Source organism: Macrotis lagotis, chromosome 7, assembly GCF_037893015.1.
Source record: "Macrotis lagotis isolate mMagLag1 chromosome 7, bilby.v1.9.chrom.fasta, whole genome shotgun sequence".
NCBI lineage: Eukaryota > Metazoa > Chordata > Mammalia > Peramelemorphia > Peramelidae > Macrotis > Macrotis lagotis.
In genome coordinates this window covers 217,853,802-217,975,697 of record NC_133664.1, presented here as the reverse complement: position 1 = coordinate 217,975,697, position 121,896 = coordinate 217,853,802, and the positions used below count along the sequence as shown (strand labels likewise).

At 35.3% G+C, this 121,896-nt stretch overlaps 1 long non-coding RNA gene and 2 pseudogenes across 1 annotated transcript; 2 read left to right on the top strand and 1 right to left on the bottom strand.

The window, feature by feature from the left end:
- Positions 1–16,600: 16,600 nt before the first annotated feature.
- LOC141493995 (uncharacterized) lies at positions 16,601–91,493 on the bottom strand. The gene is made up of 3 exons (XR_012470374.1): positions 91,439–91,493; positions 21,521–21,704; positions 16,601–16,730 (listed from the first exon to the last, which is right to left on the bottom strand). It is a non-coding gene; the product is annotated as an uncharacterized LOC141493995 (long non-coding RNA).
- LOC141493994 (WASH complex subunit 3 pseudogene) lies at positions 26,422–27,403 on the top strand (annotated as a pseudogene).
- Positions 50,414–63,298, top strand: LOC141493581 (neural proliferation differentiation and control protein 1-like; annotated as a pseudogene).
- Positions 91,494–121,896: the final 30,403 nt, after the last annotated feature.

The following is a 121,896-nucleotide window of genomic DNA, read 5'->3' as shown; positions in this document are numbered from 1 at the left end:
TTTATTTGCCATATGGTTAATATGGAAATAAGGGCAACTAAATGGTGCAGTAGATAGACCATCAGTCCTGGAGTCAGGAAGACCTGGTTTCAAATCTGGTCTCAGACAATTGGATTTGAATGAGGGGGGCTTGCTAAGTCACCAACCTCACTTTCTCCTCCAGAGTCACATGGGTTTGTGGGCCAGATATGAATCCGGATGACTGGAGATGGCCCTGAATGCCAGGCAATCAGGGTCAAGACACTTGCTAGTGAGTCAAGTGTCTGAGGTTGAATTCAAACTCCCATCCTCCTGACTCCAAAGCCAGTGCTCTATCCACTTTGCCATCTAGCTGCTCTAAAGTCTACTATGTAAACCCCAAATCTAATGCTTGTTTTCTGGAAATCATGGGAAGGTATTAGAATAAAAGCCTTTCCTCTATACTACTCAGTGCAAATAGAGATCACCAAACTATAGATGTCAGTATTATAGGAAAAGGGAAAATTTAAAGAGCATACCATAAGGTAATTCTTACAGAAAAATATAATCAAAGTCTAATTCCCTCATCTATTATTCCAGGTGCTTTCCCCATTCCCAGCCCATCTTCCTGTCATTTTCCTGGTTGTAGCAATATTAAGAATTATATTTCAAAGCTAACCCGGTAGGGGTTATACTAAGGAGTTCAAATTTGAAGAATGGGTGAAGGCACTTGTACTGTGCCCCTCCCCCAGATCCCATCCTCACTCCCACAGACTAAATACTTGGCCAAAACAAGTGGGCCATGAGACTGGAGCAATTTTAGGCACTGAACCAAGGGGAATTGTTAGAATAGGTTGGGGGGGCCTTCAGAATAGTATCAAGGAATAAGGAAAACAAAACAAAACAAAACAAAAAATCAAGGTGACTATGAAGGAGAGTGAAACCTTGGAGGTAAGAAATATATCACTGATTATACAGCCCTAGATGAAGAAGAGAGTCAGGAAGAATGAGAGACCTGTTACTATTAGAGATTAGAAAGGTCTGGCTTGTCCCTAGTCCCCAGAATATAAATTTCAGACATGACTGTGATACAGGAGATGGGTGCAAATTGTCCCAGTGGGAATTTACTTGCTGAACTATACAAACTTTTATTGGTACCTGAAATAAAACTTCAAGACAATCACTAAAAGTTAAGCTGTTTTACTTGTAAGGAAGCAACACTGAATACATATTTCTGAGTGTAAACTTAACTTGGTTTTTCTACAGACTTTGTTTTATACAATCTTTCCCCTCTCCCCCAGCAAAATCAAGGTAAATTTTATTTTGATTGGTTACAGAAACAAAGGAGTTTGTAATAAATAATTTTGCTAATTGGATTCAGAAATATATATATATATATACATATATATATATATATACATATATGGGAGTAAAAACAATGTCATTGATAAGGAAAATAAGAAATACAAGAGTGAAAAAATTCTCAGAAACTTCTCTTTAACAAGAAATAGGTTCAGGAAATTAAAGCAAGTAATGAGTGAATATAATTTGTTATAGGTGATTAACTATAGTCAAGAAACACCTGCTAGGATACAAATTATAGGAAGTTTTTCATAGATTTTATTGTTATTAGTATTATTATTATTTTACTTTTCCAGTCAAATTAGAGCAACCCCATGGTTTCTTAACAACAAGATAGTTTAAAAGCATTAAGGTCAACATTAGCTTAACTCTTTTTCAAAGCACAGGTTGAGGCAAGCAGCGTCTAGCATATCCACCCCCAAGCAAAAGAATCCCAGGACCAGACAGCTTTGTATGCTTTGATGGTTTCTAGCTGGCCAGAAAAAAAACTGAATGGAGAAAAACTTTGACTCTCCTCTACCATATGTGGCAACACACTACAGCTACTTTTAAGACTGCTATTTCTTATAATTCTTATAATTTTAAATATTTTCTCAATGTATGTGTATTAAAAATCTGGATTCACATTTGCATCTGTGCCAATTCTTCTTACCTGAACACTGGCAATGAGATTGAGGACTGGGGGAGGAGAAAACCTCAACAGATTTTTAAAATTCTGGAATTTGTGCCTATATAATCAAAGTTAATTCTGCCAGAGGAAAATTTTCTGGCTTGGTGTTCAAAGAGCGAAGCATGAAAAAAAAGACAAGAATATATTTGGGGGAAAAAAGGAAATTATTGCTAAAAACCCATTTTTGTTTTTCAGTGTGGAGGTGGGAGAGGGAGTAATGAATAAATCAGAATGAATGAATGATTAATGGACTGCCATTTCTTTACTCTAAAGGTCCACAGGATTTGAAAAAAGTTAGGACGTGGGGAGAAACAAGTTGTTTTTAAGTTCACATTTAGTGGCAACAGTCTAGTTCGAGATACATGTTAGTGCCGCCTAGTGGTAATACTTGAGAATTGGGTGATTTTTTTTAAAAAAACTCTTCTGTGTGTACAAGGTGTTTTTCTAGTGTTATTTCAGTAATACTTTTAACTATGAAAATTTAGTTTCTTATGATTTACATTTTATTTTTACTTCATTTTCCTTGAATTTTTTTATGAGCTGATATTAACTTATCTTTTCTTGTTAATTTCTTTGGCAAATTGCTTTTGAGGAAATTTTGAAGTTGTATGACCAATTTTTTTTTAATTCTACTTTTGGTTACTACTTTGGTTTTTTATATTATTTTTTTTTATTTCACTTTGTATTTTTGAAGTGTCCCCTACTTCTCTCTGTTGCAGTCAATCTGCTGCAATCAGAAGGTGGACATAAATATGAAAGACCATTTTTCAATCCTAATAGTACCTTAGGATGTGCTTGTTGAAACTATACATCTATTTCAGGGATTTTTATTTTAACAATGTGATTTGCTTATAATTCAATTGTTGGAATATGATTGTGTACCTGCTTTTGTTATATGCTAAGTATGTATTGGTGAGCAGCTGGGTGGTGCAGGAGATAGAGCCTCGCCTGGAGCTGGGAAGAACTGAGTTTAAATTTGGCTTCAGATACCTACAAGCTGTGTGATCCTGGGTAAATCACTTAAGCCTGGGGGCAACTAGGTGAAACAGTCATAGAGCAGTAGCCCTGGAGTCAGGAGGACCTGAGTTCAAATTCAACCTCAGACACATACCTATACCTGTGTGACCTTGGGCAAGTCTCTTAACCACATTGCCTTAAATAAATAAAAATTTAAAAAATCCCACTTAACCCTGTTTTTCTCAGTTTCCTCATCTTACAGTGTAAAATGAGCTGGAGAAGGAAATGGAAAACCACTTCAGCATCTTTGCCAAGAAAACTCCAAACAGGGTCATGAAGAGTCAGACATGACTAAAACAACTGAACAACTAACAATAACCAAAAAATATGCATTGCATGACTCACCGCTTCACAGTGCTTATGAGGAAAGCTTAACTATCTAATGCATGTTTAATGGATAAAACTGCTTCAGTATGTACTTAAGGTTCAATATTTTGAAAATATAGAAACTGCATTTAGAATATGCTATTGATTAAAGGGTATTAAGGTTCATAGGGGACTATGAAGATATTATAAAATTATTGAAGAAAACTACAAAAGAGTTTGGGAGCTATTCAAAGCTTATAACAATACAAGACCAGAAGAATCCACTAAAAGCAATTCCCTCTATGTAGGTGATACTGGAACCATATTTTCTATGACAGAAGAAAAAGACTTTGCCTGTAGGGAAGAGGAAAGCTAGTTCCCCTAAATAATATAAAGGACTATCCCCTATATGGTATGAGCTACTTTCCTGGACTTGTATAAAGGGGTATCATTTATAAGTATAAAGAGGTATTGTTTATAAGTAAAATAAGGGCTAAATCAAACAAAGGAACTTCGAAGTTAAGTAAAACAGGACTGCTGGTAGGTAGGATCAACTAGGTAACTAATTGGTTAGGTTTGTGTGCAAGAGCTAACATAGTGGACCCAAGATAGAAATCCTTAGAAAAGTATTCTTCCCTTCCTTTTCTTGTATTCATCTGAGCTCAACAAAACAGAGCAAAAACAACACTTGAGACTATTCTCTTAAACACCCTGAAAATGGAAGTGCCTTTTATATTCTCTGATGCATTAAATTTCTGAAGTAACATTTGTACCATATTGTATCTAATCATACCATATTGAAGTGTAAATAACCTTATATAGTTTCTCCTAATATTTACATTTTTATGTGTCTCTTGATTCATGTTTGATTTAAAAGTTTCTTCTCAGTTCTGATCTTTTCACCAGGAGTGCTTTGAAACCCTATTAAAAGTTCATTATTTCTTCCACCCCGACAACATTATATTCAGATTAGCTTGGTCAGTTGTTCTTTCTGGGCCTCTATCTTTTGCCTTTTGAAAGATTATATTTTAAGCTCTCTTCTCCTGCATGTGGTAGCTATGGGATCTTGTGTAACTTTGACTCTGTGTGGTTGCTCAATAATTGAACTCTTTCTACTTGTTTGTAATATTTTTTATTTGACCTGGGAACTTTGGTTTTTGTCATGAAGTTCCTGGGAGTTTTCATTTTGGATTTCTTCCCAGAGGTCACTAAGGGATTCTTTTATTCTTTACTTTGACCTCTGATTCTAGTAGAGATGGATAATTTTCCCTAATAATTTCTTGAAATATGATATATATAGATACATACTCTTTTTGGCCTGGGGGAAAGTAGGTCATAACTTTTAGATAATCAAAGGATTCTAAAATTATCTTTCCTTAATTCATTTTCCAAATTAGTTGTTTTTGTTTTTGTTTTGTAATGATATGAACCCATGGACAATAGCACACCAGACTCTCTATTCCCCACTATCTCCTGAAGGCTAAGTTCATGTTCACTGCCTCCATGATACTATCTATCCATCTAATCTTCTATCCCCTTTTCCTTTTACCTTCAACCTTTCCCAGCATCAATTTCAGTTGGTCCTCTCTCTATTTTTCCTATGAATCTTGTCTCCTCATTATGTGGCCAAAGTATTTAAGCTTCAACTTTAGTGTCTGAATCAGTCAATACTTAAAGAAATTTATTTGTGAAGTTTGAATTAATTTCTTTAAGTATTGACTGATTTTATCAACTTGTCCAAAAGATTCTCAAAAGACTTCTCCAGCACTACAATTCGAAAGTGTCAATTCTGTGGCATTTAGCTTTTTTCTTTATAATCAACTCACAGCTATACATTGTTACTGGAAAAACCATAGCTTTGACAATATAGACCTTTGTTGGTAAGGTGTTGACTCTGATTTTTAGTATGCTGTTCATGTTTGCTCAAGTTTTCCTTCTAAGAAGTAAAGGTCTTTTAATTTCATGACTGCAGTTAAGGTCTGCAGTGATCTTTGATCCCAAGAATATAAAGTCTGCTTTTATTTCTTCTCTGTCTACTTGCTAGGAAATGATAGGACCAGTTTCAATGTTCTTAAATTTCTATTTAATATTAAGCTTCAAGCTAGCTTTTGCATTCTCCTCTTTCACTCTCATCAAAAAAGTTCTTAATGCTTCACTTCTGCCACTAGAGTGATATGGTTTAAATATTTGAGGTGTTGATATTTCTCCCAACAACCTTAATTCCAGCTTTTTTTTTTGATTCATTCATGTCATATATACTCTTCAAAAAAAGTTAGCTAAATAAGGTGAACTAAATAAGCTAAATATAGTCTTCTTGTACTTTTTCCGATCTTAAATCAATAAGTTGTTCCATGATTGGTTCTAACTATTGTTTCTTGATCCATACACAAGTTCCTCAGGAAATAAGTAAGATGATCTGGAACTCCCATTTCTTTGAGGATTTGCCACATTTTGTTTTGATCTACACCATCAAAGGCTTTGGAGTAGTCAATAAAACAGAAGTATATGTTTTCTGAATTGTCCTTGCTTTATACATAATCCAGTGAATGTTGGCAATTTGGTCTCTAATTCCTCTGCCTCTTTGAAAACCAGTCTGCATTTCTGGTAATTTTCAGTTCATATATTGCTAGGTTGTAGAACATTTTTTCCCCCTGGTATGACTGAGGCACCTTCCTTCATATTTATAATTATTATTATTTTATTTTTTCTGAATGTTCTTTTCTTTTCTTTATTCTTTCAATTACTTTAAAGATAGCCTTCAACATTCATCTTTTTGTAAACTTTGGAGCTCCACAATATTTAACTTCCCTCCCTTTCTTCCCCTTTCCCTTCCCCTCAGAAACAAACTAGCAAGTAATCTGATATGTTTTACATGTACTTGTAGAATCTTAAGCATAATCTTGCATTTATGTGAAAAAAGTACAATTCTTTAGGATTGAGACATAAACTGATCTTTTCCAGTCCAGTGGCTACTGCTGTATGCATATTGAATGCAACTCTTTAACAATATCATCTTTTAGGATTTTTAAGTGGCCCAACTGAAATTTTATCACTTCTGCTAGCTTTATTGTTAGCATTGCTTTCTAAAGTCTATTTGACTTCATTTTCTAGGATGTCAGTATCTATCCCATTTGAGGTTATCGATGATGTTATATATTTTTTCTGTATATTTTTGTTACATCATCTTAATCTCTTCTGCTTTGGCTAAGTCTTTGCCCTTTTGACATATGAAACTCATTTTTATATGAAATATTCCATTGATATATCTACCTTTCTTGAAGAGATTTCTTGTCTTCCACATTCTAATTTTTCCTTTATGTCTTTGCATTGCTCATTTAAGGAAATCTTATTTCTCCTGCTGTTCTCTAAAATTTTGCATTCAGTTGGGTATATATTTCCCTTGCTCCTTTCTCTTTTACTTTCCTTCTTTCTTCACCTATTTATAAAACCTTATCAGATAGCCATTTTTGTTTTCTTGCTCTTCTTTTTCTTTGGAATTTATCATTGTTGCTAATATCTATTGTATTACGAATCTATAGTTCTTCAGGCTCTCTATCTACCAGATCTAATCCCTTAAATCTATTTAATCACTTTGGCTTCATATTCATAAGGAATTTTATTTAGGTCTTACCTATGCAGTCTTGTGATTTTTCCCTACTTTCTTTAAGTCTGAATTTTACCTTAAGAAGCTCATGATCTGAACCATATTCAGCTCCAGATCTTGTTTTAACTGATTGTGTAGAGCTTCTTCACTTCTGATTGCATACATGGTCAGTGTTTATGTAGATGCCATCTGTTGCTGAGAAAAAGGTAAAGTCTTTTCTATTCTAATTCAATGTTCTCCAAAGGTCTATGTCTAACTTTTCTAAAATTCTATGCATCTCCTTAGTTTCTTTCTTTTTCATTTTTTTATTGCCTTTATCAAGTTCTGAAAGAGGACAGTTGAAGTCTACCATTAACATAATTTTGCTCTCTTATTTCCTCCTATAACTCACTGAATTTCTCTTTTAAGAATTTGAAAGCTATACCACTTGGTATATATGTTTAGTATTATTTCATTATTTATAAAACATTTTAGCAAATTTCATTTCTTCTTTATCTCTTTTAATTAGATATATTTTTTGTTTTTGTTTTGTCTGAGATAGATTGCTATACATTATTTTTTTAACTTCAGATGAAGCATAATAGATTCTGCTCAAGAACATTACCTTTTTTTTGCAAGGTAATGGGGTTAAGTGACTTGCCCAAGGTCACAGAGTTAGGTAATTATTGTCTGAGTTCAGATTTGAACTCAGTTGCTTTACCCACTGCACCACCTAGCTGCCCCTTGTTTGATCGATTCTTGATGTCTCATATTGTCATCAGCTTCCATTTGTCCAATTCTACTTTTTTAAGGGTTCTTTTTTCCAGTGCATTTTTGTACCTCCTTTTCCTTTTGACCAATTCTGCTTTTTTTAAGGAATTGTTTTCTTTTTTCAGGCTGTTGACTCTTTCCCCCCGCCATGATTCTCTTGTATCACTCTCATTTCTTTTTCTAATCTTTCTTCTATCTTTCTAATTTGAATTTAATTTTTGTTCAAACTTTTTTTTTGTATTTTTCCATGCATTTTTCTAATTTTTCTATTGGGGGGGTTTCCCATAGGTATTTTGACACTGCTGTTGTCATCTGAGTTTTTGTCTTGGTCTTCCCTATCACCATAGTAACTTTCTATGATCAGATTCTTTGTTGTTGTTGTTGTTGTTGTTGTTGCTCATCTTTTCTAGCCTCTTTCCTTACTTTCCTTACTTTTCAATTGAGCTCTGCTGCTGGGGTGAAAGGGTCCCAAGTTTCTTGTGCAGCTAGCTGCAAGTTCTAGCTGTTTGCCTGGTACTGCACTGATGCTTCTCTAAGGCCCATGGGGGACCCTTGTGCCTGGTGCTGTGCTGAGAGCTTGGGGTGCAAGTGGCTGTCACTACTGGAGGCTGCAGGGGTCTGGCAACTTTCCTAGTGCTGCCCTGGGGCACATATGTGTCCCAGAGCTGGCATCTGTCCATGTATATGCACCATGCATGTGGTTGTGCTGACCCCTGACATCTGCCCATTTACCCAGGGCTATGTTGAGGCATGTGAGGGATGCCAGGTTTGACAGGGGCCTGTTCCTACCACACTGGGGCTTATAATCCCCAGCTCTCTTGCTGAGGCAGGGCCTGAACTGTCTTGTCAGATTACTAACTGCTCTGGAATGCACTCCTCTTGTACCTGGGTGAGACTGACCTTTCCTGCTGACCTTCCAAGTGACTTGGTTTTACGTTTTCTTTTTGCTGGTTCTGCAGTTTCAGAATTTATTCTGGGGAGCTATTTTATAATTGTTTTGAGGTAAATATGGGAGAGATCAGGCAATTTCCTGCTTACATTGCTATCTTAGCTCCTAGAAGTCAGCTCATAGTTTTATTGATCTATACAAGCCCTTCTATCACAACAGTGATTCAGGAGGGGCAGTGATTCACTTGGGGATAGTGATCAAATCTTTTACTTAAAAAAATTTTTTCTTGTTATATTATGAAGTCCTTAATTTATTTTAGTTCCATTGCAATTTTCAGGGAAGCTGTAACTTTAATAAGACTTTTAACCTCTACTACAAAGCTTGTACCAAGTTCTTTTCAAGTCATTCTTCAATTTTTCTCATTTTTCTAATTATTTCCTCTATAACTCTTGTTTCATTCATAATATTATTTTAGCTATTAATTTTTAAATTTAAATTTCTTTCAGGAATTCTAGTCAATCTGATGGCTAGGATATATATATATATATATATATATTTTTTTTTTTTGTATTGCTATTTGTAGGTATTTTGAAAGCCTCTTTTTTCTGGGTTTGTGTATTGAGAGTTCCAGGCTCCATAGCAGCACTTTGTTGTCAATACCATTCATTCCTTAATGAATGGAGACTTTGTGTTTAGGCCAGGACCTTCATACTTCTTGGAATATTGAGACATTTAATGGAACTTGTCTGTATTCTCTGCTGGGCTGCTGCTTTTTCTAGGTATAGAATGTTATGTTCTTCAAAAATTTCAAAAGTAAATAAGGTTAAAGAATTGCCAATTTAACAGAGCCCCCAGTTAATTGCTCCAGGGCATGTCTGATGACTCTTTTCCTGGTTTTTGCAGGTTGAAGACCTCAGTTTAGATCTGATTGCCCCAACTAGAACTCTAGTAGATCCTTCCCAGATGCTATCAACTGACTAAGAGCTTTGAAATTATAGGCATATAGATCTTGTAGAAAGGTAGAAGAAAGATTGGAAAAAGAAATGAGAGTGATGAAAGAGAATCATGGGGGAAAACAATCAATAGCTTGAAAGAAAAAATAACTCCTTGAAAAGTAGATGAAAAAGAAGATACAAAAATCCATTGAAACCCTTAAGACCCTAAAAACCCTTAAAAAGTAGACATCTCCTCATCTCTCACCTGTGATATGACTCTACATCCCACTTTGGATCTAGGATTTAGTATGATTAGAATAAGTCTGCAAGATCTCATCTAGTCTGGCCTCCTGTTTGAATGTGTCCTTGCTCCCAATTCAGAGGGGCACATCTGCAAGTCAAACCCTGCTTTGTTCCCAGGAGTTCCAGTGGGTCACTTGGTCACTTCCCTACAGGCTGTTTTTTGTTCTTGGCTTGGGAAAATGACCCAACAGAATTTCTTGGTGGATTTCATTATCATTACTAGGTCTGTTACTCTTTCTTGATCTGTGTTAAAGAAGTCAAGAGAAAGGAAGTTCAGCTATTCTCTCCAATTCCTCAATTTTCACTTGTCTGCATGATTTGGGATGTGACTTCTCTAACCATGTCCATTTTTTCAGCCTTGGGACCATCTATTTTTTTTTTTGCATCCAGTGCTAAATTTTTAGCAATTTTGTCAATTGTTTCAAATAAATAGTTTTTAGTTCTATTTATTTATTTATAAGCTTTGAATTGTCAATGATTGTTTCTCCCCTACTATACAAGATTTTATAGTTAGACTTATTTCAAGTTTTATTTAGATGATTTTATAATTTTGATTTTTATTTCAATATTAAGTGTACATTTTAGTTCATTAATCTTTTCTTTTTTATTTTGTTAATGTTTTCTTTTAATGATGTATTTTTTTTCCTCCAAGGGCTGCTGGCATCCCAGAAAAGTTGATATGGTATCTCATCATTAGTGTGGCCTTTCACATATTTACTAATAGTTTTTCTATGATTTGTTCTTTGATCTATTCATTATTTCAGGACTAAATTATTACACCTTCATTTATAACTCTTTTCCTTTAGCTTTTTAAAACATTTGTTAACATTTTGTTTTCCAATTATATACAATAGTATTAACTGCCTATCATTTTTGTACGGTTTTGAATTTTACAATTTTCCCCCCACCCTTCCTCCTCTCCCCATAGAAGGCTGTCTGATAGTCTTTACATTGTTTCCATGCTATACATTGATGTAAAATGAATGTGTTATAAGAGCAAACATACCCCCCCCCCAATAAGATGAGAAACCTCAAGAATAGAGAGAAAAAAATGTACTTCAGTCTGTTCAGATTCCAATGATGCTGTCTCTTGGGTGAGTTGTTTTCTTTATCATAAGTCCACCAGAGAAGTTGCTTCAATATTTTTCCCTCAGTTGCTATTACTAGCTGTACTTCCACTCTATTCCTCCCCACTCTTATTTATTCTATTCTCTCTCTCCTTTCCCTGGCCCTGTCCAAAAGTGTGTTGAATCATATCCAGGTTGCAGGTTGGCTTTCCATACTAAGCTAGGAGGATCCCTCTCTCTCAATCTTCCTATCACCTATTTCACCTCCCCCCCATCCCCCCTTATCCCATCCCTTTCTTCTCATTTTTCTCTAGGATAAGATAGATTTCCTCACCCTATTAAATGTGTATGTTATTTCCTCTCTGAGCCATCTCTGATGAGAATGAAGGCTCACTCATTCCCCCTTGCCTTCCCTCTTTCCACTCCATTGAAAAAGCTTTTTCTTGACTCTTAGTGAAATTTCTTAGCTTCTTCTTCATCTTCTTTTCCTTCCTCCCAGTACTTTATCATCCATTGACTTCATCTTTTTAATGTAGAAGACCATTATATTCCGCTCTTTCCTATGTCCTATCTATATATCCTGTGTCCTATCTTCTAACAGGTCTTATAAATGAGAAAGTTCATATGAGTTATCAATATCTTCTTCCCAAGCAGGAATACAAACAGTTCAATATCATTAAGTTCCTCATAGTTAGTCCTTCTCTTCCACCCCCTCTATGGTTCACCTGGAGGTCAAACTTTTTGTTCAGCTCTGGTTGTTTTAATAGGAAAATTTGAAAGTCCCCTGTTTCATTGAAAGTCAATCTTTTCCCCTGAAAGAGGATGTTCAGTTTTGCTGGGTAGTTGATTCTTGGTTGTAAACCAAGACCTCTTGTCTTCTGGACTATCGTATTCCAATCCTTATGAGCCCTTAATGTAGATACTGCCAGATCCTGTGTTATCCTGACTATGGAGCCTCGGTAGTTGAATTGTTTGTTTCTGGCAGCTTTTAGAATTTTCTCTTTGATTTGGGAGTTTAGGAATTTGGCTATAATATTCCTGGAAGTTTTTCTTTTGGGATCTTGTTCAGGAGGTGACTGATGAATTCTCTCGATTTCTATTTTACCTTCTGCTTCTAGGATCTCAGGGCAAATTTGCTGTATTATTTCTTGAAAAATGAATTCTAGGCTCTTCTCCCGATCATGGCTTTCAGATAGTCCAATAATTTTTGAATTATTTCTTCTGGATCTGTTTTTGAGGTCAGTTGTTTTTCCAATGAGATATTTCACATTTTCTTCTAATTTTTGGCTTTTTTGGAAGAGTTTTATTTCTTCCTGATTTCTTACAAAGTCATCAGCTTCCTTTAGTTCCATTCTGCATTCGAAGGAGTTATTTTCTTCAGAGAACTTTTTTTTATCTCCTTTGGTCAATTCTGCTTTTTAAGGCATTCTTCTCATTTGCCTTTTGTTTTGCTTTTTCCATTAGGCCTAAACTCGTTTATAACATATTATTTTCTTCAGTATTTTTTTTATATCTTTCACCAGCCTTTTGATTTGGTTTTCATAATTTTTCTGCATTGTTCTCATTTCTCCCAATTTTTCCTCCACCTCCCTTAATCACTTTTTTTTAGGTTTTTGCAAGGCAAATGGGGTTAAGTGGTTTGCCCAAGGCCACACAGCTAGGTAATTAGTAAATGTCTGAGACCAGATTTGAACCCAGGTACTCCTGACTCCAGGGCCATTACTTTATCCACGATGCCACCTAGCCACCCCCCTTAATTGCTTTTCAAAGTCTTTTTTGAGCTCATCCATAGTCTGAGCCCATTTTCTATTTCTCCTGGAAGTTTTGGATATAGAAGCTTTGATTTTGTCATCATCTGAGTATATATTTTGATCTTCCATGGGACTAAAGTGATTCTCTATAGTCAGATTCTTCTTTTTCCTGTTGTTTACTCATTTCCTCAGCCCAAGATTAAGTTACAGCACTTTCAAAGCTTTAGAGTTGTTTTTTTTGGGGGGGGACACCCCACTGGGATCTTTATTCCTCCAAGGTCTTATGCTCTCTTGCCTGTGCTTTGATATGTAGATGACCACCTCACTTCACTCTGCCCTGGAGCTGTAAGGAGGAATCTGTTATCTTAGTATGGAAGGCCAACCTGCAACCTGGATCTGAGTGTAGGCAAACAGCAGAGTCCTACCCCAAGAGAGAGCTGAGAAATCTCTGTAGATTTCCCTTACTGTCTCCAGGGATGCAGGCTGCTTTTTCCAGATTCTTGCTGCAGATTCTGCAGCTTGTGCTCTTCACCCCACTCTCATTCTGGTGTAGCAGAGTTCTCTCCCCACCCCTTCAAGTTGTTGCGGGTGATCTCTGGGCTGGGCTGGGCTGCACTGCATCCACGGCTTTTTTCCAACCCCTGGTCCTGGTGAAACACACCTTTCCTGAGGAACTGCTAAGTTATCTTGGACTGGGAAAATGTATCACTTAGTCTTTCTGTGGGTTCTGCCCCTCTAAATTTTGACTGGAGTCATCATTTGTTGACTTTTGGAGTTTGGAGGGGAAGGAGTTCCCAGGAAATGCTGCATTCATGCTGCCATCTTGGCTCCACCAACTCCTTTACCTTTTGTTAATTGAATTGATCAGTATTTGTATTCTATTTATGATCTTTAAGGAATGTGTTTACTTTTATAAGTTATTTGCAATTTCATTGTGCCCCAATATATGGTCTATTTTATATGTATATCTTTAGTGATCCCTTTCAGAAAGTGCCATAAATCTTTCATCCCTAAAACTCTCTAACAGTTTCATTTTTTTTGGGGGGGGGGGTGTTTCTTTTGGTTTTCTGTTGGATTAACCAAATGCAGAAGTTTTTTCCTATTTTGTTTCACATTAATTCATGAAATAATAATGTAAACAAAAGAGGTGTTCCATAGAAGAAATCACAAATATGGAATTTCTACCATTTCTACCTTCTGTCCTCCCCATTATCATTTTACTAATTATTGGTTCAGAGGAGATAATCTATTAGTATACTAATTATGCCCAAGTTAAACTGATCACAAAGTCTCTATGTCCCACTGCATGCATATCCTTCTCACCAATTGGTTTCCCCATTGAGTTGAGACTTGTCCCTTATATTTCCCCATTTTCTGTCACCTTTCCCATTTTTCCTATAGCTAATAATGTTTGCCCTTCATTTTCAAAGAAGACCACAACATCAGGGAGGTGATGTCATGACAAGTACATGAATTGAATTTGAGTGAGAGGATTGCTGTGCTGTCACAAGCCTCATTTTCTCCTGCAGAGCCATCTGGGTCCAGTGGTTAGCCATGAATCAAGATGACTGTAGATGGCCCTGGATGTGAGGCAAGCAGGGTTAAATGACTTGCCTAAGGTCATACAGCTAGTTAGGGTCAAGGTCAGATTCGAACTCCTGCACCACCTAGCTGCCTTACTTTTCCTGTTGAGAGACTAAAGAAATTCTCATTGACTGGATAATAGACAATATAATATGATCCATTTAGAAAAACAAAAAGTCTGGAAATTTGAGAAAATTCATGAGCAAAAGTGTCAGAGTCCAGACTATAATATAAAGTCATGAGAACTATTTGATAGAGATTAGAAACACAAAAGCATAACAAAAGATTCTTATCTAAGAAAAAGAAGCAATTAAAAAAACTTTTTACAGTCCTTCTTATAGGAAAACTGGTATAATAGAATGATCACTGGTTTAGGAAATGGGTTTAAACTATTTTTTCTAGAAATCATTTTTATTTATTTCATAAGTATTATAAAAATATTTTAATTTAAAATACTTTATATAAAATATTTTTATGTATGTAAAAATATTTTAATACTCATTTTAAAAAATTTGGAGTTCCAAATTCTCTTCCTCCCTCCAGCCGCTCCCTTTTATTTGAGAAGGCAAGCAGTTTGATAATAAACATGTGAAGTTATGCAAAACTTATTTCTATAGTAGTCATGTTGTGAAAAAACCCACAAACAAAATAAAGTTAAAAATAAACAAATGGGGGCAGCTCGATGGTGCAGTGGATAGAGTACCGGGCCCTGGAGTCAGGAGGACCTGAGTTTCAAATCCAGCCTTAGACACTTAATAATTTCCTAGCTTTATGACCTCTGACAAGTCACTTAACCCCATTGCCTTACCAAAAACGTAAAATAAAATAAAAAAATGAAACAAATGAAGTTAAAAATAAAACAAAAAATGAAGTTAAAAAAGTATGCTTCACTAAAGTCCTTTATAACTGTCTTAGATCATTGTCTTGATCAAAGTAAGCTTTTCTCTTGATCATTCTTACAATATTGCTGTTATTGTATGCAGTATTCTCGATTCTGCTCACTTCAATTTATATGACTTCATTTAAGTTTTCCCAGGTTTTTCTGAAACCATCTTACTAGTCATTTCTTATAGCACAATAGCATTCCATCACAATTATACCACAACATGTTCAGCCATTCCCAGATTGATTGGCATTCCCTCAGTTTCCAATTCTTGCCACCACAAAAATATTTTTGAAGAAATAGGCCCTTTCCCATTTATTTTGATATTTTTTGGGACATAGTAGTTGTATTTCTGGATTAAATAGTATATACAGTTTTACAACTCTTTGAATCTAGCTCTAAACTGTTTTCCAGAATGATTGGATCAATTCAAAACTCCACCAATAGTGAATTGGTGACCCAATTTTTATATGTCTTCTGAACGATTTGTCATTTTCCTTTTGTGTTATTTTAGTCAATATTATAGGTGAGAAATGGGTACCTCAGATTTGTTTTAATTTGCATTTCTCTAATCAATAGTGATTTAGAACATTTTTTTCATGTGACAATTGATAGCTTCAATTTCTTCTTCTGAAAACCACCTGTTTATATTTTTGTCCATTTATCTCATGGGGATGGCTCTTAATTTTATGACTTAGGGTAAATCTTCATTTTTTGAGAAATGTGGTCTTTATCAGGGAAATACTATAATATCCCTCTACCCTCCACACTAGTTTTCTGCTTTTCTTCTAATCTTGGCTGCATTAGTTTTGTTTGTGCAAAACCTTTTAAATATAATATAATCAAAATAAAAATATAATCAAAAATGATACCATCTAGCTCTGGTTTGTTTATAAACTCTTTCCTTATCCCTATATCTGATCCATATCCTGATCCATATATCATTTTTCAATACTCCCTTAAAGAAAGGAAAGACCATCTTACATAATAGGTGTGCCAGCGATACAAACATTGTAGAAGGAGTAGGGGAAAACGGCATCTCATGAACCCATGAACTCATGAAAGTAATTTCATCCTAATGAGACAAGAAAATTAAAAGACATTCTCACAAGCTCATACAGATTACATGGTATAAAAATGCAGGGAAATAAACAGGGACCAGGAATTTTTGTTTGTTTGAAAGTTCAAAGGCCCCCAAGTAATACTTTTATAAACTGAGAGAAGCCCAGAGCAGAGACTGAGAAGCAGGGAATCAGAGATAACATACCCAAAGTGGGTCCCCATAAAAATATGCACACACATAAAATAAGCTTTTCTAAATGAGATTTCCCCTCATGGACATGTATTGCTTTGCATCAGTGTAGGACCACAGAAAGCCAAAAATATTGTAGTTTTTTGGAAACAAATATAAATGCAAGAATTACAATAAATGCAAGATTACTTAAGAATCACTGAATATGGAGTGCATATTCTTACCATATTACTGAATTAAAATAAACTAAGGAAACATGAGTGGTTTGTAGTGTTTTATTTCCAAGCTGAAGGAAGCAAAGTGTTATACTGAAGTACTTTCTTCAGGGATTTGAAAAGAGGAAGCTGAAAGAGGTGTTTGTTCACCTCTGTGGAATAGTCTTCTGCCAATCCCCAAACTCTGCAAATAAGCAGAATTTTATTCTGTAAGACTTTTCAAAATAATTTTTTTTATTTTGCACATATATATATATTAATGTGTTTGTATAAGAGTATATATTTACTCGAGAGCAGGGCAGGGAGAGAAACTAGCTAGCTAGTCCAATATATACAACTGGATGTAGGCTTGTTTAGGGACATTTGGAGTTTTTTGGAATGTTTTCACTTCTAAAACAATTGCTCTCATAAATCCTTGAATTTGGAATTTTCATATACAAATTTCACAGAAATGTCTACATTGCCACAAAAATGTTCCAAAGTAGAACATCCACATTCTTTCTTACCTCTCTTCTGAAATGATAAACAGATGTGGACAGCGTTTTTTAAGCACTAAGAAGGAGTTAGTGCCCACATGACATTTACTAGAAACCAAACCACAATTTAAAGGTTGATTTCTCCTGTCTTTATGAACTGAATGCTAAGATTTTTGTCTGAATATAGAAAACATACTGTATATGTCTATTTTTTGCAGTCAAGACATGTCAAAGTCTGAACTTCAACAGAGATAGAAAAAATTTTGTTTGTGGAAAAAACAAAACAATACACTGATTATTACACTAAAAAGATGTGGCAAACACCAGTCTTAGTTAAGCTATCTAGAAAAATTAGGTCTTTGAAATGAATTTTGTGTAATTTGCAATCAAGTCTTATTTTTTATTCAATGCTTGTAATTTTCTTTCCAAATTCAGTCAATTAAAAATTATTAAGTGCTGACTATGTGAAAACTACATTATGTTATACTCTGGGAAAAAGGCAAACTGAAAAATCACTTTTGTTTTCCAGGAACCCATATTCTAGTTGGGAGATAAAACATATACATAGTTAAATAAATATAAGATATATTGAGAAAGTAAAAATAATAATAATAACCAAAGAAATCAGAAAAAAAGTTTCTGACAGGAGGTACCACTTATATTTAGCCTTGAAGGAAACTCAGGACTCTAAGACATCAGAGAGGAGGCAGTGTATTTAGGGATTGAAGTGTAGCTTAAGTAAAGGTATGGAAGCTAGAGATAGCATTCTGAGTGTCAAGAAAAAAGTACTCTAGTTTATCTAGAATTTAGGGAGAACATGATTGAAACTAAGTTGAGATATCTAGAAAAGTAGATAATAGCAAGATTATGAAGGATTCAGCATTAGAGGCTCTTGAGTTGTGTCATTAGTTATTAACTTTGCAGCATTAAGTCATTTCACCTTTATGATCCTATTTCTGCATTTGTGAAATGGGAAAAGTACTTGCCTAGCTACATCACTGAGTTTTGGTGAGGAATAAGTGAGAAAAAGTATATAACAAAGAATTATAACAGTGAGAATCCAAGTTCTGCACATCATGTGGCCTTCTTGTTTATCTTTTTTTCTTTTTTTTTTGGCAAGGCAATGTGGTTTAGTACTTGCCCAAGTTCACATAGCTAAGTATTAAGTATCTGAGGTCAAATTTGAATTCAGGTCCTTCTGGCTCCAGAGTGGGGACTCTACTCACTGCACCACCTAACTGCCCCTCATGTTCATCCATTTTAGAAGGTTTTCAGAGATTATCAGTTGAGCTACTGCTTTCTGAATAAACATTAAATATAATCTTCGTCCAAAGGATTTTTCTAAACAGAATCTATTTTTTTTTCAATCCAGGCCACTAAGAGATATTTTTCAAGTCTTCAAATAAGTTGAAATCTCTACAGGTTCCCAAAATAAGGTCCTTGGGAGTATGAAATGTTTCTTTTTTTACAGCAAAGATCACCTAGCTCATGCTCCCAATTTTACTTCCTTGGGAAATTGGGGCTCCACAATTTAGCAGGAAATTTGTCTCCTCATAGTTCTCAGGATAAAGTTGAGGAGTTGGAAGTTGGTTTTCTAATGATATTGCTCTGTCCTTCTGATTGCTAATCTCTCCTATGGTTATTGATTTCTGTGAATTAACTTGCCAGAGTTATTTAGCTTTCTAGAAATGGATATTTACAATGCAAGACTCAGAGCAGCAGTGTTCTATCTGTTTCTCACAGTTTAACTATCTTGTTCAAATTCAAGTTCAAAATGAGGACTATAAATATCTGATTATAAATGTCATAAAGGAGAATATCAGATTCCCAATAAGAGGATCATAGTTTTTAGTATTGGTGAATTGGGCCACAGTATGTGCCATCAGCATCTTAATTAAAGATCTGGATGATTTTTGTCTGTTAACTTGTCTTTTTTGATGTCATGGAAGACAAGCAAAAGAGAAAAATTGTAGATTTCTAACATGGCAGTCATTTCCTCAGAACACCAAAAAGTATGTGACTAAAATGAAAAACTGATTGTCAGCAGGAGAGAGGAAGTCATCTTAATTTGGTCCAGTATGAGGAGAAAAATCTTTAAATTTATCAATTCCAATGCTGTTAAATCTATACCTAACTGCAAATTGATGATTATTTCCAACTCAGTAGATATTTTTACACTATGTCACTATGTACTTTGAGAGATAAATAGCTTTCTTTTTTTTTCTTTTTTTTTTTAGTTTTTTTTTTTTGCAAGGCAAATGGGGTTAAGTGGCTTGCCCAAGGCCACACAGCTAGGTAATTTATTAAGTGTCTGAGACCGGATTTGAACCCAGGTCGTCCTGACTCCAGGGCCGGTGCTTTATCCACTGTGCCACCTAGCGGCCCCTATAAATAGCTTTCTCAAGGACCACGTTATTAGAAGTGATAATGACCTGCATAACAATAAAAGGAGTAAACAGCCTCTAACTGTCATGGCTGGGTTCTTGGAGAACATGGAGAGTCTAATGTAATTGTGTAGAGTAGTAGAATCTTCATTTTGGGTTATAGTGGTAGGTGGTACAGTAGATAGAGCACTGGTCTTAGAATCAGGAGGACCTGAGTTCAAATTTGACCTCAGACATTTAATAATTACCCTAAAATGTGACCTTGGGCAAGTCACTTCATCCCATTGCCTTACCAAAAAAAAAAAAGAATCTTTATTCTGACTTAGGCAATGGATGTAGATTTATAAGACTGCAAAAATGATCATAAATATGTGGCTAATAGTGTTTATGAGGTGATTTAACTGAAGGGCTATACCTCCTGGTCTAATGACTATCTAACAGAAAGTACACAAAAAGTATAATGAAAAGTTATGAAAGAATACATTCAATTTTGCTAAGATCAAGGACCTTATATCTTAAGTAGATATGAAAGTTAAACTGACTGAGGAGAAGGTTCATTTAAATAAGAGTGCAAAGACACTTGGATAAAACAGAAAAATACCTCCAAATATCAAACCTTTTGATCTACTGTCAATGACTGTCTAGAAAACATGCCAATAATTAAGGGATTGTATATAATGCATCATTCAGGAAGGTCTTTTCTTCTTCTGATTTAGCACTTCCTAAAATTAAAAGCAAAAAATAGCAAGTTGTCCCCATGTTTTTGTTTATAACCTAATACTTGCTGATTATGGCTGTTACTTGTTTTGTAGAGTTATTAAATGACTGGTATAAAGTAGAACCATCATCCTACTATCTTTCTATTTCAAATGTGTTTTTTGTAAACAACATACTGTTGGTTTTAGTTTCTAATTCATTTATGGCTAGATTCATCTGATCCATATTTACAATTATGATTATTGTGGGTTTCCCTTCATCCTGCTATCTTATATTTATCCTTTTCTTTGTTACCTTCTCTGCCTCAAGAAAATATTTTATTTCTGTTCACTGCCTACTTTATCCTATCTTTCCTCTTATTAACCTTTGACCCACTTTCTTTTAGCCCCTTTCCCTTCTATTTCCTTGTTGACCAAAACAAATTTTGATACCAAACTGTGTATATATTCTTCCCTCCTTGAATCAATTCAAATGAGAGTAAGGTTCAACTATTGTCCACTCATTCCTTCATTCTCCTCTATTATATGAATTGCCCACTCATTTCCTCATGAACTCTTTCTTGTGTGATGTGAAATGTGAGATGACCACATTCTTCCTCTCCTTTTCCTTCTCCAAGTGCATGCAGCTCACTTTCTAACCCTTCCATTCTTCTTTTGAGCTCATTCAAATATAATAGACTCATACCTATGACCTTTGTCAAAGATTTGCTTTAATTTCCCTGAGGCTGATAAAGTTCTGAGGGATTACATATATCATCTTCCCATATAAGAAAACGATCAGTTTAACCTCATGTTGTCCCTTATGTTCCCCCACTTTTTTTTAATCATCTTGTATTTTTTTTAATTTTGTGTTTAAATGTCAAATTTTCTGTTCAGTTCTGTTTTTCTTATTAGGAATACTTAAAATTCTTCTAACTAAATGTCCTTTTCACCCCTTGAAAGATTATACTTATCTGGAGTGGTTATAATCCTAGTTCTTTTGCCTTCCAGAACATCACATTACAAACCCCTATGATCTTTGTAAGATTCTAATTGATACTTGAGTCCCTTTTCCCAGTTGCTTCTAGTAATTGATTGCCTTTACCTGGGAGATCTGAATTTTGGCTATAATATTGCTGGGAATTGTTTTTTTTGAGATTTCTTTCAGGAAGTAAACAGTTGATTCTTTTACTTTCTTCTTTTTTGAAAGATATTTGGGCAGTTTTTCTTTATACAATAGTTCCTGCTTTCCACTATGTAAAGTGATTTTTATATCAATCTGAATTTGCTCAGAGGAACAAGAACAGTTGGGATGGGGCCAGTCATATGAGGGCTTAGCCAGGACAGAGAAGAAGAATGGGGCAGGGAAGACACAGGGGGCTGGATACAGACAAAGATAAAAGATGACAAGTTACATACAGGGGCCAGAGACAGATATGTGGTACTAAGCATGGTTAGACAAAAGATAGGCATGCAGTCATCAGACACACAGGTGGATGCAGAAGTCTTCTCTTTCTGTGCCAAAGATATTAAGCCAAGTCCCTGATCCAGTGGGGACAGTCCCTGGAGGTCTATTCTTCTGCTTTTTCATGGAGGTAGTTTGCTTGTTTGTTTTTGGTGGGGGTAGATGGTAGACCAAGCAGCACCAAGTCAAAGGGCAGGGGGAGAGAGAGAGAGAGAGAGAGAGAGAGAGAGAGAGAGAAGGCAACATAGGTAATTTTTTTTGTAATTCAGATTATTGAAAAATTATTTATGTGAAGTTCAATTTGCATAATGCAAATTTATGTAAAGTGACAATTATATAATTTCTTGAGATATATCTAGACTTTTTTTAAAAAAAAATCATGGTTCTGTTTTCTTTTCCATTTTCTGTTTTTTATGAGATTTTTTTTATTTTCAGCTTTTGTACTTTATTTTGTTTCCTAATATCTCATTTGACCAATTCCGATTTTTAAGGAATTTATTTCTTCAGTATTTTTTGTTTCTTTTACCAAGCTAATTAATTCTCTTTTCATGTTTCTAGTCTTACTCTTCTTTTCCCAGTTTCTTCTTTGACACTATCATTTGATTTTTTTAAAGAAAATGAAAAAATTATATTTCAGTTTGCCCCAGAGTTCAACTGTTTCCACTCTGGAGATGGATAGTATTTTTCATTAGCTGTCTTTTGGAATTGCCTTAATCATTATATTGATAAGAGTAACTAAGTCTTTCATAGTTGATTATTGTTACAAAACTCCTATTACTGTAAGGTGATCTGCTGGTTCTGCTCACTTCTGTTGCTTTCCCAACTTAGTCTGGAGATCTGTACATTTTTGATGCTTCCAAAATGATGTGATCTGGGAAGAGGTTTCTTTGTTTTCTTCCTAGTCTAGGCTCTCTACTTATAACCCCTGATATCCTACAACCTTTCTCTTCATCACTTGGAATTGGAAAATGGATGACTGAGCTGTTCATGGACCTTTTAATGCTCCTGATTCTATTGCTAGAAACTCCTTAGGCTTTTTCTCTGCTTAGGTGTTCGATCCTTTACTGACCTAAGTGCAGGGCTACTCTTCATCAATGCTACCATTTCCACAGTGCTGCTGCTGTATTGCACTGTCTTCCTGGTCAACCCCAAGTCCAATGTCAGCAGACCTATGTATATCTTTCTAAGCTGCCTGAGGCTGGAAAAAATTACTCATTCTTGACTTTTTCTTGGCTTTCCTGGTCAGATTTGGTTTGGCACATTTTCTGTGGTCATTATAAATGAGTTTTGGGGGAGTTAAGACAAAGTTGTTAAGCTCTCACTCTGCCATCTCAACCCCTGAACATCACTTTAATTTGAAGTGGCTCAAGGAAAGTAGAACACACATACTAGTGGGACACAAAAATAAAATTGACTTTCAGCTCTGCTGCTTTTCAGACCTCACCATCAGTACCTTTTGTGGGTATTCCCACCCCTTTCATGCATTTTAGTTTTTTTTTTATTTCTTGTCTTCTTTTATTAGAATGCAGATTTCTTTAGGGCAAGGATTAACTCTCTTTTCTCAAATATTTGTTTCCTTATAACAGCACAGTGCTAGCACAGAGTGAGTACTTAATAAATGGTCTTTGACTTGTTGGCTTCAACCTAGCAGTTTGAATAACAAGGGAATAAGAAGGAGGGAAAATTCAGGCAATGGTTAGGTTTTAAAAAACAAACTCAATCCTCTAGTAAGAGAATGTAAAGAGTATTTTTAAAAGGAAAGGAAGAAAGACTCAGATTCTATAATTTGGGTCTAGAATGAGAGGAAGAAGAGGAACAAGAAGTCATAGGAGATTATATGAAGCACACATAAAACAACAGTTCTGAACACACTCTTTTTCACCAACTAAATTTATTTGACACATAATCACTATTTAACAGGTTAAAGGGATACAGGAACTTTATTAGGAAAGTGACCAGAGCTAGGTGGCATCACTAAAAATAATGTTCTGGAGAAGGTGACTGTTGAGTCACATTTTAAAAGAGGTAAGGGATATGAGTTGATAAGGAGGAATAAGGAGGAAGAAAAGTATTCCAGGAAGAAACCATGGTTTAGAAACTTAGAGTTTTAGAGTTTAAACTCATTTAACTCATCACCTCAGTTGATATGAATAATTGAAGCCCAAAGAGGTGAAAAGATTGGCCCAAGATGATAAAGGTGGGAAGGGGTAGTCAGATTTTCTACCCAGCTATAGGCAAAGGCACCACAACAAACATTGAAGTTGTTATAGAGACAAAGCAAAATTAGCAGGATTTGAACAAAAAAAGAATTAATATTAAAATTAATAAAATGATGGTAGAACCTACTCCTATGTATGGTGGATTACTATAATTTTATACCCCTTACACAAAACAGGTTCCTACATGAGGAAATTTTCTGCCTTGGGCTTTTTATTTAATCTTTTTACCAGGTAAGTAAAATGCATTAAATAATCAATTAATTATGCTGTTAACTTGTTCCTCTTCAGTCACTACATCACCTTTCTCTCAAAAAAGAAAAGCTTCTTGGTATACTAAAGAGCACTGGATTTATAAGTGGAGACTTGGGTTCAAATTCCAGCTCTGCTCATTACTACCTTTTGGGATTTGGACAAATTACTTTACTGAGCCTTGGTTTCTTCATTTACAAAGTAAAATGAAAGTCCTTCCAGCCCTAAACCTATGATAGTAAAACAAAATTTTTGAATAATTTGTTTTTATATGATTAGAAAAAGAGAAAAGATATAAAAAACTGCCTCATAGACTATACTAGTATCTGTTTATAGGACATATTATGGGGAGAGAAACTTGAGGCAAGTCACATGACTTGTGAAATCAAAATGGAAACTTCAAAACTGTGATGAAGATTCTGATACATGGAACTAATTGAGAATGTTTTGTTTCCTCTAATATTGTTCAGAGTGCTGTTATCTAAAACAATTCCTAGGAATGAGTTTAGTTTTTGCAAGGCAATGGGGTTAAATGATTTGCCCAAGGTCACACAGCTAGGTAATTATTAAGTGTCTGAGGCCAAATTTGAACTCAGGTCCTCCTGACTCCAGGGCAGGTGTTCTACCCACTGAACCACTTAACTGTCCCACCTTGAATGAGTTTAAATACATCTTTTATCTAAATCCCTTTGAGTTTCATTTTTTTCTCCATCTGGGATGATGTCATCTTCCACTTACCCATTTTACAGAGATTTAAAGAAAAATAGAATTTCAGAGTTTGAAGGACCTTCAATAGTCATCTAATTTAATAACTTATTAAGGAAAAAATCCCACAGTAACACATTCAACATGCAACTTTGCTTAAAGACTTCCAGGGAATTCTACTGTGTTCTAAATTAGCCTTTCCCACTTTTCAGTAGCTTCAATTGTTAGTCTTTCCTTACAGTAAATATAAATTTACTATCTTTTTGCATACTCTACTCATTGTTTGTTGTCCTACCTTCTGTGATAAAAAGAATAAATTAAATTATTCTTACATATAACAGAATTTCAAGTGCCTAATGTGAGATATAAATTCCTACTCATTCTTTTACTCTGGTGGCCAAAAATTCCCTGATCCTTCAACTGGTAGAGATTCTTCAAGGCTTTTTACAGATTTACTGATTGCCTAACTCTGAATGCTCTCTAGCTTATCATTGTGGTTTCCAGAACTCAACAAAAGCATTCTGACTATAAGATCAATAGGTTTATTAGCTTGTTATTCCTGGAATCTATTCTTCTCTTAACTCAATCCAAGATTACATTAGTTTTCTTGATTAAACTATTATATTGGTGACTTATGTTAATCTTACTGTCCACTATAACCCCATACTTTTTTTCAGATAAATTTGTCTACCCTTGCTTCTCCTTTATTATATCAAGTCTATTTCAGGTGCACTATTTTAAATTTATCCATATTATATTTCATACTATTAGATTCGGCTCAATTTTTTAACTTGGGAAGATCCTTTTGAATACCATCATTCAGTTTCATGTCATCTAAATTTAATTCAACAAACATTCACTAAAAACTTTACCAGTTTCTAAAGATACCATGATAAAAATGCTCTCAAGGAGCTCATATCTGTGTAGAAAATTAAATACAAAATATATGTAAAATATTTTCTGATGAAAGAGCAAAGTAATTTCCAGGGTTCTAAAAATAGGTTTCTTGTAGGAAAAGACACTTCAAAAGCTAAACTTTGAAGGAAGCTCAAGATTCCACTAAGTAAAGATATGAAGGGTAGTTATGGCAATAGCCTAGAAAGGATGATGGAATATTATGTGCAGATATTATATGCATGTAGGCCAGTTTGATTAGATGGTAGAGTACATCAAGGAGAATAATATGCAAGAAGACTAAAAATCAGATTACTTGCTATCCTAGAATGGGGGGGGGGAAAGGGTGGAAGGGAGAAAACTTTACAGAAATGAATGTTGAAGGTGGCCCAGTGGAGTCCTGGAGTCAGGAGAACCTGAGTTCAAATCCAGTCTTAGATACTTAATAATTACCTAGTAGTGTGACCTTGGGCAAATCACTTAATCCCATTGCCTTGCAAAAACCAAAAACATACACAAAAAGAACAAAGAAACAAATGTTGAAAATTATCTTTACATATTATTGGAAAAATTAAAAAAAATTAAAAAGACAGGTGGAAGTCAGATTGGAAAGTCTTTGTATTTTATAGTAAAGGCAAAAAATAATATTGAGCTTCTGAACAAGCTGGTGATATAATATGGTCAAAACTGTGCCTTAAGAATATCAATGGGAAAGGGCGGTGGGGCCTGCAGCTGAGGGGGCTGGTGAGGAGCCGCTCCTGGGCACCAGGCTGGGAAAGTGAGGGGCGTGGGGCCTGCTGGCTGGGGCCATGGACGAGGACGGGCTGCCCCTGATGGGGTCGGGCATAGACCTGACCAAGGTGCCAGCAATTCAATAGAAAAGGACTGTTGCATTTCTAAACCAGTTTGTGGTCCATACAGTACAGCTCCTAAATTGGTTTTCGACAGTTTGTGAAGAGAAGCTGTCAGCTCTTTCTCTTCGGATCCAACAAATTGAAACAACTCTCAATATTTTGGATGCAAAGCTATCATCTATTCTGGGTCTAGAAGATGTCAAATTTGAAATATCAACCGCAAAGGTTAATGGTGTTACAAATGGCCCTGAAGTCCCATCAGGTCCACAGTCATCTTTGTCTCCTCAATCCGAGCAAAACAGTATACAAGACACTGGACCACAGAAATGTGAAGCGGCAGCAGAACATATCTTAACTGTAGCCAAGGATCCAAGATATGCCAGATATCTCAAAATGGTTCAAGTGGGTGTTCCTGTGATGGCAATAAGAAACAAAATGATTTCTGAAGTACTAGACCCAGATCTCCTTGAGAGGCCAGACGCCCCAGTGCCTGATGGGGAAGGTGAAGCCAATGCCAAAGAAAGTTCAGATAGTGAATCTTCTTTTAGTGACTGAACTTCATGTTGACCTGAAATAATTTATATCTCTATATAATATATACATGCATAGAAGGAGGGATGGTTTTTATAACTTATATGCTTAGACCTAGGTGAAATCCATTTCACTTACATTGGAGGGTGACACTTTCAGAGATCATCTCTCACAAAATATTTACTCAACTAAGATTTTTCAGCTTTCCTAATGGCTTCTAATCATGGGTTGAAAAAATTTCATCTAGAAATCATCTTAATTTGTGAAAATTTTCTATAATGATTAATTTAAATTTTGTCTGACTCATAAATAGGAATTAATAACCAGCTACACAATCAGCCAAAAATTATTTCTGTATGTTAAAGATGCAAAGGATTTTTTATTGTCATGGTAGATGACTAACTTGACAAAGCATATCTTTTTACCACATGGAAGTAGCTATGAATTGAATAGCCTAATTAAAATAAAGCACTAAGCTGTGATACATCAATGATAAAGGTTGAAAAGACAAGATCTATTTACTTTGAGTTTAATAACAGGTAATGTACTAATTAGCTCTATCCAAACATTGAACTTGGATAAATTGTTGAGGCTATTTGTACTAATCATTTTAGCATGAAAATGTTCACGTGAATTCTCTTCCATAGCATCTACTAAATGATTTTCTGTCCAAAAAGACAATACATTTCAAAATAGCCAAATTACCTAAGGAAATGTCAAGGTACAACTGTGAAGCTGGTTCTCTTCCTGCTTACTTGAGAAATACACCTTTCAGCACTTGGTCATCATATATTACCAAAGTCAAGCTAATGATCAACATTGACTGTCAATTCTGTGTCTTCTTCAAAGAGTTAGCTAAGCATACCCTTTGATCCAGCAATATTGGATCTATACCCTGAAGAGATGATGAAAAGGGGTAAAAATGTCACTTGTCCAAAAATATTCATAGCAGCCCTGTTTGTGGTGTCAAAGACCTGGAAATCAAGCAATTGTCCTTCAATTAGGGAATGGCTTAGCAAACTGTGGTATATGTATGTCATGGAATATTATTGTTCTATTAGAAACCAGGAGGGATGGGTATTCAAGGAAGCCTGGGGGGGATTTATATGAACTGATGCTGAGTGAGATGAGCAGAACCAGAAAAACATTGTACACCCCAACAGCAGCATAGGGGTGATGATCAACCTTGATGGACTTGCTCATTCCATCAGTGCAACAATCAGGGACAATTTTGGGCTGTCTACAATGGAGAATACCATCTGCATCCAGAGAAAGAACTGTGGAGTTTGATCAAAGATCAAAAAAATAAAAGAAAAACCTGATATCTTATTGTCTGATCCTGCTATCTCTTCTACTCTATGTTTCTTCCTTAAGGATATGATTTCTCTCTCATCACATTCAATTTTGATTAGTGTATACCATGGAAACAATATAAAGACTGGCAAATTGCCTTCTGTGAGGGGTGGGGGGAGGGAAGTAAGATTGGGAGAAAATTGTCAAACTCTAAATAAAATCTTTAAAAAAAAGAATATCAATACCTTAATAATAATAATTTGGTAGCTCTTTAGAAGATGAATTGGAGGGACGGAGAGGCAGGGAGAGCAATTAGGAGGCTACTAGAAAATTCAGGAAAGATATAATGAGAGTTTGAACTAAGTGGGTGACATGTATATAGAAAGAAGGAGAAGATAGAAGGTATGTTGTTGAATTAGAATTGCCAATATTTGACAACTAATTGGATGTGAGGAATTGGGGGGGGGGAGAAGAGTCAAGGAAAACTGAAGATGAAAAAATTGGGTCCCTAAAATAAAGCTAGAACCCTTAATAGGAATGCAGAGTACAGGAAGAGGGAAAGATTTAGGGAAAAGATAGTGAGTTCTATTTTCTATGGTTCTTGGAATCCAGTTATCTACTGGTGGTTGGTATTAAAAGACTAAAATTCAAGAGAGAGGCTCTGTCTGCAAATAAATAGATGATAGAAAGATAAACAGATATATACATACATGCATGCATACCTACATAGCAGATATGAATGCATATTATGTAAATTTAGAAGTTATCTGAACAGAGATGGTATTCAAACTCATCAAGTAAGAAAATTAGATAAAATGAGGGAAAAAAGGAGAGGGGCTAGTACAGAGACAAAGAGCCTGTAAAGGAGACTGAAAAGAAGTGGCCAGACAGGAAAGAGCTGTGCCATAAAAACATAGGAAGAAGTAGAGGCATGCTTGATAGAATCAAATGTTGCTTCAAGTCATAAAGAATAAAGATTGAGAAATGAGCATCAGATTTAGAAATTAGTTGATCTTTAGTAACCTGTATAGATTGAATTGAGAGGCCTGTTGAGTGCAGAGGTTAATCCTTGGAGCAGGAATGATAGGCCAGGTGGTGAAAGAGCCCTTACCCTGTCTTCCACCTTGATAGATCTGTCACATGTGATATGTCAATCACATGTCCATCTTTGTCTTTTTGTGTTTATTCTTTTCTGATCTTAGGCAAATGAGTATTCCAAGATGGAGACATTTTAAATTTAGAAAGAGTAGGGGTCCCATAAGAAGCCCCACTTGTGGTCAGAACAACAGCAGCAGGAACAACTAGACTGGCAGTTCAGTGGCAGGGGAAGTAGCTACATACTGATTCAAAATGGCAGGCTGGTGAGGATAGTGGCAACTTCAAACTGTGCCACTCTTCAAGGTGGAAAGAAGTGCTAGATAATGATTCTAGAAAAGCAATAGTCCTTGTAGCTCCTAAGGGAAAATTCATGAGAATTCCAAGAAGAGGACTCTCAGTGCAAAGAGTTTTGAGTTCCATAGTTTTGAGTGCTCTACTATGCTTCAGGTCCTTTGAAATTTGCATCTGTATTCTCTTCATGGTTGTTGTATGTATTTATGGAAAAGTATGACTCAGACTTTGGCAGGGGAGACTACTATTCTTGCTATGTCATCTTAATAAATACTTTGACTAAAAGTCAATTGTAAACAACAGTATTAGAAACCAATTACTCAGAGTTACCTCTGGAACTCTGAATGTAGTAATCAGGAATCCTCTGGAAATCTGGCCTGTCTATTCAAATAAGAGTTGTGGGGGTAGCTAGGTGGCACAGTGGATAGAGCACCAGCCCTGGAATCAGGAGGATCTGAGTTCAAATCCGGCCTCAAATGTTTAATAATTACCTAGCTGTGTGACCTTAGGCAAGTCACTTTGACCTCATTGCCTTGCAAAAGCAAAGAACAAAACAGGAACAAATGAGAGTTGTGGGGAAAGAACCTGGAGAAGGCCCTTTACCTGCAAATTTGATAAGTAAGCCATCTATCCCTTTATCCTTTTATTCAAGTAATTAATTTTAAGAAAATGATACAGAACACAAGACCAGAACAAATCCTTGGATAGAGACATCTGTCCAAGTTGATTCTGTAAGGATTATTAAAACATTATAGCAAAGCACTCTCCAAGTATAAATGTTCTAAAAATGGAGTGTATGTAGCCCATAGAAGCTTAGTTCTCATCTAGAATAAGTGGGTGTCCAAAGCACACACATTAAGTAACTACCAAAATAGTTTCTATTTAAGATGTTTTGACTTGTGCTTTGTCAGTCATCAAACAGATACCCTAAGCAGATGACAGCATCATAAATGTGTCTAGCTGAAGCTATGTAGTAACTACTCACATGAAGAAAAGTTGGCAGGGAGGTGAGCTAGATGCTATTTATATGCAGAAGAGGGCTTTGTACATTACATTCTCTTATGTGTGACTTAAGACATGGACACATACTTTAGGGAGATATGTCCTTTTTCTAATTATGGAAATGATCTAACTGATCAAATTACTTGCCACATAGCTTGCATTACTCTTGAAGCAATGGGTGATTGTGGGATAATGGGAACTGAGGCTATAGTATCCAGAAAACAGACTCCAAATCAAGTTTTTTGAGACAACAGAAAATTACTAGTCATTTCTTGGGCCTTTGAGAAAATGAACAGTTCAGGTGAACATATATTTTCAAATAAAGGTGATAAAAATTTCTGACCTTAAAAATAAAAAAAACTTTAATTTTTTAACCTTAATTGCTACTTAATTTGATTACTATTAATTATTAGTACTAAAAGCAAGAAAATGCTACTAGTTGTTTAAAGCAAGAAAACAGAAAAAAGCTATTAACAATGCTAGGAAAAGAAGCCATGATAATATTCTGAAGTATTTTATCTTAGATACTGATATTTATGAAGTTTTATTTTGCAATGTTCATTATTATTGGTTTTCTGATGTGTTTGATAAGTATAAGATATTTAGAAAGGAAAGTCTCCCCAGAGGTGATTAAATCCTAACCTTCATTTTTATAAGTGAGAAAACTGATCCTCAAAGAGGTTACATGATCTGCCCAAGTGTTAGACAACTGGTAATATCATTTGAACTCATGTCTTCCTAATGTCAAGTTCAACCTTTTCTCCATTACACTATATTGCCTTCTGGGTCATTGATGTGACAGTTGGTTTTAACTCTGACTCAGGTTCCCTTTTCCCTTTGAAAAGGTGTTCATGCCTACACACTACATTGTCATCATTTATTAATGCAATTATAGATGATAAACTTTTTCTGTCCTAGGTTTTTTTTTTTTGCCAGGCAGAATCAATTGATTACCCTGTTAATTTATTCTTATTAGTCACAACATCTCTTCTTTCAAAAAAGAAAAGACACCTTGATAAAATAAAAAACACTAGATTTATAGGTAGGGGACTTGGGTTCAAATTCCAGTTCTGCTATCCACTTCCTGCAGGAACTCAGGCTATTCCTTTTGCTACCCTGAGGTCTCAGTTTTCTTATCTACAAAATGAAAACAATGACCCAGATAACCTCTAAGATCCCTGCTAGTTCTAAATCTATGATTCTATAACAAACATGCCAAATAAAATATTTTCATTGACAGGTGAGCTTGCTAAGAAGGAGAAAATTTGATTTTTCAATTTATGAATATTCATTATTTATTATTTTTATCATTATTTTTATTATTTATATTGCTTATTTATTATATATTATATTATACACATGAATATATAATACATAAATATGTCATCAATCTATGATGTGTAAACAATGGTATATTATATTATTATTGTTTATTTATTAAATGCCACTGTACTAAGGTTTAGTGTATATAAAGATGAATTTCTGTTTCCTGAATGTGAGATGCTCATCAAATAAGAGAAAAGGTATAATAAGGAATAGAGGTTGGACCAGTGATTTAATTTGATATGTGGGACTCTTGGGTTAGGAAGCTTCCTCCATCAGTTTAAACCTGGTGTTCATAGAATCCCAATCAATTGATAGATTTTAAAGGATCTGTGAATTTGAATGGGAAAAATTACATTTTTATTTCTACATAATTTAAAAAGTATTCTTACCACAAGTCAAGAAAAGGGGAGAATTTATCATCAAACAAGAAATAGAGAATGTTATAAAATGCAAAATGAATCATTTGGATTACATTAAATTATAAAGTTTTTACATAAATAAAAGCAATGCAATTAAGATTGAAAGGAATGCAGGAAGTTAGGAAATAATTTTTAAGTTAGTATTTCTGATAAAGATCTTATTTATCAAATATATATATAGAGAGAACTGAGAACTGAGTTATTTCTCAAATATATAGAGAAATGAGTCAAATTTATTAGAATACAGGTCATTTCTCAATTGATAACTGGTCAAAGAATATGAACAGATAATTTTCAGATGAAGAAATTAAAACTATCTATAGTCATATAAAAATGCTCTAAATCTTTATGGATTAGAGAAATGAAAATTAAAACAACTCTAGGTACCAACTCAAGCCTATCATATTGGCCAATCTGACAAAAAAAAAGATCAATGTTGGAAGGGATGGGGGAAAACTGGGACATTGATGCATTGTTGGTGGAGTTGTGAACTGATCCAACCATTCTGGAGAGCAATTTGGAACTACAACCAAAACTGTGCAAACCCTTTGATCCAGCAATACCACTCTTAGATCAAAAAGGATAAAAACCCCACACGGTACAAAAATATTTATAGCAGTTCTTTTTTTTTTGTAGAGGCAAAGAATTGAAAACTGAGGGGATGTCCATCAATTGGGAAATGACTGAACAATTTGTAGTATTTGAATGTGAAGGAGTGCTATTGTTTTATAAGAAATCATGGATGGGAGGACTTCAGAAAAGCCTGAAAAGACTTACAAGAATTGAAGCTGAGTGAAATGAGCAGAACCAGGAGAACACTGTACACATTAGCAATAACCATATGATGATCAACTATGATAGACTAAGCTCTTCTCATTAGCACAATTATCAAAGACAATTCTAATGGACTTGTGATGGAAAATACCATCCACATTCAGAGTCAGAACTATGGAGTCTGAATGTAGACCAAAGTATACTTTTTCAATTTAAAAAAATTATGTTTTTTCCATTTTGTTCTGATTTTTCTTCTACAATATAACTAATATGGAAATATGTTTATCATAGTTATAAATGTATAACTTTTATCAGACTTCTTTCTGTCAAGGGGAGGGAGGAGGGAAGGAAGTGAGGTAGGGAGAAAGAAAAAAAAGCAGAGTTCAAAATCTTACCAAAAAACTATTTTGCATGTAGTTGGAAAAATAAATAAATTTATAAAAATATATAAAAAACATTATTCTGTAAAGGTTTCCAAGATTTCATTACATTGCTATAGAAGTCCATGATACAACAAAAGTTAAGAACTCTCATTTTTTTGTTTATTTATTTTTTATTAAAGATATTATTTGAGTTTTACAATTTTCCATCTTACTTCCCTCTTCCCAACCCACCCCCAAGGAAAGCAATCTGTCAGTCTTCACTTTGTTTCCATGTTGTACATTAATCCAAATTGAGTGTGATGAGAGAGAAATCATATCCTTAAGGAAGAGAAAAAAGTCTAAGAGATAACAAGATCAGACAAAAAGATATCTGTTTTTTTCCCCTAAATTAAAGGGAACAGTCCTTGAACTTTGTTCAAACTCTATGGCTCTTTATCTGGATATAGATGGCACTCTCCTTTGCAGACAGCCCAAAATTGTTCCCAATTGTTGCACTGATGGAATGAGCGAGTCCTTCAAGGTTGAACCTCACTCCCATGTTGCTGTTAGGGTGTACAGTGTTTTTCTGGTTCTGCTCATCTCACTCAGCATCAGTTCATGCAAATCCCTCCAGGCTTCCCTGAAATCCTGTCCCTCCTGGTTTCTAATAGAACAATAGTATTTCATGACATACATATACCACAGTTTGCTAAGCCATTCCCCAATTGAAGGACATTTACTTGATTTCCAATTCTTTGCCACCACAAACAGGGCTGCTATGAAAATTTTGTACAAGTGATGTTTTAACCTTTTTTTCTCATCTCTTCAGGGTATAGACCCAGTAGTGGTATTTCTGGGTCAAAGGGTATGCTCGTTTTTGTTGCCCTTTGGGCGTAGAAGAACTCTCATCTTAAAGAGTTGCCTAGAACATTTAGAGATTAAATGTCTTGCTAAAAGACATATAGCCAGTATATGTCAGAGGTGCAATTCGAACCAGGTTTTCTTAACTTCAGTGATAATTATTCACTATATTATGCTTCCTTTCTGAAGTTGATGCCTATAAAATATGTACATATAGAATATATTTGCATATATACACATACTACAAATACAAATAACTGTACTACAAAACAGAATCAGAAACTACATGAATAACATTCTATGAGAGCTCATAGGAATGGGAAATCACTTCTAGCAGAGGTCACAGGAGGTTTCATGAAGATGGCATTTGGGCTAAGGCTCTCCAAAAAGATTACCCTCTGTAATGGGTCTTGAAAATGATATTCTAATAATAAGTTTATATACTTTTATATAGGTCTCAATATTTTGATAGTACTTCAGGAACAGAAGGGGGCATGGCTGGCTCACATAAACCCAGTATAATAGAATGTGCCACCAAAGCCCATGAGAACATTGAATTGTCATTTTCCCAATGGTCTGCTCCTTACTTGCTTGCTTTATCAGATTTCAAGAACTACTGGTTTGTCTCAAGGATTGCTAAGTTCACTTTTTGTTTTTACCTAACAGTGCAGTGACTCAGTTGATTTTCTTTATGTGTCAGCTTCTATTCTTTCACCGGCCTGACATTTTTCTCTTATGACGCTCCACTGGTTTGTGTGTTTTGGCTTGGCTTTTGCACCATGGCTTTAGTTACCTTATCATCTCAATCCCCTGTGCAAAGTCCAGTATTCTGAACCCTAGATGGTGACCTCTCATTTACCTCAGGCAGACAGCCCAAATAGTAGTTCAAAAATCAAATATTACATTCAAAAATCTTAAAACTTTGCTTTCTAAGACTATATCTCCTAGTGAGGACAAGGAGCACAGAAAACACTGATAATTTAATCAACACTTTAAGTGCTTACTGCATACAAACCGCATCTATCCCTCTGAGATTGTCAGAGATAGCCCAGGACTCAGTGACTAAATGACCTAGCAACTGCAGCACCCCCAGGTCTCCTTCCTTCTACCAACCTGGCTTATACAGCTATTATCAGGAGCAATAACTCTTGAAGGTACCTGACATACCCAATGCCACCTACACCAAGCACAGACCAACTATTGCTGAAAGGAATGTAAGCTAGAGCTCAGAAATAACAATGTCCCTCAGATTCAACCCTGCCACCAAGATGCCCCAAAGTCCAATAGTATATTATACTTTTTCTTAATAAAATATATATAGTAAATATATATATAAATATATAAATATAAATATATACTATATATATAAAAATATATATAGTAAAATACTATATATATTATCTTATCTAGGGGGAGATGTTACCTGTCAACTGTCTGCAAAGTCTATAGCCCTTGACCTCCTAACTGCAAAAGTTATTGAAGAACTGGAAAAGAAAGTTCTTGACACCATCAAATAGTCAATATCAGAAGTAAATATTGTTTTCTTGGTATAAGTTACATTAAAGAAGATGTATTACCTATCATCTTCTTTGCCTCTGTACCCTAAGAACCACTGGACCTTTCCTTTTCATTTGTAGCTGAAACCTTCAACATGTATTGCCTCACTTCTTGAGAGCAGTTATTTGTTTTGCTTTTCTTTTTCTATTTCATTGCTTGGCATATAGTAAGCATTTGTGGCCTTTTCATTTATTCACTTATTTGTTTATTTACTCACTGTGCTGGAAATAAAGGGAAGTATGACATTTAATAAGACACAATTCACAGGCTAGTGGAAGACATAATACATATATAAATAATTATAATGCAACATGGGGACAAAAGAGACAAATAATGAATTATGAGAGTAAATGGGGATGGCCAGAAGCCTTTTCTCTTCCAGCATTGTTTCTCTCCCCTGAAAGTAGCAAGATAGGGAAAAGATAGACCAAGAGTAAGGCACTGGCTAACTAGTACTTTCTAAATCCACCTAGTTCTAGCTAGAAGTTTAATTCTGCCATCTCTTCTGTTGATTCCAACTTACAGGTTATCTTTCCCCCTGGTTAGCAGACCAGAATGAGTTACAGAATGTCTAAGCATGTTCTAATTCGGAGATCAAGATCAAAACTTCCATTACACATCCTCATGTTGTTCAGGAAACAGGCTCCGCAGACTCTTCCATATGGAGATTACATTAGCTCCTTCTCTGGTAAGAGTAATACACCCAACTCTTTCTCTAATGAAAGATAGGATAGTTTTCCTTTTTTTCCTTAAAAGATATTGAGAGCATCTTGGAGGCTTGGTTGACTCAGGGAACAAAAAATTCAATTGAAATCACTTTTTTTCATTGTCTGAGCTACAAGATGTTCTTGGCACTTTCAGATGCTTGGTTGGTGGATCATAATGGGCAATTCAGGCAAGGGAGCTTTGTTCAACAAAGTCAGCTGAGCTCAATGCCTATCCTTGTTGAATATTCTTCTGCAATGGTAAGTAAATCTCCTTTTTTAAAATAAAGGTCAGTAGTAGAATTTATTTTGTAAAAAACCAGGGCTAGTAATCATGACCTCAGACAAAATTAAAATAGATTTAATCAAAAGAGAAAAATAGGGAAACCATGTGTCAGCAATAGCAATCAATATTGTTTTAGACCATTTAAAATAATTAGTCAGGATAAACTACTTGAAAGCATGCTTGCCAAAAGATGCAGGAACTATATGATTTTGACCTAAAATGCTTTTTATACAAATAAAGTCAGATCTAAATAATTAGATTAATATTTATTCTTCATGGGTAGGTTAAGTCAAATATAATAAAAATGAAAATTTTACCTAATTTTTAACTGCCACCTGAATTAAATTATTAAAAAAATATTTTACTAAGAAAAAATAACAAAGTTCATTAAGAAGAACAAAGGATCAGGAATTTCAAAGTAATCAAGGAAAAAAAGATGTAAAGGAAGCAGATTCAGTAGTATCAGACTTTAAACTATATTATAAGGTGAGAGCATTGTTAAAGTGTAAAATGGATAATTTTGATTATTTTAAATTAAAATTTTCTTGTATAAATACAACTTATACAGTTAAGAATAGAATGCAGAAAATTGGAGACAATCTCTAAGATAGAATTTTGGATTGGAATGTTGCTGTGATGTAGGGAGTGATAGCTGGTTGATTCCATAGCAAAGCATGGAAAGACTTGGACTTATGAAGGAAGATGTAGTCCACCTTCAGAGAAACAGATGACAAGTAAAAATAAGAATTGTATGATCTTACATAGATGTATATGGGTGCATATGTGTATATTTATAGATATGTATATATCTACATACATATCTATATATCTAAATCTATTCATGCTTAATTGTAGCCTTCCTTATGGTAGTGAACAAGTGGGATGGAGTAAATATAAAGTAAAATATGCATAAGAAAGAACAAAAGAAAACCTATCAGGAAAAGATGGACAGCTTTGAAAACTTTGAGCAGTATTTTTTATATAGGTTTTCTTGAAATGGAAATAAATTTTTTCATTTTGAATCCCCTCATATATTGTTGTGTACATGGCAATTTTTCCTTTTTTATTTTGTATTTAAATTTAAAAAAATAAAACATTACCAAAAACATGAATCTCTTTTTGTTACCTGTTGAATGATATACAAATGTTTCATTTTGTTCAAGTATCTAACTTTACCAGTCTCCAGGGTCTAGTTGAGTTCCCTAGTTGGTGCTGATAGGATTGAAACACAGAGTTCAGTGAGTAGGTGATATATAATACAGAGGATTAGTCTTCATCTTTCTAGTGGTACTTTTGGTAATGATGATGATAATGTTCATGACAATAGGAATAGGAATAGTAAATATTTACAAAGTACTTACTATATGCTAGCTATTGTCCTAACCTACTTTGCAGTTATTATTTCATTTTGTTCTCACACAACCACTCTGCAAGGAAGATGTTGTTATCCCCATTTTACAGATGAGGAAACTGAGGCAAACAGAGGTTGAATGACTTTCCTAGGTCAAAGGTCTAAGTATTTAAGGTAATAACTTTAGAGCTTGTAGCTGCTTCATGGGAAAATAGTGAGTAAACTAACTTTGGTCATTCCTTCCTGCTGAGTTGGCCTCCTTTCAGTTGACTTTAAAAGTAACCTGGAGTGATTGAAATTTAGGAAATAAGATCTTTCCCCCTCACTAGAAATGGACAAATTCAAAAGAAAAGATTGTGCTCTATCCTTGTTGCACTTAAACACTTTGTATTGCTAATGATCATCATCACTCATTTGTCTGGGGGAAGGCTTGCTGAAAGAAGGCCCCACTCTCTATTTGTCATATTTGTGTGTAACTGGGGAAAGAACTCTTAAGAGTTTTTTTTGTTTGTTTTCCATTAAAGATTTTATTTATTTTGAGTTTTACAATTTCCCCCCTAATCTTACTTCCCTCTCCCCCACCCCCCACAGAAGGCAATTTTGTCAGTCTTTACATTGTTTTCATGTTATACATTGATCCAAATTGAGTGTGTAACAAGATCAGACAGTAAGATAGCAGTTTTTTCCCCTAAATTAAAGGACTTTGTTCAAACTCCATGGTTCTTTATTTTATTTATTTTTAGGTTTTTTGCAAGGCAATGGGTTTAAGTGGCTTGCCCAAGACCACACAGCTAGGTAATTATTAAGTGTCTGAGGCCAGATTTGAACTCAGGTACTCCTGACTCCAGGGCTGGTGCTCTATCCACTGTGCCACCTAGCCGCCCCTCCATTGTTCTTTATCTGGATACAGATGGTATTCTCCATTGCAGATAGCCCAAAATTGTTCACTGATGAAATGAGTGAGTCCAACGCCCCCATGGGTCTGCTCATCTCACTCAGCATCAGTTCATGCAAATCCTTCCAGACTTCCCTGAATTCCCATCCCTCCTGGTTTCTAATAGAACAACAGTGTTCCATCACATACATATACCACAGTTTGCTAAGCCATTCCCCAATTGAAGGACATTTATTTGATTTCCAATTCTTTGCTTTTACCCTTTTTCATCATCTCTTCAGGGTATAGACTCAGTAGTGGTATTGCTGGATCAAAGGGCATGCACATTTTTGTTGCCCTTGGGGCATAAAGAATTCTTAAGTTTTGAAGGGATCTTTGGAAATGACAATACAACTGAATAAGTTCTATTGTATCTGGACAAAACCAGCCATTAAGAATGTATTGCTATTCTCATCCTTCATTTTCAAAGAGGACATCATAGGGTAATGTCTTCACTGGCATAAATTAGGTTTAAATGAGGCAGAGTTGCATCAAAATTTAGTGGCAGACTAGCTGTGTGGCCTTGGGCAAGCCACTTAACCCCATTGCCTTGCAAAAACCTAAAAAAAAAGTTCAGTGGCAGGACAACTGGTGATGACCTGGGATGCAGTGGATGATGGCCTTGACACCCTCCTAACTCATCTATGACTCTGAGGCCATTTGGTTGTTCTCAACCTGGTTTTCCCTCATCTGCTGACCCAAGTATGGCCACTGCAAATGCTACAGTTTGTTGGAGTCACAGGGGAGGATTGGGTGGCAGGGTAATACCAAAGATGAAAAAACAGCCCTGGAAAGGTACAATCCAAGTGAAAGACTATGGATTAAAGAAGATTATGAAAATTTTAGTATTGTCTAATAACCTTAATGAAGGCATTGTTTAAGTTTGATTTGCTTCTTTTTAACATGATATTTGAGGTCAATAGACTCTCAAAAGTCATATGAATTTTGTTGCAAACCATTGGGAAAAACACTTGAAATAACAATGCTTAATTCCACCCCTCCCCCCAAGAACCTAGAGACATTTTTGGAAGTGAAGACATGCCAATTATGTTCTACTTTTCTTTTCTTTTCTTTTCTTTTTTTTTTAGGTTTTTGCAAGGCAATGGGGTTAAGTGGCTTGCCCAAGGCCACACAGCTAGGCAATTATTAAGTGTCTGAGACCAGACCTAAACCCAGGTACTCCTGACTCCAGGGCCAGTGCTTTATCCACTGCGCCACCTAGCCGCCCCTATGTTCTACTTTAAAAAAACCAAAAAGTCAGGGGTTCCATATCAATCAAAAATTTCTACCCTTACTCTTTTATTTATTATTATTATTTTTTAGATTTTTCAAGGCAATGGGGTTAAGTGGCTTGCCCAAGGCCACACAACTAGGTAATTATTAAGTGTCTGAGACAGGATTTGAACCCAGGTACTCCTGACTCCAAGTCCGGTGCTCTGTCCACTGTGCCACCTAGCTGCCCCTTACCCTTACTCTTAAACTGCAAACTATAATTCTCTTTCTGTAAAGCTTCCAATGAGGAGATCTTCAGAATTTAGTTCTTTCAGAATTTAATCCCTTCAGAATTTACTCTTCCACTTAGATAGGTGGGCAATGTTGAGCTGGGCATTCCTAGTCTTGGTGGCAGACTTTCAAGTTCTAGAAATCATGAACTCATGGATCCCTTAATAGAGATTTACTGAGAGGATGAGAAATTTTCCACAGTAGAGAAAATGATCTCAACAGGAATGGGGGAACCCAAGCCTCGGCTTGATTGGTTAGAGTTCTTCTGGAACTTGCCTAATCCATCTACTGTAGCAGTTCCTGACCTCATCAAGTGCTGTGCCCCAACAGCTAAAGTGCGGTGACACCCTAGCTATCAGCATCTGGCTCAAGCGAAGGGTTATGTAATAGCCGTCCCCACACCCAGCACTGGAGGGCAGTACAGGCCTGCTAAGGGGTGAGGAGGGAAAAGAGTTGTAATAGATCAACAACATTTTGTCTTAGTATAGGGCAGAAGAGTTCAGGCCTTAGTAGGGGCAGTTGTCCTGCCTCAATGTAGGGGAGAACAATTGGATCTGGCAGAGTGAGTAGTGGGCAGATGTATGACATCATACTAGTTACATCAAGTCCCAAAACATTGTAAAGCCTCTTGGAAAAGATCCATAACCACTAAAAAATATGTCCAGACCATGCAGACAGGAAAGACAAAATTAATGAAGTGTCTATTGCCTCAGCTAGGATGTACAATTCCATTAGTATGTATAGCTGGAACAGGTAGTAAAAATGGACAGTGAGTCATCTCCATAATTAAGCAGGAAGATGAGTGTGGGTTGGATTATCTTCAATAAATAACAGAAGTCCTTTATAGAATCCAAATTTCTGCCAGAAGTAAATGTCCATTGTTTTAATACCAATGTTGTTCTATGGCAGTGAGATAAGAATAGAAATGAATATCACCTGGAAAGAGAAGTATGTGAAAGATGTAACCAGTTTGCCACATATAGTCAAGAAGAAGTTTGGAAGTAGAAGAGTAAAATATGTTATCAGAGAAATGAGTGATTGAAGAAAGAAGATGGACTAGTCACATGTTGAGAATGAGGAGTAAAGGCAGGCAGCCCAAATGCTGTGGTAGTAATCTTTCAAAGTCAAAAGGTATTGAGGGGTATCCTCCTGTACACTGGATGCTGTAACAAATTTACGAGAGATCATGAACAAGAGCCTCACAGGAAAAGCAGGCATGGATCATGTTTGAGGTAATAACCAAATACATAAGATCACTTAATCCCCTTAAATAAAAGATATTAGAACTCATATCAATGCCAAGAACAATCTTTGACTCCAGAACATTGATTTTGTACCATATTTCACCAGAGAGGCTGGGACCTAAGGATGCAGAATGAGGCATATAATCATATTCATGTTGAATTGGTTTTTTTAGAAGAGAGGGTTCTATGAAAGGTATTTTGGGAAATATTTTTTAAAGAATCAGTAAAACATTTTAAAACAGAGTAAAACTAATTTTTAAAATATTTATTTTATTCTTATAGTTATCCTGAAATGAAAGCATACCATAGTGGAAAGAAAGCAGGCCTTTAAGTCAGGGAAACCTGGGATCGAGTCTTGTCTCTGACAAATATTGACTGTAATCCTGAGTAAATCATTCAACCTCTCAGTAACTTTCTAAGTCTATGAATAATGAAAAAATGTGCCAGTATGCAATGATAGAGGAAATTAATCACAGAGAGTATCATACACCTATGAAATCATGTTTCTGGCAAAAATGGAACACACAGACACACACATAGACATCAGCAATAATAATGCTGAAAGTGCTTCTGAAAGTATATCAAGCAAGCACTAAAGAAGTATAATTTATATTTATTAGTAATTGCTTACACACAGAGTGAACATAAAAATAATAAGATTATAGAAAGTACCTTAGAGAACCTACAAGCCTACAATAAGTTTTAAAGGTCTAAGAACTTTTCTTTCTGGTCATATTATTTTACTTGGTATTGTAGGCAAAGCTTTGATTCAACCTCACCAGAGGAGTTAGAGGATCCATGTTATTGTCCCAATTCTTCCACTTATTAATAGCCATGTAACTCTGGACTTTCATCTATAAAATGAGAGGATCAAAAACTCAAGAGGTCTCTTCCAATTCTAAAGTTCTAGGATTCTATAATTCTTTTGTCTATATGCTTTATAGCTGATGTGTTGATAAACCCCCATAATCATAAGGCTGAGGGTGGAAAAGTTCCTTAAAGATTATGTAATCTAGTAGTTCTAATTTTTTTTTGATTTAGAGTCTCTTTAGACTCAAAAATCATCGATGCAGTCTTTCCATTTTGGCACATGCCCTATTGAGATAACGTGACAGAAGGCAAGTTAGTCAAATGATGCTTTTGAAAAGTGGGTTACATTTATCAATATTTAGCATACTACAATTAAAATCTTTATGGAAATAATTTTGACTTTGAAGACCCCTTTGAAAGTGTCTCAGGGATCCAAAGGAGTGCCTGATCCACATTTTGAGAACTGCTTATCTAGTCCAATCCCTTAAAAACAAAACAAAATGAAGAAACTGAAACCTAGAGAGCAGAAGTCACTTGCCCAAGGTCAGACAGATAACAATTAACAGAGCCTAGGATAGAGCAATATTATGATATCATTTCACAGATGAAATACAATGATATAAAGTAACTTCCACAACTGAATCCCTGTTACAGAAAAAAACACAATGCTCTGCATGACTCCCAAAGTAACCATATTCTTTGCCCATTAACTGTTCCATTCTATTTATAAATTGACCTAAGTTCTCACACCTGTTGTCAGATTTTTCAGCTTGTCATTCAAAATAAGGGATCAGGTTTACCCACTCCATTATATTGTTGCTGAGAAACAATTTGCACTATTTGAATAGCTTGCCTTCTGTCACGTATGTTATCCCAATAGGCACTGTGCCAAAATGGAAAGAATACATTGCTCATTTCCTAGTAGATATTCCAAAATGAAAACTACCAGGAATATATTGTAGCCAAAATTCAAAAATCCCAGGTCAAGTAGGAAATGCTGTATGTATCTAGAAAGAAATAATTCAAATAAAATGTAGTTACAGATTCACAGAAATCACAAAAGATTTAGCAATCACCACTATAAAATAGCAGAGGGCTTAATATATACTATTTCAGAAGGCAAAAGATCTAGGATTACAACAAAAAATTACCTTCACAGCAAAATTGAGAAAAAATGGTCATTTAATAAAATAGAGGTATTTCAGGCAGTCCTTATGAAAAGACCAGAGCTAAATTGAGAGTTTGACATTCAAATTCAAGACTTAAAAGAAACATAAAAAGGTAAACATAAGTGAAAAATCATAAGGGACTAAAGAAGATTAAACTATTTACATTTCTATGTGGAAAGATGAAACTTGTAACCTCTTAGAACATTATCATCACTATGACAGTTAAAGGGGGTCTACTTAGAGGTCATACATGGAATTCTTATATTAGGATGATCTCAAAAGAAAAAAGGGAAGTGTGAAAAGGAGGAATACACTGGGAAAAGGGGAAGGGAGAAGAATAGGAGAAATTGTGTCATAAATAAAGTTTGCAGGGAGGAGTTTGTACAATGGAAGGGAGAATGGAGAAAGGAGTGAGCAATGCTCTTATCTAAACTGTTTCAAAGAGGGAAGTGTATATATATATATATATATATATATATATCTATATGTATGTATATATTTATACAGTTGAAAGCAGAAATTCATCTTACCAAACAGTGAAGAAGAGAAGGAGGGGAAGAGGCTAAGAAAAACAGGAGGGGGATAAGAGGGGTGACAGATTAAGGGAAGGCAGTGATCAGAAGCAAATTAGACTTGAGAAGTGAACAGGATAGAAAAAGAGAAAAATAAATATAAGCAAATAAGTTGGAGGGAAACCAACAGTTCATAACTATGAATGTGAATGGGAGACGAACTCATTGATAAAACAGAGAAGGATAGCAAAATATATTCAATACAAAAGAATCATTAATATGTTGTTTTCAAGAAACATACTCAAGCAAAAGTTATATTTTTGTTACAGTAAAAAAATGCAGGCATAGTAATAAACATTTAAACAAAGCAAAAGGAAAAAATAAACCTAATTAAAAGAAATACTCAGGAAAACTGCTGCTTAGATGAATTGATATCAATGGTGAATATATGTGCAGCAAAAGGCATAGTATCCAAATTCTTTTTTTTTAGGGTTTTTTTTTTTTTGCAAGGCAATGGGGTTAAGTGGCTTGCCCAAGGCCACACGGCTAGGTAATTATTAAGTGTCTGAGACTGGATTCGAACCCAGGTACTCCTGACTGCAGGGCTGGTGTTTTCTCCACTGTGCCACCTAGCCGCCCCCAGTATCCAAATTCTTAAAGGAAAAGTTAAATGAATTATAGGAATAGACAGTAAAACTACAATAATTTACCCCCTCAGACCTGATCTAACTATAAAATAAGAAAGAAAGAATAAAATTGATTGAAATTGAAAAGAGGTCTATCCTCAGCTATCCGTGATATCTTTACCAAAACTGATCAGATATAATGACATTAGAATCTCATAAATGCAGAAAAGTACAATTGAGAAGCATCTTTTTCTAACCCATAATGAAATAAAAATCAATTCAACAGTGTCTGATAAATCATAGATAAAAATTAATTGTAAATGAAATAATTTAATCCTATAGAATGAGTGGGGCAAAGAACAAGTCATAGACAAATTCAATAATTTTAAAGAGAATGACAACAATGAGACAATATATTAAAATTTGTGAGATATAACCAAAATAAGGAGTCTTATATTTCTAAATTTTTACAGCAATAAAATAGTTTAACAATGAATTGAACACGCAACTTAAAAAACCTAGAAAAACAACAAATTAAAAATCTTCAATTAAATATCAAAATGAAAAATCTTGAAAATCAAAAGGAGATTAATTAAACAAAGTTTAAAAAAACATGTTGAACAAAAAAGGAGAAACTAGTTTTGTGGGCAGGGAGGGAGGGAGGGAGGATGAAAGCAATAAAATAGTTGAATCATTGACTAATTCAATTAAGAAAAGAAGAAAACCAAATTAGCAGTATCAAAAATAGACACCAAAATACTCAGCTAGTGAAGGAACTATTTTGCCCAATAATATGCCAATAGAATTGATTATCTACATGAAATAGATGAATATTGCAAGTATGTGGATACATATATATGAATTAGCCAGATTAACAAAAGAAAAAAATGGAATACTAAAATAACCCTATCATAGAAAAAGAAATTGAATAAGCCATAAATGGGCTTACTAAAAAAATGCCCAGGATCAGATGAATTTGCAAATTTATTCTACCAAACATTTAATTAATTCAATAATACATAAAGTGAAAGAATAAGTAAAGAATAGGTTTACAATTTGCTTTTATGATATATAGTTTTAATAGGAATCCAAGGAAAGCAAAAAAAAAGAGAAAAACTATAAATCAATATCCCAAATGAATACTGATAAAAAATTTTAAATGAAATACTGGCAAAGAGATTACAATATATCACATAGATCATACAGTATGACCAAACTAGATTTATACTACAAATGCTAGACTAATTTAATATTTAAAAGACTATAAGCATATATGGCAGAGTCATGCTAGCTTGTCCTAGAGCTTTTCCTTACAGCACATCAAATGAAGCTCTATATAGATATTATCTAAAGATCCTACAAAAAAAATGTTCAAAACGAGTTTTCAATTGTAGACATTGTGGAGAATCTTCAGAGAAGGTCTGTCCGTTCAGGGTAAAAGGGGAAGTATAGCCCAGCTAGACAGGAGAGTGGGAAAGCCATCAGGAGACTTTTAACCATAGTATATCCCAGGTCTCAGCAGTTAGATAGCAGGGAGCATCCCAATGCCAGACAAAGTCTGAACCCTGGGAATACTGGGATAAAAGACAGGACTGGGTTGAGCACAAATCACTACACAGGCAGAACCTGGACCTAAAGGAGGAAACAAGCCTCTGCATAGCCTACACCTGGGTTGCATAGGAATCTTCTTGGTCCAGCAATAAGCCAGGGATCAGACCCCACCCCCAGCACAAAAAACTTTGGACTATACTCCCTATACTCCAAGAGTAGAGCTCAGCAATCAAAATGAGCAAAAAAAAATTAAAAGAACACTAACCATAGAAAGCAATTATGCAGATAGAGATGATAAAAATGCTACCTCAGAAAAAGAAAACAGTGACAAAATACCTACAAGGGAAGTTCAAAATAGTCTGTGAATTGGACCCTCATAGAACCTCCTGGAAGAGTTTTTAAAAGAATTTAAAATCCAAAGAAGAGAAGAAAAATGAAAAAAAAAAAGAAATGAGAACCATGCAGGAAAATATGAAAAAATTGACTAAAGTAATCAACTCCTTTAAAAGTAAAAATAATGAACTGGATAAATAAAAATAATAATGTTTGTCCTTCATTTTCAAAGAAGACCATGATATCAAGGAGATGTCAAGCATGTAAATTGGATTTTTGAGTGAGGGGATCTGTACTAAGTCATCAATCTCACTTTCTCCTCCAGAGCTATCTGGGTTCAATGATCAGATATGAATCAGGAGATGACCCTGGATGTGGAGAAATCATGTTTAAGCGGCTTGCCAAGGTCACACAGATAGTAAGTGACAAGTGTCTGAGGCAGGATTCAAACTCCTGTCTTCCTGAATCAAGGCCAGTGCTCTATCCACAGCACCACCATGTTCTGGCCACTGTTGGTGATGGGAAGACCAAGCCAGAGGATGCCATGAGACTTTGTAGGCAGCCTGGTGATCCCAGATGTCAATGACACACTGGCAGGTATCTTTCCCACTCTGATCCCAGTCTTTGCCCAGAGCCTTGACCTGTGTGAATTCGCTGCTCCTTGGGCTGGCCTTGGTGCTGCCCCTCTGGGTTTTTTTTTTCTGGAAAAAGAATGTAACCCTTCAAAACAGGAAAAGGAATGAAACTCATCTAAAACTCAAATTGACCAACTGTAAAGGGAATACAACAAAAAGTATAATTAACCGATTGGAAACGTAGACACAAAAGCTAACTGGAGAAAATAAAACCTTAAAAATTAGGATTGGACAAATAGAAACCAATGAATCTATGAGACACCAAGATTCCATCAAACAAAATCAAAAGACTGAAAAAATTAAAGAAAACATAAAGTACCTTTTAGGAAAAATAAACAGCATGGAAAATAGATACAGAAGAGAAAATGTATGAATTATTGGTCTACCTGAAAGCATAGATCGAAAGAAAAAGAGCCTGGAAAAATATCTTTCAGGAAATTATCAGGGAAAACTGTCCAACTATACTAGAGCAAGAAGAAACAATAGCTCTTGAAAGCATACACAGAATACCTCCAGAAAGAGATCCCAGGATAAGAACTCCAAGGACTATCATAGCCAAATTCCAGAATTCTCAAATAAAGGAGAAACTACTACAATCAGCAAAAAAAGAGAAGCAATTTAAATACAAAGGAAGTATAATCAGAATTACGCAGGACTGTGGTGGACCAGTGAAATAGACTATGTGCAATAGCATAAAATGATTATAGTAATCTGCTGTTTGATAAACCCAAAGAGTCCAGCTATTGGGATAAAAATTTTCTCTTCGATCAAAACTGCTGGGAAAATTAGAAGTTAGTATGGAAGAAACTTAGATTAGACCAACACCTCACACCCTATACCAAGATAAGATCAAAATGGATACAGGATTTAGGCATAAAAAGCAATATTATAAGCAACTAGAAGATCAAGGACTAGTGTACCTGTCAGATCTATGGAAAGGGAGGTAGTTTATGACTAAGGAAGAGATGCAGAACATCATTCAAAACAAACTAGATGATTTAGATTACATTAAATTAAAAGGCTTTTGCACAGACAAAACCACTGTAATCAAGATCAAAAGAAATGTAGTAAACTGGGAAACAATCTTGACAACTAGTATTTCTGACAAAGGATTCATTTCTAAAATATACAGAGAACTGAGTCAAATTTTTTTAAAAAAAGCCATTCCTCAATTGACAAATGGTCAAAGGATATGCAAAGGCAATTTACAGATATGAAGATCAAAGCAATCCATAGTCATATGAAAAGTTGCTCCAAATCATTACTTATTAGAGAGATACAAATTAAAGCATCTCTGAGATACCATCTCACACCTCTCAGACTGGCCAATATGACCAGAAAGGATAATGATCATTGTTGAAAGGGTTGTGGGAAATATGGGACACTAATACACTATTGGTGGAGCTGTGAACTCATCCAACCTTTCTGGAGAGAAATTTGGAACTATGCCCAAAGGGCAACAGAAATGTGCATACCCTTTGATTCAGCAATACCACTACTGGGTCTATATCCTGAAAAGATGATGGAAAAGGGTAAAAACATCACTTGTACAAAAATATTCATAGCAGCCCTGTCTGTGGTGACAAAGAATTGGAAATCAAGTAAATGTTCTTCAGTTGGAGAATGGCTTAGCAAACTGTGGTATGTGTATGTCATGAAACACTATTGTTCTATTAGAAACCAGGAGGGATGGGAATTCAGGGAAGGCTGGAGGGATTTGCATGAACTGATGCTGAGTGAGATGAGCAGAAGCAGAAAAACCACTGTACACCCTAACAGCAACATGGGGGGTGATGATCAACCTTGATGGACTTGCTCATTCCAACAGTGCAACAATCAGGGACAATTTGGGGCTGTCTGCAATGGAGAATATCATCTGTATCGAGAGAAAGCTGTGGAGTTTGAACAAAGACTAAGGATTATTCCCTTTAATTTAAAAAAAACTGATATCTTATTGTCTGATCTTGCTATCTCTTATACTTTATGTTTCTTCCTTAATGATATGATTTCTTTCTCATCACATTCAATTTGGATCAATGTATGCCATGGAAACAATTTAAAGATTGGCAGATTGCCTTCTGTGGGGGGGGGAGGGAAATAAGATTGGGGGATAATTGTAAAACTCAAAATAAATAAAATCTTTAAAAAAATTTTAAAAAGTTTTACACAGGACTTATAATATTAAAGGATTGGGGGATGGAATATGATATTCCTGAGGGCAAAGGACCTTGGATTACAACAAAGAATTTACAACCTTGCAAAATTCAACAAATTCTGTCAGGAAAAAGGGTAGATAGTCAATGAAATAGAGAACTTCCAAAATTTTCTGATAAAAAGATCTGAACTGAACAGACAATTTGATCTTCAAAAGTCAAAACTCTGTATATACAAGGGGAGGAAAGCAAGATGGAACAGCAAGAAGCTCTATACTCCTCACTACCAATAAAAAAATAATAACTCACAGGGCTATAAAAATGCACCAGTCTCAATGGAATCATTTTTACAACCCAGGCTGGCATAAAGAGATAGACAGAGAGGTCTGTTGTCACTGAGAATGATGCCTGGCAATAATAGTTCAACAAAACATTAGATCACATAACTTCATATAAGGGAACTAAGACAGGAACAGGTGCCATCTGTCAATTTTATTGTCCATGACTCAGTTCTGGGCTGTTGTTCAAGGTAGAATGAGGAGACTCCCAGGAACAGAGCAGGGCTTCAGTTCTAGTTTCTAGCACCGTCTGAAACCTACAGATGAATAATCAGGGTGTGAACCTTAGATCAAAAGAGAACCTACAGTTCTGTTGCTCTGAACTGGCAAAACTTACCAACAGAAACAGTCCAACAGAAGTCAACTATTATTCAGAACCAAACTCAGATGAACAACTTGAGGAGACCACAACAGGGAGAATAGAAATCAGAGTGTTCCCTAGAATAGAACACATTGTGAACATTAGAAGTTTGCAGGTCCCAACCCTGACCTATAAGATCTTGCAGCCATATAACAAAATACTCACTGTTACAAAAAAGTAACAATAGGACCAACCCGGTCTCCCTTCTAGAAGTTCCTGATTCCAACATCAAATCTGAATTTAAGAACTATGTTGGAAGAATGAGCAAGCAAAAAAATAACTTCAACATAAAACTAAAGTAGTGGGAAATGACTCCAAAACATGTAGAAGCAAAGTCTCAAAGAAAAATGTAGTTTTGGCACAAATTCAACTAGATTTCCTGGAAGAGATGAAGCAAGAGGTTGAGAGGTTTTTTTTTTTTAGTTAAAGATGTTTTTATAAAGGAATGAGATCTTGAGAAAAAAGATAGTGTATAATTATTAAAAGTATATATAATTAAAGGTTTTCAATTCTATGGCTAAAAATAGAAAAAAAAATGTAAAGTATCCAATAGCAAACAGAAAATAGTTCAAAGAGAAGAATTTACTAATCTACCTGAAAGCCATGACTAAAAATAAATAAATAAAGAGCTTAGACATGATATTCAAAGAAACTTTAAAAGAAAACTACCCAGATTCCTAGAAGGTGGGAACAAAGTGGAAATAGAGAACATTTCACAAGCTGTTTCCTGAAAGAAACTCCCTAATAAAATCTAACAGAAGCATTATAGCCAAAGTTTCCTGGAAACTCCAAGAAAGAAAAACTTCAAGTATCAAGGAGATACAGTCAAGATTACCCACAATTTAGTAATCAGTACCATACAGAAGTGGAGAACTTGGAATATAATATTCCAGAAGGCAAAGAATATATATTTATAGTCAAGAATAACTTTTGCCATGAGTGAAAGTTGGGGGTGAGAAAGAATGCATCTTAAATGAAATAGAGGATTTTCAAGCATGCTTAATGAAAACAATAGCATAATAGCTTTTGAAGTTCAAAGATAAAAGCAGAATTAAAAAAGCAAATACAAATAAACAATGGTGTGGGGGACCTGTGAGCCCTATCATCATCAAAGGTCATAGAAGGAATTTAATTGTACAAAGCCTGGGAAAGTTCTAGAGGAAGAGGAATAAAGGTGGAGAGGAGGAAGGAAAGTTAAGGAAAATAATCTCACTTAATAAGAGTTTGCAAAGAGGAGAAGGTGAAGCAAACAATCAACACTTGAACCTGATTTATCTGAATTAGGTAAAGAAATAACACACACATAGACATTTAGAGAATAGAAAAACATTTCACTCAACAGAGAAATAAGATTAAAAGGGGAGAAAAAAGAAGGGGAAATTGGAGAGAGTGTGGGTAAAGGGAAGGATGTAGTTCTAAAAAAACAAACTCTAAGGATGTTCAAAAATATTTATAACTCTTTTTAAGATGCAAATAATGTGACTCTTTGGGTGTATTCTTAAATTGTAGAATAGCTGAACAAGTTATGGTATATAAATGTCATGTAATACTACTCTACTATAAAAAATCTTGAGAATGTTTCAGAGAAAACTAGGAAGACATATATGAACTAATAAAAGGAAAGTGAAGAGGATCAGAAGAATTCTTACAATTTATACACTATAATGACAATAATATGACAAAGATGAAAAAAAATTTGCAAGACTCAGGAATTCTGATCCATGTAATTACTACCTTTCCAAAAGTCTAATGATGAAACATGCCTACCCAAATCCTGTTTGAGAGGTGTATGAGCTACAGTACAGAATGAGACATATATTTTGAGATATGGATAATATGGACATTTGTTTTTCTTGATTATACATGTTATAGCAGGAGTTTTTGTTTTTTTCTTTAATTCTGAAATAAGGGCATGGGAAGGGAGAGAGAGTGAATTTTTGATGATTTAAAAAATAAAATATAAGTTGAAAATTATAAATGCTTCTCTCCTAAATTATATACTGATTTGTGAGTGACCATAAGCACTCTTCAACTCCGGAACTGTGACCAGGATCCTTGATCCTATGCAACTGCAAATTTTGCTGTTGGAGTGCTCTTCCTTGTACTAGAACTAAAACCCAGGACTGCGCCTCAGATCCAAGTATAGGCAATACAACAGAATCCTCTCCCTGATGCCAGCAAAGAGACCCGATGAATCTCCTTCTGATCCGTTATCTGATCCCCTTAACCCTCTGTGGGCTGAGATATCGCATAAAACTGCTGTCACTGATTCAGTCAGCCCTGAGTCCTGTTCCTGGTTTTGTGAAGTTGTCTGAGCTGGTATGTCTTGTGCAGGACTTAGTGTTATTAAAAATCTTGGGTTCAGGGTCCTGAACTATCCCTATCAAGATCTGAGGTAATAATTATTATGAAAAATATTTTTACAGTGAGTTTCACACATTAACAAATGAGTCAAATTTATAGAAATAAGAGCTATTTCTTAATTGATAAATAGCCAAAGAACATGAAAAGGCAATTTTCTTTTTTTAACTAGATATTTTATTAACTACAATGCTATGAAGTAAGTCTTGTATAATCATTCTTGATCCTGAACTATATGCAAATTTCCAGAAAATGGAAATTTGTATATTTTAATAAACATTTCACATTTTTTATATCAGCATCTTTGCTTTTCTATAGGTCCAATAACCTAGGAACACATGAACATTGTCTAAGAATATACTTTTTCTACATCTAAAACATTTGTTCCTACCTCATTCCTTCCCTTGTTGTTGAAGAACCAATTCCTTCAGTTTGTTCATGAAAAAATAAAAACATACAATTTTGCTTCATGTCATCTTAAATACATGAATAAAAATGATTCCCTGTCCTCCATAAAGTTACAAAGGAGTCAGTATTCAAGGGACATTTTCTGTTACTTACAATTTGGGCTAAACTGTAATGTTAATATGAACTGCACTTTAATATCTAGCAGGACCTTTGTATCATAAAACCAGAATTCTATTCTGGACTCAACCACTGTCCTATTTATCATTTCAACTTTCTTTTTCTTTATTAATCTGAAAGATATAAAATATCTTATTTTTCTTTTTTAAATTAAATTAAATTTTTTATTGATAGATTTTCAACATTCATCCATATATATATATATATACATATATATATGTATGTATTTTTTAAGTTACAAAATTTTCTTCCACCCTCCCTTCCCAACCCCCTCTCCTCAGAGACAAAGGCAGGTTAATATTGTACATACACATTTGTGTTAAGCATTTTTATAGATTAGTCATTTTCGGTATAAGGAATTAAGATTAAGTGAAAGAAATATAAGAGATATTTTTTTTTAAAAAGTGGATGTGGTGTTCATGAGGTTCTGAAGAATTTTTTGTTTTGTTTTGTTTTTCTTCCTCTAGATGGAGATAGCATTGTCCATAGTGGGTCTCCTAGGATGTCCTAGCTCTCTGAACTGTTTCAGAGCAGCTGCATCATCAGGGTTGATCATCTCACAATATTGTTTTTAATGTGTACATTGTTCTCTTGGTTCCACTCCCTTCACTCAGCATTAGATCCTATTGATTCATTCTATGCTTCTCTAGAGTCCAAACATTTTTGGTTTCTTATAGAACAATAATGGCATTCCATAATATTCATGTACCTGTTTAACTATTCCCCAATTGATGGGCATCCTCTCAATTTCCAATTCTTTGCCACTACAAAGAGCTGCTATGAATATTTTGGAATATGTGGGACTTCTCCCATTTTTTATGATTTCTTCTGGATATAGGTCTATAATTGGAATTGCTGCATCAAAGGGTATAAAATATGGCCAGAGTTCCATATTGCTCTCCAGAATGGTTGGATCAATTCACAATTCCACCAGCAATGCATTAATGTCCCAATCCTCCTACAACCTCTCCAGCATTGATCATTTTCCCTTTGTGTCATCTCAGCCAATCTTATAGGGGTGATGTGATAACTCAGAATTGTTTTAATTTGCATTTACCTAATCAATAATGATTTGGAGCATTTTTTCATCTGATTTTATATATATATATATATATATATTATATATATATATATATCTTTAATTTCCTCATTTGAAAACTGTCTATTCATATTCTTTGACCATTTATCAACTGGGGAATGACTAGCAACCTTATAAATTTGATGCAGTTCTCTATAATTTTAGAAATGAGACCTTTATCAGAACTCCTAGTTGTGAAGATTGTATCCCAGCTTTCTGCTTTCCTTCTAATTTTGGCAGCATTGATTTTTTAAGTGCAAAACTTTTCAATTTAATATAGTCAAAATCATTCATTTTGCAGTTTATAATGTACTCTATTTCTTTTTTTTTAATTATTTTGCAAGGCAATGGGGTTAAGTGGTTTGCCCAAGGCTACATAGCTAGGTAATTGTTAAGTGCCTGAGGCCAGATTTGAACTCAGGTACTCCTGACTCCAGGGCTGGTGCTCTAGCCACTGTACCACCTAGCCACCCACCCCTCTATTTCTTGTTTGGTCATAAATTTGTCCCCTTTCCATAGATTTGATAGATAGAGTATTTCTTGGTCTAAATATTTATCTGTGCTGTCACTCTTTATGTCTAAATTCTGTACCCATTTTGACCTTATTTTTGTCAAATAGTGAATTCTTCTCTCAGAAGCTATTGTATTGGGGTTTCTCAAACAGTAGATTACTGTAGTCATTTACTACTGCTTCTTTTGAACCTATTCTAATCCACCCATCCATTACTCTATTTCTTAACCAGTACCAGGCAGTTGTTTTTTTTTAAACTAGGCAGTTTTGATGAATACCGCATTTTAGATCTGGTAGAGCTAGGCCACCTTCCTTTACATTTTTTTAAATCAGTTCCCTTGCTATTCTTGACTTTTTGTTGCTCCAGATAAATTTTGTTACAATTTTTTTAGCTCAGTAAAATAATTATTTAGTAGTTTGATGGATATGACATTGAATAAGTAATTTGAGTAGAACTGTCATTTTTATTATATTAGCTTGACCTAACAATTGACCTAACAATTAGTTTGACCTGGGGCAATTGACATTTTTTTTTCAGTTATTTATATGACTTTATTTGGGTGAGAAGTGCTTTGTAATTGTGTTCATTCAGTTTCTGGGTTTGTCTTGGGAGGTAGGATTCCTAAGTATTTAATGTTATCTATAGATACTTTAAATAGAATTTCTCTTTATATCTCTTGCTCTTGGACTTTGTTGTTTACATATAGAAATGCTGATGATTTATATGGGTTTATTTTATATCTTGCTTCTTTGCTATATTTGTTAATTGTTTAAAGGAGTTTTTTAGATGATTTTCTTGGGTTCTCTAAGTATACCATCATATCATCTGCAAAGAATGAAAGCTTTGCTTCCTTATTGCCAATTCTGATTCCTTCAATTTCTTTTTCTTTTCATTGCTAGAGCTAACATTTCTAAAACTATATTCAATAGTACTGGTGATAGTGGGCATCCTTGTTTCACCCCTGATCTTATTGGAAATGCTTCTAGTTTATCCCTATTACATATAATATTTGTTGATGGTTTTAGATAGATACTACTTATTATTTTAAGGAAAATTCCATTTATTCCTAAGAAAAGGCAGTTTTCAGTCAAAGTAATCAAAGCTAACTATAGTTTATCCAAAAAATACTGTCACTATTGATGAGAACAAAATGCAAATTAAAACAACTGAGTTGAACTACTTGTCAGATTAGCTAATATGATAGAAAAGGAAAATGACTAATGTTGGAAAAGATGTGGGCAAATTAAATGCTGAAATACTCCTGGTGAAATTGTATACTGATTCAACCTTTCTGTGGATCAACTTGGAACTATGTCTAAAGGTCTATTAAACATTTATATTCTTTGACCAAGCAATGTCACTACTAGTTCTATAACCCAAAGAGATAAAAAAAGTAAAATGACATGTGTGTGTTCAATATATTTATAGTAACTTTTTTGATGGTGCCAAAAAATTGGAACTAGAATGGGTATCCATCAATTGGGGAATGATTGAACAAGTTGTTGCATATGATTGTGATGGAATACTATTGTGCTTTAAAAAATGATGAGCAGGATGCTCTCAGAAAAACATGGAAATACTTACATGAACTGCTACAAAGCAGAAATGAGCGCTTCTATCATTTCCCTTGAGACCCCAAATAGCAGCATTGGTTACTGAGCAATGACTTCTAGCAGGCAGATAGGCACAGAAGTCCTGAGAATGTCAATAATCCCTAGAACTTAATTTCTGCTTCTAGGTTAGCCTTCATGGCCCATCATTTGGGGAAAGAAGTCATATTTAAAAAGGGCTAGGTGGCACAGTGGATAAAGCACCGGCCCTGGAGTTAGGTGTACCTGGGTTCAAATCCAGTCTCAGACACTTAATAATTACCTAGCTGTGTGGCCTTGGGCAAAGCCACTTAACCCATTTGCCTTGCAAAAAACCTAAAAAAGGGGCTAGTCATCTTCACTGATTGCCAACCAAAATACAAGGCATGTAAGTCAACATTACTAAAACATCAGGGCTCCCTGAGGAAGAAATGGGAGGCATCATATGCCACAAAAGTCAAATCCCCATCACCAACCTGATCATTATCTCAGTTATCTTAGATCATTGTTGTGCTGAAAATAGACAAATTATTCATAACAGATCATCATAAACTATTGCTGTTACTGTAAACAAATTTCTGCTCATTCTGCTTGAAAAATTCTATTAGATCTGGCATTTGAGAGATCATGATAATTTTGAAGAGGGTCGTTTTAGTTGAATGATGAAGTCTGATACCAAACCATAGAATTAAGAAGAGAATTAAAGAAAAGAAGTGGAGGGGCATCAACTATAGATTGCCTTCTCAAGAAATTTAATTTCACAGGGCAGCTAGGTGGCACAGTAGATAGAGCACAAGCCCTGGAGTCAGGAGTACCTGAGTTCAAATCCAACCTCAGACACTTAATAATTACCTAGCTGTGTGGCTTTGGGCAAGCCACTTAACCCCATTGCCTTGCAAAAAAAAAACTTAAAAAAATAAAAGAAAAGAATAGAAATTTAATTTCACAAAAGAGACAAGTGGGATACTAGTTGGTTGTCTTGTCTGAAAATCTCTTCACAGTAGGATATTTAAGGCTCCCTCAAACAATACTGTTCAATACTGAAGAAAAAGGCAGGAGAGCTCCAGATTGATTATTCAAGTGATTTAATAAACAAAGTGGGATATTCACATTAGGGCAGTCTAGGGCAGTGGCTAGACAACATTTCAGAATTTCTGCAAAGACCTTCCAAATCCCCTGTGACAATTATAAAAATCAGACAAGGAAAGGAGAAGTCAGTACAGATTGGCTAACATTTTGAGATTTACTCTACTCATCACTGGTTTCACTTGCCATATCAGTACTGTTTTAGCTGGAGTCCTGGGCATATGTGACCTTGTACAGGTCACTGTTGTTATGTCCCAGTCAACGCATTTTCTTTTGACTTACGTTAATCTTGGTTTACATTATTATAGTTTTCATTGATAGGGACTCATTATTATCATTATCATGATCATGATCATGATCATTATCATTATTATTATTATGGCTTTCACTGATTGATAGAAAATTTTGCTAAGAAACCCACATTATACATAACCTTTACTGCTAGTGACTTTTCTTAGAAAATCCACATTATGGCTTTCACTACTTAAGGGGTCTACATTATTACAGCTTTCACCAACAGAGACCCCACATTGGTGGAGATGGAAGGTTTAAAACAGTACTTTTTTTTAGTTTTTTTTTTTTGCAAGGCAAATGGGGTTAAGTGGCTTGCCTAAGGCCACACAGCTAGGTAATTATTAAGTGTCTGAGACCGGATTTGAACCCAGGTACTCCTGACTCCAGGGCTAGTGCTTTATCCACTGCACTACCTAGCCGCCCCAAGAGTACTTTTTTTAAGGATGTGGAAGCCATGGACATGTTTGTGAATAGTAGACAGGGAGAGATTGAATCTGATTGAGAGAGTGGAAGTGATAGAGGCAATGATTTTCTGGAGCAGATGGGATAGAATGGCATCTATGTATGTGGATGTAGAGAGTAAACTTTGGAAAGAAGAAAGAACAGGTTTTCATGTGAGACAAGAGCAAAGAAGAGATAGTGATAGAAGAAATCTGGGTGATATGAGATGAGGAGTAAGGAAGAAGAAGCTCTCAGTTAATGGCCTTAACTTTTTTCAGTTAAATTTGAAGCCAAGTTCTTAACTCAGAGAGTAGGGGGTAAGAAGAACATGAGATGATTGAGGAGGAATGTAAAGGTTTGGAAGAACTGTTTTGGTGAGTGAGATAGTGAGTAAATTTAAGGAAGTATAAAAGGATTGCCTTGATATAGTGAGGGTCCACTTGAGATTATGTAACATAAATTTTTAGTGAACTATCATATTTCATGAGTTTTCTCTAGCTTTTTCTAGCAGTATATGAGTAGGAGAGAAAGAAGCAGATAGTAGGAAGGAATAGAAGAAGAAATATATGTGATATAAAAACAAAGACCATAAATAAAAATCTATTTAAATAAAAAAAATTTAAATGGTGGTCCTACTATTACATTGTTGATGGAGCTGTGAACTCATCCAACCTTTCTGGAGAGCTATTTGGAACTACACCCAAAGGGCAACAAAAATGTGCATACCCTTTGACCCAGAAATACCACTACTGGGTCTATACCCTGAAGAGATGAGAAAAAAAGGTAAAAACATCACTTGTACAAAAATATTCATAGCAGCCCTGTTTGTGGTGGCAAAGAATTGGAAATCAAGTAAATGTCCTTCAATTGGGGAATGGCTTAGCAAACTGTGGTATATGTATGCCATGAAACACTATTGTTCTATTAGAAACCAGGAGGGACAGGATTTCAGGGAAGCCTGGAGGGATTTGCATGAACTGATGCTGAGTGAGATGAGCAGAACCAGAAAAACACTGTACACCCTAACAGCAACATGGGAGTGAGGTTCAACCTTGAAGGACTCGCTCATTCCATCAGTGCAACAATCGGGAACAATTTTGGGCTGTCTGCAAAGGAGAGTGCCATCTGTATCCAGATAAAGAGCCGTGGAATTTGAACAAAGTTCAAGGACTATTCCCTTTAATTTAGAAAAAACCCAGATATCTTATTGTCTGATCTTGTTACCTCTTAGACTTCTTGGCTCTTCCTTAAGGATATGATTTCTCTCTCATCACACTCAATTTGGATCAATGTACAACATGGAAACAAAGTAAAGACTGACAGAGTGCTTTCGTGGGGGGGGGTGAGGGAAGTAAGATTGGGGGGAAAATTGTAAAACTCAAATAATATCTTTAATAAAAAAAATTTAATAAAAAAAATAAAATGGTGGTCCTAAAGCAGACAAACTCTGGACACAGAGAAATGTTGTAGCTCTTGTATTGGAAAGGAATCTTGCAATTTTCCTGTACTGTTAAATTGACTTTTAGAAACCCCCTTGAGGCATCCCTAAGTTTGGACTTGTTAGGTGGCCATGTGTCTGATCATGTCACACCTTGGTGGCAGGCTCAGCAGACACCACTCATGAGTAATAAAATGCTACCTTATACCAGGGTGTTAATTAAGTCTCATCCTTGGAGAATGCGCAGTAGACTCTGCCACTCCTTAATTGCTGCCCTGTTCTGCCTACCACAGAATTTTTAAGCAAGGTTTTGCCTGGCTTGCCCTCTTTTTTCAACAGGACTCCACAGTGCAGCTACTGTTCTGGTTTCTTCTTCCCTTCTTTTCTTTAAGGATCCTGCTTCTTAGAAACTCACCTCCTTTCTCAGCTTGTAACTATCTCTTTAACTTGACTATCTCCTTAGAAACTCACCCTCTTTAAGATGATGATTCCCTTTGCTATTCTCCCTAGCTTCTTTTACTTCATTAAAGTACCTAACCTTGATTCCCACATAACTATTCTCCCTCATTAGGGATCAGTGATTTCCTGTCATCTCTTTGAGCTTTCTTTCCTTCAACTCTTGTTAATAAGTCTGTCCTTTAAGAAACTCACAATCTAGCTGCTTCTTCAAAGGACCAAATTAGTAAACTTTTTAATAACTTGTGAACTTTTTGTAGTAAATTGTGATATTTTATGCAACCTGTAAATTAAATCTAAGCCTTTCTTACCTAAGTCAGAGAATTCCACAATTTCCTCACTAAATGAACCACAGTTGTCCCTCTCTCCAACAACAATTCTACAATGATTTATTTAGAACACATTTTTGTCTTTATATCCTCAGCACATGGTATAATTCCTGGCATAAGAAACACTAAATATATGTTTGTTGATTGATTGATCTTAGGGTGAAAGTAATTTATGATAATTGTAATAACAATAGCTGATATCTATGTAATCTCCCAAATTAAAATAAATTTATTTAAGTACCAGGGATGCAAAAAGAGGCAAAATCTTGTTCCTGACCTCAAGGAGCTTTCAATCCCATTGAAAGAGACTATACATAAAATATAAAAGGCAGGCTATATGTAAGATAAATAATAAATAATTTAATAAAGGGAATTGAGAGAGATGAGGGAAGGCTTCTAGTAAAAGATGGAATTTTAGTTGGAATCTTAAGGAAACTATATAATTATGAATATTATTATACTTCTGCCCATACTTCAAGCAATTTCCCTAGGAATATATTTTAATATCATGTTTTGTATAGGCAGTTGGAGACATAACTCCTGATTAGCAAAGAGATCTCTGAGCTAATGACAGTGCATAATTGTATAGGGGGAAGATATTTAAGAGGAGGAGTTCAAGAGGGGTAAAGAGGTAAGGGCAATCTTATGAATGAAGGACTATTTTAAATTTCCTGGATCTATTATTCATGTGAGGGATATTTTAACTTCAACATATTCCTTGACTTCCAACACTTGCAAACCAAGAGACTGCTAAGACAGGATTCCTACCATCATCTTTCCCTATGAAATAATTATCTCTCCTTGGGAGTTAAGAAGCTGAAGCACTCCTCTCTTCCTGTATATTCTATACTATTTTATTTAATTTCCCCTATTTATATTTGTATTATATATTTATATAAGTTCCCCTAAGCAATAAGTATTGCTTACTTTTATGAAAAAGTGTACTAAAGTAGCTATTAGCCACTATTATTTGTGTAATCAGCATTTAGATGAATAAAGCCAAGCTGGTGAGAGTAAACAGTTACCTTTCCATAAGAGCAATTAGAGTTTTATTCTGAACCACTCTACTGTATTCCTAGACTACATATATCTGATATGTAGCAAGAAAAAAAAACATAATTCTAGTCAAATACTCCTTTTAAACATAGAAAAATAGCAAGAAGCAATAGAGCTGAATTTTGCTCCACAAAACTGCTCTAAACAGATCTAGAAAAGGCAATAGTCTGAATCCTGAAAGGGAAAAATCTCTTTAAAAAATCACATTGAATTCTTTGTCTGCTCGGACTGGGACAGAAGGTGATGCAGTATGTAAAAACTCTAGTACTCAAGAAGAGGTTATATATATATATATATATATATATATATATATATATATATATATATATATATATATATACAAAAAGGCAAGAGGAGATCCCAGACTCACAATGGAGTACCCCCAGACCTATACCAGGAGGACACTGTGATGTGGATAAGTACCACCTGTGCCAGGTGTCACTCATTATCCAGTTTGGGTCATGTGAAAGGAACTGTAGAAAGGGATGGTATTGACAGGTAGGTGGACTTTAGATGGTAAACCAAAAAATGGGGGGAAGTTTAGAAGTAAGCAGACTGCAGGGATAATATCATTTTGAGGATTTGGGGGCTGAGCATCTGCCAGTTCCAGCAGCTGTTCTGTCTGTTGCATTTTTGTTCCTCTATTCCCATTCCTATGCTGTGTGGATGGTTGACAGTGCCTCTCAGCCAGACTGCTGTGATGCTGCTCTGCATGTGGTAAAGAACGGCACACCTGGCCCTTAGGTTTCTACTCTTTGCAATTATCTTCAATGGGGCCCTACCCAGTGCAACTGTCATTCAGCCAGGTGCTGTATGCCCCTAAGCCTGGACTGCATCCTAAGAAGGAGGGTTTTGTGCCCATGAGGCTCTGGTGTCTGTAAGTCCCACCTCCAACCTTTGGCCACTGTATTCCGAAAAAAAACTAGCTTTCAGGAGCAACCACTTTAGTGTCCCCAAGACAGGAACCCAACACCCCATCCCCTCAGGGGAACCAAATTCCTGCAATCAGAGGCCCCCACTCATCTTTGAGGCTTATGAAGATGCCACCTATGGATCTCCCACACCTATCCAATGGCATCTTTGTTTTCTTGATGATTGTAATCTGTGCAGTAGCTGGGCTCTCAGCACTAGCTGTAACTTTTATCTGTGGGTGCAGGTTACAAAAGGAAATCTTCTTGGCTTAGAGAACACCCAAGTCCCAGAAAGGATCTGGCTCCCAATCCTTTGACAGATACATGTCTGGGGACAAGAAGCTTCCCCAGAGTTCCCAGATATATCACTCTCAGCACCAGAAGTAGCAGATGCTATCATTGTATAAGCATCAAGAGCAGTCTAAAATTATGGACTCTGGGTTCTCTGAGGAAGAGAAAGAGGTTGGAAACTTCCTGATCTAGGAGTGCCCTTGCCTCTTCCCTAAGACTATCTTGCCAGGAGAGATGAAGTGATGACCCTGCTTTGGTGGGCCATAGTCCAAGTGCTGTCTCTAGTCCTCATGCCTCTGTTGGCTCTTGATCTGGATCTGGTCCTATGAGAGTTTGGGCTCCTGCAGTAGTGGGTCCTAGATTGGCCTTTGACCCAACCCTTCTCCCTCCAGTCCCCCAGCATACAAATTTCACTAATGACCAACCTAATGCCTTCTCCTGGCCAGTGAAACCTGGGAAGGGGAGTTCTGAAGGGGCTGGGGATGACTAGGGGTGGGGATGCTAATACTAGAAGGTTTCCCCCATTAAGAAAAAAACAAAACAAAACACAACAAAAGCTCTGAAATCTCAAGCTTTGCTCCTTTGCAGTGAGTGCTGGCTCCCCTCCTGTTTGGTCTCCCTGTCCCTTTCCCATGTTGGGAAAGAGACAGAAGGGGGTTGAGTAAGCCATGAGTTCCTCTTCCCATCCTACCAGACAGAAGGGGGTCTCTCTATCTTCTTTCCAATCCCCTTCCTTTCTTCAAACTTTTGAGGCTAGGATTCCTTTAAGAGTTAATGGAGGGGTGGCTAGGTGTCACAGTGGATAGAGAACTGGCCTTGGAGTCAGGAGTACCTGAATTCAAATCCAGCCTCAGACACTTAAGAATTACCTAGCTTTGTGGCCTTAGGCAAGCCACTTAACCCCATTGCCTTGCAAAAAAAATCTAAGAGTTAATGGGGGGCAGCTGGGTGGCGCAGTGGATAGAGCACTGGCCCTGGAATCAGGAGTACCTGAATTCAAATCCAGCCTCAGACACTTAAGAATTGCCTGTGTGACCTTGGGTAAGTCACTTAACCCCATTGCCTAAATTTTAAAAAAAAAGTTAAAACAAGAGATAATTGGAGAAAAAAAGAGTTAGGGGGTGGGGTGGGTGAGGGAGTTAGGTGGCTTGGTGGATAGAGCACTGACCCTGGAGTTCTGAAGATCGGAGTTCAAATCCAGCCTCAGTCACTTATAATTACTTTAGCTACGTGACCTTGGGCAAGTAACTTAACCCCATTGCCTTGCAAAAGAAAATAAAAGAATTATTGGGGAAAGCTGACTTCCAATATTCTCCCTATGGCCAGAGCTCTGGTCATATTAGGAACATAGGAATGGTGAGAGAGCTTAGTCTCCAGGTGCCTCTCCACAGGGCCTCTAGGATAGGGGATGAGGTCATTTGCCTCTCCCCCCTCCTAGGGGCAGAATCTCAATATTTTTTTGGTCCTGTGAACTTGGTGTGTAGGTCCTAGTCATTCTGCCCTTTCATTTTTCTTTCCACAATCCCCACCAAAGTGATTCTAGCTCAGGATTCAAAACTGTATTAGGTGGACATTGTTGCCAGGGCCTAGGGCAGACACCTGGGAAGTTCTTGATCCTCCACACCTTTCCTATCTCTTCTTTGCCTGCGACTTTCTCCCTGTGTTCTCTCCTTGCCTATACCTGAGTCTTGTCCTGTCCTCTCCTATCCATTCTTTTTTGTTAAGGTTTTACAAGGCAAATAGGGTTAAGTGGCTTGCCCAAGGCCACACAGTTAGGTAATTATTAAGTGTCTGAGACCGGATTTGAACCCAGGTACTCCTGACTCCAGTGCTGGTGCTTTATCTACTGAGCCACCTAGCGACCCCTGTCCTATCCATTCTTAACCCTGGTTCTCAATCTCCTTTTCTACACTTATTTTGAAAGAAATTCAATTAAAAAAATTATTTTAAACCAGAAAAAAGTAAAATAGCATTGAAGTTCCAGTATCTATCCTAATCATTAGGGGAATAACGTGTCAGAAATAATTAATTAATAATTACCTAGCTGTGTGACTTTGGGCAAGTCACTTAATCCCATTGCCTTACCAAAAAAAAGTTTTTATAAATGAAACAAGATTGAGGACATAAATGTAAAAGAAGTGAAAACCACAGAAGAAAAGATTAAAAAGAGAGTTAAAGATTAGAAGATATACAAAACCTTGCCAAAGCAACAAACTTCCTGAAAATTAGAATGGATCAAATAGAAGCCAATGACTTCATGGGATAGTAAGAAAATGAAAAACATGAAAAGGCTAAAAATACAGAATAAAAAATATAGAATAATAAAAACCAATGGAATGAAAAACAGATGAGAAAAACAAAGTTTAAATAATTGAACTACTTGAACACTATGATCAAAAAGGAATCTCAATATCGTATCTCAAGAGATCTTAGAACTGTCCATATCTCTGGAAACTAGATAGTAACGTAGAAACAGAAAGAACCCAATGATCACCTACTCAAAGAAATCCCAAACAAAACTTGCCAGGAATATTTCAGTCAAAAGCCAAACATAGTAAGTCAAGTACCAAAGAACTACAATCAGTATCACCCATGATTTAGCAACCAAAATATAAAGAAGCAGAAAACAAGAATGTTATATTCCAGAAAGCAAACTATAATAATTCACCCAGGAAAACTGAGCATATTCCTACAGCAAAGAAAATGAATCTTTATTGAAATAGAAGATGTTCAAAGATCAGAGTTACATAGAAACTTTGAAGCTCAAATAAAAGTGAAAAGAAACACATATGTTAACATGAATGAACAATGACAATTGGTTAAATGAGGATAAACTGTTTACATTCTAGCATTATTCTAATATAGGGAGATGATATATTCACCCTACATAAGCCCTATCAACATCAGGGGTCGTAGAAGAAGTATATTTGAACAAGGCCTGTGAGTGATTCTATTATGTGTTAAAGATCTTAAGGGAAGAATGGAAAAGAGAGAAAGACTGGAGCTGGAGAAGGAAAGGGAAAAGGAAGGCTAGGAAAAAAAACACAATTAGAGTGCATAATAGACATCTAGATAAACAAAAAGGAGAAGTTAGCGGAATGGCTGACATTTCAATCTCAACATTTGTATCCAGAATATAGTCATTTCAATGGGGAAATATAGAAAGGAAAGGGAATAAAAAGGGAGGTTTACCAGAGAGGGTAGATTAAAGAAGAAATTTATTAATAAGTGAAACAAATTATAAAGATATAAAAATATTTATAACTCTTTTGAGGTGGCAAAATGGGAATCTAAGGGGATGCCCATAGATTAAGGAATACATGAATAAACTGTGGTCCATAAATGTAATAGAATATTACTATGCTGTAAGAAATGATAAAAAAAGATAGTTTCAGAGAAATCTGAAGACTTATATGAACTATTGCAGAGTGAAGTGAATAAAATCAGAACTATCTATCTATCTATCTCTATCTATATATAGTAACAACAAGGACAATTTTGAAAGAATTAGAAACTCTTATCAATGTAATGAACAATAATAAGAATTCCAGAGGATTAATGATTTATGTTACCCACTTCCTGATAGAGAAGCATAGAGTGAGTATAGAGTGAGACAATTTAAAAAAAGTTAGCCAATATGTAAATGTGCTTTGGTTGACTAAAGATTTTTATGGGTTTTATTTGTCTATATTATTCAATGGGCATTGGGAAGAGATTGTGTAAGAGAGTGAGAAAGTATTTTTTGCTGACTGAAATCCATATATATATATATACATATACATAATACATATATATGTATATGTGAATAATTTTTAAAAATGATAAAATTTAAGAATTCCATCAAGGCCATCTTGGATATTGCCTGTATCTTCCCAAAGTATTGACATTACTGACATAGTTCTCCTACTTTCTACAATCTCTTTTGGAGAAAAGAACTAGATCCCAAATCAGGTATTTGTCCAATTCACATGGAGGCTATCAATATTTGTATTACACATGTATAATACTTGAGGAAAGAATTTACCAGGTCCTGCTTGGTTTCAACTCCATAGAACAAGAAACCTCTTCTTCTAAATACTTCTAAACTGCTTCTAACTCAAGTCTTGAACCCTAAGTGTCCTTTTCCCCTCCGAATAGAGGGTGGGAAGGTAAAATACCAGACTCCTCCTAATGCCAACCTTCATAAAGGGAAGAAACTGGATTCTCAAATCACTCTGCTTTATTTCTGCAGTTCTGCCTGGTTTTAAATTTATAAAATGAGATGCCCCCCCCAAGTTGGGTAGCCCCCTGGTGTTGTATCCCCTTCCCTTTAATCCCTTCTTTTGTTTGTTGTCCGTTTCTTTAGGTTGTAAGTCCCTTTAGAGCAAAGACTGTCTTTTTATTTATTGTATTCCCAGTTCTTAGCACATTTCTAGATAGTAGTCATTTAATAAATGGTTATTGGATTGAATTAGATTTACCATTGTTTATTGACTAGTGCAATGGAAACAATAAATTATATTTACATTCATCATTGTTCACAATCTTTCTTCACTAATTGACAATATACAATTATCCACTTGACAATACAAAAACCAACCCCTTTAGTAACAAATCACCAATCTGATTCTTAAGGCTTCCAGTAATACCACAGGACAAAGTTCCCTCTCTATCCAGTCAGGGGTCATGTGTTTCCTCCCCAAAGTAGCATTCTGGCAGGTTTGTATGAGACCACACTGCTCTCAAGTGAACAAGATGCTCAAATCTCCTTGAGTAAGAAACACAGAAACTAGTCCTTCTGAAGCATACTGAAGACTAGAGAGGCTTTATATGGTTCTCATCAATTATCTAAGCCTATGGTTAAAGGAAACCATGAATCAAAACTTCGCTTTCCTAACATAATTGGCAAATGTTATATCAGTTTACTAGAAATGGGAAATGTACATATTATCATTACCAAATTTGGGGGATAAAATGATTACCTAACAATAAACAAGTACTTAATGAAAAAGAACAACAAATAATTTTAAAACAAAATCCTAAAGAAAGTTAGCAAGGCTATAGCCCTAGTGTCAGCAGATATGCGATTTTTCCTCCTGAAATCTCTCTGGGCTGGAAAAATAATTGATTTTTAATCAAATTTTTCAATCAAAATTCAGTCTGATGCAGAGAATTATTAATGTAGCTTTAATGTTGTTAAAATAATGTAATTATGGAAGGCTGTTTGCTCCTGAGATGTATCCTGTCTTCCCTTGACCCTGTTGTTGTATCTTGTCCCCCATTATCCTCTCCACTTAACCTTGGGACAGGAAGGACCAGTTCGATGCTGGCATGACCAGAAATAACATGTTGAACTTGGGGGACTAGTATGGCCATTAGTAGATACTTGGCCCAAGGTATAAGACCACTTTCTAAGTGCCACCCCTTGCCCAGACTATTACAGAAGAGTATTTAGCAGGAAGTGCCCCACTTCTTTCTTCTTCTTGACTCTATTTTCTGATCCTGCAGGATATCTATATCTCTCTTTTTCCATATGCTCCCATGCTAGGACCCTGGGGGTTTACCATGGGCCTCCATGCCACATAGCTGGGGCTATTTCTCTCTCTTCTGTTTCACTCTTACTCAAATTTCATCTACCTATTCTTAAAGTGGTTACTGCTTTTCTATGAATTTTAACCTATATATCTGTAATAATTTGCTGTAAAAAATCCTGAGCAGTTTTAACATCCCAGAGAGAGCTTGAATTCCTTTGCCTTTTTCAGTGGCCTTAAATCTTGCCTTCAATCTCTAAATCTTTAATAATTAACAGAAAATCTGAAGTATTTTCTAGATCTTTGTGGAGAAAACTTGGTGGGAGAGTTAGGTTGAACTTCCTGCCACTACTTGGGATTAATTTTTTACAAAAGGAAAAAAGCCATCCAAGGAATCTGGCTGACTCAGTTTTTTCAATGCAATGCCTTGATAACTTAAAGACAAAAAAGTCCCAGGAATAGACCATCTGGGTCTCTCAGTATCAAGGTAGTATTTATGCCATGATAAAAGGCAAAAATGGTAGGGACCTAATAAAAGCAGAAGAGAATAAGAAGGGGGCGGCTAGGTGGCATAGTAGATAAAGCCACTGGCCTTGGAGTCAGGAGTACCTGGGTTCAAATCTGGTCTCAGACATTTATTACCTAGCTGTGTGGCCTTGGGCAAGCCACTTAACCCCATTTGCCTTGCAAAACAACAAAAAAAGAAGAGAATAAGAAGAGCTGGCAAGAATGCACAAATTTATCATCACAAATAACCATGATGGTATGGTTACTGATCTAGAGCAAGTAGGCCTTAGGAAGCATTGCTAGCAATGATAGACTACCCGATGAACTATTTAAAATCCTAAAAGATGATGCTGTTAAAGAACTGCACTCAATATGCTAGCATATTTGGAAAGCTCAACAGTGGCAAACATCAGTCTATTTCCCAATCCTAAAGAAAGATAATGCCAAGGAAGTTCAAATTATTAAATAATTGCATTCATTTCACACATCAGCTAGTTTATGCTGAAGATTCTGCAAGATAGGCTTCAACATTATGTGTGAATTAGGAATTACTGGAAGTGCAGGCATGTTTTTGAAAGGGTAGAGAAACTAAAGGCTAAATTGTCAACTTTTGCTGAATTCTGAAGAAAGGAAGGGCATTCCAGAATAAATATCTCTTTCTGATTCATTGCTTACACTAAAGTCAATCTATCAGACTATCTAGCAGATTGTTCCTATTTTTTTTTCCTGTAGGAAACAGTAGTTTATTTAATAGTTTTTGCAGTCTGGGAATTTCAGTAAGGTACATTCTATAGTTTTTACTGATAAAAATGCAACCCTTCCCAACTGATGTACAATACAATTCCTCATTTTAAGTTTCATACTGGAGGTATGGCATTTGATGGCTCCAGAGGAATCATTCATGGGCTACAAAGCCTTACACCTCTGGATCAGGAGTTTGGATCAGACTTATGTTGCTAGCGACAGAAAGTTGTTACCATCTCATGATGATTCAATGGTTTGTATGAAACAATATGGTTGTCTCTGACTACTTTCTTTTTTAAAATTTTTAATTTTAATTTTATTTTATTTTGAATTTTTTACAATTTTTCCCCTAATCTTGCTTCCCTCCCCCCCCACAGAAGGCAGTCTGTTAAGTCTTTACATTGTTTCCATGGTATACATTGATCTAAGTTGAATGTGATGAGAGAGAAATCATATCCTTAAGAAATAAAAATAAGTATTGTGCCTGATTGTTGCACTAATGGAATGAGCAAGTCCATTAAGGTTGGTCATCACCTCCATGTTGCTGCTGGGTGCACAATGTTCCTCTGGTTCTGCTCATTTCACTCAGCATCAGTTCATACAAATCTTTCCAGGCTTCCCTGAATTACCATCCCTCCTGGCTTCTAATAGAACAATGGTGTTTCATCACATACATATATCACATTTTGATAAGCCATTCCCCAATTGAAGGACATTTACATTATTTCCAATTCTTTGGCACCACAAACAGAGGTGCTGTGAATATTTTTGTACAAGTGATTTTTTTATATATTACTAAAATATTCTTGCTTAAGAGTAAACATTATACCCCTTCCCCCCCAAAAAAATATAGACCCTCATGAGAAATAAAGTAAAGGAAATAGAAAAAAAAGTGTTTCAGTTTGTGTGGGGTTAAGTGGCTTGCCCAAGGCCACACAGCTAGGTTATTATTAAGTATCTGAGACTGGGTTTGTGTGTTCTATTGCCATCAGCTCTGTCTCAGGTGGATCACATTCTTTATAGATTGTTTGTATTTTTTTCTCTATCCTCTCCTTTATTTTCATTTCTCTATTTACTTTCTTCTTCCTTAATGTCCACAAATAATCTATAACTTTTCTATCCTTAAAAACTTCACTTGTTCCCACTATCTGTTCTATTGTCCTATTATGTGAATCACAACAAAATGTGGCAAGTCCTCAAAGAGATCATCTTTTTTGTCCCTGAGGAAACTCTATACAGGCCAAGAAACCACAATTAGAACTGGTCATGGAACAACTGACTGGTATAAAATTGAAAAAGGAGTATGACAAGACTAATATTGTCATCTTATTTATTGAACTTGCATTCGGTGTACGTGATACAAAATGATAGGTTGGATGAATCAAAAGAATTAAAGTTGTTGAGAAAAATATCAACAATTTCAGATATGCAATGATACTTCTCTCTTCGTTTTGTTGTTGTCTTTGTGAAGCCAGGGGGTTAAGTTATTTGCCCAAGGTGCCCAAGACCTGATTTGAACTTGAATCCAGGGTCCATGCTCTATCCATTATACCACTTAGCTGTCTCTAGATGATACCACTCTGACAGAAGAATGTGAAGAGTAATTAAGAAGCCTCATGATGAATCTGAAAGAGGAGAAAGTAAAAGCTAACTTGAAACAACATAAAAAACAAAAACAATGATTTTGGCAACTAGTCTCTGGCAAATAGAGGAAGAAGAATGGAAGCAGCATCAGACTTTATATTACTGAGCTCAAGATCACTGCAGAGACCGCAGCCATGAAATTAAAAGATGCTTTCTGGAAGGAGAGCTATGGCAAATCTGGACAGCAGGGACATGATCTTGCCAACAGAGGCCTGTGAAAGCTGAACTATAAGGACAGTTTAATCTTGAAGAATTGAAGCTCTCAAATTGTGAACCTAGAGAAGACTTTTGAGAGTCCCTTGGACAAAAAAGAGATCAAATAAGTCAATAATTAAAGAAATTAATTCAGATTATTCACTAAGAGGTCAAACACTGAAGCTAAAACTTAAATATTTTGGTCAAATAAAGAGATAACTGCATTTATTAGAAAAGATTGTAATACTGAGAAAGATTGAAGACAAATGGAATAGAGCATGGCAGAGGATGAGATAGATAGTGTCATGGAAATAAGGGCATGAACTTTGACAGACTTTGAGATATAGCTGAGGATAGAAAGACCTGGTGTGCTATTTTCCATGGGGTCACTAAGAGTTGTACACAACTGAACAAATTAAATAATGTCTGGTGGATGTCTAAAGACACCAGTCATCCTGACCTTGACCCTGTTTTGCTCTGATGACCAGACATATTTCCATATGAAGATGGAAGGGGAGGACACTTCCAAAGAAGCTAAGTTATACTGCATCCTTCTTGCATTTCATTACTGAATTAGGACAAAATAAACCACCTTTTGTTAACAGTTCAATGAATTTAGTTTGCCTCACATTATCCTTACATTTTGTTCCCTCATTGAACCTGAACTGAGAATGCTGCCATTAGAGTCAAATCCATCACATATAATTTAGGAATCTTTATTTACTCTATGTGCCATAACCCACTACTTTTCAATTCAATCTTTTTCAGACTTCTTTGGCATATTGCTGCTATTATTATCCCCATTCTCTGCATTATTCTCTCTCTCTTTTTGTCTCTCTCTCTCTCTCCCACTCTTACTCTCCCTCTCCTCCTCCTGCCCCCCTCTTGTCTCCTTTCTTGCTGCCTACAAATACATCTGAATTCCTATTCTTAGAAAATTTCCACTTGATTTTACTATCCCTGCTAGCTATTGTCCTATTTGAGAAAGTGCTCTATACTTAATGCTTCCTCTCTTTTCACTCTTTCCTAAATCTTCTACAACTTTCCTTTTAAACCCATCATTCAAATGAAACTACTCTATCTAATGTTCTGAATAATCTTTTAATTACTACATTAATGGCTTTTTTTCAGTCCCACTTACTACCTTTCCTAGGATACAGTATAGTTGATTATTGACTCCTTAGGTTGTCTTCTCATTAGTTTTTGTGATTTTACTCTTTCCTGGTTTTCTCCAATTTTTCTGACAATTCCTTCTCAGTTTTCTTTGCTGATTCTTCTTGCATGCTTAGTTCTGCTATAATATGACTTTTGTATTACTAAAAATTACCAGACTATATAAAATCAAGTAATAAAACCCACAGGGTTTAGGGATTTAACTCTCAAAAAAATCAGTGATGCAGGAACAGGAATCTACTAAAAATGGTAGTACACTTTTATACGTGTTAAATGGTTAATAGATACACAGGGCTGACAGAATGGAGTCATAGGTGAACAGCCAGACTAGTGGAAGGTAGCAGAGGAACAGAGCTCAACCAGTCCTCCTCCACCCACAACTTCTACCATACTAAAAGATATGTGATAAATATAGCATTTTACCTTGATAAAGTTTGCTTGTGGAAGGAGAAATCAGTATTCCAACCTGTGAGTCAAGTGGTATAGTTTTCTTTGTTCTCTTGCAAATAGAATCTTGAATAAACAAAAATGAAGTTCATGCTAAGCTCAAATAATTTTCTAATATATTAAACACATTGGAACAACTTCATGTTTTCAAAATAAGAAGTACAGCAGAACTGACCGTATAGAGTTCTAGTCTTCCTCCTGAAGCACATTCTCACATCAATAACTGCCTACTGAATATCTCAAACTTGGATATCCTGTAGGATCTCAAATTCATCATGCCAAAGAGAGAACTCAATTGTCTCTCCCCTAAAACATCCTCTTCTTTTCAACCTCAATGATATCTTCAAATTCTCACTTTCACTCTTCTCACATGTCTAATTCTTTGACAAATCTTTTAATTGCTTCATTCACAACTTCTCCAATATATATTTTCTCCTCTCTCTGTATCCAGTCAGAACTCTGGTTCAGGCTGTCATAACCTCTCACCTGAACTATTTCAGTAGCCTTCTGACTGATCTCCCTAACTTGTGTTTTTATTCCATTCTTCCTCTACTCAGCTACCAAGGTGTCAATTCTAAAGTGTTAGTTGGATGTGTTAGTTGGACTATAATGCCTCTATATTTGGAATTTAAAAGTCTTTATAATCTGAACCTTTCCTACCTGACTAGTCTTTTGAGCAATGCTGTCTTTTTTTTATAATTTTTCAAAAATGAAATTTCTTTTCCTATTTCAGTGCTTTTGCCCTGGTTATCCCTCAAGACCATGTGCTATCACCTCTGCTTCTTAGTTTTCCTGATTCCCTTCAAGTCACAAACTAAATCTCACCTATTTCAAGAGGCTTTTTCCTGTTTTTTAACTGCTAATATCTTCCATTCTCATTATCTTCCATCCTCCCTCTCTCTCTCTCTCTCTCTCTCTCTCTCTCTCTCTCTCTCTCTCTCTATATATATATATATATATATATATATATATATATATATATATATATATCTTGATAGGAGAGGGATGGATTTTGCCTTTCTCTGTTTGTCAACACTCTAGAATTTAGTAAAACCTTAATAAATGTTTACTGATTTAACTTAGCAGAATAAGTCTCAGAGTTCATCAAGATACATAGAAGGGAAGTGGCCAGAGTCATTTAACAAGTTTCAGAGGCAGAATTCAAAACTAAGCCTTTATGACTCTAAGCCCAGCACTCTATACACCACACCACATTATCTCTCAATCTATTATTATGATTGCAAAATGGAAATCTGCTATGAAATAATAATGATAATGAATATAAATATGATGATGATGATAATAATAATAGTTAACATTTTCATGCCACTTTAAGGTTTACAAAATGCTATTACATATATATATATTATATATATATATGCATTTTTAATGATATTTTATGTGATCTTCATACAAATCCCTCTTTTGGAATTGAGCAAATGGAGGTTAAGTAACATGGTCAGGGTGTTTGAGGTCAGAAGTGTTTGAGGCAGCTAAAGTCTTCCTGACTCCAAATTCAGGACTCCATCCATCAAACCATCTAGATGTCCCTTAATAGTGGCAATTTCAATAAAATAGATCAATAAATAAGTAATTATTAAGCACTATATGGCAGACAGAATACGAGGCTCTGGGGATATAAGTACAAAGAATGAAATAATCTCTTCTTGCAAAGTACTCATGCTCTGCTCTATTCTATAATCTTTCTTTTTTTCTTTTTTCTTTTTTTGTTTTTTTGCAAGGTAATGGGGTTAAGTGACTTGCCTAAGGTAACAAAGCTAGGTAAGTATTATGTGTCTGTTAGATGGTGCATGGGATAGAGCCCCAGCCTTGAAGTCAGGAGGACAGGAGTTCAAATCCAGCTTCAGTCACTTGACTTTTAGTAGCTGTGTGATCTTGGGCAAGTCACTTAACCATGACTGCCTTGTATCCAAGGCCATCTCCAGTAGTCGTGATTCATATCTGACCACTGGACTCAGATGGCACTGGAAGAGAAAGTGAGGCTGGGACTTATGTGCTTGTCATGGCATTACCTGATGTTGTGGTCTTCTTTGACAATGAAGGACAAAAATTGTTGTTGTTGTTGTTGTTATTGTTATTATTATTATTATTATTATTATTATTATGTGCCTGAGGCCAGATTTGAACTCAGGTCCTCTGACTCCAGGGCTGTTGCTCTATCCACTATGCCACTTAACTGCCCCTCTATATTTCTTTCAAAGGCACTTTCAGAAAAGAGAGGATATCATAATATTTTTTATTTTTAGTAAGATATTTTAATAAGATAATATTTTTTATTTTTAATAAGTCTATCCCTTTTGAGTGGGACCCAGAGCTGACTACAATAATAGAGGATCTAAAGAAGGCTGTCTAGCAGTCTCTCCCAGTTGGGCCTCAGGATGACCCTGCAAAGCCCATGTTTTTGCAGTCCATAAAGGCTAGTGTAAATGAAGCATTTTTTGCTGGTACTAAGAGGTGGCCAGAGCAAACAACTATTTAGCTCTTGGAGTTCCAAGTTTCCCACATTGTTTACTCATTATTTCTATTTTGAAAAGCAGTTGTTTGCCCTTTAATGACCCTAACTGCTACTGTACAGACAATGCAGGGTTAAACATTCTCTGTCCATATTCATCATTTTGGGGTTCAGTGATGCAAATTGCCCATCTAACCAAAAGAGTAGAGCACTGAGCTTCTATTGCTAAGTGGAAATAGTACATAATAAAAATCATGCTTGCATGGATCTTGTCAGTAGAGAACAAATCCAGACCTGAGAGAAAAAGTTTTAGAAAGAAGTTTATTAAGAAATTAGACAGAACGAAGAACCAACTTGGGTAGCCGGCTGCTTCAAACTTCCAAGAGATAAATGTTATATAGGGTATGAGCTTGGGAACAAGGAAGCCAGGGAAATTAAGCTGGTTGGCCTTTAAATGTTATCAGAGAGGTACTTTCAAATAAGGGGTACAAACTCTATGCAGAAGCAAGGCATGCTGACTGTCAGACCTGGAAGGTTTCTGGAGTCAGTACATCCTGTACGTCCTAAATGAAGCAATAAACAAGTCTGGGCCAGACAAGTCTAGTCTTTCCCTGTGCTGGGTGAGATTCAAAAATGCAATAAAGTTTTCCCCACAGGCCTTCCAGTGTTGATGCCCTTCACATACAGGTAGTGATTATGCCAGAGATCCTAAAAGACCCTGCCTTCTCCACTGGTTCCAAGAAAACCTCTCGATAACTAATGTATACTACAGGAGAGAAATATTCAATTGTACTTTAGCAACTAAGGGATATCTCAGGGCACAGAGGTTCTGGAAAGTTTTTTCGGTATAATTTGTATTTATTTAGAATGAAGGGGACCTCTAACTTGTATTTTGTTGTTGTTTTACCAACTCAGGTTCTTTATTCATAAATCTGGAATATCTGTGATACAGTTCTTAAATTCAGATACATCCACTCTAATACCTGCAGACATCCTATACCTATGAAGAATATTTGCACATAATAATATATAAGTAACACAATAGAGATTACATACCCAACCATACAAGGACATACAATTAAATTCTACCAATATTTATTAAATGTCTAATTGTATAAAGCATTGTGTTAGGTGATAAAAGATAAAACTAAACAAACTCTGTCCTCATCAGTTTATGTTCCACTGAGGATATGCAACGTGTACACAGAGAAGTAAATACAAGAGCATTAACCCCTGAGTGATAAGGCTGAAATTCATTCAGGATGGCACAAAATACATATAAAAATATAAACATTCGAAAAAGTAAAAGAGATTGAGGTATGATATGATAATATTATTTAAATTGTTCAGCCTCTCTGGGCCTTAGTTTTCCTACCTATAAAATGAGGGTTAGAAATAGATGGTCTCTTACTCCCTTTTATTGCTAAAGTTCTTTGCTTTTATGATTTTAAAAAATGAGTGGTTTGTAAATAGCAAGGATGATGGTTGACTAGATAAGTGAAAGAAGGCAAGAGAATGGTCAGTGATGTAACCATAGAATTCTAATATGACATTTGATATTGGACAGCATTACAATTTGTGGAGGTATAGATGATAGAATCAAGGTCCATCATTCACCTTGTGCCTTATTTAGCTGGAATGCACAGATGAATATCAAGTCAGCCTGAATGTGATTGATACTACTTTATTATCTATGGTACGTTTTTTATCATAATGTAGTTTCCCTGTTTATGTCTTCTAATTAAATCTATTTTAGCTTTAACTTTACTGGGGTCATGATTGCTAGCCTTGCTTTTTTAAAAAAAATAAGCTGAAACAAAATACTTCAAAACACTTTTATTGTCCTTTATTTTGACTCTATCTGTATTTCTCATTTTTAAATGTGTTTCTTGTAAATAGCATATTATCTAATTCTTATTTTTATTCATTTAATACATTTGTTTTATGAATGAGTATATTCCATTTATATTAAAAATTATAATGACTACTTTGTATTTCCCTCTATCCTATTTTTCTTCACTTACCCTATCAGTCCTCATGAGGTTTAGTTAATTTCTAATCACTACCTCTCTAATCTATACTCTTTTGAAGAAACCCTTCCTTATGCTCTTACCATACCCTCCTGTTCTTTATTCTAGCAACCCCACTAAGAGTCCCTTCCATATCCTCTCCTACCCATTCTTTTAAACCTTAATCTACATATACTTCTAAAAATCTCTCCTTTAATACATTTCCCAGGGTGGAGCTAAGATGGTACAGGAAAAAAAAATGGGAATTTTCCTGAGCTCTTCCCCAAACCTCTCCAAATATTTTAAATAATGGTTCAAAACAAATTCTAGAGCTACATAACCCAAAAAGGACAGGATGAAACAATTTAATAGCTCAAGACAACTTAGAAGCACTGGAGTACAGACCTGGACAGGTCATGCAGTGTAACCTGAGCCTCGGGAGACCAGGAACAGGCCTTAGAGGCAATTGATTTAATAGCAGCTGCTTCCAGAACTCTCAGTCCACAGACAGGGGTCAGAACTGGTTAGAAGGAGATGGGAGGGATCCCTTTTCTGTTGCATTCCTTATTATTAGATATGGGTAACAGTCCTGGTTCTGAGTCCCAGGGTGAGGAGGAGCATTGGCACACTAGAGCTTGCAACCTCAAGAAAGCAAGGATCCTTGAATAATTTTCTGGGTGGAAAGTTGTTGCTCACAGACTAGTGCACAATACAAGAAAATAGCAAATATATGTCTCCCTAAGTCATACCACCTAGAAGAGTCAAAAACTTAAAGGTCACCAGAATTACCTCTGTAAACAGCTATACAAAAAAATCTTGAATCTTTGAATGAATCCCCTCCATTCCAGAAACAAAATCCCACTTTAAGATAGAGTTAAATGTCAAAAAATAGACTGGAAAATGAGCAGTCAACATAAAAAAAAATCCTAACTATAGAAAAGTTACTGTGGCAAAAAGGAAGATCAAAATATATACTCAGAAGATAACAAAGTCAAAACTCTTGCATCCAAAGCCTCTAAAAAAATATGAATTGGTCTCGGGCCATGAATGAGCTCAAAAAGAATTTTGAAACTCAAGCAAGGAAGAGTAGAGGAAAATTTTGGAAGAGAAATGAGAATGATGAGGGGAAATCATGAAAAGCAAGTTAGCAACTTGGTGAAAGAGATACAAAAAATACTGAAGAAAATAAAATCTTAAAAACCATACTGGTACAGATGGAAAAAGAAGTAAAAAACGTCAATGAGGAAAATAATGCCTTAAAAATCAGAATTAGCGAAATGGAAAAGGATATACAAAAGCTCACTGAAGAAAATAATTCCTTAAAATACAGAATGGAGCAAAGTGAAGTTAATGACTTTGTGAGAAATCAAGAAACACTAAAACAAAAACAAAAGAATGAAAAAGTAGAAGAAAATATGAACTATCTCAATGGAAAAACAACTAAATTGGAAAATAGATCCAGAAGAGAAAAGTTAAGTTTTATTGGACTACATGAAATCCTTGATTTTTTTTAAAAAGTGAAAATAAAAATCCTAGACATCATCTTTCAAGAAATTACCAAGGAAAACTACCCTGATATTCTAAAATCAGAGGGTAAAAGAGAAACTGAAAGAATCCACTGATCAGCTCCTGAAAGAGATTCAATTGATTTCCAGAAATTCCCAGGAATAATTTAGCCAAATTCCAGAGTTCCTAGGTCAAGGAGAAAATATTAGAAGCATCCAAAAACAAATAATTCAAATTTCATGGAGACACAATATAGATAATACAAGATTTAGCAGTTTCTAGATAAATTGAATTACTATCTCTATGCTGAAGATTCTTAAATCTAACTATCCTGCCCCAGTCCCTCTACTGACCACCAATCTTACAACTCCAACTTCTTTTTATTTATTTTTTTCAATTCAGGAGTATATTTAGTTTTGCTGTGTAAGTTATTTTTGGTCACTGCTCCAATTCTTTTGCTCTTCAAAATATAATGTTCCAAGACTTATAGTCTTTTAGTGTAGAAGCTGCTAGGTCTTGTATAATCCTAATTGTAGCTTCACCATATTTAAATCATTTTTTCCCTTGCTTTCAATATTTTCTTCTTTAATTTGAGGGCTTTGAAACTTGGTCATGATATTTTTGTAAGTTTTCCTTCTGGGAGTTCTTTCAGGAGGGGTTAATTTTCCTATTCCTACTTTATTCTCTTATTCCAGAACCTCAGGATAATTGATGAGGGCTCATGAGATCACCAAGGTAAAAATAGGAAACACTTCATGATAACTTCTGGTGATAGACCTATATTTTGATAGGTATGATATCCCTAATGGTCTTATTGTTACTGCTGGTGACTTCTAGGTATTGCTTCTCTGATGGACCTTTTGTGACTTTGGGATATGGTAGTTTGTCCTTGGTATTGCTCCATTGGTCTCATATAGTCTCATACTGGCTACTTATTGCTCCCTTCTATAAGCTTTTAGGTTTCATCCCTCTAGGACCAAATGCTAGTCCTCTCAGATATGGTCTGCTAGGGTATAGTTGCTAGAAAACCTCTTCCTGATAAAACATGCTTTCAGTTCTTTAATCATGTTTACAGTATACAGACAACAAAAGTTAGGCTAAGGTTACTTTTCTTTTCCAGTCTTGTGTCTAAGTAGAGAGCATTAATGTTTAAGACAATTATCTGACATTTCTATTAGACATTGCTAATATCCTCTCTGTTTTATAAATTAAATTTATATGAGCCAGTACTAAAACTAATTTATATAAGCCAGTATTAAACTAAAAAGCAAGGTCAATGTAGTTCACACAACAAGTCTGCTTTTTTAATGTCTATCTTGCTTTTGTTATGTATATCTCTCAGGGGCAAAACTCTATTACTTTGGCATTCTTGTCCAAAACAAAAATAAAAACAAAAATACTGCATCCCTACATTAATAGAATAAAAGAAGAGTTGAGTTTCCTCAGCTTTAAAGTGAAGTCTTATACTATCTTTCCAGTCTCATAGTTTATTATTCCTCCTTTAATAGGAAGTCAACCTGTCCTTTCTGTTTCTTACACAGGATACTTCATGTTCCATCTCTATACCTTTATACTGGTTATCCCCACATGTGTAGAGTGTACTTCTTCATTTCAACATCATAGATTCCCTCTCTTTCTTAAAGATGTATCTCAAGTATCACATTAACCATAAAGTCTTTTCTGATACCTTGTGCCCTCCCTTCTTATCCTTTGTCTTTATATATATTTACTCTATTCCTATTCTGCATGGAGGCACCAAAGAGAAGTAGATGGAGAACTGTTCTTGGAACCAGAAAAACCTGGATTCAAGTCTTCCTTTGATCCATGCTGGCTGTGGGACCAGATATTTAATCTCTCAGAAATCTAGACAATGCTCAGACTATTAAATTACTGAGAAGTGCTGATCCACATTGGGAAAGAAAATTTCTTCACTTACGAGTTCCTCATACCAATAAACAGTTCTATATTTATTCTATATGCATTTATATATGCACTTGCTCTCAATAGTGATTATTTCATATTTTTGAATGAAAAATACAAAATTCCCAGTGTTTGCTGACATAGAATAATCTCTTAATACTTTTGATGGACTCTGAGCATCATTTTTAACTATAAATCTACATGCCTGTGATTCTCCCAAGTTAACAAAAGTTAATTCTAACTTACAAATTTATTCCTTTTCAACTTCAGGTATCTTTCAGAAATCACTGAACAGTCTATCCTTGAGTTCATAATTATATAAGAACAGATTGTTTAAGGAAACAATATTTAAGCTAGTTCTTGGGTACATGAACACTCAAGAGACTGATCACAATCTTCTTGAATTAAGTCAATAAATTTTATCTCTGACACCGTGTATTGAAAGTATTGAAATGACTGATATCATGTCCTGAAAAGAGGTGCTGAATAGCAGCATGGCATTTTTTACTCACTAGTTTGTGACCTCTAGAAAGTTGCTTACTTCTCAATGATAAACTATCATCAAACCAGATAAAATATCTCAACATAGCTGTTATAAACAAAATGAATTATCTTAGCTATAATGTTTTATAATAACATATATATATATATAATATGAGATTATTTATTATTATTATTATTATTATTATTATTATTGTCAAATGAATAGAACTGCTTTCAAATTGTCACACTACTGGTCCGTAATGATATATTGAGATCTAATTCAACCTTAGCTAAAAGTTCATGTTCATAAAGTTGTAGAATTTTTGAGTTGGAAGGGATCTTAGAGATCCCCTGCAATACAGAGGCAATAATAAAAAGGGAAATCCTATTCAAAATATCTTTAAAATACTTAGGAATCAATCTATTAATGAACCAAAAATACTTCTATAAATTCAATTAAAAGTGTTACTTCTTTTGTTTTGTTTTTGAAAAGGCAATTGGGGTTAAGGGACTTGTCCAGGGTCACACAGCTCATCAGTGTCAAGTGTCTGAGGTCAAATTTGAAACCAGTGATCTATTTCCTGAGCCACCTAGTTGACCCCAAAAGTGTTTCATAAATAAACAAAGTCCAACTCAAAGAGATGGAATAATATCCTGTGCTTTTTATAAAGGAAAATTATAAAGGAAAATTACAAAAGGTAATTAAAAAAAGCTTCCTCATCTCATAATCAGCTGTTTCTAAAAATAGCATGTAATACAAGTCATTCAATAATCTGAGTAATTAGTTTAAATTCACAATTATATTTATTCATTATTTATTCATTAATTATTCTCTTCCATGTAATATGTCATATCTCTTTGATAATTGGTTATTCATGAAGAGGTTTAGCAGGGTTTTTTTTTCATCCTAACTGACTTTGGTTTTTGCCTAGAGTAGATTTGATGTGATTGATGAAATTGGGTTGATTTTTTTCTTTAAATTTTCTCCTCTGATGGGCACCAGCCATGGAGTTCAAATTCAACCTGAGTTCAAATTCAACCTCAGACCCTTAATGCTTGCTTATCTATGTGACCTTGAGCAAGTCACTTAATGCCATTACCTTGAAAAAATTAAAAAAAAATCAGATCTTCAATGCAGATCTAAAACTACTGAACAACTTTTACTTAAAAATAATGAAACCTTTGCAATATACCATGTATCAACCACTACCAAAAGAATCATTACTGTGACTAACAAAAATCTAGTGCTCAATCCCTGAGACTTCATGCCATGCACTGGCAAAAATGACCCCCAAATTTGGCAAGTCAATGATGGAAGAGTTGTGAAAACATAGATACCCATTGTTTGGTTGAAATATGAAATGACGCTCTCATTTTGAAAAGCATCTTAGAATCATACAAGTGACTAAAATATCCAATGCTTGTTTTTACAAGATAGTTTTCAACATTCATCTACACAAGATTATGAGTTCCACATTTTGCTACCAGACTCTTTTCCCTCCCCCCTCCATAGCCATGAACAATCTATTATAAGTTGTACAATCATGTTTAACATGTTTCCATATTAGTTGTGTTGTGAAAGAGGAATTAGAACTAAGGGGAAAGAAAAAATCAGGAGAAAGAAAGGAAAAACATAAAAGAAATTTTCGAAAGTGAACATAGTGGGGTGGCTAGGTGGCACAGTGGATAGAGCACTGGCCCTGGAGTCAGGAGTACCTGAGTTCAAATCTGGCCTCAGACACTTAATAATTACCTAGCTGTGTGGCCTTGGGCAAGCCACTTAACCCCGTTTGCCTTGCAAAATCCTTAAAAAAAAAAGTGAACATAGTGTGGTTTGCTCTTCATAGTTTTTTCCCTCTGTATGTGAATGGCATTTACCATAAAAGGTCTCTCAGAACTGTCCTTAATCTGGCCTTTAGTGCTCAGCCTACCAAAGGTAGGGGAGTGGAGAGAGACTTCAGAGGTCTGTCCTCTGTACCTGGAACAGGACTCTGGGGCTCTGACCACATTCAGATCCTGATCACAGTCTAGGCCCCCTGTGGCAGAGGGGTGTGCTTGTGATCATTCACAGACCAGGAGGGAAGTCAGAGCTTCACACTGAGATCCTTGTCAGGGGGTGTACCAATAATACTCAAAAGCTCAGAAAGCACCCCAAAACCAGGCACAGACTGAGAAAATGAGTAAGCAGAGAGAAAAAAGAGGAACACCACTGAGAAATACATTGTCTATAATCCCAAGAAGGATCAAAATACTCAATCTGAAGATAAGGAAGTACAAGCTCCTGCATCTAAAAACTCCAAGAAAAATGGAATTTGGACTCAGGCTATTACAGAGCTCAAAAAAGATTTTGAAAATCAAATAAGGGATATAGAAGAAAAATTGGGAAAAGAAATGAGAGAGATGCAGGAAAAATATGAAAAAGAAATCAGCAGCTTAGTCAAGGAGATCCAAAAAATGCTGAAGAAAATAACATGTTAAAAACCAGCATAAGTCAAATGGATAAAACAATCCAAAAAAGTTATTGAGGAGAAGAATGCTTTAAAAAGCAGAATTGGCCAGATGGAAAAAGAGATAAGAAAGCTTTCTGAGGAAAACAAATCCTTCAGATGTAGAATGGAGCTAAAGGAAACTGATGATTTTACGAGAAGTCAAAACACAATACTTCAACATCAAAAGAATGAAAAATTAAAAGAATATGTGAAACATCTCATTGAAGAAACAACTGATCTGGAAAACAAATTCAGGAAAGATAATTTAAAAATTATTGGGATGGGGCGGCTAGGTGGCGCAGTGGATAGAGCACTAGCCCTGGAGTCAGGAGAACCTGAGTTCAAATCCAGCCTCAGACACTTAATAATTACTTAGCTGTGTGGCCTTGGGCAAGCCACTTAACCCCATTTGCTTTGCAAAAACCTAAAAAAAATTATCGGGATACCTGAAAGTCATGATCAGGAAAAGAGCCTTGACCTCATTTTTAAAGAATTCCTACAGGAAAATTGCCCTGATATCCTAGAAGCAGAGGGCAAAATAGAAATTGAGAGAATCCACCAATCTCCCCCAGAAAGAGAGGAAAAAAACAACCCCCAGGAATATTATAGCCAAGTTCCAGAACTCCCAAGTCAAAGAGAAAATATTACAAGCAGCCAGAAGAACACAATTCAAATATCATGGAGCTGCAGTCAGGATCACACAGGACTTAGCAGCAACTACATTAAGGGCTTGTAGAGCTTAGAATATAATATTCCAGAAGGCAAAAGAACTTGGAATGCAACCCGAGAATCAACTACCCAGCAAAACTGAACATCATCTTCTGGGGAAAAGACAGACTTTCAATGAACCAGGGGAATTGATTGTTCCTGTTGAAAGAACCAGAGCTGAGCAGAAAGTATGATCTTCAAATACAGGACTTAGGTGAAGCATAGAAAGTGAAGGAGAAGGGCAAAATATGAGGGACTTAATGATGAGCTGCATGTATTCTTGCATAGAAAAATGATATTGATAATACTCATATGAACCTTCTCATTTAATAGAGCAGGTAGAAGGAGCTTTTATAGATGAAACACAGGAGAGAGATGAATTTGAAGATATAATATAATGTAAAAATGGAGTCAATGGCTAAAAGGAAAATGTACTGGGAGTAAGAGAAAGGAGAGGTGGAATAGGTAAGATATTTCATAAAATAAGTTTTTTATTGCATTGATATGGAAGGGGGGAAGGCGAAGGGGAATGAGGGAACCTTTGCTCTCATCAGAGGTGGCTAGGAGAGGAAACAGCCTATATACTCAATGGGGTATAGAATCTGGAGTAAAAGGAGAGAAGGGGACAGGGGGGAGGGGGGAGATATAAGTGATTGAGGAGTGGGTGAATTGTGGGGGAGTGGTTGGATATAACACATTTTCTTTTTTTTACTTCTTGCAAGGGACTAGGATTGGGTGGCCTGTCCGGGACCACAGGGCCTTAGGGATGGTATGTGGGCTTGGGGCCTCTTGGTGCCAAGGCCAGTGATCAGTCTGCTGTGCCACTCAGCTACCCTACAGCACATTTTAGAAGAGGGACAGAGTGAAAGGGGAGAGAAAAAATAGTATATGGTAGTAGGGAAGTATGAATAGAGGGAGTTGCAATCTGCAATGGCAATGGTGGAAAAATATGGAAGTGGCTTTTGTGATAGACTTATCATAAAGAATGTGATCCACCCGAGACAGAGCTGATGGTGTTGGAACACAGACTGAAGCACATTTTTTTTCTTCTTTTCTTTATTTCTCATGAGGGTCTATATTTTTTGGGGGGGAGGGGGTATTATGTTTACTCTTAAGAATATTTTAGTAATGTATGAAAAAATATCATTTGTACAAAAATAAAAAATAAATGTATAAATAAAAAATATTACTATAGACTAGAAAAAAACCAAAAATTCTGGATACAAAAAAAAGAATTGTCCTTAATCACTGAACTGTTGAGAGGAAGTGTGTCCATTATAGTTGATCCATCTCACGCTGTTGCCGTTAATGGTTACATAGTTCCATTGGTTCTGCTCACTTCACTCAGCATCAATTCATGTAAGCCTTTCTAGACTTTTCTAAAATCCACTTCATCATGATTTCTTAAACAATAGTACTCCATAACATTCATATACCATGACTTTTTCAGCAGTTCTCCAGTTGATGGGCATTCCCTCAATTTCCAATTCTTTGTCACTACATAAAGGGCTGCTAAATATATTTTTGTACATGTGAATCTTTTCCCCTTTTTAAAATTATCCCTTTGTGATATAGACTTAGTAGTGGTATTAATGGATCAAAGTGTATGCACAGTTTTATTCCCTTTGATCATAGTTCCAAATTACTCTCCATATTGGTTGGATCAGTTCACAGCTACACCAACAATATGTTAATGTCCCAATTTTCCCACATCCTCTCCAGCATTGATCATTTTCTTTTTTTCTCATCTGAACCAATCTGATAGGTATGAGGTGGTACCTTAGAGTTGTTTTAATTTGTATTTCTCTTATTAATAATGATTTGAATCCATCCTCTTTGAACCAGAGATTTCAGTACTGGACTTCTACCCCAACAAAACCAATTGTAAAAAGAAAATTCCAGAATATTGTAAAATATTTTGGCAATATTGTATGATATCTAAGAATTGAGAAAAAGCAAGATCTCCTTCAGTTAGTGAGTAGAATTATTTTCTTTAGTGAGCTTTAGTACCTCTTTTTCTATTTGGCCAATTCTGCTTTTTAAGTTTTTTTTCTGTGAATTTTTTTGTGCTTCTTTTTATCATTAGACCAATTCTATTTTTTAAGATGTAATTTTCTTTAAATTTTATGCCTTTAAGAAAAAAAGCTACTAATTCTCTTTTCATAATTTTCTTGCACCACTACTCATTCCTCCCCATTCCCCAATTTTTACTTTACCATTTATAATCTCTTTCTTTACCTCTTTCAGAAATTCTTGTTGGACTTAGGTCAAATTAGCATTTTTCTTTGAGATTTTGTTTGTGGCTGTTTTCACATTGTTGTCTTTTTATGAGTTTATGTCTTGGTCTTGCCTGCCACCATAAAAACTTTTATGGTTACATTTTTTTTTTATTTTAGTTGGTTAAATTTTAGAGTCTATTTCTTGACTTTAATCTTTATGTTAAAATTCTGTCCCACTCTCCTGCAGTTGGAGAGGCGCTGTCTCAAGCTTTAGGGTTTTTTGGTGCTGCTGTTTTCACAACTAGTTCTGAGGTTCTGTGAGTTTTTGGCTCTCCCAAAGTGGAATGTTGTAGGGGGATGTTTCCTGATCTATACTCTGGTCTTTATCCAGGAAGGTCCTTACTTTCCTGCAGTTGCTTTGCCAGCATTCCTCGCTGCCTTCTAGGTCCTTTATGACTTATCACAAGTGTTCCTCTCTGCCTTGGAACTGTGAACCAGAACTGTGTATGAGCAATAGAGTAACCAGACAGTGCCAGCTGCAAATAGTATGAGCAAAGGGTCTTTGGTAATGTTTTCTGACTATGTTTCTGATCACCCTCATCATCTTTGTGCTCAGAACTCCCAAGGTTGTTTCTGCTGCTATGGCTGCTTATTGCTGCCACCAAGTATATGGGCTCTGGACAGACCTTCAATCTGTCACAAACTTCCTCTGCCAACCTCATAAATTTTCTTAGGCCAGAAAAATGTCTCATTCTGACTTTTTATTGGCTCTGACACTTCCAAAAATCTTTTTTGAGATTTTTTTTTTGGAGGAGAATTTTTGAGAGAATTCTGTTCAATTGCCTCTAATCTGCCATCTTGGCTCTGTGCCATTTGCCAAGCCATGCATTTTTCAGACCCCAAAATGTGTGGGTTTTATTTGCTTGACTCTACGTATTTGTTGCAAGAGAAGAGGTTCATTTTTAAGGATGGGGGAATTATGGGAGAAATTGAGGATGATATTAATAGTCATGCAGGAAAATAAAGATAAAAGAAAGGAAAGAAAACCAATGCAATTTGAAAATTCACAGAAAAGAATGAAAAGAAGTTCAGAAGGGGATATGAATAAGTTGAGCGATATGGTTATTGTGCTACATTTAATATGTACCTTTTTGCCATCCTTTAAAAATAAATCACTAGAGTATTACACCTTTTATTCTGAACAAATGAAATTTACAGAAATTAAAAAGCCAACTTTTGTCAAATATCAACATTTTCTATAGTTTGTTTACTGAAATGATATTCATTTGTGAAAAACACAATCTCCTGCAACAAAATTTAATGCATCTTAAATTGTTATTATATATGTACTGTCTCAAATATTTTAACAGGAAAAAAGTACTAATGTTAAAAAATTTGGTAAATATATTTCTGTGACTAATGCATATACCTATTACTTTTTCTGTAGAAAACATTTACAGAAGTTCCAAATTATATTAAGGATAGTAAAAGGCAAAAAGCATTTTAGAAAATTCTAAATGTAATGTCTGTATTTATAAATAATAGAATCAGAAAATGTTTAGCAATGAACAATTGTCTACTTTGAAATATTAAACAAAATACATTTTTCTAGAAGTTTTCAATTTTTCCAGTTGGCATTATGATACCAGAAATAAGGATTTATGATTTTCTTTCTCTGTTTTGACTTTTCCTAGTTTAGGTAACAGCATCAAATTTGTGTCATGAAAGAAATTGAGCAGGACTCCTACTTTGCTCATTTTTTCCTGAATAGTTTATATAATATTGGAATTAATCACTCTTTATGTGTTTGGTAGAATTCACCTATATACACATTCAGTCCTAGAGATTTTTATAGGGAGTTCATTGGTCTTATTCAATTTCTTTTCCTGATATGGGGATATTGAGTTTTTTCTCTTTTTTATTAATCTTGGTAATTTATAATTTTGTAAATACCTACCCATTTCACTTAGATTTATTAGCATCCAGTTAGGCAAAGTAGAATCAAATTATTCTTTTAATTTCTTCTTCTTTGGTGGTGAACTCATTGTTCTCACTTTTGATGCTAGTAATTTGCTTTTATTCTTTTTAAAAAAAATCAAATTAATGAAAAGTATATCTATTTTATCGACTTTTAATAAAAAACTCAAATTTATTTTAGTTCAATAGTTTTCTTATTTTTAATTTTATGAATTTCTTCTTTGATATTCAGAATTTCTAATTAGATATTTAATTAAGGTTTTTAAAATTTTTTCTAGTTTTTTTTTTAATTTGCATGCTCAATTCTTTGATCTGGCCCCAGGCACTCATTTGCTATGTAAACCTGCACAAGTCACTTAACTTTGACTCAGTTCCACATCTGTAAAATGAGCTGGAGAAAAAATGGTATCTTTGCTGAGAAAACTCAAATGGGATATGAATGATACAACTAAACAATAGGAGAATAATTAAGTACCTGAAAAGTATAGGAGAAGAACTTTGGTCAATAATAATTGCTAAAATTGGTGCACAAAGAAATGATTTCAGATATTGGGGAACAATTTAGTTATAAAGGGACAGAAAATTAGCTGTCATATCAAGGTAAATAAAATACCTTTTAAAGACTATAGGAAGATGTATTTTTTATATAAACATTTTGATGGTTTAAAGTGGCAGAGACTTTCATTTATTAAAACTTGATCATTTTAGTATAAAGAAATGTTAGTAATGTACCTCTTTGAAGATTATAGAATCATTGGAACTGCAGAATATTGTTCTATTTCAGGATACTGTTCTATTTCAAGTCATTTACATGTAACTGTTTTAAGACTTAGAAAGTTAAAAATCAAAGTTTGATTTTAGTCACTGAATCAAGGAGAGTGGGTGAAGATTGAGAACCTGATAGGTGAAAATGGAAAACTAAAGAAATGAGAAGAAAGTTTTCAAAAAAAGAATACTTTGTTAGAGCCAAAATATCTGAAATATTAACTATACTGTCTACTGACCACAACACAATAAATATTACAATCAATAAAGTACCCTAGAAGAAAGCACTCAAACTAAAGTGAAGATAAAATAGTTTTATGGAATTGGTGGATCATTGAAACAATAGAGAACTTCAACAAATTAAATGGCAATATATCACAATTTTTGAAATGCAATCAAAGCAATACTTATGGGAAAAAATTTAATAACCACCACTAGCAACATCAAAGATCAATGAATTAGGCATGCAACTTTAACAAAAGAAACCAGAAAAACAACAAATTTTAAAAACCAACAGTAAACCAAAAAAAAAAAGGTAGAAATTCTAATAATCAAAGAAGAAACTAACAAAACTGCAAAACAAAGCCAAAAAGAATTGATAAGTAAAATTCAGAGTTGGTTTGGTGAGAAGTGCAGAAACTAATAGCATAAATAAACAATTAGTTAATCTGGTTTTTAAAAGCCAAAAGACAAACTAAATCATCATCAAAAAAGGACTCACAACAAATGAAAGAATGAATGAAATTACTATTATATTCTCAACAAAATTGAAAGCAAATGAAATGAGTAAATAGTTTCATAAATTTGAATTAAGCTGTTTCTGTAGAAAAAGCAATAGTTTAAATAATTCTATCTTAGAACCTGCTCCCTCCTCATCCATGCTCTCTCTTAACTTGGCTTAGTTCCTGGCTTTTGGAATCACTCTTCCACTTTTTCCCAGCAGCTTTTTCAGACTAAATACATATCCACTCTTGGTTCCTCCTACTGTGATCAATGAGTCTTTTCCTCAAACTTCTTTCTAAGGAAGTACTCAATTCAAAGTAAGTACTTAATATATTTTAGCTCTAATTTTTATTTTTTAAACCATTTAAATTTATATTTTATTTTAATCATTCATTTAGTGTTTACCAAGTGCCAGAAACTACACTAATCCTTGAGAATAGAAATGTAACAGTGACTATTCTATCTCCTGCTGCTTAAAGGTCAAATGTGTTCCATTTTACCTCTCCCCAGGGTTCTCTAGGTCTTTTATTTTTTTAAGGTTTTTGCTAGGCAAAAGGGGTTAAGTGACTTGCCCAAGGCCACACAGCTAGGTAATTACTAAGTGTCTGAGGTCGGATTTGAACTCAGGTACTCCTGACTCCAGGGCCGTGCTCTATCCACTGCACCACCTAGTTGCCCCTTATCTAGGTCTTTCAAAAGAGCTGGGGGTAGTTAGGGAGCTTTGGCTCCAACCCCCACCAATGATGTTCCTTTAATATCAGTGGTCCCTCAAATTCTAGTTCCATTTAACTACTTGGCAGATTGACTTTTTACAAAAGAATATATAATTAAAATGAATAACAATAAAAAGCATCCAAATAGTACTCCCAATACTTAGAAGTATAATGCCTCCCTGAACTATATGAATCTCTGTGGATAGGAAAGAGTCCACAGTTCAGTTCATTTCTGAAATAACTCAACTTCACCATTCTCCAAGACCAAAGTCTCCCATGGACTCAAGTCTAGTACCTTAACTTCTTGGATTTCCCTTCTGGGTTGACTGGCTGTATATGTGGCCTGGAATCTTGCCTCTAAGGTCTCTATGACTAGATCTCCCAGGTCCAAGGATTCTAACTCCCTGAGTCTAGAATTCAAAAGGACAAATGGAAAAGAACAAACCACAACAAAATCCCAACCTTAAATCACCCACCCAGTAAAATGGTGAAATAGTCCTTCTTCCTATTCAGTCATCTCATGGTAACCAAATTATGAGTAAATGGTGTGACCATCACCCTCTCTAGAATCCATGGGAAAAATGAGAATATGTCCTAGTCTGGTAGTTTGAAAGACACAGATTATTGCATTTAAGTAGTCGATGACAAGGCAGTTGCCACCTACACACGGTAAATGAACACAGAATGTCTTCTTCTTGAAATAAGATACTTCCATTTTAAGTGATCTGGGAATGCGCAGCAAAGTCCCCTCCTCAAAAATATAAACAAAAAAGAAAACTGGTCCCTGTCCTCAAGGAGCATTGATCATAATGGGGATAAGGGACAATACTTAAAAGGAAACAGATATAAAGGGAGAAAAGTGGATTGGTTCTAGGAGTGAATTATTGAATGTGAATGGCCTGGGCACTTCTTTAAAATGAAAGTTCCAGAAAGAACTGACTAATCAGAGGAAGGAGGCTCAGGAGTAGAGGGATCTTCCAAAGTTAGAATATTATAAGGGTGGTAGTATCTTCCATGTGAGAAAGAAGGCTGTTGGGATATGGTGAAGAAAGAAATCCAGAAAGTCAGGAGAGAAGCCAGAAGGGAGAGATTCCAAGGGAAAAATCTTTAGAGGTGAATTCGATTAAATAATAAATGGACAATCAATTCTAATATTCTTTAAGGTACAAGAACTGGAAAAAGGATCCTGACATTCTTTTTATGATATAAATATAGTCTTAATACCTAACCCCAGGAGAAATAAAGAAGAGAAAGAAAATTAGCTAATATCCTTAATAAATACAAATGTCAAAAATATTAAATAAAAGATTATCAAGGAGACATTTTAAAAGCAACATGTTTTAAAAGATCACAGTGAGGCAAAGAAGGTGGAGTAAAGAAAGGGACTTGCCTGAGCTCTCTCCCAACCCCTCCAATTACCTTTAAATAATGACACTAAACAAATTTTAGAGTGGCAGAACCCACCAAAAAGACAGAGTGATACAATTTTTCCAGCCCAAACTTGAGAGATAGGCGGAAAAGAGGAGTTGAGAGCAGCATAGGCCCTCAATGACAGGGCCTAGCTCCATCAATCCACAAAAGGGCAACAGGGCAACTAGGTCAATGGCGGCAGTGTTGGTTTCCAGACCTCTCAGCCCAGAAACTGACAAGAACAACTTGGAAGATCAGCAGAAAAAATCTGTCCTACCAGGGTGAGAATGTAGCACAGTCCAGGGCAGACTTCAGGAATACAGATGGGCCCCAGTGGCCCAGGGGCAGTCTTTGGAAGCCACTGGATCAAGGGCAAGGGTAGCTGCCTCCAGAACTTTCAGCCCACAGATAGTAAAGGGTGATTACTATCAGAAGGTGATTACAGGAGTCTGTTTTCATTGAGGCAGGACTCTTCCATTGCCTATACTTGGATCTGGGTTGCAGTCCTGGGTAGCAGTCCCAGGAAGAGAAGCAGTAGCACAACAGAGTTTGCAGGAAAATGAAGACCCTCTCAAAATTCTAGAGCAGAAACGAGTATATCTGGTTATCTACATACCAGAGCACAGACCAGGAGAACAGGAAAAAACACCTCTCCTTAGATCTTAAAAACTGAAAATTTGTAGATCCACTGAAGTATCTTTGAAAAGCACTGCAAAACCCCCCCCAAAACCACAAACAGACCCAAAGCTTGCAACAGTGTATTGTCCACTCTGGAAGCAGATTCCTACCTTAACAAAGAGTTAAAAATCAAGTCATAGATTGGGGAAATGAACAAACAGCAGAATAAAAAAATCTGACCATAAAAAGTTACTATGGTGATAAGAAAGATCAAAATACTCACTCAGAAAAAGATAAAGTCAAAACTCCTTCATCCAAAGCCTCCACAAAACTGTGAATTGATCTCAAGTCATGGAAGAGCTCAAAAATGATTCTGAAAATCAAGTAAGAGAGGTAGAAGAAAAATTAGGAGGAGAAATGGGAATGATATATGGGAAAATCAAGGAGGAAAAGTCAGAAGCTTGGTGAAGGAGATAACAAAAAAAATAGAAGAAAATAACATCTTAAAAACCAGGCTGGGCCAAATGGAAAAAATAAAATGAAGGGAATAACATCTTAAAAATCAGAATTGGCCAAATAAAAAGGAAGTAAAGTTCGCTGAAGAAAACAATTCCTTAAAATAAAGAATAGAGCAAAGCAAAGCTGATGACTTTGTGAGAAATCAAGAAACAATAAAACAAAACCAAAAGAATGAAAAACTAGAAAACAATGTGAAACATCTCACTGGAAAAATAATTGGCCTGAAAAATAGATTCAGGAGAGATAAATTAAAAATTATTGGACTACTTCAAAATAAGGATCAAAAAAAGAGCCTAGACATCATCTTTCAAGAAATTATCAAGGAAAACCTGTCCTGATATTCTAGAACTAGGAGTAAAATATAAATTGAAAGAATTCAGTGATCACCTCCTAAAAGATATCCCAAAATGAAAATGCCCAGGAATATTATAGCCAAATTTCAGAATAACCAGATCAAGGAGAAAATACTACAACAGTCAGAAAAAAAACCCCACTTCAATAATTTTGTAGTCAATCAGGATAACCCAAGATTTAGCAGCTTTTATATTAAAGGATCATAAGGCTTGGAATATGACATTCCAGAAGGCAAGAGAGCTTGTATTATAACCCAGAATCAACCACCCAAAAAACTGAGCATACTCTTCCAGGGGGGAAAGAAGGATATTCCATGGAATAGGGGACTTTTTTCTTTTTTTTAAGGTTTTTCCAAGGCAAATGGGGTTAAGTGGCTTGCCCAAGGTCACACAGCTAGGTGATTATTAAGTGTCTGAGACAGGATTTGAATCCAGGTACTCCTGACTCCAGGGCTGGTGCTTTATCCACTGCACCACCTAGCCGCCCCAATAGGGGACTTTTTAAAGCTTTCCTATCAAAACACCAGAGCTGAACAGAAAATTTGATCTTCAAATAAGATACTCAAGAGAAGCATAAATTGAGAAATAGGAAAGGGAAACATATATATTCCTGCATGGGAAGAAAGTTCATATAAATTTTTTCATGTATTACAGCAGTTAGAAACAAAAATAGAGCATAGGAGGGAAAATATGAAGGGATAATATATTAAAAAGATAGAGTTAAGGGGTGAAAGAGGAATACTGAGAGAAAGGGAAAGGGGAAAGTAGAATGGGGTAAATCATTTCTTATTAAAAGAGGCAAGAAAAAAGCTTTTACAGGGGAGTGGAAGAGGGGGAAGATGAGGAAGAGTGAGTGAACCTTACTCTCATCAGAATTGACTCAGAAAGGGAATGACATACACAACTCAATTGAGTATAGAAATCTATCTCCTTTGCAAGAGCAGAAAGGGATAGGAGAAAGGGAATGGGGTAGTAATAGATGGGAGGGTAGATTGTGAGAATGAGTATCCAGAAACAAAACACTTTTGAGGAGAGACAGGGTGAAAGGAGAGAGAGAATAGAATAAAAGGGGGTAGGGGAAATAGGATGGAGAGAAATATAGTTAGCAATAGTTACTGTGGGAAAAAATATTGAAACATGTTTCTCTGACAAAGGTCTCATTTCTTAAACATAGAGAACTGAGGGGTGGCTAGGTGGCATAGTGGATAAAGCATTGGCCCTGGAGTCAGGAGTACCTGGACTCAAACCCGGTCTCAGATACTTAAAAATTACCTAGCTGTGTGGCCTTGGGCAAGCCACTTAACCCCATTTGTCTTGCAAAAACCTAAAAAAAACCAACAAAAAAAAAACCCGTAGAGAACTGAGCCAAATTTATAAAAAAAGCCATTCTCCAACTGATAAATGATCAAAACAAATGAACAGTTTTCAGATGAGTTTATTAATACTATCTATAGTCATATATTTAAAATGTTCTAACTCACTATTGATTGGAAAAAAGAACAATTCTAAGAAAGGGAACATGTCAGATGTTGGAGGGGGTAGGGAAAATAAGATAATAATGCCTATTGGAGGAAGTTGTGAAATGATTCAACTATTCCATAGAGCAATGTGGAACTATTTCCAAAGGGCTATAAATGCAGGCATACCTTTTGAACTAGCAATACCACTGCTAGGTTTATATTCCAGAATAGATTAAAAATGAGAAGGAAAGCAAGATGGCGGAAAGAAGACAGGCACAGTTCTAAAGTCTCCTGATCTCTTCCCCATCTATCTCATGAAACAAACCTCTTAAAAGAAATACGACTCAAAAAAACCCAGAAAGAAAAGCCAAGAGAAAGAACATCTACCTTGGGATTTGTCTCCAGCAGGAGCTGTGGCTGAATTGGAGCGGGTGAGTCTGGGCCCAGAGGGAAGATCAGCCCGGATCAACCAGACTAGCAGCTGAATTGGAACCGGGAGTCTGAGGGCCCGAGAGCAGGACCTGCTGGATCAGTAGTGGGCTGGACCGCGGGGGGCATGAGTCTGTGGGGGAGCAGAGGCACTGGTGGTGGAGCTGTCCCCCTGGAGATCCCGGACAGGGCTGGGGGGAGAGTTCTGGAGCAGGGGAGTGGCAGACACCATCCCTGGGTTCCTCTGGTCTGAGTCCCATTACAGCTCAGACTTCTCCCCTAACAAATGAATGCAAACTACTTCTGCCTCAGGCCCAGGTGTGTGAGCAGAAGAACAAGACCAGCTGAGGAATCACCTCAGGCCAGGGTAAAGCCCACCACTGATTGAAGGCAAAAGAATTCAATAGTTCCAACCCCTGCCTTCAGGCAAAGGGAGAAGGCCTCCCAACCAAGGTCAGACACTCCAGAGAAAGTAACCAGCACCTCCTACTGGCCAGCCAGAGAAACCGCACTCAGTGAGTAAAGCCTTTAGCGGTCCCAAGCCCCTGTGAACCAGGCCCTCCAAAACTCAGGTCTCAGCAAAATGAAGAAGGGTCAGCGGAAAGGTGGATCCATAGAAAAGTTCTTGGAAGGGAAAGACCCCAACTCAGAGAGACCTGGAACCTCTGAGGAGAATACAATCTGGTCTTCAGCACAGAAAGACTTCCTTGAAGAAATAAAGAAGGAGTTTAAAAATCAACTAGAAAATTTGGGGGAGACAATTAATACCTTGCAACAAGAAAACAAATCTCTCAGATCTTCAAATGGGCAAATGCAAAAAGAAATTAATTCTCTCAAAACCTCAATTGGTGAAAATGGAAAGCTCTTTCAAAAGTAGAACTGACCAATTAGAAAAGGAGTTGCAAAAGTTTAAAGAATGGAGTCTACAGAAACTGACTCCATGAGACAGCAAGAGTCAGTTAAACAAAATCAAAAAATAGAAAAAATGGAAGCAAATGTAAAATACCTCATCAACAAAACCACTGACCTCGAGAATAGATAGAGGAAGGGCAATCTAAAAATTATAGGACTTCCTGAAAATATTGAAGAGAAAAAAAGCCTGGACTTAATATTACAGGATCTAGTGATGGAAAACTGCCCTGATATCATAGAATCGGAGGGCAAAGTAGTTATTGAAAGAGTACATCGATCCCCACCAGAAAAAGATCCTAAAATGAAAACACCAAGGAACATTGTGGCCAAACTGCAGAACTATCACATAAAAGAGAAAATCCTGCAAGCAGCCAGAAAGAAACAATTTAAATATCAAGGAGCCACAGTAAGGATCACTCAGGACCTGGCTACATTAACTTTAAGGGATCGAAGGGCCTGGAACTAGATATTTTGAAGAGCATGGGAGCTTGGAATGCAGCCAAGAATCTACTTTCCTGCAAAGCTGAGCATTCTCTTCCAGAGAAAAAGATGGACATTTAATGAAATGGAAGAATTCCAAAAATTTCTGATGGAAAGACCAAAGCTAAACAGAAAATTTGGGCATCAAACAGGAGGTTCAAGAGACACATGAAAAGGTAAAAAAAGGGGGGGGTGGTAAAAGAAAAAAAATTGCAATCCAGTAAATTGAAACTGGCTATATCCCAGCATGGGGGTAAAAAAAAGATTCTCATAAACCTTGAGAAATGTAACTCTAACAGAGAGAAGACACCTAGCCAGAAATGATGGACATTCATGACCTATCCATGAGACTACTATCTAATGGCATATAACTGGCTTTAACCCCACTTGGGAAAAAGACTCTAATAACTCTCAGGAATTTTGACTCTATTCGATAGAATATACAGAACTAAAAGGGAAACACACTTAGAATTTTCTATGACTTAGATAGAATGATCTAAAAAAAACACTACTGCCCTTAAAAGGGGGACAGGAAAGAGATGGGAGGAGGGAGGGGATTAAATGGGGTAAATCTCATTACACTAAGAGTTACAAAAAACCTATGGTAATAGTGGGGAAGAAGGGAGCAGAGGAAAAACACCTGAATCTTCTTCTCATCAGACTTGGCTTAAAGTCAACCTACATATACTCAGTTAACTTATAAAATACCTAACCTTTCAAGTATTAAAAGGAGAAAAGGGGAGGGGGGACAGAGAAAGGGAAGGGGAGTGGGGGAAATAAGGGGAAATAACAAAAGGAAGGGAAGGGAAAAAGGGAAAGGGGAAAGAAAGGGGAGGGTGTGATATAGGAGGGAAAACATACTGAAGGGGTTGGTTTTCAGAAACAAAAGACTGGGGAATATAGATAAAAGCGGGGAAGGGGGAAAATACAAACAGAGGGAAGACAGCATGGAGGGCAATAAAGAATTAGTAATCATAACCTTGAATGTTAATGGGATAAACAATCCCTTAAAACGTAAGCAAATAGTAGAGTGGATTAAAAACAAGAATCCTACAATATGCTGCTTACAAGAAACTAATTTGAAGCAGAGAGATACATATAGAGTAAAGGTAAAAGGCTAGAGCAAAATATATTTTGCTTCAGCTGAAGTAAAAAAAAGCAGGAGTAGCAATCATTATCTCAGACAAAGCAGCAGCAAAAATAGATGGTATTAAAAAGAGATAAGGAAGGAAACTTTATCCTCCTAAAAGCTACCATAGACAATAAAGTCATTTCAATATTGAATATATATATATATGCACCCAGTGGGACAGCACCCAAATTCTTAGAGGAGAAGCTGAAAGAATTACAGGAAGACATAGATAGCAAAACTCTACTAGTGGGAGACCTCAACCTCCCATTAACAGATCTAGATAAATCGAATCGTAAAACAAACAAGCAAGAAATTAGGGAGGTAAATAGATTGTTAGAAAAATTAGATATGGTAGACTTATGGAGGAAACTGAATGGGGATAGAAAGGAATATACCCTTTTCACTGCAGTACATGGAACTTATACAAAAATTGACCATGTACTAGGACATAAAAACCTAATGATGAACTGCAGAAAGGCAGAAATAGTGAATACATCTTTCTCAGATCACAATGCAATAAAAGTCATATGCAATACTGGGCCAAGGAGATATAGACCCAGAACAAATTGGAAACTGCATAAGCTCATTTTAAATAATGAGTGGACTAAAAAACAAGTTACAGAAAGAATTATACATTTTATCCTAGAAAATGATAATAATGAAACAACATACCAAAACCTATGGAATTCATTCAAAGTGACTCTCAGGGGATATATTATAGCTCTAAATGCTTATATGAATAAATTGGAGAAAGAGGAAATCAATGAACTAAACATGCAACTAAAAAAATTAGAGAAAGAACAAATAAAAAATCCCCAATTAAGTACCAAATTGGAAATTCTAAAAATTAAAGGAGAAATTAATCAAATTGAAAGCAAAAAAACTATTGAATTAATAAATAAAACCAAAAGTTGGTATTATGAAAAAAACAATAAAATTGATAAACCTCTGGTCAATTTGTTTAAAAAAAAAGAAAGAATAAAACCAAATTGCTAGTATCATAAATGAAAAAGGTGAACTCGCCACCAATGAGGAGGAAATTAAAATAATAATTCAAAATTATTTTGCCCAACTCTATGCCAATAAATTTGATAATCTAAGTGAAATGGATGAATATTTACAAAAATATAAGTTGCCTAGGTTAAATGAAGAAGAGATTAAAAACCTAAACAACCCTATCTCAGAAAAAAGAAATTCAACGAGCCATTACTGAACTCCCTAAAAAAAAAAATCCCCAGCGCCTGATGGATTCACAAGTGAATTCTACCAAACATTTAAGGAACAATTGGTTCCAATCCTATATAAACTTTTTGGAAAAATAGGGAAAGATGGAACTCTGCCTAACTCTTTCTATGAAACCAATATGGTACTGTTACCTAAACCAGGAAGAATTAAAACAGAGAAAGAAAATTATAGACCTATCTCCCTGATGAATATAGATGCAAAAATCCTAAATAAAATCTTAGCAAAATGATTACAAGTCATCACTAGGATAATATATTATGATCAAGTAGGATTTATTCCAGGAATGCAGGGTTGGTTCAATATTAGGAAAACTGTTAGTTTACTCAATTATATCAACAACAAACCTATCAGAAATCATATGATCACATCAATAGATGCTGAAAAAGCTTTTGACAAAATACAGCATCCATTTGTATTAAAAACACTAGAGAGTGTAGGAATAAATGGACTGTTCCTTAAAATAATTAGCAGTATCTATCTGAAACTATCAACAAGCATTATATTCAATGGGGAGAGGCTAGAGGCATTCCCATATGATCAGGGGTGAAACAAGGGTGCCCATTATCACCACTACTATTCAATATTGTATTAGAAATGTTAGCATCAGCAATTAGAGAAGAAAAAGAAATTAAAGGAATTAGAATTGGGAAGGAAGAGACAAAACTCTCACTCTTTGCAGATGACATGATGGTCTACCTAGAGAATCCCAAGAAATCATCTAAAAAACTACTGGAAACAATTAGCAATTTTAGCAAAGTTGCAGGTTATAAAATAAACCCTCATAAATCCTCAACTTTTCTATATATGTCTAGCAAGAAACAGCAGGAAGAGCTAGAAAGAGAAATCCCATTCAAAGTAACCTCAGACAATATAAAATATTTGGGAGTCTATTTGCCAAGACAGACTCAGAATCTTTTGGAAAACAATTATAAAACACTTCTCACACAAATTAAATCACATTTAAATAACTGGGCAAATATCAACTGCTCATGGATAGGTAGAGCTAATATAATAAAAATGACAATTCTACCAAAACTAAACTATCTGTTCAGTGCCCTACCAATCAAAATTCCAAAAAAATTACTTTAACGAGTTAGAAAAAATTGTAAGTAAATTCATATGGAGAAATAAAAAGACAAGAATTGCCAGGAGCTTAATGAAAAAAGTGCAAAAGGAGGTGGCTTAGCCCTACCAGACCTAAAATTATATTATAAAGCATCAGTCATCAAAACTGTTTGGTATTGGCTAAGAAACAGAGTGGTAGACCAGTGGAATAGATGAGGTGTAAAAGCGGGAGATGATTATAGTAATCTGCTGTTTGATAAACCCAAAGAGTCTGGCCATTGGGATAAAAACTCCCTCTTTGCTAAAAATTGCTGGGAAAATTGGAAGTTAGTATGGAAGAAACTTAGATTAGACCAATGCCTCACACCCTTTACCAAGATAAGATCCAAATGGTTACAGGACACAGACATAAAAAACAATACTATAAGCAAATTAGAAGATCAAGGACTAGTCTACTTGTCAGATCTATGGAAAGGGGAATAGTTTATAACTAAGGAAGTGTTGGAGAACATCACCAAAAACCAATTAGATGATTTCGATTACATTAAATTAAAAAGCTTTTGCACAGATAAAACCAATGTAACCAAGATCAAAAGAAATGTAGTAAATTGAGAAACGATCTTTACAACTAATGATTGTGACAAAGGACTCATTTCTAAAATATACAGAGAACTGAGTCATATTTTTAGAACAAAAAGCCATTCCCAAATTGACAAATGGTCAAAGGATATGCAAAGGCAATTTACAGATGAGGAGATCAAAGTAATCCATAGCCATATGAAAAAATGCTCTAAATCATTAATTATTATAGAAATGCAAATTAAAGCTTCCCTGAGGTACCACCTCACATCTCTCAGATTGGCCAGTGTGACCAGGAAGGATAATGATCATTGTTAGAAGGGCTGTGGGAAATCTGGGATACTATTACACTGTTGGTGGAGCTGTGAACTCATCCAACCCTTCTGGAGAGCTATTTGGAACTATGCCCAAAGGGCAACAAAAATGTGCATACCCTTTGACCCAGCAATACCACTACTGGGTCTATACTCTGAAGAGATGAGGAAAAAGGGTAAAAACATCACTTGTACAAAAATATTTATAGCAGCCCTGTTTGTGGTGGCAAAGAATTGGAAATCCAGTAAATGTCCTTCAATTGGGGAATGGCTTAGCAAACTGTGGTATATGTATGTCATGGAACACTATTGTTCTATTAGAAACCAGGAGGGAAGGGATTTCAGGGAAACCTGGAGGGATTTGCATGAACTGATGCTGAGTGAGATGAGCAGAACCAGAAAAGCACTGTATACCGTAACAGCAACATGGGAGTGATGTTCAAGTTTTAAGTACTTGCTCATTCCATCAGTGCAACAATCAGGAACAATTTTGGGCTGTCTGCAAAGGAGAGGACCATCTGTATCCAGATAAGGAGCTGTGGAGTTTGAACAAAGTACAAGGACTATTCCCTTATTTTAGAAAAAAAAAACAGATAGCTTTTTGTCTGATCTTGTTACCTCTTAGACTTCTCTTTAAGGATATGATTTCTCTCTTATCACACCCAATTTGGATCAAGGTACAACATGGAAACAAAGTAAAGACTGACAGTGCATTCTGTGGCGGGGGGAGGGGGGAGGGAAACAAGATTGGGGGAAAAATGTAAAACTCAAATAATATCTTTAATAAAAAATAAATTTTAAAAAAATGAGAAGGAAAAGGACCTATATGAATAAGAATATTTATTGTAGTTCTTTTCTGGTGGCAAGGAATTAGAAATTGAGGGGATGCCCTTCAGTTAGGAAATGATTAAAGAAATTGTGGTATGTGACTATTATAGAATGCTATTCTGCTATGATGAGCAGAATGCATTCAATAAAAGCTATAAAGATTACATGAGCAGATGCAATGTGAAATTGACTGTATGCAAAGTAATAGCAATATTGTAGGATAATCAGCTGTGAATGACTTGGCTTTTCTCAGCAGTGCTGTGACCCAAGACAACTCTGAGGGAATTATGATAAAAATGAGTCCCAGATAGAGAGCTAATGTTACCTGTATACAGATTGAAGCATACTTCTTTTTTTTAAACTTTATTTTTCTTGAGGTTTCTTTTTTTTTGGTAGGGGTGTCTATGTTTTCTTTCACAACATGACTTTAATGGAAATGTTTTGCATGACTACACATTTCTAACCTCTCTCAAATTACTAGCTTTCTCAATGATGGAGTGGGGTGGGAAGAAGGGAGACAATTTGGAACGCAAAAGTTTTTTGTTTTTGTTTTTTTAGGTTTTTGCAAGGCAAATGGGGTTAAGTGGCTTCCCCAAGGCCACACAGCTAGGTAATTATTAAGTGTCTGAGGCTGGCTTGGAACTCAGGTACTCCTTACTCCAGGACCAGTGCTCTATCTACTGCGCCACCTAGCTGCCCCCTCAAAAGTTTTTTAAATGAATATTAAAACTTGTTTTGACATGTAGCTAAAGAAAAATATCTATAAAATTTTCTTGTTTTCTCAATGAGTGGAAAGGGAGAGAATTGAAAACACAAATTTTTTAAAGATATTAAAACTGTTTTACATGTAACTGGGGGAAAATAAAATATTAACTTAAGAATCCTAGAAAATCAATGGAATTAATAACTTCATCACCTCAGAAGAATATAAAATAAATCTATATAAATCATCATCATATTTTTGTGTATTAGCAAAGAAAAGCCAGCAGGATTGTTGGTGGAGTTGTGAATTGATCTAGCCATTCTGAAGGGCAATCTGAAACTATGCCCAAAGAACAATAAAACTGATCATACTCTTTGATCCAACAATACCAATACTAGTTTATATTCCAAAGCAATCATAAAAAATGAGAAAAGTCTCACATGTTCAAAAATGTTTATAGTAGCTCTTTTTGTAGTGGCAAAGAATTAGAAATTGAGGGTATACCCATTAAATGGGGAATGACTGAGCAAGTTATGGCATATGAATATCATGTAGTACTATTATTTCATAAGAAATCATGAGAAGCATGGAAAGACTTTCATGAACTGATACTTAATGAAGTGAGTAGAACCAAGAAAACATTGTACATATTAACAACACAGTGAGATGATCAACTATGATAGATGCAGCTTCTCTCAGCAGTTCAGTGATCAAGAGACCTGCTGTAGATAATGCATCCACATCTAGAGGGAAAAAAAACTACAGAGACTGAATACTGAGCAAAGCATGCTATGTTTGCTTTTTTTTAAAATCACATTTTTGGGGGCAGCTTAGTGGAAAAGTGGGTAGAGCACCAACCCTGAAGTAAGAGGAGCTGAGTTCAAATCTGACCTCAGGCACTTAATAATTACCTAGTTGTGTGACCTTGGGGAAGTCACTTAACCCCACTGCCTTGCAAAAAATAAAAACAAAAAAGCCTCTCTTTTTGTTTTTCCTTTCTCTCTCTCATGTTTTTTTCTTTCCCCTTAGTTCTAATTCATCTTTCACAATATGACTAATATGTAAATATTTTAAACAGGAATGTACTTGTATAACTTTTACCAGACTGTTTGCTGCCACGGGGAGGGAAGAAAATGTGGTAGAAAAATGTGGAACTCATAAATTTGCAAAAGAATGAATGTTGAAAACTAATATTGTATGAAATTGGAAAAATAAAATATTATAAAATTTAAATTAAAAAGGAAAAAAGAAAAATCATTAGGAAAAGATAGAAAAATTCCACTCAAAATAATTACAGAATGTATTAACTATTGGGGGGGGGGAGGATTGCAAGGCAATGGGGTTAAATGATTGCCCTAGGTAATTATTAAGTGTCTGAGGCTGAATTTGAACTCAGATCCTCCTGGTTCCAGGGCCAGTGCTCTATCCACTTCCCACCTAGCTGACCCAGTATATATATTAACTATTTAGCATCCATATATCAAGACACACACACACACACACACACACACACACACACACCACACGAAATATATTGATACAACTTAAAAATACTGTTTGCACAATAAAAGAAAGACCTGAATTATTAGTTTTTAAGAATAATAGTCATTCTCCTTGATAAATAGACAAAGGATATGAATAGAAGGAAGTTTATTAAGAAGCATACTAAGGAAAAAATGTTTCAAATCATTAGTAATTTGAAAAATACTGATTAAAACTCTGAGGTTCAACCTCATACCCATTAAGTAACCAAAAATGGCAAAAAAGTTAAATAAGTTTGTTGAAGGGGAATGCAAGAATACAGACAAACTCCTAAAAGAACTATGATTTGGTCTCAGTATTCTGAGCAATCTGGAAAACTACACCTAAAAATATATATATACCTTTTGACCCAATAATAATACTTGTTTATGATACAAAGAGAAAAGAAATACAAATATATTCAAAAAGTCACAATTTTTATCAAAAAAATTGAAACAAAATGAGTGCCCATCAGTTGGAGACTGGCTAAACAAATTCATGAATGTGATGGAACATTATATTGTCACAAGAAACAGTAAAAGGGATGAATTGGGAGAAATCGGGGAAGATCAGTAATGAAATAATAGAATTAAGCTAAATGAAATATAAGGTTCATTCTATTTCTAAATCTGTAATGCTATGAAGTAGTTTTTGTTGTAAGGGAGTAGCCAATGAGAGTTCAGTTCTGAGAATGTGTAAAAGTGCCTGATGATTTGGAATAGAAGAGCTATAATCCATTTCTGATAATGTATAGGTTGTTTCTGATCTGTTAACTATACAGACTTTTGATTGGTTGCCAGATGATAATGTATAGTTCTTGGTTGTTTCTGATCTGTTAACTATACAGATTTTTGATTGGTTGCCAGATAAGAACTTGTACAATGAAAAAACACTGACCAAATTTCTTTATAACTGCTGCAGATAGGAAAAGAAAGCTAGCAACAGTGGTTCCCTTTCCGTACTCAGGTCTGGATGACTTATGATGTATGAAAATATGGCTAAATGAATTATGATATAATTGATAGGTTGTAATGGTGTAATAGTTACCATGCTATAAGAAATGATGAAGGGAAGTTTCAAAGAAACCTGGGAACTATTGCATTTATTGATGCAGAGTGATAGTCATGTCTTTCACATTTGATCATCATTATATTGCTATTACTGTACATAATAATTTCCCAGTTCTCTCACTTCACTTTGCATTGGTTGATATGTCTTATTTTGTTTCTTTTCTGAAACCACCCCACTCATAATTTCTTATTGCACAATACATCACAATTAATTGCCACAACTTGTTCAGTCATTCTTCATTTGGATGAGTACTGAACTGGTCTAATCATTATGGAAAACAACCTGGAATTATGTCAAAGGATAATACAACTATGCATATCCTTTGATCCAGAAATGCCATTACTAGGTCTTTATCCCAAAGAGATCAAAGAAAAAAGAAAAGGACCAAATATGCAAAAAAAAATATTTATAGCAGCTCTTTTTGTATGCACACACACAGAGAGATATATCAAACAAGACATTTATCAGAAAAAATGCTGAAAAATATTTTGATATTACTTCATTGTCTATGGTATCTTTTATCAAACTTTAGTTTCCCTAATTAACTCTTTCAAATAGGTCAATTTTTGCTTTTGTTTTGTCTGAAATAATGATTGCCACACCTATCATCATTTCAGCTGAAGCGCATTAGATTCTGCTCCAACCCTTTATTTTAAATCTGAGATTGTCTTTCTCTTTCAAGTGTGTCTCTTATACATGACAAATTGTTGAATTCTGATTTCTAATTCATTCTGCTATTCACTACCCTCTATGAGCTAGCTTATTCCATTCACATTCACAGTTATGATCATTTCTCTTCATCCATTTTCTTCTGTTTATCCTTTTCTTTCTCTTTTTATACTGATCCTTCTTAAATGTTTGTCTTTCATCTGACCATAACCTCCTCCAAACTGCTCTTTTCCTTATAATTTCCCCCTTCTGTATTTCTTATAACCTCCTATCTCTTTATGAGTAAGATAGATTTCTTTACCCAACTGTGAATATATATTCTCGATTTGCACCAATGTATTGTCCACCATTTCTCTATTATAAAAGCTCTCCCTTGTGTACTTCCTTTATGTGAGAACATTTTTCCCATTCTACCTGTCTCTTCATCCTTCTCTTTCATTAAATATCTATTTTTTCCTTGAATGATTATACTAAGTGCTGCTGGGCAGGTTAATTTTGGTTGTAATCTTGGCTCCTTTGCCTTCTAGAATATCATCATATCCCAAGCCTCCTGTATCTTTAATGTGGAAGTCACTAAATCTTGTGTGATTCTGACTATGGTTCCACAATATTTGAATTCTTTCTTTCTGATTGCTTGCACTATTTTCTCTTTGACTTGAATTTGGCTATAATATCCCTGGATGTTTGAGGATTTCTTTCAGGATATCAACAGATTCTTTTAATTTCTATCTTACCATATGAAATCTAAGATATTGGGGGCAGTTTTCCATGATAATTTCTTGAAAATGATGTCTAAGCTCCTTCTTTGGTCATAGCTTTCAGGTAGTTCAACAAATTTTTGTTTTTAGATTTTTCAAGGCAATGGGGTTAAGTGGCTTGCCCAAGGCCACATGGCTAGGTAATTACTAAGTGTCTGAGGTCACATTTGAACCCAGGTACTCCTGACTCCAAGGCCAGTGCTCTATCCACTGTGCCACCTAGCCACCCCTAGTTCAACAATTATTAAATTATCTCTTCTTGATCTGTTTTGTCAGGTCTGATTTTTTTTCCAGTGACATATTTCACATTCTTTGATTTTTATTCTTTTGACATAGATTCATTAGCTTCCACTTGTCAATTCTAATTTTTTTAAGGTTTTTGCAAGGCAATAGGGTTAAGTGGCTTGCCCAAGGCCACACAGCTAGGTAATTATTAAGTGTCTGAGACCAGATTTGAACTCAGGTACTCCTGACTCCAGGGCCGGTGCTCTATCCACTGTGCCACCTAGCTGCTCCCAATTCTAATTTTTAAGGGAGTTTCTTCAGTGACCTCTTATAATTCTTCTTACATTTGGTCATTTCTACTTTTTAAGGAATTTTTTTCTTCAGTGAATTATCATCACCATCCAGAATTTTCTTCTTTTACCAAACTGTTAATTCTCTTTTTCATAATTTTCTTATTTTGTTGCATCAATTTCATTCCTTTTCCCAATTATTCCTCTACAACCTTCAATACTGTTTTAAAACTTTTGGAATTCTTTCTGACCTTGGATCCAGTTAGGGTTTTTTCTTTAAGAATTCGCTTGTACTCTTCATATTGTTGTCTTCTTAAGAGTTTATGTCTTGTCTTTCTCTGCCAACGTAATAATTGTTTTATTGTCTAAGTTTAGGGGGTTATTTTGTCATTGTCCAGCTTACTTCTTGACTTTGAATTTTATGTTAAAGTTTGACTCTTTTAACCCAGGAATGAGGAGATACTTTCCTAAGCTTTAGATGGTTTCATGTTGCTGTTTTCAGAGCTAGTTCTGGAAGTCTGCAACTTTTTGGTGCTTCCAAATTGGTGCTATCCTGGGACAGGTATGGTGATTGCTCTCCTTGTCTGCCTACTGGTCTTTTTCCCAGGAAATGCCCCGGTCTCCTCCAGTTACACTAATTCTCCTTTTGATCCTGGAGCTATGAACAGGGAAATAGGGATCTATTTCCCTGTTGAAAATGATCATAAGCATATCTCTCTGCTCTGGAACTGTGACATAAATCTGCTTATAGTCAGCAGAATTGTTAATCAGTGCCAACTATGCCTAATGGCCGCAAAGGGTCTGTAATTTTTTTTCTAATCAGTTGTATGACTCCTTAACTATCTGGACTGAGAATGCCCAAAGCTGCTGTTGCTGCTGCTGTCTCGGTAGCCTTGAAAGCCGCATCACAAGTCAGTGTTGCAAAACTCTCCTGCTAAGTTTTCTTAGGCTGGAAAAGTGTCTTCCTCTGTTATTTTATTAGTTCTGGCATTCCAAAATTCAATTGAGGCCTTATTTATAAGTTGTTTTGAGGAAATGTTGAGGGAGTTCACTAGGATCCAGCCTGTACTCCTTCATATTGACTCAACCCATATCAATCCCAGGAACCTCATTCTGTAGAAGCACAAACATCAGTCAAACATCATAGCCCACCTAGAAATTTTTGCGATGATTTTGTATTCAAGGTACCAAGAAATGAAGTCAATAGCCTCAACCTATATTACTTGTATCATTCCAGTCTCAAAAACTGTTTCAATATTGATTTTTCACATTGTTATAGTTTCTCTCAGTTTCTTTCCTCTCTTCCTATCAGATAACCTTCCTATTTAACAAATAGTAATTTTTAAAGTTAAAAAGGGGGGGGGGGGCAACTAGGTGGTGCAGTGGTTAGAGCACTGGCCCTGGAGTCAGGAGGGTCTGAGTTCAAATTTGATCTCAGACACTTAATACTTATTTAGTTTTGGGCCCTGGGCAAGTCACTTGACCCCATTGCTTTGCAAAAACAAACCAGCAAAAAATAAAAATAAAAAGGGGGAGGGAATTCAGCACAACTCATCAACACATGGAAAAACTCCAGTAAAGAAGTAGAGCCAAACGGCAGAGTAGTGAGTAGTGTAGTGAGTTTCCCTCCTTCAAAAAGATCTAGCAAATGCACCTGCACCATACCAAAAACTGATGGAGAGATTAAGAAAAAATCATGAGTCATTTGTGCAGTCCAGTTTTACATAGAGACAGACATAAATGTCATGAACACTAAGGACAGAAGTAGCTAGGAGCATATAACATGTAAAGCACTCTAGGACCCAGGGAGAGACTGTGCTCCAGGGCAAGAGGAGAATCCATAACATGCTGGTACAGTATCAGACACATTATAGGGTTACTGTGACCAGGACAAGTACCCATTAACAACTTTGTTGCCCACAGTCCTATTCTGGGTCACAGATCTAGATTGAACTGAGTAAGACAACTGGACATTGGCATTCCTAGGTAGAAAGGCCCTGGGTTGTTTACTGAAAAAGGAGGAAGTTCAAAAATCAGCAGCAGTAGTAATGAAGCTCGGACCCCAGTCATTTCCAGATCATAGGAATAACCAAGAAGGAATTTCAGAAGAAAGAAAAACCTATAATTAGGTTTCTGAACTGAGAGCTTTTCAATTGGTTGAAAGGGGCTGAATCCAGTAGCAGTCTGTTATTGTTCAGATACAAACAAATAACAGGTACTTGAAGAGTTCAGAGTTTTGATCAGAACATTTTGTGAGCACTGAAAGTTTTTAGGTCCCTATCCTTTCCCTGAGGTCTTGGAAAAACGCAACATTCAGTACACCCCCAAAAGAAGAAACAGAACCATTTCAAAATACTAATATATTGGAAGAGATGAAGCAAAAGTTTAAAAAGTTAAAGAAGTTTCCATAAGAGATTTGAGGGTGCTTGGAAAAAAATGAAAGAGAAATGAACTTTGGGAGAAAGTATTGGAAAATAAATTAACATGTTTGCACAGGAGGTGCAAAACATTGTTCAAGCAACATATTCCCTAAAAATTAGAACAAGTGAAATAGAAGAAATGATTCCATGAGAGCCACAAGAAATATTAAAACAAGTCAAAAGACTAAAAATATGCAAGAAAATATAAGAAATTTAATAACAAAAACAATTGATCTAGAAAACACTGAATCAAATTGAGAAGCTTTGGATTACCTGAACATCATGCTCAAAATAAAAGAGCCTAGATATTACATTTCAAGATTTTTTTCTCTTTAATATAAATTACATGTACAAATTCTTAACATTCATTTTTAGGTTTTACATGCTTATGTTTTATATATTATATATATGCTCATGTTAAACATAATTCTATTATTAGTCATGTAGTGAAAGAAGAACCAGAATCATGAAAAATTTTTAAAAAGATAAAAAAAGTAAAAGTAATATGCTTTGATCTGCATTCAGACTCCATAATTCTTTCTCCGGATGTGGATGGCATTTTCCATCCACAAATCTTGTAGAATTGTCTTTGATCCTTGTATTACTGAAAAGAGACATTGTAGTTGATCATCATACCATGTTGTTGTTATTACTATGTACTCCTTCTCCTCTTACTTTGCTCAGCATTAGTTCACATAATACTTTACCAGGTCTTTTTAAATCTGCCTGCTCATAATTTCTTATTGAGCAATAGTATTCCATTATATTCATATACTACAACTTGTTCAGCCATTCTTCAATTGATGGGCATCCCCTCAATTTTTAATTCTTTGCCACCACATAAAAGAACTGCTATGAATATTTTTGCACACGTGTGTCCTTTTCCCTTTTATAATGATCTCTTTGGAATACCCACCTTATAGTGGTATTGCTGGATTCAAGGGGTATTCAGTTTTATGGACTTTGGGTTTAGTTCTAAATTGTTTTCCAGAATGGCTGAATCAGTTCACAACTCATCCAAAAATACAATAGTGTCCCAGTTTTCCCACATTCCCTCCAACATTTATTATTTTCTTTTTCTGTCATATTAACCAATCTGATGTTCTCTATCTCTTCTTTGGCCATAAATTCTCTTCTCCATATAGCTGACAGGCAAACTATTCCTTGCTCTCCTATTTGGTTTGTGGTATCATTCTTTATGTCTAATTCTTGTACCTATTTTCTTGGTGTAGTGGGTGAGATATTGGCCTCTGACTAGTTTATGTCATGCTTCTTCCCAGTTTTCTCAGTAGTTTTAGTCAGATTGTGAGTTCTTATCCCAGAAGCTGGAGGTTTTGGGTTTATCAAACAATAGATTACTTATAGTTCTTTACTACTGTGTCTTTATACCTAATCTATTCCACTGATCCTCTATTCTATTTCTTAGTCAGTACCAGATAGTTTGGATGATTACTGCTTCATATCTTAGCTTTAGATCTATTATTACTAGGACACCTTTCTTTGCATTTTTTTCATTAATTCCCCTGATAATTTGACAATTTGTTCCTCCAGATGAATCAGATGAATTTTGTTACTATTTTTTCTAGCTCTATAAAATATTTTTGACTGAATATAGATATGAGACTGAATAAGTAGATTAATTTAGGTAAAATTATTTTTTATTGTATTAGCCTGGCCTACCCAAGAACAATTAATATTTTCCAATTGTTTAGATTTGACTTTGTGTGAAAAGTGTTTTGTAATTGTGTTCATAATTCTTTTATCTTGACAGATAGATTCCCAAATAATTTATATTGTCTACAGTTATTTTAAATGAAATTTCTCTTTCTATTTTTTGCAATTAGACTATTGGAAATACATAGAAATGCCAATGATTTATGTGTGTTTATTTTATAACTTACAACTTTGCTAAAGTTGTAAATTGTTTCAAGCCGTTTTTAAAGTTGATTCTCTACGTATACTATCATATCATCTACAGGAGTAATAGTTATTTTAAGAAACCTTAAAAGAAAGTTGTCCAAATGGACAGTTGTACCATCAAAGTAGAAATAGGAAAAAAAATTCATCAAATTACTTCCTAAAAGAAATCTTAAGTGAAAACTCTAAGGAAAATCATAGCCCAAATTCTGTTTCAGGGTACAGAAAAAAATACTCAAGTAGCCAGAAGGAAAGAATTCAAATATGGAAGGAGCCTAGTTGGAATCACACACGATTTAGCAGACGCCCCTATGAAAGAGCAGAAAAGTTGGCATACGATATTCCAAAAGGCAAAAAAATATAAGCTTAAAGCCAAGAATAACTTACCCAGTAAAACCAAGTATAATAATAAAGGAATCTTTAGAGAAAGTGATGATTTCCAAGTATTCCTGATGAAAAAGCCCAATAGAGCTGCATGGAAACTGGAGGACAAACACAGGAATGAAGAGAAACATTAAAAAGTAAACATGAATGAACAATGACAAAGGACAAAACAGGTGTAGGTGAGACATTACATATAGCTACATCACATATAATATGGGGATGTTGTATGGCCCAAAGAGATGCAGAATAGACAATGCTAGCCTCTTCTTCACCTACCTTTTCTACAAGGGAAAGTTTATTTCCTGTCTGGAGGGGAAGCAGAAAGTTCTGGCCAGAGGCTGCCACTCTACTCTACTCAGAGAAAAAGGGTATTAGGCTAGAATCATATCCATCATCCCTAAATAGTATTAGGCTAGGTGATGTAATTTTCAGGTTGTAACTAACGTTTTAACATTTTTCATTATTGGGGGGAAGCAGAACCCCAAGTTTCATTCTTTTCACTAAATACCAGTCCCATGATAAACACACATAGCAACTAGCCAAGAAACACATTTATCCAAATAGCAAAAGTAAAGTCAGAGAAAGTAAGGTAACTCAATCAAGAGAGTGCTCTAGAATTCACCCTAGAGGAAGTTCCCTAAGTCTCTAATGAAACAATTTGGGGATGGAGTTATGATAAATAATGCCAGATCCTCCCTTATAGGCTTCTTCCCAGTCTTTACTTTCAATAATGTGAAGCAGGGTTGACATCTTTCATCTTCTCTCTTGCAAATGGCAGCCAGAAACTTCAAAAGTAACTGCAGTGTGATGATCAATTTTGAAAAACTTAGCTCTCATCAGCAGTACAATGATCAAATGCATTTCTAAAATACTTGTGATGAAAAATACAATCCACATCCAGAAAAAGAACTAATAGAGTCTGAATGCATAGCAAAGCATACTATTTCCCATTTTATGCTTTATTTTTTCCCTCACATGTTTTACCCCTTTTGTCTGATTCTTCTTTTATAAAATGACTAATTTGAAAATATGTTAAACATGATTGTACATGTATAATAACAGATGACTTGCTGTCAAGGGGAGGAGGAAGGGAAGGAGGGAGAAAATGTGGAAGTCGAAATCTTACCCAAAAATGAATGTTAAGGGAAATTCTGGGATAATAGTGTAGTAGATTAAAAAAATTCCCAAGCTCTCTAGATTCCCTCCACTGACAAGTCAAAACTCTCATGATGAAATTAGAATGGTTAAAAATGAACAAAAATTGGGTCAAGAGACAAGCCCTAGGGGCAATTGAGTTAGAAAGTAGCCTTCTCAATCACAGGAATTTTCATCTCATGACTGTATGGGGAATCAGGCATCTGTGGGGGCTGGAGATGGGGAAGAGAAGGAACTTTTGTTGATAAAGGATGCCAGGCCCAGCTGTGGAGGTGAGACAAGAAGGACCCACCCAGAACATGCCTGGTAAGTATAGAAGCAGTGGTTCGGAACACTGCTGGCTGATGACACTTATTAGAACTGAGTTCTTGGTCTTGGACCCAGACCAGTGGGTAGAATGGAAGGTTATAGCTACTGGAGGGTTCTCAAGGAGAAAGAGCATTTCCATCACTGTAGTTTGGAGGAGAAAAAGAGTGCATAAATTGGGCCCATGATAAAGCTCCTGAGGCCAGAGGCACCAACCCCACCCACAAGATTAGAGGTGACTCTAGCAATAAATTGCTAAAATTTTTTATTTTGAAATGAGCAGGCTAAGGAGAAAGAACCCAACCATAGAAGGTTACTATGGGGATAGAGAAAAGTGGGATTTGTCTTCAGAGGAAGATGCTAAAGTAAAAAAAGCCTCTTCTACCCCCCCCCCAAAAGAGTAATGTCAAATGGTTACCTGTTCAAAAAGAATTCATAGAGAAACAAAAAAAGATCTTAAAAATCAAATAAGAGAGATTTGGAAAAAACTAAAACTAAAAATAAGAATACTCCAAGAAAAATATTAAAATAATGGGGTTAAGTGACTTGCTAGGTAATTATTAAGTGTTTGAGACCAGATTGAAATTCAGAGTCCTCCTGACTCCAGGGCCAGTGCTTTATCCACTGCACTACCTAATTGTCCTAGAAACTCAGACTCTTAAGAAAATGACTATTTGAAAATCAGAATTGAGTAAAACGAAATCAGTTAGACAAAAAAAAAATAAGACAAAATATAAAGAATGAAGAAATAGAAGGTGAAACACCTCTCAGCATATTTGGAGACTAGGTAAAAAAGAGATAATGAGAAAAATAAGATCTATCTGAAAGCTATGATCAAAAAGAAGAATCACAATACAAGAAATAGAGAAAACTGTTCTGAAGTATTAGAACAGTAAGGGAAAGTAGAAAGCAACCAGCTGACAGATAAACCTCATTCTCCTCTGGACTGATCAAAAGAAGGAATAATACACATAAACAGATGTTTGGATATAAAGAAATTGCACTCAACTAAGAAATAAAAGGCAAAAGGGAGGAGAAGAAGGGAATTAAAGGGATGATAGATTAATGGAAAGATTTTTGTTGTTTAGTCATCTCAATCATGTCCAACGCTTTCTGATCCCAATTTATGGTTTTCTTGTCAAATTCAGATTAGTTTAACATTTCCTTCACTTTGAGGAAACTGAGGCAAATAGGGTTAAATGACTTGCCCAGAGATCACATAGCTAGAAAGTGTCTGAGGCCAGATTCGAACTCAGGAAAATGAGTTTTCCTGACTCCACGGCTGGCAATCTCTCCATGGTACTACTTAACTGCCCCTAGAATGACTATTAATCTTCTATATATATTTGTTAATTGTTTATAAATCTTAGATAGTGGATCTCTACCAGAGAATGTGCAAAGAATTTTTCTCCATTTGATAACTTTCCTTTTTATCCTAGGAGCATTAATTGTACCTATGTAAAAATTTTTAGTTTCATGTAATAAAAGTGATCTATTTTATCATTTCTAAATATCTCTGTGGCTTTTCTGGTTCAGAATAAATCTATTCATGCTGAAAGAGGTGTGTGATCTGAATCTTTTAAATTGTTTCTCATATAGTCTTTTTATTGCTATTTCAGTTGCTCTTTATGTCTTCATTTTATAATTTTTAGTTTAATTTTATTGGTTTTCTTTGTCATATTTTAAGTTCCAAAATCTCTCCCCTCCCCCTCCCAAACCTGCATTAGAGAAGGCCACCATTTGACACAGATAGAAATATATAATATATGTAAAAAACAAATGTGTGTGAAAATGTGTACATATATACATACATACACATATAAGTAAAACCATACAATGCATACTTGTATGTAGAGGGCCAGCCCCTGGGAGTGATAATCACATATCCTTGGTGACTTTTTCCATCAAAGATATGTATGGATTATGGCTCATTATATGGATCCATTGGCTCACCAGTGAACCCTGACCTGGGATAATCTGTGGTTCCGGAGGTGGTTGTAAAAGGTTTTACTGACAGAGAAGTATGCAGATTTCTAAGAACAAATATTGTAAATTTACCCAGGAAATTGTGAAACTGGGTCTCCTTTAACCAGTCATTCCTGAGATAAGTTTTTGCTATAAAAAGTATGAGTTTCCAAAAATAAAGTTGATAGATTTTAATTTCCCAACCTTTTGTGTTTGGGTATGTTTTTCTACCCGACCTCTTGGAAATTCATGTCCAGACCCACACCAGAGCTATGGCGGGCTACACTTCTATTTATCAATTCTTTCTCTGGAGGTGGATATGATCTTTCTTCATAAGTTATTCATAGTCATTCATATTCTTCATAAATTATTTGAGTATTTATTATACCCCCCCAATTACTTAATCATTCACAATTATTCTTCACACAATATTGCTGTTGCTGTATACAACATTCTCGGGGCTCTGTTCATTTCTCTCATTTCACAAGCAAGACTTGCTAAGTTTTTCTAAAACCAACCTGCTTATCATTACTTACAGTTAGCATGATCTTTAATATTAAGATCACTTATCCTTTTAGAAGGAATTGCAGCATGTGGAATAAGGTGTTTGTCTAAGTCTAATGCCTGCAAGACTGCTTGCCAGGTTTTCCCAGTGATTTTTTAAAAATCACATAATAAGTTCTTTCCTGGATAATTTATGTTTTCTTATTTATTTATTCTTATTTTTTCTGATTTTCCCTTACTTGATATGTTCCAATTGGTCTCTCTAATTTTTTTAACCAGTACCAAATGAATTTAATGACTGTTTATAATATAGTTTGAGATCTGAAAATGCTATTGTCCCTTCATCTTTTCAACATTTCACTTGATAGTCTAGGCCTTTTGCTTTTCCCAACAAATTTTAACATTTTGCTCGGTTCTATAAAGTGTATATTTGATCATTTTATTGTTATAGCATTAAAAGTATAAATTTATTTCGGTTGCATTTTTATTTTTGTTAAATATTCATGGTGCATAAGCACTTAATATTCTTCCTACTGTTTAAGTTGGTTTTTATTTCTTTACACAGTAATTTGTAATTGGATCTATACAAGACTTTTGTGTGATTTAATAGGCTGATATCTAGATACTTTATGTATTTTGTAATTATTTGGAAAGAGATTTCCTTTTATTATTCCTTGGATTTTTATTATTATCACATAGAAAGTGAGTTTTCTCTGTTTATTTGTAGCTTGCAACTTTGCCAAAGCTGCTAATTATCTTTATTAGTGTCTTTGCTGGTTACCTAGAACTTTCCAAGTATACCATTATTAGACACTAATATACTGTTGGTGGACTCGTGAACTGATTCGACTCTTATGTAGAACACTTTGGAACTATGCTCAAAAGGCTATAAAACTGCATGGCCTTTTACCTAACAATATCACTATTAGCTCTGTATCCTAAAAGAGATACAAAAGGAGAGGAATATATATGTGCAAAAATATTTATAGATGTACTTTTTGTTGTGGCAAAGAATTGGAAATTGAGTGGATGTCCATCATTGGGAAATGGCTGAACAAGTTGTGATATATAAGCGTATATGAATATACTATTGTGCTATAGGAAATGATGAACAGGCTGCTCTAAAAAAATCCTGGAAAGACTTACATGGACTAATGCAAGGTGAAACGAATAGGACCAGGAGAATATTGTATACAGTAATAGGAATATTATATGATGATTTACTATGAAATAATTTAATTATTCTCAGCAATAAAATGATCCAAGACAGCTCTGAAGAGGTTATGATTAGAAATGCTACCCATATGCAGTGTAAGAACTCCTGGAGTCTGGATACATATTGAAACATACTTTTTAAAACTTTATTTTTCTTGAGGGGTTTTTGGTCTGTTTATTTTATAATATGACTAAAATGGAAATGTGTTTTTTGTTTTATCCTTCATGTGTTTTTCTCTTTTGTTCTGATTCTTCTTTTATAGCATGGCTAATGTGGAAATATGTGTTACATAATTGTATATGCATAACCTATATTAGACTATTTGCCATCCTGGAGGAAAGAAGAGGGAGAAAACTTTACAAAAATTAATGCTGAAAACTGTATAGACAATTGGAAAAAGAAGTAAATCAAAAACAAAAAAGATTATATAAATTAAAGTAAAAATAAAAGCTGACTTTGAAAAGTATTATATATAAATATATATATATATCTTGTTTGTATGTAGTTGATTTTATATTATCTTTATTATATCTTGAAAGCAGAAATTAACTTTTGTCTTTTTTGTACCCCTAGTTCTTTTCACACTGACACATAGTAGGCACTTAATAAATGCTGTTCATTGACTGATTTACTGATAGAAAGTAAATGTTTCCCTCTTAAAGAATATCAATCAGGAAAGTAACTGGACTCTAAAAAAAATTAATTATTTCTCCTAGCTTACCAATATTGGAGGGGCTGAAGTGAATAGGGTAGCCAAGCTACTGAACTGACCCCAATAAGCAGAAGCAAAATCATACATGAGGAGGATTAGGCAAGATTCTAATTTTCATCATTAATATCTAACAAAGACCTCTACTATCAAGCAAAACCTTACTTAAATCCCACATGTGAATATATACAAAGACAACATACTCCTTACACAAGCAATGTCAGGAGCTCAGGAAACAAATATTGTCTTATTTAGAGCTCAAGGCATGGGAATCACTGGGAAAGAAAATGACAATGGATTTTTTTTAATTATCAATAAAACCCATTTTTAAATCCACACATATATGCAAAGAAAAACCTCCTCTCCTGAAGATACATCTTCCTAATATTTTTTCTAAATTTATATATGTATACACACATATATACATATATAAATTCTATATTTTTGTTTCTGTCTTGAAACACATTTGATTTCCTTGTGTTTTTATAAGTTATAAAGCTATAAAATTTTATTTTTTTAATTTTATATAGTGCCAATCATAATATTATGCTATTAATAGACACTTTATACATATATATTGAGTTACCATCTTGGACAAACTACTTCTATCTCCTGGTCCATATATACTTGAGTAAAATTCTTTTTCCTCCTTCACAATACCATTATATGCACAGTTAGGTGGCACAGTGGATTGAGTTCCAACCCTGGAGTCAGGAGGACCAAAGTTCAAATCTGGGCTCAGGCACTTAGCTGTGTAACCTTGGGCAAGTCACTTAACCCCAGTGCTTTGCAAAACCCATAACAAACAAACAAACAAAAAAATCACACAAAAACCAATATCCTTACATGAAAGGATTTTAATAAGATTAAAAAAAGGCTACAATTCTATTTGTGAAAGTCTTGCTCAAATATCAGCCATAATTAGTAAAAAAGATTTCTCATGATAATTATGCTCTAGATTTAAGGGAACATCAACATCCTACTAATCTTCTAGCTTAGTTTCTGATAAACTCAGTCTAATTCCCATAGAAACTTAATAGTAGTGATGATCACATTTGAGGTAGTAGTAACAAACATTCACATAATACTTTAAAGTTTACAAAAAGTTTTACAAATATTTTATCCTTTTATATTCACAACAAGACTAGAAGGTTAATAGAATTATTTTACTCATTTTACAGATGAGGAAAATGAGGCCTTAGTCCTTTGCCCAGATTCACACACCTATTAAATGTCTGAGGCTGGATTTGAACTCAGGTCTTCCTGACTAGGTTCAAGACTCTCTTCTACTCTGCCACCTAATTCCTTTTAAATTTAGGTTGAATATGCACCATAATTCTATACATAAATCCAGAACTTTGCCCTTACTTTAATAATTTTCTTTCTCTGTTTCACAAAAGTAACTCAAATCAAAATTTTATGAGACAGTTTGGATATTTTTATGTTACTTGGACATTTAGCTATATTCACAGCCATCTTTATTTTTAAATGAATAGAGCTGTAATCTGAATCCATGGCTGCTGAATTTAATTTTAAGTAGCAAAAATAATTTCCTTGGTGACAATGAACAAACAGTGCCAAGAATATAATGTCAACAATCTAAGATCACTCAAAAAAAAACCCCATCTTGACATTTCACTGAACACCTCTCTTATCTAGGTCTAATTTTCTATAGGAAGTGATTGGTGGGAATGATCCATTAGCCAACTTCAACACCAGCTTTAACTTCAGTAAGATCTTGGATCTGTTTTCATCATAATTCAAAGATGGCTATGGCTCAGTAATAACACTGGTCAACAGAGCATAGAGGGAGGCCATTCACTCAAATTGTTGTTTTTGGACCTACCATCTGTTTTGGACATTGTGAAACATAAGGTATTGCCAGAATTAAAAGTATTTGTTGAGATGAAGTAGTTGCTCTTCTTTTTCCTCAAATGACCAAAATCCTGAAGGGGAATGGCTGTCTGAATTTGTACCTCTCTTATTTGTTTTTGTCTGTCAATGGTTAAAAAGCAATTATATATCATGGATTATACTGCCTGGCCCAACAAAATACCTTAATGATGTCTGAGTGAATCATTGCATAGAAAGGTAAATTAGAAGACATAAATTCAACCTTGAGGAAAAGCAAAATGATGCCTGTAATAGGAACCAAGATATTGAAAATCTATCCAAAAAAAAAGAAATCTCATCATTCCTGAAAGATCTCATTATTTAGTTACAAAATGTCTATGTACCCACAAAAATGTCCATCATACTGCTAAATTAGAATCGACCTCATCTATACTTGCCAACGTTATTCCTCTAGTTCATCCTAGTAATTTTCTCCTCTTAATCATTAAGTTAAGACAATACTGTCAATTTGTTCACTAGCAATAGAGTAAAAACAATTTTGGAAGACTTAAAAGCTCTAGCCAACTATGATTTTGGAGGATGATGAGGAATTATGCTATTCACCTCCTGACAGAAAAGTAATGGATTAAAGATGCAAAATGAGACATACACAATGTGGAAATTAGTTTTACTTGACAATGCATATTTGTTACAAGGACTATGTTTTTCTTTCAAGTGGGGGAAGAGAGAAAATAACAAATTTATTGAAGAAAAAAAGAAAAAAGGAAATATTAAGAACAATAATAAGATTATCTCTAAAGACCTACCCTCAACACAAATATCCATCTTGAAAACCACACAAACAAAATAAATGTTAAAAGGGAAAAGGAGTACATTAAATTTACTTTTCTATGAATTCTAATTTCCTTTAAAGATATCCTAATTTAGGGGCAGCTAGTGGTGCAATGGATAGTCAGGAGGATTTGAGTTAAAATTTGACCTCAGACACTCAATAATTATCTAGCTGTGTGACCTTGGGCAAGTCATTAGTCCATTGCCTTGCAAAAATAAAGATATTCTAATTTATTTTAGAATCCACATATCTAGATATTAGAAGAAACATGGCATAATGGAGTTGTTATTTGTCATATTTAAGTTAAAATCATGTCAATGATCTACTGACTTTGTAACCCAGATAAATCATTTAACCTCAATGTCCCAGGCAACTTTCAAAAACTATAAATTGCAGAGCAGATGCTGATAGAGGAATTTCTGCACAAGCTATTTTCTATATCAAAGAAAATATAGATCCTGCCCCCCCCAAAAAATATCTGGACATAACTTAAATGGCACACGGATAGAGCACCATTCTGAAGTCAAGAGAACCTGAGTTCAAATCCAGCTTCAGACACTTATTAGTTCTGTGACCTTGGGAAAGTTACTTGACCCTGATTGCCCACCAACCAGGGCCATCTCCAATAGTCCTGATTCATATCTGGACACTGGACCCAGATGACTCTGGAGGAGAAAGTAATGCAGGTGACTTAGCACAGTGCCACCTCACTCAAATCCAATTTGTGCACTTGTCATGACATCACCTTCCTGATGTGGTCTTCTTCAAAAACGAAGGACAAGCATCTTCATCATTCATAATTTATCTACAGAACTTTTCCATATCAATTTAAGTACACTATTTTAACCAGACATCTGCTTTTCACTTCATCATGGGTAGAAATTACATATCTCATTTTCAAGATTAAAAA